The 108,938-nt window shown below is 44.2% G+C and overlaps 2 protein-coding genes across 4 annotated transcripts; both read left to right on the forward strand.

Moving 5' to 3' along the window:
- Window positions 1-2,825: 2,825 nt before the first annotated feature.
- On the forward strand, window positions 2,826-45,113 carry LOC110497886 (E3 ubiquitin-protein ligase pellino homolog 2). The gene is made up of 6 exons (XM_021574336.2): window positions 2,826-3,195; window positions 27,047-27,176; window positions 35,115-35,216; window positions 39,410-39,607; window positions 39,982-40,170; window positions 42,090-45,113. Exons 1-6 carry the CDS (start codon window positions 3,119-3,121, stop codon window positions 42,666-42,668), a joined length of 1,275 nt encoding a protein of 424 aa, XP_021430011.1. The 5' UTR covers window positions 2,826-3,118; the 3' UTR covers window positions 42,669-45,113.
- A 4,678-nt stretch (window positions 45,114-49,791) lies between these two features.
- tmem260 (transmembrane protein 260) lies at window positions 49,792-90,473 on the forward strand. 3 transcript variants are annotated; one of them, XM_021574339.2, is made up of 18 exons: window positions 49,792-49,913; window positions 54,031-54,111; window positions 56,070-56,185; window positions 61,765-61,796; window positions 63,489-63,652; window positions 75,791-75,968; window positions 76,230-76,343; window positions 76,464-76,643; window positions 76,764-76,804; window positions 77,911-77,997; window positions 79,775-79,883; window positions 80,020-80,192; window positions 80,901-81,072; window positions 81,280-81,419; window positions 85,746-85,922; window positions 88,049-88,102; window positions 88,403-88,487; window positions 88,584-90,473. In XM_021574339.2, the coding sequence occupies exons 3-18, from the start codon at window positions 56,080-56,082 to the stop codon at window positions 88,836-88,838; spliced, it is 2,067 nt and encodes a 688-aa protein (XP_021430014.2). In that variant the 5' UTR covers window positions 49,792-49,913; window positions 54,031-54,111; window positions 56,070-56,079; the 3' UTR covers window positions 88,839-90,473. The 3 variants fall into 3 exon arrangements, with proteins under 3 accessions (XP_021430014.2, XP_021430013.2, XP_021430016.2); XM_021574338.2 differs by lacking the exons at window positions 49,792-49,913; window positions 54,031-54,111 and adding an exon at window positions 55,538-55,700; XM_021574341.2 differs by lacking the exons at window positions 49,792-49,913; window positions 54,031-54,111 and having other exon boundaries at window positions 56,081-56,185; window positions 62,168-63,652.
- Window positions 90,474-108,938: the final 18,465 nt, after the last annotated feature.

A 108,938-nucleotide genomic window follows, 5' to 3' on the forward strand; every position in this document is an offset into this window, starting at 1 on the left:
CTTCAATCAGATGTCAACATAATGTGTACTGTACCCTATTAAACACAAAAAAGTGAGCATTAAGCACACAAAAAGTGTTTCAAGTGAGAATAAGCCAGGTCTGTTGCTGAAAATGCAAGGAAAGTCTTTCCTGTCACCCATATTTTATTGGATTTAAAAAAACAGTTGTGTGTAGTTCCAGTAGTTAGCGACACCACAACATGAAAAAACGTTATGAACTACTGAAAACACTACCAATATTGGAATTTAGTTCAACTACCACCAAGCTACTGCAAAATTAAATTAAATTACTAGTTGAAGTACATGTAGTTCACTACTCCCAAAAACTGGATTTCTCACACACATGCATGCATTTTCCTGTGAAGCATGTCTCACTCTCTGTTTAAATATGACTCAGGCCTGTTCTTGGAATGTATATATGAGTGTTTAAATGAGCACCATGTGAAGTTATGGAAATGTAGCCGAAATAGTAATCTACAACAATCACATCCCACATCCCACAAACTCTTAACAACACACACATGTACACACTCGCTCTCTTCTAAGACTTCCAGGGAACTTAACCACAGAGGAGGATGCAAGGGGAAGGCAGGGAGGGAGTAGGAAGTAAATAGGAGCTTTGTCTTTATTACATCATCATGGCTCATACAGTTAGTCACTATTGTGTGATTTCTTGCATTAAGTCTCTGTTCCATGCCTATTACCAAGAAATGTCCGACTTTGTACACAAACAAGCCAGACCCATCTCAACAGAACAGCTCCCTCTCTGCATCTGCTTCCCATCAGTGTGGTATGTGCTAGAGAGCCTTTGATCCATCCACTCTGAGTGTGTGTATGTGTACACTAAACTGTGTATGTGATGAATAAAATTTGATTTGGTTTGTGTGTGTGTGTTTGGTGGAGGTGGGGGGGGGGGGGGGGGGGTATGGAAAGGGAGTCTTACTGTGCTCTTTTAAACAGACAGTATGCTCTCAATGAAATGGGGGGACAGAGACTGTCACACACAAAAGTCAATAGTCATTATACCCCAGGCTGTTAAGACTAGCCTGGGGGCAGAAAGTTGGTGTTCACAGAACAAGTAGCTTGATCCTAATATACAGACAGACATGGAGGTTTATCTGTAGTAACAGTACTATTAATGGCCTGATATGGAGAACTATGAATGTAACCAACAAATGCCATGGTTTAAAGTGGGTTGCAGTATTGCTTACAGATAGACAGGATTAGTATATCAAAAATAACATCAAAGCCCAGAACTCCTTTTGATGATGCATTACATATGAAGTAACACTCCCTTAGACCGCCATGACCCCCCCTCACCCCGACCTTTTGTTTTTGTGTTAACTGTTATTGCACTTTGAAATCTGCTATTGACAATGGAGAGTTAGGAGGTATGGGGCACTTAGCCAAGCAGAGCCTTGTGAAACAGTACAGAGACAGCCAATTGTTGATGCAGACAGAACTGTAGAAGTGGCACATTCACCAGAAAGGTGTGACAATGACTGGACATACAGGATAGGAAGACCAGAGGGATTTCCTAAATTGAAAATGTGAGATTAATTTAACATTGGTTTGGATTCTGCTACTCTTAGCTCAGTAAGAAGTTCGAGAAAAGTATTGAATAGTGAATGGCACTGTCTTTTCTTTTATGCTCAACACATACAGTTACCTATCTAACAATATAGGATGACTCATGGACCGTTATGTGGCTCTTTTTGCAGGAGACAGCAGTGTGTGCCATAAAGGGGCAGGTTTCCAAGTGTGGTAGGGAGAGTATAATATTGATGCCTTGTGAAGATGGGTAAAACAGGCCCATGAAACGTTAGCTGCATATACTGTAAGTTGATGAGTGGTCAGAACCTCACCATTGCGTTACAGTGAATCACATTCAAGTGAGGCTAGAAGCTGGAAGGTGTAGGTCAGAGATATTCACTCCTGGGGGTAGACTAACTTATATTGAAAGGGAACTTTTCCCCAGCTCCCCCATTATTGTCACCCGATTGCAGCATTGTGTCTAACTGCAGTTGATGTGTTATTCACTTGAACTGCTAACCAAATAGAGAATGGTCTAATTCGACCCTTGTCATCCCTGTGGCCCCTCATTCTAGATAGTCACAGCAGTCCACAATATTTACATTTGCATCACTTGCTCTCAACACAAAACCGAGAGGATATCATTTTGACTGCTCAGTTTTATGCTGCATTCTGATAATCAGTCAATATGTTTAGACATAGTCATTTGCACCCCCACCTACTTCTGTCCACGTGAGAAGAAATCCCGGCATAAATTTATGCGTTTTTGGGATACTCACCTTGTGGACAGCCTAAAGAATAATCATTCATAGGTGCGCTCTGCAAGCTATAGGAATCGTCTTGGACCCCCTGCCCATAATAGGACAGGTCTCATCTAAGTCTACGCTATTATGGTCTGAAAATTAGAAAAATTGGCCTAAGAACGTGTGGGTTTCAAACGTTCTGTTCTTTCTAAATGATATGAACGTGGCAGTGTGAAATGTGAAAGCTATGATGATCCCTTTAAGAATAGCCAGATAGTACTCTTTGTTTACATAATAGAAGGTGCCGCCTCATTCTAGCCATGCCCATGTGAGATATAGAACAAGGGACGTCTGTTCTAATTTCTCGTATTTATTTGACTAAGATGTATTATAGAAATCAAATGATGAAAAATAAAATATAATATCCCGATATCAGCTTACATCGATAAAGTGTTGTGTAAATAAATGAGTCCAAAAAAAGTGATGAGAGGAATTTGTCTAAAGGTCCCCCCTGTTTAAAGTAAAGGACTGCTGAATGGTATGGTCCACCCCTGTGCCTGACTGGTTATGCATCCGCTTTTAGAGCGGGTTGAACTGGCAAATTGCGTTAATTACGATCTGCTTGTAACATATCTAACACAAAAATAATTATATTCGATTAATTTTTTAAAAAATAAGACGGCTCTATATGGTTGTAAAGACGTATACGACGTGATATTGTGTGAAATGGCAGCTGCTTACACCCTTTGAAGTGAATTTCCTATGATCGTTTCCTTTTGAATTTGGGCGAGTGCATTGAGATTGAGGGGCGCCTGCTGTCCATAGAAGCAAGAAAAAGCCTAATGTTTTCGCAAAGCCAGGAGGAACACTGCGGCCCGACTAAAGACCCAATAAAATACGGGGAGCTGGTAGTATTAGGGTAAGTTGGAGAAAGGCTTGTGTATTTTCTAAAGTCAACCAGTTTAGCTAGCTGACATTTTGTAGGCTAGGTGAAAAAGTCGAAGCTATGTTTGTGAACGTCAGAACTTTTTTCCTGCACAGAAAACACGGGCTGGAGTTAAATATTTTTTCTGTGAATAAATATTCATGCTTAACTTCGATTTAGCTGTTGACAATAGGGTTAACTTACATGCACACTAATAATTGGATATTAAACTAATTCAAATAAACGTTTATTTGACACATGCGATGAATACGAAAAGTGTGGACTTTACCTTGAACCGCTTACGAGCCCTTACCCAACAATGCAGTTAAAAAGTAAGAAAATTGACAAATTGGTAAGAAAATAGTGAGACAATAAAATAAGGTGGTTGAGGTAATATGTAGGTTTGGTTAGGTGATTGCTTGAAGTACCAGCTATGTACATGTAGGTAGGTGGCGAATAGCAGAAAGTCAATGTAGCCGTTTAATAACTTTAAAGTAGTCTTATGGCTTTGGGGTAGAAACTGTTCAGGAGTCTTTTGGTTCCAGACTTGGCACTCTGGTGCTGGGTGATCGCAGATAGTACAGACTGTGACTTGGGTGGCTAGAGTCTTTGACAATTAGGGCCTTCCTCTGACACCACCTGGTATAGAGGTCCTGGATGACAGGGAGCTCAGTCCCCGGTGATGTACTGGGCCGTACACACTACCGGCTGTAGTGCCTTGCAGTTGGATGCAGAGCAGTTGCTAAACCAAGCAGTGAAACAGCCAGTCAAGATTCTCTCAATGGTACAGCTGTAGAGTATCTGAGGGCCAATACCAATTTTTTTTTTTTCATCCTCCTGAGGGGGAAGAAGTGTTGTTGTGCCCTCTTCACGTGTTGGTGTGTTTGGACAATGATTGGTCCTTAGTGATGTGGAAATTGAGGAACTTGAATCTTGACGGTCTCCTCTACAGCCCTGTTGATTTGAATAGGGGCATGCGCGGCCCTCCGTTTCCTGTAGTCATGATCAGCTCCTTTTGTCTTGCTGACATTGAGGGAGAGGTTGTTGTCCTGGCACCACACTGCTAGGTCTCTGACCTCTTCCCTGTAGGCTGTCTTATCGTCTTTGGTGATCAGGCCAACCACGGTTGTGTCATCAGCAAACTTAATGATGGTGTTGGGTGTGGCTACACAGTCCTAAGCACCTACTCCTGAGGGGCCTGTGTGTTGAGGGTCAGCATGGCGGATGTGTTGTTGCCTACCCTCACCACCTGCGGGTGGCCTGTCAAAGTCCAGGATCCAATTGCAGAGGGAGGTGTTTAATCCCAGGGTTTAGTCCTTAAGTCTTTAACCAACAATGCATTTCAATAAATAGAGTTAAGGAAATATTTACTAAATAATCTAGTGAAAAAAATATAAATAAATAAATAATAAAGCAACACAAGAAAATTACATAACAATAACGAGGCTATATACCAGTACCAGTACCGAGTCAATGTGTGGTACAGGTTAGTCGAGGTAATTTGTTAAGTGACTGCATAATTAATAAACGGTGAGCAGCAGTGTAAAAACAAAGGGGGGGGGGGTCAATGTAAATAGTCCTGGTGGCCAATTGATTAATTGTTCAGCAGTCTTATGGCTTAGGTGTAGAAGCTGTTAAGGAGCCTTTTGGTCCTAGAATTGGCCCTCTGGTACCGCTTGTTGTGTGGTAGCAGAGAGAACAGTCTATGACTTGGATGACTGGAGTCTTTGACAATTTGTTGGTGGCCCTTACGGTCAGATGCTGAGCAGTTGCCATACCAGGTGGTGATGCAACCAGTGCTCTCGATGGTGCAGCTATAGAACATTTTGAGGATCTGGTGACCCATGCCAAATCTTTTCAGTCTCCTGAGGGGGAAAAGGTGTTGCCGTGCCCTCTTTATGACTGTCTTGGTGTGTTTGACCATGACACTTCGTTGGTGATGTGGACACCAAGGAACTTGACTCTCGACACCAATGAACTTAACTCTCGAACTGCTCCACTTCAGCCCCGTCAGTGTGAATGGGGGGCCTGTTTGGACCTCCGTTTCCTATAATCCACGATCATCTCCTTTGTCTTGCTCACATTGAGGGAGAGGTTGTTGTTCTGGCACCACACTGTCAGGTGTCTGACCTCCCTATAGGCTGTCTCGTTGTTGGTGATCAGGCCTACCACTGTTGTGTCATCAGCAAACTAAATGATTGTGTTGGAGTCGTGTTGGCCATGCAGTCGGTTGAACTGAGAGTACAGGAGGGGACTAAGCACACACCCTTGAGGGGCGCCAGTGTTGAGGATCAGCGTGGCAAATTTGTTGCTGCCTACCATTACCACCTGGGGGGTGGCCCGCCAGGATCTAGTTGCAGAGGGAGGTGTTTAGTCCCAGGGTCCTTAGTGATGAGCTTTGTGGGCACTGATGTTGATTGCTGAGTTGTAGTCAATGAACAGCATTCTCACATACAGGTCCTTGCAAAAGTATTCATCCCCTTTGTGTTTTTCCTATTTTGTTGCATTACAACCTGTAATTTTGAATGGATTTCATGTCATGGACATACACGAAATGGTCCAAATTGGTGAAGTGGAATAAATTAAAATATGGAAAAGTGGTGCGTGCATATGCATTCACCCCCTTTGCTATGAAGATCCTAAATAAGATCTGGTACATCCAATTACCTTCAGAAGTCACATAATTAAAGTCCACCTGTGTGCAATCTAAGTGTCACATGATCTCAGTATATATACACCTGTTCTGAAAGGCCCCAGAGTCTGCAACACCACTAAACAAGGGGCACCACCAAGCAAGGAGCTCTCCAAACAGGTCAGGGACAAAGTTTTAGAGCTGTACAGATCAGGGTTGGGTTATAAAAAAATATCTAAAACTTCAAACATCCCACGGAGCACTATTAAATCCATTATTAAAACATGGAAAGAATATGGCACCACAACAAACCTGCCAAGAGAGGGCCGCCCACCAAAACTCACGGACCAGGCAAGGAGGGCATTAATCAGAGGGGCAATAAGGAGACCAAAGATAACCCCGAAGGAGCTGCAAAGCTCCACAGCGGAGATTGGAGTATCTGTCCATAGGACCACTTTAAGCCATACACTCCACAGAGCTGGGCTTTATGAAAGAGTGTCCAGAAGAAACTGTGAAACTGGTCAGAATTGAAGGAATGATGGATGGTGCTAAATACAGGGAAATTCTTGAGGGGAAACCTGTTTCAGTCTTCCAGAGATTTGAGACTGGGACGGAGGTTCACCACCTAGCAGGACAATGACCCTAAGCATACTGCTAAAACAACACTTGAGTGGTTTAAGGGGAAACATTTAAATGTATTGGAATGGCCTAGTCACAGCCCAGACCTCAATCCGATTGAGAAACTGTGACTTAAAGATTGCTGTACCCCAGCGGAACCCATCCAACTTGAAGCAGTTTTGCGTTGAAGAATGGGCAAAAATTCCAGTGGCTAGATGTGCCAAGCTTATAGAGACACCCCAGGAGACTTGCAGCTGTAATTGCTGCAAAAGGTGGCTCTACAAAGTATTGACTTTAGGGGGGGTGAATAGTATTGCACGCTTAAGTTTTCAGTTTTTTTGTCTTGTTTGTTTCACAATAAAAACAATTATTTTGCATCTTCACAGTGGTAGGCATGTTGTGTAAATCAAATTATACATTTGAATTCCAGGTTATAAGGCAATAAAATAGAAAAAAAAATGCCAAGTGGGGTGAATACTTTTGCAAGCCACTGTAGATGTTCCTTTTGTCCAGGTGGGAACGGGCAGTGTGGAGTGCGATTGAGATTGCCCCGTCTGTGGATCTGTTGGGGTGGTATGCAAATTGGAGTGGGTCTGGGGTTTCTGACATGTTGGTGTGAGCCATGACCAGCCTTTCATAGCACTTCATGGCTACCCACGGGCGGTAATCATTCAGGCAGGTTACCTTCACTTTCTTGGGCACAGGGACTATGGTGGTGTGTTTGAAACATATAGGTATTACAGACTCCGACAGGGAGAGGTTGAAAATGTCAGTGAAGGCACTTGCAAGTTGGTCTGTGCATGCTTTGAGTACACGTCCTGGTAATCGGTCTGGCCCCGTGGCTTTGTGAATGTTGTCTAGTTTAAAGGTCTTGCTCACATCGGCTACTGAGAGCGCGATCACATTGTCGTCCGGGATAGCTTGTGCTCTCATGCATGCTTCAATGTTACCTCGAAGCGAGCAATGAAGTAATTTAGCTCGTCTGGTAGGCTCGCGTTACTGGGAAGCTCGTGGCTGGGTTTCCCTTTGTAGTCCGTAATATTTTTAAAACCCTGCCTCATTCTCGCCGAGCGTTGGAGCCGGTGTAGTAGGACTCAATCTTAGTGCTGTATTGATTATTTTGCCTGTTTGATGGTTTGGCTGAGTGCACAGCGGGGTTTCTTAGATTAGTGTCCCACTCTTTGAAAGCGGCAGCTTTAGCCTTTAGCTTGGTGAGGATGTTTGCCTGTAATCCATGGCTTCTGGTTGGGAAATGTACGAAATTTACTTTTTAGCTTATCTGCCAAGGGGACTGGTAGATGAGAAAATCCACCAGCCAATCATATTTTTTACATTTCTTTTTGTGTCACATATACATTAATTTCAGTACGTTTCATTGAGATAAGGTATTATGTTGATTACAAACTTAAAGAGGAGGCCAGAGCAAAATTTGAAACAAAATTGTTATTATATTGATCAACGGTTAATCAAATCAAGAGCACATTGTAGAGCACATTTTAAAAACAACTGTAGTTGACCAAAAGTCCTACTATACATAGTGAAAAAATGCCAAACAGTGGGCACACAATGAAATAAACCAAACATATCAGATACAATGAATATGCGTACATGGAAGTCAAAACAGGGCAACAACAATGGTAAGATACAATTATGAGAAGTGCAGTGGACATAGAACTGGTGCTCTCCTGATACAAAGGGGAAGCAGGTCTACAAATCCTTTACTTTGAGTAGAAATACCCTGAAAAAATACAGGTAAAATAGAGACTTATCAGATGCTGGTTATTTTTGCTGTGGCTCGATTTAATTTCCAAGCCTGAATACAACTTAAGAAGTCTTCAACTCAAACTTCTACTGAAGTATTTGCTATTATATGTACTTATGAATCCAACATAATAGTAAATTAGGTTTTGTAAACCTATCAGATGCTTAATCAACTTAAACCTCATCAGACTCCTCACTCCACCGCAATCACCCTCTGCACGGTCCATGAAGTCTGGCCTCCTACTCCTGACAGAGTCCTGGTGCCACAGCGTCACAGCTTTTATTGGATCATACTCCCTGATCTCTGGAGAGGACAGCTGTACCATAAGGAGATCTGACAGTGTATCAGACTTTAGGTTGGACCGCCAATCGGTTTTCACCTGTTTCATGGTATTAAAACCTCTTTCACATTCATCTGAGGAGGCAGGGAAGGACAGGACCAGTTCAACCAATGGCGGAAATCAGGGCAGGACTGCTGATGGCCTCTGTTGACACGGAACCAGGACATCTTCTGCAGGGACTGTGGCTCTTAGTACATCAGCACCTTCAGGACAGTCCACTGGTCAGGGATCCTTTCAACATGGATGCCAGAGGTCTCAACAGGCTTGTAGTGGTCCACCAGAGTTTCCATTTCAGTGTCACCAAAATCTAGAATTACTGTATACATTACAACGAGCATCATGCAGTTTTAATTCTCAAACTATAAAAATATGATGATGAACCTGAGCCTAACTGCCCTTTAATATAAAACATAAAGTAATCTGCTGCATCTCCTGACTCTGGCCAGTTGGTGAAGCTGACCAGCTTGGTGGCACACAGGACCCGTAACACTGGCGTCCTGGAACCTGTCACTCATACTCTCGACTAGCCCGTCAAGCGTTTTGTCTTGTGAGGTGACGAGGGTCTTGCTGTCACCTCTGTTCAGCGAAAATCGTTGTGGCCTTCATCATGGGCCCATCTCTGATGATAAAAGGCTAATTTTACCATCCTTTCAGAATTGTCCTTTATGACACACTCACTCACTCTCTCTCCCTCTCTTATTGATGTCATCCTTTCTCTTAATTATTTTAAGTTAAGTATTTCTTATTGCAGCTTAAATAAACATACCTAGTTTTGTACTTTTTAAGTACTGCCTGTGTTGAGGAGCTGTGGGCTTCTGCTATGGTGATGGCGGCCCTCTGCAGACAGGTTGCTCAGGTGTGTTAGTGTGTCATGCAGGAAGCCACAGAAACGGATAACAGCATCCTCCCTCGCAGTACTGGAGTATTTCCTGGCCTTGGCCTGCTGGACACCTCTGACATTTTGGGCATCAGCAGATTGAATCTGAAATACATAAAGAACAGACATACAAGTAGACAATTAATTGCTGTCCAAAAAATCTATTAGATATGACACTATCAGTGCATAAAGCATTGAAACATGATGTTACCAATTTCTAACCGTGTTTGTTATTTACTGGACACACCTACTCATTCTAGGGTTTTTCTTTCTTTCTTTTTTTACTATTTTCTGCATTGTAGAATATTAGTGAAGACATCAAAACTATGAAATTACACACATGGAGTCATGTAGTAACCAAAAAAGTGTTAAACAAATTAAAATATATTTGAGATTCTTCAAAGTAGCCACACTTTGATGACAGCTTTGCACACTCTTGGCATTCTCTCAACCAGCTTCATGAGGTCATTTGGAATGCATTTCAATTAAATCAAATCAAATCAAATTTTATTTGTCACATACACATGGTTAGCAGATGTTAATGCGAGTGTAGCGAAATGCTTGTGCTTCTAGTTCCGACAACGCAGGAATAATCAACAAGTAATCTAACTAACAATTCCAAAACTACTGTCTTGTACACAGTGTAAGGGGATAACGAATATGTACATAAGGATATATGAATGAGTGATGGTACAGAGCAGCATAGGCAAGATACAGTAGATGGTATCGAGTACAGTATATACATATGAGATGAGTATGTAAACAAAGTGGCATAGTTAAAGTGGCTAGTGATACATGTATTACATAAGGATACAGTCAATGATATAGAGTACAGTATATACGTATGCATATGAGATGAATAATGTAGGGTAAGTAACATTATATAAGGTAGCATTGTTTAAAGTGGCTAGTGATATATTTACATTTCCCATCAATTCCTATTATTAAAGTGGCTGGAGTTGAGTCAGTATGTTGGCAGCAGCCACTCAATGTTAGTGGTGGCTGTTTAACAGTCTGATGGCCTTGAGATAGAAGCTGTTTTTCAGTCTCTCGGTCCCAGCTTTGATGCACCTGTACTGACCTCGCCTTCTGGATGGTAGCGGGGTGAACAGGCAGTGGCTCGGGTGGTTGATGTCCTTGATGATCTTTATGGCCTTCCTGTAACATCGGGTGGTGTAGGTGTCCTGGAGGGCAGGTAGTTTGCACAGGGCGGGATCGAGACCCAGGGTCTCGAGCTTGATGACGAGCTTGGAGGGTACTATGGTGTTGAATGCCGAGCTGTAGTCAATGAACAGCATTCTCACATAGGTTTCAGGTGTGCCAGGTGTGCCTTGTTAAAAGTTAATTTGTGGAATTTCTTTCGTTAATGAGTTTGAGCCAGTCAGTTGTGTTGTGACAAGGTATGGGTGGTATACAGAAGATAGCCCTGTTTGGTAAAATACCAAGTCCATGTTATGGCAAGAACAGCTCAAATAAGGAAAGAGAAATGACGGTCCATTACTTTAAGACATGAAGGTCAGTCAATAAGGAACATTTCAAGTACTTTGAAAGTTTCTTCAAGTGCAGTCGCAAAAAGGATCCAGCGTTATGATGAAACTGGCTCTCATGAGGACCGCCACAGGAAAGGAAGACCCAGAGTTACCTCTGCTGCAGAGGATAAGTTCATTAGAGTTACCAGCCTCAGAAATTGCAGCCCAAATAAATGCTTCAGTCTGCAGTTCTTATACCAATAGACCATTCGACGAGGGATGCAAGCTCTTGTTTGCTGAATGTCAAATATAGCGGCCAATAGAACTTACGGGAAGTTTGAAAGAATTGCCAACGCCCGATGGCGGTAGGCTATGACCGTTATTTATTCAGACCCATAACCATTCAATGTTAGTGAAGAGAGACTGCTTTCACTTATCTAATTCTAGACCAACTATATTATATTAAGCATGTCATTAGAATGATGAAGATGAGGACAACTTATTTCATTTAACTGTTGTGAGAAAGAGGGGGTAGGCTATAACAACATTAGGGGAAATATTATGAAAGGTATGAGTCAGCCTACTACTAATTATAGAAATAGGCCCTATTATATTTCAAAATGTAAAATCAAATTCGCTAGCCTATACTTGTGCTGCACCAGATTTGCATGTTCTCTCCCAACTTCATCATCATTTGAAGGAGGTCTGAAAAACCAGTCTATATAATAGTAATATCATTCCCACTAAAAAAGATTACCCTACTGGAGCTTTTTTAATTGATTTACCCAAGAGGGCATATAGCTAGCTACATCTATGGGCTTTTATGTTTTTTTTTTCATGCATTATGTGCAGTAGCCTATATCATATGTATTGGATAATGAAACAATAATTTAGTATTTTTTGGACTTGTGAGCATAAAATGTATTTTAATGTAGGGCTTCCAAAATGTATTTAATATATAGCTCATCAGGCTCAGGTAGCATCAGGTTTGAAATGTATTTCAAATCCAGCCTATTTGTTCTCGGGAAGTGATTTGTTCTCGGGATGAAACATCTGTAAAATACTGGGAAAATATTCAACCATAGTGCCAACTATTGATGACAAAGTTAGGATCATTTGAAAGAAATCACACAAAAATAGCACAATTGGTCAGGAGCCCGTAAAACGGCGGCCATCCCCTCTAGCGCAATTATTTTATGGCAAAAGGTTGTGGGGCATTAGTCATGTAAGCACCTTACTCTGCTTATCTTAATTGCCTTAACGTCATAATCGGGGAAAAAAACACCTGGTTTTCTGAGCAATCTTTCGAATTATTAGGACATGTAACAGCAAATGCATCCAACAAATGTGTAGTCACACGCTATGTAGTCAGTCGTTGTGTGCTAAGAATATAGGTCCAAATACTAATCTTTTGACTGCTTTAATACACATACGTGAATTTGTCCCAATACCATTGGTCCCCTAAAATGGCGGGACAATGTACAATAAGTGCTATAATTTCTGAACTGTTCACCCGATATAGATGAAAAGCTTTAATTTGAACGTATGACAGTCAAGACTTTAACTTCATAGTCATTGTATAATTTCAATGCCAAAACGAACAAAAAAAAGTCACTGTGGCAATACTTTTGGCGCTTACTTTTTAAATGAGCATACAAGTATGTTTAATTTGATTAAAGCAGTCCTACATGACTGTTTGGAGTGCGGTGCCATACCTTTAGCTCTGTGATGCAGCAGAGCTGGCACGCTGAAGATAAAGTAGCGGCAGATGTCTCTGGAGGGGTCATAACTACGCTCTAGCTGTTCTCCAGACAGTGGTGACACTGGAATGTGTCCCAGGCACTGTTGGTGGCCACGTCACCTCCCTCAGAACCAGTGAAGATCTCCAGGTTCTTAGTGGGGTATCAGCACAATCTATAGAGGACAGAAGATGTAATTAGTGGGGAGGACTAACCGAGTTGATGAGTGTGTATGGGGACTGCATCACTGAGTGCAGAGTAGAGGGGCAAGCTCAGACAAACGGTGTAGTCTATCCCTGCCTTAACACTGATCTGTGTTCTTAGGCAAAATTGTGAGTGAGCCCACTCCCTTGGCTGAGAAGCAACCCCACACATGAATGGTCTCAGGATGCTTTACTGTTGGCATGACACAGGACTGATGGTAGCGCTCACCTTGTCTTCTCCGGACAACCTTTTGCCGGATGCCCCAAACAATCAGAAAGGGGATTCATCAGAGAAAATGACTTTACTCCAGTCCTCAGCAGTCCAATCCCTGTACCTTTTGCAGAATATCAGTCTGTCCCTGATGTTTTTCCTGGAGAGATTTGGCTTCTTTGCTGCCCTTCTTGACACCGTGCCATCCTCCAAAAGTCTTCGCCTCACTGTGCGTGCAGATGCACTCACGCCTGCCTGCTGCCATTCCTGAGCAAGCTCTTTACTGGTGGTGCCCCGATCCCGCAGCTGAATCAACTTTAGGAGACGGTCCTGGCGCTTGCTGCACTTTCTTGGGCGCCCTGAAGCCTTCTTCACAACAATTGAACCGCTCGCCTTGAAGTTCTTGATGATCCGATGAATGGTTGATTTAGGTGCTATCTTACTGGCAGCAATATCCTTGCCTGTGAATCCCTTTTTGTGCAATGCAATGGTGATGGCACGTGTTTCCTTGCAGGTAACCATGGGTGACAGAGGAAGAACAATGATTCCAAGCACCACCCTCCTTTTGAAACTTCCAGTCTATTATTCAAACTCAATCAGCATGAGAGGGATCTCCAGCCTTGTCCTCGTCAACACTCACACCTGTGTTAACGAGAGAATCACTGACATGATGTCAGCTGGTCCTTTTGTGGCAGGGCTGAAATGCAGTGGACATGTTTTTGGGGGATTCAGTTCATTTGCATGGCAAAGAGGGACTTTGCAATTCATCTGATCACTCTTCATAACATTCTGGAGTATATGCAAATTGCCATTATACAAACTGAGGCAGCAGACTTTGTGAAAATTAATATTTGTGTCATTCTCAACTTTTGGCCACGACTATCTATACACAACGTGTCATACACACGCGCTTGCATATACAAACCCACTACTCACTTGCTCATATTCAACAAACATATAGAGAGTTAGAGACTAGGTGTGTCTTTATCGTGATCCAGGATGGAGGAATATTATTTGGTTGTCGTCATCTGGCATGGTGATGGCACAGTGGCTGTTTGTTGGTCCCACTGCGACACATCACCACCTTCAACTGGTTTGGTAACTACGCCAACACAACTGGTACGTAGGCATTGGAGTTTGATACCCCTGGTCAGGATTCCACCGAGGAAGGTGGAGGGCTACATATGTGCCGAGTTCTGTAAGGCACATGATGAGTTGGAACACTCATGACCCCAAAAGCCTTTAAGAAAGTTGCGTCAAGGTCAAAGGTGACTCACCTGTCAACTTGGCGTCCTCTGCCTCGTAGTGGTCCAGGGCGGTGCAGTAAAAGCCGGACTCCACCTTGTCAGACGTATGTTCTCTACACACACACTGACCTGTCTCGTGAGGGCGAGAGTAAAAACAGTCAGGAAATGGCATAGGACAGAGTTGAGATGTTGCATTCAAGGTGTAACAGTTGATTTTTAAAGACTGTTGGTGTATCAAAAGAAGCAACTAAGGATAATAATTTAGCTAAATAAGTGATAACGTACTGAGTCGAGCTGTACCCGTTCACGCCACTCGTCAGTCAGTAGGGCCCAGTATTGAACAGCCTGCTGTCATTTCATGCCCAACCCTCGTGGAGAGCTATCCAATTACATAAGGTACTTGTACAAATTCTATATAGAACCGTCCTCTGTATAGAACAATATTTCTAATCAAATAGAAAGCAGTTGGTGAAAGTCAATAACGTCATCCTCTCAATGTGACAAATGTCCTAATAACAATGCCTTCGTACAGCGTCAATGCAATTACAGGAACACTCAGTACCACTAATGATTAAGTTATTGAGGTGATTTGATCGAAGTCATTGTTACCTGCAGGAAGACCCAGTGCGCTGTGTATAGAGAGCCTAGGTACTCAGAACAGAGTGGATCCTGTATCTGCTATCACTGTCAGCTAAGGACAGAACAACTTCCCCACCACATAGTGAAAGTGGGCCTGTATGAAGAGAGGGAATGGAGAAAGAGAAGATGGTTAGAGGTCATTCTCTTTTATTGTAACTGCACAAAACTGCCAGAGTAAAAGTTATAAAATCTGCATTTCACATAGACCATCTCAAAGTGTGCAGTTAGCAGCTTACAATATTGCCCATGTACACTGAACCAAAATAAAAACAAGATGTATTGGTGCACAAATGTGTCTATCCCTGTGAGCATTTCTCCTTTGCCAATATAATCCATCCACCTGACAGGTGTGGCATATCAAGAGGCTGATTAAACAGCATGATCATTACACAGATGCACCTTGTGCGGGGGGACAAAAGGCTAAAATGTGCAGTTTTATCACAACACAATGCCACAAGTTGAGGGAGCATGCAATTGGCGTGCCACCAGGGCTCTTGCCAGAGACTTGAATGTTAATTTCTCTACCATTTAGCCGCCTCAATGTCATTTTAGAGAATTTGGCAGTACATCCAACCGGCCTCGCAACCACAGACCACATCTAACCATGCCTGCCCAGGACCTCCACATCAGGCTTCGTCCCCTGCGGGATCGTCTGAGACCAGCCACCTGGACAGTTGATGAAAGCATTTCTGCACAAACTGTCAAACCGTCTCAGGGAAGCTAATCAGCGTGCTCTTTGTCCTCACCAGGGTCTTGACCTGACTGCAGTTCGGTGTTGTAACTGACTTCGGTGGGCAAATTTATTTTTATTTTACCTTTTTTAACCAGGCAAGTCAGTTAACTCTTAGGGATAGTGAGACGCTAGCGTCTCAAGTGGCCAATAGCCTCGGGAAATGCATAGCGCCAAATTCAAATAAAAAGCGATACAACTCAAACTTTCATTAAATCACACATGCAGGGTACTCAATTAAAGCTACACTCGTTGTGAATCCAGCCAACATGTCAGATTTTAAAAATGCTTTTCGGCGAAAGCATGAGAAGCTATTATCTGATAGCATGCACCCCCCCTGAACCACCTGAACGAGTTGTAAACAAAATAATTAGCGTAGCCGGCGCTACACAAAACGCTGAAATAAAATATAAAACATGCATTACCTTTGACGAGATTCTTTGTTGGCACTCCAATATGTCCCATAAACATCACAATTGGTCCTTTTTTTTCGATTAATTCCGTCCATGTATACCCAAAATGTCCATTTATAAAGCAGGTTTGATCCGGAAAAAAAACAGCTTTCCAAAACACAACGTCACTCCAAAACATTTCAAAAGTTGCCTATAAACTTTGCCAAAATATTTCAAACTACTTTTGTAATACAACTTTAGGTATTTTTAAGCGTTAATAATCGATCAAATTGTAGACGGGGCAAACTTTATTCGATAGAGAAAGTAAACAAAACATGCCCCTTTTTCCCTCTTGCGTAACTCTCAACAGTGTAACGTTGTTCCATGATGTGCCTCTTCTTTGTTTCACCAATGATTAACTTCAACCCAATTCCAAAGACTGGTGACATCCTGTGGAAGTCGTAGGAACTGTAAAATGGGCGCTATCTAATTTCCCTTGGCAAAGACAACTGAGGGAACAGTCAGAGGAAAATAATTGTTTTATTCTGAACAGTTTTTCCTTCAGAGTGTTTTCTATCCACACCTACTAATCATATGCATATATGCATATAATATATTCCTGGCATGAGTAGCAGGAAGTTGAAATTGTGCACGCTATTTATCCAAAAGTGGAAATCTCCAAGAAGTTAAGAACAAATTCTTATTTTCAATGACGGCCTAGGAACAGTGGGTTAACTGCCTGTTCAGGGGCAGAACGACAGATTTGTACCTTGTCAGCTCGGGGGTTTGAACTTGCAACCTTCCGGTTACTAGTCCAACGCTCTAACCACTAGGCTACCCTGCACACCTTTGATGGCCACTGGCATGCTGGAGAAGTGTGCTTTTCACAGACGAATTATGATAGCCACATTAGCATTGACCTTTTGGAGTGTAATTACAAACTTAGCTAGCTATGTGCTTAAATGTTAGCTAATTAGTTAACTTCCTAGCTAGCTGACGTTAACCTAGCTTGCCTAATCAATAGCCTGCTTTAATAAAAGAAGACCAAGTTACTACCAATTTTAATATTGAAATCATAGTTGGTTGGTTAGGTTCTCTACTGAAAAACTATACCTTTTTATCGTCGGCCATTGTCCCTACATCACCACCATTGCCTTTCACTGTCAAAATACGATTTCCATTAAATAACTCAGCCACAGTCAATTGGCTGCATCCCAAAAATGTATTAAAACAAAAACAAACTTTTTGGTTTTAATTTAAAATCATGGTTAGGCATAAGGTTAGCATAAGGTTAGTTATACAATCTGATTTTAAGAGAACATGTCGAAATAGGTGTGGTTTAGCCATAATAATTAAGAATTTGAAGCGGTGTTAACTAGTGACTACTATGTTCATTGTCTAGAATTTTCCCCTGTAACCCTTCGATCACACCGACAGCGTTCTTGCGCGAAATAGTACGCAGCATCATCTGGATATGTATGCAACAAAAGTTCAAAATTCCCCTTCTGATACCATTTCTGTCAAGCCGTCTACGCATACAGTTTGACTCTATGTTCGCTAAATCCAACATATGCACCACACTGCAACTGCCTCTGCAACGCAATGCTGCAAGGCAAATGCAGGGTTTCATTGGAAATGAATGTAATTCTGGTGTACCAAAATGCAATGGCACTGTCGGGGATCTAAGCATAATAATACAACTATTGCAGTTGCAAGAGCAAGAATTTATTTTTAGTGAGAAGAGAAATCCATTTGGGGATGTTGTGTTTGCGCAACCACCCTCTGCTCATTTGACCACATTCCGCGTGCGCTCACGGGACCCATCCTCTGTGCGCTAGTCTCAGTGTTGGCTTCCGCACTGAAGTTTTAATCTTTCTCAACAGTGTCACCTCACGCTCAATGGGCTTTAGAAGCTGATTTGACCCCATACCTGGCAATACAATGTCACATTAATCTTAATCTATGTTGAAGAATACCCATCACAAAGAGCAAATCTGAACACACTGATTTTTGCAGGTTTCACAAAAAGAGATGTCCCACAGATTTGAACGTTCTTAGCATGGCACTTGCTTTACATTTGGCCTGTATAACGCCTAAATATCATAACAGACAGTATTGGGATTTTTAGACATGGGTAACAACTGCCACATTGTTTTCAAATGATTTATGTATTTTAAGGACCACATTATTGACATTTAGTGAAAACAGATTGGTTTACTGCGGTTTTGTAGAATTCTCACAGCATCCATTGTTTGCCAGGTGAACTGACTGACTACTCACATAATGAAAGTTATAAAGTATGTTCTCTCTCATTTTAGATATAAATGCCGTTTTAGGGAATTTAAAACTCCTTAATTCAGTAAACATCTCACATTGACCCATTTTAGGAAAATCCAAAACGTCAGTAGAAATGTTTCTAACATTTTTACGCAACTGCCTGCTATACAGTAAGTAGGCCTTCACTACACAGCTTTTGTTGAAATTATCATGTAGCTATGTGCCATAGATGTCATGTGTGTGTCCACGTATTAGCTCCTATAACACTGGTGGTGTAGTAATACCCCCATGGGGCTAAGAAAAGCACTTTAATCTGAATTTTTCTTAGTGATGAGTTTCCGAGCCTGTTTTGGTGGGACATTGATTATTAATGGTCTGTCTTTACCATTGTAGATGTTACTCTCATTCAGCAGTGCTTCGTAGCTATCCTCCTTGGGCAACATTTCATTGTGCTTCAGGCACAACCACCTAGACTTTTTTTCAACAACAACAAAAAATCCGGAAGAAAAGTGTGGCCTTGCAGTGCTTTCATTGTAAGGTGTTATTAAACATTTATGGAGAGAGAACGAAATAATACATCAGTCATTTCTCTGGTGTTTGGTGCTTTGTGAATTTCATGTATAGAGCATCTGTTAAAAGCATTTTGCATTTCAAACCTATATGTGTGGCCTGTGTCCCCTGCACTCAGGGTTCTACACTAACCTTTTCTACTGGCGGCACTGGTGCTACCAACCTTTTCAGTTGGTGGCACCAGCACATGATTAGGTCGCACAATCTTTTAAATAAATATAATAATTGATCATGATCTGGCCTCTGTCCCATAATGTTCCTTCATTCCATATAGAACCAGGCTAAGAATGACTAGCCGCATTTTTAAATGAGCATGCCTTTGTGTTCTTTAATTAGGATAGATTTACTGTAACAGCAAAGAAAAGACACTTAAAATAATGTGCAAAATATATTTATTACGGATATCAAAGTTACATGTGTATTTTTTTCTCTTTTTTTTGTGCAAAGTCCTCTAGAGCAGGGGTGGGGGCCACAAAACATCGGAACTCATGAGGGGCAGCAGTGACTCCGTTGGTCTGCGTACCCACATCTCCCACAGGGCGGCGCGCAATTGGCCCAGCGTCATTAGGGTCGGCCGCGGTAGGCTGTCAATGTAAATAAGAATTTGTTCTTAACTGACTTGCCTAGTTTAATAAAATAAAAAATTTAACCACATCAGGGGACCATTTTGAGGTCTGGGAAAAATCTGAGAAATTTAGATTTTTTGTTGTTAGCCTTTAATTCAGGTAAACTCCAGACAGTTGTTTGGCCAGCGGTGTTTCTGTAGTGCACTTAGGATGGAGTTTCAAAACAAATGGCCACTGGATTGATGCAAATAATTATGATTCTGCCAGGAAGGCGCAGGCTACTTTGAAGTTAAATTTGTATTGCCTTTCCATCTACCTGACAACATTTAGCCTACACAAAGCATGGCTAACGGCTACACAAAGTTGTAGGCCCTACGCGCACCACACAAAGCAGGGCTCCACATTCAGGTATATTTTCCAGGAGCACACCGGGCCAGTGCCAACTAAAAAGCTACTTGCATTAATAAAAAAAAAATATATATATATATATATATATATATATATATATATATATTTATTTATTTATTTATTTATTTATTTATTTATTTATTTATTTATTTATTTATTTATTTATTTATTTATTTATTTATTTATTTATTTATTTATTTATTTATTTATTTATTTATTTATTACTGGCCCGGGACAAGATCTGACAGGAAATCAAATGATGAGTGTGTGATTTATCTTTAATTCGCAGGCTGAACAACTAGCCTATACGAGGTACATAGACATTGGCAAGTCAAATACCTTTTTTTGACTAGGCCTACCTATTGTCATTATGCATTGACATTCACATTATTTTTACATTCTAAAATATGTCAGAATAATGTGGGTATTGCTTGGTTAAATAGACAGCATGCTCCCGACAAACACACTAATGAAGTCTGTCCATGTGGTAGCTAGTCAGCCTCGCCATTTGAGATGTGTTACTGAAGGGTTACTGTATTATATTTTAAAATGAGAAAGCGACCAAAAATGGGACACTTTGTATGGAAAACCAAGTTGAACCAACATTTAGATGTCTTGCTCATAATAACCACACATGGTTTTACCGCAACAGACTAGCGCAACATCATTAAATTGAAACGCCGTGAAACCAATGGAAGCGCCTTTGTCTCTCATAAACGGATCAGAAATGAAATCACATAATAATTAGTGCCTTAAAGTATTCTTACCCTTTGACTTATTCCACATTTTGTCTTACAGCCTGATTTCAAAATGGATTGCATATTTTTTTTTCTCTCCCAATCTACGCTAGTCATTTTTTTTTATTTTTAGCAAATTTATTAAATTAAGTACATAAATATCAAATTTACATACAGTACCAGTCAAAGGTTTGGACACCTACTTATTCCAGGGTTTTTCTTTTCTTTTTACTATTTTCTACATTGTAGAATAATAGTGAAGACATCTCAACTATGAAATAACACGTATGGAATCATGTAGTAACCAAAAAAGTCACACAACAAACACACAACAAACAAAAAAAACTTGTTCAGTGCTAGTTAGTGTACTGCTAACATTAGCTAGCTCGCTCGCTAGTTAATGTTACATGTATGATCTGTGTAGTAATATTTGCATCTCAGAGCCATTTGCATTGCTAGTTATAGCCTAATGTTTGCTATCTAACATTGAACCTAGCTAGTTGGTTAGCTTTAGCTGCCTGTAGATTCATGCAAGGTGGTAACGTTATGAGTTGGGGTTTTGGTGAATTATTTAGCTACATGTCAAAAAAAGACTCCACTATGCAAGTAACCAGTTCACTGTACAGTTTACAGCTTTTGTATCCTGTCCATGTGACAAATTAACTTTTAGATTGGATTTTATATAGTGTGTGTTTACCAGAGACTGTAATAAGAACAACAACATGATCTGCACCAAAGTCAAATTAGGATATAACATTAGGCCAACAAGACAGTGTCCAAGTTATACAATTCTCTGGTAGAATGCCCTGCTTTTATTTTGTCACACTCACAACCGTAAGCTATTTTCTGTCATTAGCTCGTCATTATCTTGTTGCAAGTTTATTGTCCTGTAATAATGAATACAATTTAGCTAAAGTTAAGGTGTTATCAGCTATATGATATAGTAATTATTTTTTTATTTAACTAAACAAGTCAGTTAAGAACAAATTCTTATTTACAATGACGGCCTACCCCGGCCAAATCCGGACGACGCTGGGCCAATTGTGCACTGCCCTATGGGACACCAAATCACGACCGGTTGTGATACAGCCTGGAATCCAACCAGGGTCTGTTGTGACGCCTTAGGCACTGTGATGCAGTGCCTTAGATCGCTGCGCAACTTGGGATCCCTGAACTGGCTAGCTAGCTAACAAGCTAGAAACAAACCCATTTTTTTTTTTTTTTTTTAAGTTGCTTTTAGCCTGGTTTGCTAGATTGACATATACTAAATTGGTGTTAAAATACACCAGTTATGTTATTTTGGACCATCAGGCTGATGTCATGCAGCCTGTTTTTGTTTATACTTTTTCAAAACGATAGCGACAAGTTTGATGTCGGACGCCCCCCAAAAAATGTATGATGTCACTGCGACAACTGTATACAGACATGTCGAATAACATAGTATAAACTAGCTTTTAGTCTAAATCTTTGGTTGTACTCACTGTTTAGCACATGGCCTCGCATGTGAATCCTGAGAGATGGGTGGGGCTAAAGCTTAAGATGGTGTAAACAATGTTGAATGGGTGTAGACCAAGAAGAGCTTTCCAGTAGGTGTACCAAAACATTCAAGGGCCATTTTCTCAAAAGTGGGGTTACAAGTTTATCAACTTTCAAAGCAGAATTACTTTCCCATTGTTCTTCAACTGTACTGTATGATAAACAATTTTCTAGCTCTGCGTCTCTACTTTATTCCAATGTAAAAATAAAAAATAAATTCAAATGTTGCTACACAAGATTGAGCCGTTCAGCCACATGTGGAATAAGTCGAGGTATGAATATTTTCTGAAGGCACTATTAGCGCAGTAGAACTTCTAAATCGGCTACCATAACTTCAATGACTTTTCAAGGACCAAAGAGCCTAAAGAAAATGTCTGATTTTCAAGGTATACTATTCCATGATGACTGAATTGCACATCACAAATACTTAACCAAGACTTTAAACTTTTTAAATATGTGGTTTGCATACCCATTCTTGCCTTAGAAGTTAATGGTAGTTATAACTTGGAACATCTTTCCTACCCTTACCGCTGTCGCTCCTCGTAACAACCGGCTTTTTGAGAGCTGAGCGTTCTCTCTGCCTGACAGTTTGTCTGTAGGCTATATCTGTGCAGAGAGCATGTGATAAATAAGCATCCATTGTTTAATCGGTTTTTAAAATCAATTAAATAGCCTAGATTAAAAATAGCATTATTACAATATTTGTTTCTCTGCCCACTGACTGGGATGATTGACTGGCCCGGAGGGTTTCCGAAACCTCCCTCATAAAGGCAAGTTCTGACGCGCGCGCACACGGGCATTCCCATGCTGCTGTTGCTTCTTTAAAAAGTTGCTTTATTTTTGGTCAATTGCACATTACTGTTTGAATAAATCATGATAATAAATGGCACCCTTGTTTTCAATGGCACCCTTGCGACCAATTAAAAATGTATGTCTCACTGCCAAGTCGAACGGTCGCAAGTGTGACTGTTTTGATCGTGGTATCTAATCCTGCCCGCACCCCCCATACACATACACATTTTCAGTCAGTGTGGTGTTGTAGGCTATAGTAGGGATAAGATGCCTGCCATTAAAAAAAATACAATTTGTGGGTTTATCCTTTCTGTTATAGCCTAGATTTTGATCCAAAGTTACATCTTCATGACATGTAATTTGAATGGAGAGCATAGTCCTATTTGAATTGTAATTCTCACCCTGGTTTGTCTTAACCCAGTGGTATTTGCATGGCCACTTCCCGGCTTTGGCTGGCAGCACTGGCACTGAGCAGTGAGTGGGCAGGCTGGGTGAGTGGGTTTAGGAAATGAAAGGGGGGATTGATCAGGATACAGCCTCTGCCTCTCCACAGTCCTCTTTGTCCATTCATTGTGCTTGTGGGATTGAACCTATTGATTGTGCAAGTCTCCCCTGAAGAACGATTCTGTGAGGGAAGATTGTATTTGATGGGGACATCTCCGGGTAGGTGGAGCACAGACCTCCAAACACCAAGACTGGAGTATGGTGACTAACTGTAGATACCATTGCTGAGGATTACATTATAGATGATGAATCGGAAATGCTGCTATTGTCACATTTTGGACTGGTTCTGAAGACCTTAACCTAGAGCTGGGCAATATCTCAATTTATTTATTTTATGTTTTCTCTTTGTTGTACAATTTTTTTAAAGGTCAAAATCACTCAATTTCAAACAGTCAGCAATGAATTCAGGGTTGTGAAATTATACCTAGGCTAGTTTATAAGCCTTCCACAATGATACCAGCTAATAATTAAATTATTTTATCAAAATAGTTTAGCCTGCTTTTTTTAGCAATCAATGATCTGGCTTTCAAATCTGTCTTTTGAAAATGCAATGTTTAGTTCCAAATTTAACCAGAGCCTTGCATAATGCACATTCACTAATAATGTCTAACTTCTTGTAGCAGGCCTTGGGCTGTAGAAAATGTTTATGAGACCGGTGTTCAATCACACAAGCCCACGTGCTAGTGAGTAGCCAGCTAATCTTTTAAGTTTCAAGTTTAGCCAACTTGGATCTATTTGCTAGCTAACAAGGCAGAACAGTTTAATTGTTATAGGGGGAACGTTTAAAAAAATTACAACTTCATATTCATCTCCAGCACCACCCCTACATCAACATATGACATAGAAACTCACCAATGTTTGATGACATCATTGGAAACACACAGAGAAATGTAAGTGTTTCCAATGTCATCATCAACCAATTAGTAGGCAATGCCTACTCACAATTGGTCAACATCACACAATGATTGTCTTGGAAACACTTATCTTCCCCTCTTCTTTTTTTATTTTATTTTTTTACTACAAAACAAATGCATAATTTTCACATTTGTTGGGGTGGTGCTGGAGATGAATGAAGTTGAACATTTAAATGTCAGTTTATGAACAGTTTTCTGTCTCCAACTTTTTGAATAGCATGTTAGCCCGTCCACTTTTGTTTAGATGTTGAAATCAAGTGACCTACCTCATTTCTCTCCAATTCCCAAAATAATTGTTTTATGCTTATTGCGCATTTATAAAGACTAGACAGCTAATATAAGTATTTGGCTAAAATGCTGCTATTGGTACTTGGTACTGAAATGCCGTGTGCGACAAACTGAACATTAATTTCCCAGAATCAATGTTCATTGATACTCTCGTTTTAGTAGTGTCTGTTCTGTGTACATTTTGAGTAGTTGAGACATAAAAGGGTATGGTTAGAAAGGTGAACTTCTCTATTACAGTAAAATGGTTTTCTGTGGACCAAACCTGAAATGCACATAGCGAGTTGAAACCACTTGTTAGAGAGGATCCCTCATTTTTGTTGTGAGTGGCAGGTGGAGCGGCGTGTGTGTGTGTAAACCATAGGGGAAGAGTCAAGGCATGAGGTTTCACTCGCTAAAATCTATCCAAAATAAGCCCCATGCGTTTCTATGGGCTCATTTTGGACCTAAGCTTGCCTTTGGGACAATGACTCCCATTGTTAGGGTGTAGACATGAGCATCTTGCAATTATATACAGATCTCTGGTGTAAATGGGAAGGTGCACACAGCACAGAGACAACCAAAAAGACATGACAACAATCTACCATTAAAAAAAATGTGATTCTTGCAATACAGGCATCTGGAATGTCACACAAAAATATAAAAACATATTGCCCTACCTTAAGCCCCTCTGACCCATAATAACCCACTGTGCCATCCTCACATGACCCTAGAAGCAGTCATGGGGTCATAGCCAGGGCTATCGCTTCAACAAATGTCTCATACTACGTTAACGCTGTGCTGTCACTAAGTCGATGACTAGGGGACTGCAGGTGGCTCTTTCTTGTGTATGGTGGCAGGGCTGGAGTACAGGTGATGCTCAGAGCCTCCATTCTAATCCCTTCTAAGTATCAAGAGGCTAAAAATGACCACCCTGGCCCAGGTCAAAAGGCAAAGCGATTACAATAAACTAGAGCACAGCTTTAAAAGGCTGTCCTGGCTAATGCAATGATGAAGAGGCCTCCAGGTGACATTGCACACTTCACTTCCTGTCCTTAATGATGGACATAAATGCCAGTCCATTATCCAGTCTTCCTATCCAACGCCAAATGGCTTCACTGGAATGGTAGAGATGTAATGGCCCAGTGTCATCAAGCTAGAGAGATTGCATTGACTGTTACCACTGACAATAACAGCTGTGAAGGGGTGGTTGCTGAAGGCTAACAAGAGTGGAATTGATCCTGCTTTATTGTGGACTGATCGCAGCGGTCATGACCTGTTTCATATCATATTGATCGCACTCGTGTGCAGTCTGTCAGCGATGGCAGAGCTACAATATTCCCCTGTGAGTGGGTTGTGTCTAGCAGACCAGCTCTCAGCCCTGTTCTGACTGAGACCATGTGTTTTCCAGGCTGCCTGGCTGTGGGGACAGGTGGCCAGGGGAGGGAGGAGGAGGATAAGTATGGGGAGGAGGTGGTAGTCGTTGCAGTAACGAGGGCTTTGGGGATTACAGTGTAGTGGTTGGTTGTTTAGCCCAATCGCTAATAAAAGGAAAGGTTGGTGGATTTTTATTCAATTAATATAATTGATTCTGAAATACTGTAATCAGTCAAAATGTCAACCTGAACTCTCTTATTCTGTGGGAGGTGGATGACCGAACAGAAGGCCTGTGTGTTGGATGGGAGAAGAGCATGGGGTTTCCCAGCTGTAGGGGCAAGCTGGTGGATGTAGAGTATTGGTCTGTTCTGGAAGAGGCACCTCCATTCACCAGGCAGACCAGGCCCGTAGTTACAGCAGACTGAGAGACTGGGCATCACAAGGGTGCACCAAGATAGAAATGTTAACCACACACTAAATAGAGAAGTTGTTATGATGAGGCCATTTTGTCCTGTGTATTTTTAATTTGAGTCAGCCAGTTCAGGCTCCAAGTTAGTGTGACTAATGGGGTAGAGGTATTATGCTGCTGACCATCATGTGAGTCAGAGAGCCTCCCCAGTCTGGTCTGGATAGTCCTGTAAAGGAGACCTGACACACATCTTAAACTCTGCTCTTCTACAGACTAGTGCAGAGTAACAGCTGCGGCGTGGCTAGCTAGCTGACAGACGGAGGGGGAGCATTTTAAAGTGCTTTATGTAATAACCCAGCTATAATCCAAGGTGACGCTTAGATAACTAATACAATGAATGTGATCTATGTGGATGAATGAAAGTGGATACAAATGGCCCTGCTCCAAAACCCATAGGAACACACATTATTATTCATGCATTCACTTACAGACAAGAATATTCTGTAACGTTATTTTTTCAGAGACATTTTCTCTCTTGGAAGAATATCTTTATCTACCCTTTGGGGGAATGATTAACTTTTCCTGAAATGTTAGAAACTCTCCCACATTCTTTCTCCCCTTTTTTCTGATAGGTACAATGGCTCCCTCCCAAACGGAGACCGGGGCAGAAGGAAAAGCCGCTTTGCCCTGTACAAGAGAAGCAAAGCCAACGGTGTTAAACCCAGCACCGTCCATATCCTCAACACGCCACAAGCCAGCAAGGTAAACCAGGAACCTAGCCTACTCACATATTCATGCACAAACTAAGTAATTGATGGGTGAAGACTGAGTTCTCATGAATATGTTATTACCCTTCTTAGCAAATTGGTAGAATGACCAACAATTGACACAACAGTGAGAACCAACACTGAATTTAACTCATTTTACTTTTTAACACGTTTTTCACGTATCCAACTTGAAATCCCAGTCAAGAAAATATTGTTGCTCTATTGATGGCTCTGACATTTACTACACAAAAGCTGCAGCCAGACCTCCTAGCTTTGCTATGTGTGGTGTCTGCCAGAAAACTGCCAGTCCAGTACAGCATGTCTGTCCTCTTGCATTCCTACATTTGGTATCCTAGCAGTCAGCTAAACAAGCTAGAGTGCCTGCTGCTGACGTCTGCAGTTTTTAGAAGCACATGTTTCAAAGCACTTCTCCTTTTTGTTTTTGGGCCTTCTGGCTTAAGGCCCCTCAGTCTGTGTTAGTCTCCCACCCTGTAGCCTGACTGTGTCTGATAGCTCTTCTCACTGGGAGAAAAGGTTTAGGAGCTAGCTGTTAGCTGATAAAGGCTGTGTCATCTCTGACTGCCTGTTCAGTGAACTGTACTGGGCCCTGCTCTCTCTGCTGTTTCACGACACACACCAGTATGTGTAGGTTTATGTAAGAGGTCATGTACAGCCTGTTATATAATGATGAAGCTTTATTAACCCCCCCAGCACCTTCACCTCCCCTTCCCTCTGCCACCCTGGTATCAGGGCCTCTATTAAACTTGGTTTAGTGGGGTGAAGTGAGGAGGATGTTGTTGCAGTTGGCTGACCTTCCCCTCACAGCTGAACACACATTGATGAAAATAGCTGTTCCTTCTTCTTCAGTTTGTCAAACTTCTGCCCTGCTAGAGCTGCCCTGGTCAACTGTATGTGCTGTTATTGTGAAGTGGAAATGACTAGGAGCAACAAGGGCTCAGCTGTGAAATGATAGGGCACACAACACTCACTGCTGAGTTCCAAACTGCCTCTGGAAGCAACATCAGAACAAGAACTGTTTGTCGGGACGCGAGCTTCATGAAATGGGTTTCCATGGCCAAGCAGCCGCACACAAGCCAAAGATCACCATGCGCAATAGCAATGGTTGACTGGAATGTTGTAAACATCGCCGCCATTGGACTCAGTGGAAACGAGTTCTCTGGAGTGATGAATCATGCTTCACCACCTCCCCCAATGCCTAGTGCTAACTGTAAAGTTTGGTGGATGAGGAATAATGGTCTGGGGCTGTTTTTCATGGTTCGAGCAAGGCCCCTTAGTTCCAGTGAAGGGAAATCTTAATGCTACAGCAGAGATTGTAGACTATTCTGTGCGTCAGACTTTGTGGGAACAGTTTGGGGAAGGCCCCCTCCTGTTTCAGCATGACAATGCCCCCCGTGCACAGAGCGAGATTCATACAGAAATGGTTTGTCAAGATGGCACAGAGTCCTGACCTCAACCCTATTTGAACACCTTTGGGAAGAATTGGAACGCCAACTGCGAGCCAGGCCTAATTGCCCAACATCAGGGCCCGACCCCACTAATGCTCATGTGGCTGAATGGAAGCAAGTCCCCGCAACAATGTTCCAACACCTAGTGGAGAGCCTTCCCAGAAGAGTGGAAGCTATTATAGCAGCAAAGGGGGCCAACTCCATTTTAATGGCCATGATTTTGGAATGAAATGTTCGACAAGCAGTTGTCCACGTACTGTTGGTCATGTAGTGTATTTGGCTGTTTTCGCAGCATAATATTTAGAAATGGTCCTTTTCGGGGTTAGAATAAATGCTAACTCCTGTTCGTATAAGCTTGTAACATACTGTAGCTAGCCATATACAGTGCATTCAGAAAGTTTTCAGACCCCTTTTACTTTTTCCACATTTTGTTACGTTACAGGTTTATTCTAAAGTGCATTAAATTGTTTCTTTCCCCATCAATCTACACACAATACCTCATAATGACAAAGCAAAAAAAAAAACGGGGTATGACGCTACAAGCTTGGCACACTTGTATTTGGGGAGTTTCTCCCATTCTTCTCTGCAGATCCTCTTAAGCTCTGTCAGGTTGGGTGGGGAGCGTCGCTGCACAGCTATTTTCAGGTCTCTCCAAAGATGTTCGATCAGATTCAAGTCCGGGCTCTGGCTTGGCCACTCAAGGAAATTCAGAGACTTGTCCCGAAGCCACTCCTGTGTTCTCTTGGCTGTGTGCTTAGGGTCAATTGTCCCGTTGGAAGGTGAACCTTTGACCCAGTCTGAGGTCCGGAGCGCTCTAGAGCAGGTTTTCATCATAGATCTCTCTGTACTTTACTCCATTCATCTTTCCCTTGATCCTGACTAGTCTCCCAGTCCCTGCCGCTGAATAACATCCCCACAGCATGATGCTACCACCACCATGCTTTACCGTAGGGCTGGTGCCAGGTTTCCACCAGACATGACGTTTGGCATTCAGGACAAAGAGTTAAATCTTGGTTTCATCAGACCAGAGAATCCTTTAGATGCCTATTGGCAAACTCCAAGTGGGCTGTCATGTGCTTTTTGTACTGAGGAGTGGCTTCCATCTTGCCACTACCTTAAATGGCTGATTGGTGGAGTGCTGCAGAGATGGTTGTTCTTCTGGAAGGTTCTTGCATCTCCACAAAGGAACTCTGGAGCTCTGTCAGAGTGACCATCAAGTTCTTGATCACCTCCCTGACCACGGCCCTTCTCCCCGGATTGCTCAGTTTGGCGGGGCGGCTAGCTCTAGGAAGAGTCTTGGTGGTTACAAACTTCGGTTTAAGAATGATGTATGCCACTGTGTTCTTGGGGACCTTCAATGATGCAGACATTGTTTGGTACCCTTCCCCAGATCTGTGCCTCGACACAATCCTGTCTCGGAGCTCTATGGGCAATTCCTTCGACCTCATGGCTTGGTGTTTGCTCTGACATGCACTATTAACTGTGGGACCTTTATGTAAACAGGTGTGCCTTTCTAAATCATGTCCACATGTGGACTCCAATCAAGTTGTAGAAATATCTCAAGGATCATCAATGGGAACAGGATGCACGTGAGCTCAATTTAGGGTCTCATAGCAAAGGGTCTGAATACGTACGAAAATAAGGCATTTCTGTTTTTATTTTTATTATTTTGCAAAATATTCAACCCGTTTTCTCTTTGTCATTATGGGGTATTTTGTGTAGATTGGGGGGGGGGGACAATTTAATGCATTTTAGAATAAGGCTGTAACGTAACAATGTGGACAAAGTCAAGGGGTCTGAATACTTTCCAAATACACTATAGAAATCGATAGTGTTATTTGAAGCCTATTTTTATGTGTAATGCAGTTGATTGGGGACTGACGTATTGGTTTGACATCCATACAAGCATTATTTTCTTATTCTCCCCAAGAGGGTATGAAATGCACATAAATATAGGCACATTTTGTTGGTAGGCAATAAGGAGATTTTGAATCTTGCCCGCATGGGGGATGCGTCAGTGGTGTTGCCATGGCATTCCCATTGTTTTGATTGATTCGATTCATCTCTTTACCGCATCTATACCTAACGTCGTTGAGCCAGCACTGAGGGTTCTATTTGAAAGTAGAGATGTGAGATATCATTTGAGAGGGTAACTGTTACGTGGATTTCCAAGTGTGTACTTGTCCACCGACGCTTTCTCTTGCTCAGCAGGAATGTGTTCTCTCTGTTCTCTTACTCTCAGACACTACACCAAATCTCCCTCCTCACACTCTGTAGTAGGTCCATGTGAATACGTTGAGAAAGCGCTCTGACTGAGTTGGGCTCACGTGTCTGTGCACACTCTGGTGCTAATGACCGATAATGAGGAGCTCCCATGATCACTACCAGACTCCTATTCAAATCCTGCCTCTGCTCCCTAATCTGCCCACTTGATCTCAATTACAGGTGTCTGTCTGGGTGTGTGTGTTCCTTTGGGTGTTCCCTAACAAACGGTTTAGACCTCGCTCTCTTCAGGTCTCAGTTGGTTGTGTGGGATTTTAGAACTGGGTATGTGGCAATCTAAAGTAGCCAAGTGTTGAAAATGTGGAATGCTTTACACTTGTGGGAATTGGCCTATATGGAACAGGTTTTTTACAAAAGAAATATGAAAAGTACATGCATAAGCATGTTAGCAATTGAAAGGGAACAGTTTGGAGATAATAGGAAAATTATTAGACAAGTTTAGGACACAACTGTTCACCTGACACAACACTGAATAAACTGTTGCTTTTTATGTGCATTTTTTTTTATATTTACCGTACTTTTCACCACATTTGTTGATTTTTATGACATTTTGAAAATATTCTGGATACATTCAGCAACATTATAATATTCCTCAAATGTGGGTTAGGTGCAACATAACACAACACAAAAAAATAACAAGGGTTTGAGTGAGAGGACTAACTGGCAGTGGATAATTTTAGAAAGAGAGGATCCAGATTGTCTAGCCCAGCTAATTTGTACGGGTCCAGGTTTTGCATCTCTTTCAGAACATCTGCTTCTGGATTTGGGTGAAGGAGAAGCTGGGGAGGATTGGGCAAGTAGTTGCGGGGGGTGCGGTGCTGTTGGCCGGGGTTGGGGTAGGCAGGAGGAAAGCATGGCCAGCCGTAGAGATGCTTCTTGAAATTCTCGATTATCGTGGATTTATCGGTGGTGACAGTGTTTCCTAGCCTCAGTGCAGTGGGCAGCTGGGAGAAGGTGCTCTTATTCTCCATGGACTTTACAGTGGAAATGTGAAGTGCAGGTATTTGGCTTGCTTGTATGACATTAAAGAAGTATTTATAATCCTGACAGCTTTCAAAAAGCATTGAGTCCTCTCAATGTACAGCATTTCCCTTAATCAGACAACAGTTGCCCAATTAGCGGGAGTGATGGGGGGCAAGTTCTTGTCGCGTATGGTTCAGAACGTCTGTCAGTTGAAACCCATACAGAGCTGTGAAGCAGAGACCCTGAGATCTGACGTCGTGTATAGCATGTTACTGTACAACCACTGCGTTCCAATTTAGGTGCTTATCCGTGTCCAAATCTGCCATTTCCAACCTGTAAATGGGTACGAGTGTAAAAAAAAAAAAAAAAAATTATTTTAAGTGACAACTACCAGAATTTAGTGGTTACTGCCCTACAATCAATGAAAAAACAGGACCCATTTTGAATGTATTGGTATGTCGTTTTCCAGCTGGCGAGCATGATGCAGCTGTCTTCAGAGTGTAGGACATTTTTTGCTGTAATCTACAGTTTGTTACTGTTAACATTCTAAGTAACTTCTAACATTAAACTGTTCTTGTACCTGTGTAATAAAACTATAATTACTTTGAGCAACATTTTAGTAGCATGTTTTTATTAATACTTTCCATTTTAATTGCCCAATGAGCTGAGTGTTTTCAACTCCTGTACATGAGGAATAGTCACTTTTCCTTATTCCATGTATGTAATCACGCCATTATTATGCAATTTTAAAGCAATTTACAAAGTTGTAACAATGTTGTTTTTGTAGTAACTAAGTTACTACACATGTATAAGAACTTGATGTAAAGTGTTGTAAACTTACTTTACCACTCATTATGAAAATATATTTGTTAGTAATTCTGAAGCTGCAAAAGTGTTCTACTCTAATGTTGACGTGTCCCTTGTGTATTTAATCATAGGCTATATTATTAATATATTTAGACTAATTCCATTACCTGTTGTTGTGTAACTGTAATTGATGAAGCATTTGGTTCTTCATCAAATATTTGTCAGCCATCCATTTTATTACTGTCATTAAAATACCTTCACATTTTAATTTGCTTTTCTGAGACCTGTATTTGAATATCAAAGAAAGTAGTTGACTTTTAGTTAACTCTATAAACTATATCCAACTACCTTGATTATTTGAAAAGTTGGTATTTTCTACCCAGGTCTGGCTGACTGAGTATGAATTGTATCTGACTTCATCTGATTGACTGGCCTATGTTGACTGAGCCTAGAGTACAGTTTATGGTTACTGTCATGGAAGTGTTACTTCACAGGAACACTGATCCCTACTGTCCCATTCCAGGAATTCCTTCCAACGTTTTTGTCCAGTGATATAATGAAGGGTTAGTGCAACCATCTAATGAGTCCCCATCACGAGTGGTGGTGCGGTTACGGAAGGCATTATTTCCCATCCTGAACTGCTGGCATATGGCTGATCTGATGGTGTGAGAACAAAGTAGACGCATGACACTTCCTAGCCCAGTTTAGACCCGAGTGGAACTCTGTTTTAGTAATATAACATATACCCACCTTTCAAATTATTTGCCCACCTCTGTCTCAAATCAGTTTATTTGTCACGTGGGCTGAATACAACAGGTGTAGTAGACCTTACAGTGAAATGCTTACTTACAGGCTCTAACCAATAGTGCAAAAAAGGTATTAGGTGAACAATGGGTAGGTAAAGAAATAAAACAGTAAAAAGACAGGCTATATACAGTAGCGAGGCTATAAAAGTAGCAAGGCTACTTACAGACACCAGTCAGTCAGGCTGATTGAGGTCGTGTGTACATATAGATATGGTTAAAGTGGCTATGCATATATGATGAACAGAGAGTAGCAGTAGTGTAAAAGGAGGGGTTGGGGTGGTGGGTGGGACACAATGCAGATAGCCCGGTTAGCCACTGTGCGGGAGCACTGGTTGGTCGGCCCAATTGAGGTAGTATGTACATGAATGTATAGTTAAAGTGACTATGCATATATGATAAACAGAGAGTAGCAGCAGCGTAAAAGGAGGGGTTGGGGTGGGGGGGGGGAACACAATGCAAATAGTCCAGGTAGCCATTTGATTACCTGTTCAGGAGTCTTATGGCTTGGGGGTAGAAGCTGTTGAAAAGCCTTTTTGTCCTAGACTTGGCACTCCGGTACCTCTTGCCATGCGGTAGTAGAGCGAACAGTCTATGACTGGGGTGGCTGGGGTTTTGGACAATTTTTTGGGGCCTTGTACTGACACTGCCTGGTGTAGAGGTCCTGGATGGCAGGCAGCTTTGCCCCAGTGATGTACTGGGCCGTTCGCACTACCCTCTGTAGTGCCTTGTGCTCGGAGGCCGAGCAGTTGCCGTACTAGGCAGTGCTGCAACCAGTCAGTGACAGGATGCTCTTGATGTTGCAGCTGTAGAACCTTTTTGAGGATCTCAGGACCCATGCCAAATCTTTTCAGTTTCCTGAGGGGGAATAGTCTTTGTCGTGCCCTCTTCACGACTGTCTTGGTGTGTTTGGACCAATCTAGTTTGTTGTTGATGTGGACACCAAGGAATTTGAAGCTCTTAACCTGCTCCACGACAGCCCTGTCGATGAGAATGGGAGCGTGCTCGGTGCTCCCTTTCCTGTAGTCCACAATCGCTCAAAGGATATGGCAGTGCGAATGTTGCCTGTAATCCATGGCTTCTGGTTGGGGTATGTACGTACAGTCACTGTGGGGACGACGTCCTCGATGCACTTATTGATAAAGCCAGTGATTTGATTTGTAGGAGGGTGGTAGCATCTTAACAATTTCCTTAAATTATTTATTGGTCTCTGCGACACAAACAAGGATTTCTTAATCAGAACAGTCTACCGATTTACGGACATACCATTCTTAACATGGTAGTCATTTTACGTGTCCTTAACTCGAACGCTTCTCCAAAATGATGCTGGAAGACGTAACGTTACTGCTAAAATAACTATTTACTTGTGTTAACTGTATAGGTGACGGCAAGCTCTTTAGGGTTAGCTGCTTCCCTGATTTCATCACCCTATAGCACTTAAGAAGCCCTTTGTTTCAGTAGATTTATGAAATCATTATTAATGAGCTCATACAATGTCATTTACATTTGACTGCTAATATCCTATTAACCCTTTCAGTGTAAGAACTGTCAGTATCAGTCCATTGCATGGTATAGAAGGCCAATTCTGATGTGCTTCCTCTGCTGTTGCAGGCGGTGAACTGCAAAGTGCAGCACAGTATTTCCTACACTCTGTCCAGGAACCAGACAGTAGTGGTAGAGTACTGCCATGACAAAGACACAGACATGTTTCAGGTAAGTCCGCCCGTTTCAACATCCCAGATACTCTGTTGGTCTAAGCTTAGCAGATGACCCTGCCGTATGTATATTATTCGTCAGTCCTAAAAATCGGTGTAATTTTCATAAGTTTACAAGGCAATCTGCTTAGTAATAGACATTGACTTTGCATTTCAACAATCAACTGCGGTCTGTTTTGTAGAATTTACATTTTTTATGAAGTGCTAATCTGCCTCATGGATTTGTTTGCTACATGGCAGTGTTTCTATAGCATTCAGTCTCTCTCTTAGTCCCTCCCCGCTCTCCTTCCGTCAAGTGAAGACGTGTTCTGCTACCCCCCTAGCATTAATCTAAATCCAGAGCACAGACCGCTCTACTCCCACCAGAGGAATTGAGACTGCTCCAGACACCACCTTCACATTCAACCCTTTATTGTGTTCATGTTTCTGCAAATGACACTAAGTAAACAGAAAGCCATAACCAGCAGAGAGATGATAAATACCAACACAATTATTATGGAAATGAGATGGAAAAGCATTGACTTTTCTGTGTGAAGCTGAACTTTTATATAATTATTTAATCCGTATCTTTTTGTATTACAATTCATACAAATTCTATTGGTTTGTGACCTTGATTTGATAAAATAACAAATGGGTGTATTTAGCTAGCTGATGGAGGCCATTTTTATATTGATACATTAACAGTCACTGTTCATTCCTGTCTTTGGACCATTCAATGAGATTCTTTCATACCATTATTTTCTGGTTGTGGGAATTTGCTGTCATTAGTGGTGGCAGCGTCTAAGCCAATGTTTAATTTACTATTTATGAAGGAAATTACCCATGATTGGGGACGTTGACCATAGATAACGATCGGGCCGATATTGGCTTTTTGTAGTGTCTCAGCCCTTCTCTATCGGCTTTTCCGAAAGTCTCTCTACATAGCAAAGCTGCTGCTATGCCAGCCGCCACTCGGAATGTCTAGCTGGGAAAATCAGCAACAGCAAGCTAGCTCATTCTCCAACTGAAAGGTGCGGTATTGAGAAATGGATGAATTGGCAGTGACCAAAATTGAAACTCCTGTTGCAAATATTAGTTTAGTTAATATACAAATAATAAGCATTGCTGCCAACTCTCACACATTGGCCCATTGGAACCTCTTCTCAAGCTCACATCTCTTTATATCTCACACATTGAAAAGTACTGCATTTATTTTTCTAATTAGTCTATTCTATAGTCGGTGCATTAACTTTTCAACTGTGTTCCAAATTGTTTTCAAATCTGAGCATCTGCGCCTGCAAATTAACATCACAGAACCTCCATTGTCCTGCCACAGCACTGTGAACCACACCACATTTAAGCATATGATTGATAGTTGTAAGGGATCAAGGGGATTGGATGAGCGTTTTTATAGAAACGCCCCTCAAGATTAGAGCAGAGCTGAATAGCAAGAGAACATTCTCCGCTGAGTTTCTAAAACTGTTAAAAGAGCAGCATGGTAGGGTTGTTTTTATGAACAATTTCCATAATATGTGGTTGCTGTTACTTACTTGACAGCATATACTAAAGTCAATTTACTCCACACTTGCATTAGTCCCCTGTTTGGTGATTGGCATTTAGGCTGTTACAACGACAAGGCAGCAGACAGACCTACAGTATGTTTTAGCAGGGAAGTTTGGTAGGGTGACCTGACATGTAAGTATGAAAATAATTTTGTCAAACCGATTGTGAATTAAAAAGTGTAAGTTTGATTCAAGAGCTGGGAAAATAAATATACAAATAATTTGGTTAGGGTGTAGGGGCAGGTTTGTATGATCTATTTACTTATTTAGTCTGATCAGTGGAATAATTCTCATTCTTAACAATGGGTTAAAATGTATGGTAATTAGTGTGCTTGTCAGCACAATTATTTTATTATTCCACTTCCCAATTTTGCCAGTGTAAAAATATTTTATATGTGATATGCCTACTTGTCTTTGAAAATGAATTAGAGGCTATGTACTTTTGCAGCCTTTTCATGGAGTTTAAAAAAATAAGTAATGCAAATAAACATTGGATGTTAAATGCTCCCGGCCTCAAATAATCATTTGACATTAATTAGTATTGTGCACATACACAACTCATAAACACATATTTTGTATATGTAGAGTAAGATGATGGCAAGGATCGTCAACTAGTAGGCATAAACCACCTGAATATTGATATTCATTACATTTTTCTTGCAATAAGCACGCTAACTAAGCAGATGGGTATGTGACCTGTTAGCAAAGATTACGATAACAAACCCTTTCATCTGTGGTCTTAGCTAGCTATAATGCTAGTTAGCGGGATAAATATTGTGCTGCCATCCTGTTAGAAGGTAACAGATTATTTTATTACAATGGTTCAATTGGATTTTCATTGTGTTCAATGGTGTTATTTGCCCCCTAGTGGATGTTTCTGGTACTTAGAAAGACTACGCAAACAGGAAGTAGAGAATTTGTTCTGCACGCATAGAAGCAGCTACAAACAACGCTACGGTGCAGGTCTTTCAATGTAGTTATTTCTTGTCACGCTTCAGCCTTGGAGTATATTTGTTTGTAAATTAAATTCAAGCATTTAGCTAATGATTATAATCTTGTTATTGATAGAGTTGCTTACATATCAATGTTGGTTGCATTTCCTCACAAATTGCAATGCCTTTCATGTATGTCGTTAGCTGTATTACTTTGCTCGTGCGTCATGCAAACGAATTGTAAAATATACAATACTGTAGTTTTGTTACTGTTCCTACTGTAATATGCTTGTTATTCTACATAAATGGTTGTACATTATTAGAGTAATGAAAGGAGCCAATTACCATATGAGTAACAATTAGCTATGTGGGTTGGCATCATGCCAGATGCACGGTACCTTAGCGCGTGCTTTGTATTTATGCAACTTCAAATGTATAATGTACAGCTACAGTGTTTCGGTGTGAATTGAATACTAAAGTATATTCTTTTCTGTATTTTGCAGTTTCACAACATAAACGTTTTCAATGTATTCATTCAAGAAAAGTCACGCCTTGGGAGTTTTATTGAAGACTTAGTTGTTAGCTATCTGTCTAGTTTTGCATGGGAGCGCAACTCAAGGGCAGAATAAATATGCTGCAAAGATATCAGATAGGCGCTTAATGGCCAATTTAGCTAGCAAACGATAGCTGGTTATCATTTTGAACATGCATAATTTTTGTCAACGAGCCATCTGATTTGTAGTGTAATGTTAGCTATTTATTGGTGTGCTGATTTGACCAACCGAAATCGCAGCCATAAATTAACCGTTGCTAGTCGATTAGATCATTGTCGTAATAGAGAAATAATATTTTAGTGTTTTAAATGTTATCTCACAGTTGCAGTCAACAGCACCAAGTGATATGAGCAATGGAGAGACATGGGAACCGGAGCAGAGTTATAGCCTCGCTCTAGCCAATCGTAGCAGTAGGATCAAATTACAACCCGCCCATTTCTTTACCGCTGAACTAGCCAATTGAGTAATATCGAATTTAATCTTGGCAGCGGACTTTAGAGATGTGTCCTGACAGTTGGGGAAAAAATGATTATCACGGATTAGCATCTGTGATCACAAATCACGACATTACGTTGGACCCGTTTACATTGAATATATGTTATTTTATATTCTCAAACTAACAGCAGTGCCTATATGATGTCCTTACATGCAGGAGTCATGCTTCTATGCAAATGTTGTTTATCTCTGGGCTAATATAAGTCCCAAATGGAAGTTAGTCATCTGTAGCACTATAGACTCTACTGATCAGCCAAAACAAGCTAGATAACTCAATTCATGCACACACTCTTATTGAATATGCCTATCTTCATTTACCCAGGTTATCAAGAGATGTGCCTTCTTTTTTTTTTTAACACACGACCGTTATATTGGTGAAAACATAGTCAAATGTATTGTTTTGATAAAGAAATCGATGCATTAATGCACACATTGCTGTCTCTGGAAAATGTGGTCATCAACATTTTCAATTGTGATATTGAGTATCAGCCTAAAATATCAGCCACTGGCCTTCTTGACCCCCACAAATCTACATTGGCTCTAAAAAAAAATGGTATCTGCCGTTCCCTAAAAACAAACACTTTCTAAACAACTGTTTTACAAATGGCTGTTCAAATTGGAATGGTGCGCTTGTCTGTTCTAACCTGGGTGCATTCTGTTGTCCTGCAGATTGGCCGCTCCACAGAAAGCCCCATAGACTTTGTGGTGACGGACACGGTGTCTGGGAGTCAGGAAGGAGAAGAGACGCCCATCACCCAGAGCACCATCTCTCGCTTTGCCTGCCGTGTCGTCTGTGAGCGGGTCCTGCCCTACACCGCCCGCATCTACGCTGCTGGCTTTGACTCCTCCAAGAACATCTTCCTGGGGGTAAGACTGGGCTCAGAGGGCACTATCCCAGGGATAAAACGTCTGCAGGGTTGACTGGAATTCAGATACAAATGTTTCTAGTGTAAAACAACACATTTCACTGCACCTATCCAGTGTGACAAAAAATATATATATATATATATATATTTTTTAATGTTCTTGCTACAGTATCTATTTTATGACAATGAACACTAGCATGTTTTTTCATTCTCCTCTTGTTTTCCTGCTAAGATTCAAAGCCTGGTTTGCATATGCATGCCTAGCATTCCAAGCAGAGTAAACTAGATTAGCACACAATGTATACTAGCACCAGTGTTATGTATGTTCACTACAATGTGTTTGTGTGTCTGACTTTCCTCCTGTTTTACCCTCAGGAAAAAGCCGCCAAGTGGAAGAACCCGGATGGTCACATGGACGGGCTGACGACCAATGGCGTGCTGGTGATGCACCCCAGGGGTGGTTTCACGGAGGAGTCCAAGCCGGGTGTATGGAGGGAGATCTCTGTGTGTGGGGATGTTTACACCCTTAGAGAGACCCGCTCTGCTCAGACCCGCGGCAAACTGGTCAGTAGCACTGATGATGCTCCACCATTACACTCACCAAATCTGTTCAGTCATTTAGGTCAAGGAATGAACCATTAACAAACATCAGGCCATTCAACATCATAACTGTTACACGGTTACATCTTTACAAATAAAATTCCATACCCAATTATACTGAAACCAAATTTATCACTATACAACTTTTATATAGGAAGCAGATGTTTTAGGTAGCATTCTCTTAACTTAGTTTCCCTATACTTAGTGCTCTCAGCCATGGGTTACTGGGATCCCTGGACTGTCCCGGGATCATTCTTCACATTTCCCAGGAAAATAAAATGACAGGACCTGGGAAATTATCCTACAATGTTGCACTAATGCAATTCCACAAAATAAACATGTGCAGCAACAGATTAGCAAAAAATACAATAGCACATTATCCAAACGGGTTGTCGCATGGAAGCTTTTACCCTAGCTCATAAACTTCACACAATGTCCCCATAAATTCAAAGCACATGCATAATTGACACTGTCGGACTGCACATGCGACCGTTAATAAACCCTACAGTAGGCTATAACCTATAACATAACTTGTGCCTCTTTGAGCTGATGATGTGATTCTTCAGATAGTCACACATTTTGTAGGCCTATGCACAATTCATTACATAGGTATTTCTATCACACATGAGGCATGAGGAAGAATTGTAATTCTGTCCCTGAGCCTAGTCTGTTTTGCTGTCCAGTTCCAATCCCACTGAAACCCAAAGTCCTGACTCCTGTGTCGTGTGAAAATTCGTAACTTTATTCTGTGATTCATAGGTTGCATTATCAAAGCATGTCTCTGGCCTATGCATGTCAAAATACCCCTATAGCATGTCCCCCACTACTCAGCGTTGTCTTGTACTTGCTGTCCATATGAGATCTTTGGTAGAGAATGTGTGAACAAACGTAGATATGGATTTTTTTTAAAAAATATGGTCTCTTAAGATAACTTACTATTTACACTAATCTCCCTGTTATTCATGAGCTGATCTGCTATCTGTATAATCAACTCGATTTTGACAAATATAGGAGATATTCTGTCATTCGTTGAAGGATGTTATCTAGCAAGTTTAGCAACTTGGGTCATTTGACTTTTGTTAGACTGCTTTTGTTAGCTATACTCCGGGTGTGCTCTGTGTGGAGATATAACCTACTGCTGAAATGCGCTGAATTAATTATGGAACATACCGCTCGGAGATATGAACTGCCTGTTTCGAAATTCACAACAATGTCATTGGCAATCAAAGAGTAACTATTGTTACTAAATATCAGTTTAATTTGCTCTGAAATCTTTACATATTGGTGCAGCCAAGCCGATAACATGGGGCAGCGCTCCTCTTATTTAGGGAGAACCCTGCATTGTGACCATATCTTGGTTTTAAATGCTTTCAATTATTTTTGCGGTATTTCACAGGACTCTCGGGATAAATATAAATTATTCCCATTATTGAAACTTGGTAGATTGTTGGGAAAATATTAAACCCTAGTGTTGAGCCCAGTCTCTCCCCTCCTAACTGAATATAGTGAATGTACAAAACAGTAGGAACACCTTTTGCCTTCAGAAAAGCCTAAATTTGCCGGGACATGGACTCTACAAGATGTCAAAAGCCACAAATGAATATATTGTACAAAAAAAAAAATGTCAAAAGCATTCAACAGGAATGCTGGCCCATGTTGACTCCAATGCTTCCCACAGTTGTCAAGTTTGCTGGATGTCCTTTGGGTGGTGGACCATTCTTGATACACATGGGAAACTGTTGAGAGTGAAAAACCCAGCAGCGTTGCGGTTCTTGTAATATACACTCAAACCGGTGTGCCAGGCACCTACTACCATACCACTAGTGTTCCTAGTGTTTTGTACACTGTTTAGAGCTGTGTGTGTGCTGTGTTGCCCCCTGCAGGTGGAGTGTGAGAGCAACGTGCTGCAGGACGGATCCTTGGTAGACCTGTGTGGAGCCACCCTGCTGTGGCGCACAGCTGACGGCCTCTTCCACACGCCTACCCAGAAGCACCTGGAGGCCCTGCGGCAGGAAATCAACGCAGCACGGCCCCAGTGCCCTGTGGGCCTCAACACCCTGGCCTTCCCCAGCATGCAGCGCAGCCGCGCCCTCTCCTCTCTGGAGGACAAGCAGCCCTGGGTCTACCTGGCCTGTGGCCATGTGCACGGCTACCACAACTGGGGCCATCGCTCGGAGCAGGAGCCCAACGCCCAGCGGGAGTGCCCCATGTGCCGGACCGTGGGCCCGTACGTGCCGCTGTGGCTGGGCTGCGAGCCCGCCTTCTACGTGGACGTGGGCGCCCCCACACATGCTTTTGTGCCGTGCGGACACGTGTGCTCGGAGAAGTCGGCAAAGTACTGGGCCGAGATCCCTCTGCCCCATGGCACCCACGCTTTCCACGCCGCCTGCCCATTCTGTGCCACCCAGCTCAGCCTCACTCAGGGCTATGCCAAGCTCATCTTCCAGGGCCCCATCGACTAAGCTGGGGGACCTTGGGCTGGGGGAAGGGATGAAGCAGGAGGGCCAACATGCTGTGAAACTGTTCAGACTATTTAGTGCTCTTAAGTTTTTTCTTCACCGGACTGTAAAGATCCCAAAGCTGATGGTGTACTACAAGTGTGTTCCAAATTTCAGTGGCGATTGGCCTGAAGGCAGTGGTCCATCACAGTGTTTGGTTTGGGCTTCTGGTCCTCTGGATGGCCACCGTGGCATGGTGTACACAGAGACGTGGAGCACAGTGGACCTAAGGCACAACTACAGAAATCCAACATACTCTTCAGCTGCCAGCCATCAGCTTTCAACTGAGCTAACTCTCTGGACTGTGCAAGCTAAAATGACTGCTCAGTTCAAGTAAAAGGGCTACAGAACGGGTCGCTGGAGTACATTTTGTCCCCATGTTATTGATCATAAACTCCAAACGGATTACAAAGAGCAGATTGGGTGGGGGTTCACGGTCTGATTCTGAGGTGCATGATTTTCACAGAGCCAAGACAGCTGGACTGTTGTCTGGGAGGACGAGCGAGCCAGCGAGGTTCATAAATGACTAGTAAAGTGCTCCCCATTGGCTCCTCAGCCCTGATCCGATCTGCAAAGCTATCCAGAACATGTAGCCTTTCCAGAGGTGAGCTGAACTCTGCTCATGAATTCAGGGAACAGATCTTTAAAGAAAACGTGTTTTTCTCTCCTCTTGTACAGAGATGTATTCCAGTGCCTGGGGCTCCCAGTAAAACCCTGGGAATATTTTTACTAGATAAAACAAAATTCTAATCATTGTTAAGGGAGGGAGATAATTGTGCATACTATAAAGAAATGTAACCCACATTGATTATTTTCCACCTTTTTATTCTTAAGAAGTATTTTACTACGCTGAGGCCCTTGTACAGTTTTCTAATGAAAATGTTAATATATTTTTCTCTATTGTAACGATTGGGTGCATGTGGGCTGGATCACGTGGGTGTGTTTGAATGTGCCAACACTGGCTCATACTGAGACATAAGTCCCTTCTTTTTTATGACGTTACCAACAACAGGCAACAACAGGCCGCTGGCTTCAACCTTGTGGGCCGTGACAATGAATGTTTTCGAATACATATTGTCCTCACCATTGGTGCTTTAGCCTTAATTATGCCATTGTTTTACTGAATGGCCAGGTTTTTTTTAACTGTACTGTAAAACCTGGGTGTCTCATATCAGTAAGGCCTTCATCTCCAGTGCAAGCTATTAGCTTTTTGAAGTGTAACTCACTCAGTCACACATCCACTCTCACCTGCGAGCTGTCTTTGGACTTGTCCCACACTCCAATACTGTTTTCAATGTGCACTTTTGAATTTGTAGCTTTATCTAATGCTGGGTTTTATCCAATAATTTGTACACTTCCAAACCTGGGCACAGTCACTGCATTATGGATCAAACCAATTACCAAATATAAAAAGAGTTTTCTCTGTGATGCTTCCTGCAGCCCAAAGTGTCATTGTTAACAAACTAAAAACCAAACTGCTATTGTAGAATAAAAAGACTGTTCTGGATGACAGCAAAGCTGTTTGAGTATACTCAATCTCACAAGGATATTATCATGTGCAATGCCCAATTTAGCAAATAAAATTGTGGAGATGGATCAAGTTGGTCAAATACTTGTGTAGATAAAATCAGACTTTAAAGTTGGACAACAAGGTGGAAATAAGTTGAAAATGAAGAATTAGAAACAAATATGTGGACTGTTCTTAGATTCTGGCTAGTTTGACTCTGCCCATATGTAGAGTGAAGCTCAACACTATATACAAATGACCATCTTAGCTTCATGATTATGATAGTGAGCATCATGATAATGACATGTTAGCAATGTTCTTACCATGGCTTTCTACAAGTTGCATAATGAATCAACAAGTTTGAAGAGATGGTCACAAGTTATTCTTTTCAGCTACACTGAGAAGCCAAATAACATAGTCACATGTCTACTATGCACACAGGAACACTACAGATGTGGTGTCCTGTCCTCTTCCTTGTTGGTGGACTGCAGAGGTTCCCCCTCCAGATGTGAGGTATGCTCTGTGGAGGGTAAAAACATGACCTTGGTAGTATGAAGCCAGAAGCAGTCGGACAGATGTGAGACCATAACAGGTGGTCATTCAATGGCGTTGTTTGTAACTTCCAATTAGCATCGAGTAGCAGGGTAAAGGAGGGGCATCTCACAGTAGCATTCCTCCCACAGTGCCCAGTCAGTGCCGACAGTAAGTAGATAGACCATGCTCTGGAACAGCTGTAATGTACCTGCCTGACACCAACTTTCCTCCTTGAACATTTGGGAGGGGTTCTGTTGTTCACCTAAGGGCCTGTTCAGTGCATTTTGTCTCCTAACCCTGTACACAGGTCATAGCTCGCACTGATGCTCCCAATACCTACTTGCAAAAATAAACAATTTGTTCAATTTGTCTTTGTTTGGTTTTAGTTCTGTGTAGGGACTCGCCATACGTTTAGTTTAGTTTTTTAAAGCATCACACTGGGTGAACCTCGTTATTTTAGGTGTTTCCCCTGCCAGGGAAATATACATTAGAAATTCTACAACAGTTTGAGTCAACTGATAATCACGTGTGAAGGTTATTAAAGGTCTATTGCCGATATCTATCAAAATCACTTCTACTGTAAAGAGTGAGGCTTACGTTAAGGCTCCCAAAGCCTTCTGAAAGATAATACTCAGGAACACGTCTACGTTAAGACAGGCTTTGCAAAGGTAAGCAGATGTATTTTTACAGAATGGTGACCATGTTAAAACACTAGCGGAAGGAGGTTCCAGTTCTGAGTGACAGCAGGCCAAGGATTATTTTGGACATAAGTAGCCTGAGATGCCCTGGCTGAGTCTCTAGCTCCCTCACAGGACAACTAGTATTACTGCACTTCACTGAGGCCATCTTTCATCATAGTTGCTGACATGTTGCATCATTCCTCATTACGAACATTAACCATCTTCATTCTCAAATGTTGATAAAGTTGGCTCTATCAAAGAGGCACAATTTTAGATAAGATATTTTTATCTGGTAACTTTTTACGTGTCATCTAATCAGAGGCAGCCTACTCTTCTTTTTTTTAGCATACAGAAAAGCCCATCAGCAACATTTTCTGATACTATCCTTGTTTCAACATGGTCATAGTATCAAGTTGGTATAGGCCTCGTTTTTTACTGTAAATAATGGCAAAATGGGAACATTTTCTGACCATTTCCTCTGTTTATGCAGATCACTGTACAAACCACTAGAGGACACTATTTCCTCAACTATGGGCATACTGCTACCCAGTGTCCTGTAAGGTGCAAATGATGCCTAGGGGAAACATTGAACACACAACACATGGCAGCAGGGTCGTCTCTAATTACCACAGCCACAAAGTCATAAGCCTTGCCTATTTCTATAATTTATCTTCTTAAAATGTGATTTTAATTCAAATCGACCTTAACCACTCTGCTAACCTTAAAACCAAAAAGCTCAATTTAGTTTCATTCATTTTTACAATATAGCCAATTTGGACTTTGCTATCTAGTGGAAACCTGGCAGCAATGGATGACCGACGAAGGGGACGGAATAAAGGCAGCCATTTATTGCATTATGAATAACAAGACACAGAAGGCACATGTTAAGAGTCATGCTTGTGTTTCTAGCTCCAACAGTGCCCAAATATCTAACAATATGCACAGAATGCCAAGGCAGCAGCTACTCTTCCTGGGGTCCAGGAACAATGAATGGACAGTATGTGGATATAATATTTAGTATATCTGTAGAATACGTAGGATAGAATTGTGTGTGTGTATATACAGCAATAGATGGCATTGACTAGAATACAGTATGTAAACAAAGTGACTAGTGTTCCATTTAGCTATACCAGTGAAAAAGATGGACTCCTGAGAGTTCATTCAGTCTTCTTTACTTCGTAGAATAATTACACTACTTGGCCAAAAGTATGTGCTTGTATGGATGTCAAACCAATACATGTTCCTGTCATAGTCACCAATCAACTGTATTACACCTAATAACGGCTTCAAGTACCACCATCGATTTCTACATGGCTAGCTGCACTACATGAGCAAAAGTATGCAGACGCCTGCTCATCGAACATCTCATTCCAAGTTGGTCCCTCCTTTGCTGCTATAACAGCCTCCACTCTGCTGAGAGGGTTTTCCACTAGATGTTGTAACATTGCATCAGGGACCTCCTTCCATTCAGCCAGGAGCATTAGTGAGGTCGTGCACACAGTCGGCGTTCCAATTCATCTCAAAGGTGTTCGATGGGGTTGAGGTCAGGGCTCTGTGCAGGCCAGTCAAATTCTTCCACACCGATCTCGAGTAGCCATATCTGTATGGACCGTGCTTTTTGCATGGGGGCATTGCTGAAACAGGAAACTGTTGCCACAAGGTTGGAAGCACAAAATCGTATAGAAAGTCATTGTATGCTATAGCATTAATATTTCCATTCACTGGAACTAAGGGTCTTAGCCCAAATCATGAAAAACAGCCTCAGTACATTATTCCTCCGCCACCAAACTTTACAGTTCACATTGTATTGGGGCAGGTAACGTTCTCCTGGCATCCGCCAAACCCAGATTTGTCTCGTCGGACTGCCAGATGGTGATGTGTGATTTTCACTTCAGAGAACGCATTTCCAGAGTCGAATAGCGACGAGCTTTACACCACCCCAGCCGAAGCTTGGCATTGCGCATGGTGATTTTAGGCTTGTGTGAGCCTGCTCAGCCATGGAAACCCATTTCATGAAGCTCCCAACGAATAGTTATTGTACTGACGTTGCTTCCAGGGGCAGTTTGGAACTTGGTAGTAAGTGTTGCAACTGAGGACAGACAATTTTTTGTCGTTGTTGCTCCTAGATGTTTCTACTTCACAATAACAGCACGTACAGTTGACCGGGGCAGCTCTAGCAGGGCAGAAATTGGACTAACTGACTTGCTGGAAAGGTGGCATCCTATGACAGTGCCAGGTTGAAAGTCATGTTTGACTAAGGAGATTGCATGGCTGTATGCTCGATTCTATGTGTCTGAAATAGCCGAATCCACTCATTTGAAGCGGAGTCCACATGCTTTAGTGGATCAGTTTATGTAGAAATACTGTACAAAGACAGCAACATTTTTCATCATACACAACTTGCTCCCCTCTAAACTAAGGGCACACAAAAGGATTTAAATAGATAACATGTCATTTAGTCATTTTGCGGATGAGGATGGAACAGTGGGATGCCGTGCCTCCTAATTAACATTAATCCTGTCGATGTTCAGAGGGGTTTGTGTGTCTGCACCCTCACCTGTTTTTCTGAATGACGGAGAAGACACTGGTGACAGAATGTTAATTTGGAGATCACTGGTTGGCTGCACTGCTTTAAGCGGGGCAGGGTTATGCAAATAAATGACACTGACACAGTGACAGTTTCTAAATGTTAATATGTGACTTTAATACACTTACTATTGGTAATAGAGTGATATAAACAGTTTATTTTATCAGCCCTTGACACAGGAAAGAAACATTTTTCAAACACAGAGAACTTCAAGAGCAGTGAATGTGACCTTCCCTTAATTCCTATACTCTATTTTAATGTTAACTTCACAAATTCAAAGTGCAAATGAACCTTAATGCAGATCACATGCATACTGCAGCAAATGAACCTTAATGCAGATCACATACATACTGCAGCAGCAGCACGCTAAAGGGATCAGGCTGCAGGCATTTAAAAAAAACATTTAACCTTTATTTAACTAGGCAAGTCAGTTAATAACAAATTCCTATTTAAAATGATAGTCTACTCCGGCAACACTGGGCCAAATGTGCGCCGCCCTATGGGACTCCCAATCACGGCCAGATGTAATGCAGCATGGATTCGATCCAGGCACTATAGTGATGCCTCTTGCATTGAGATGCAGTGCCTTAGACCGCTGCGCCACTTGGGAGCCCATGACTCAAGCATGAAAATAGTTTCCAGGTTTGTAACCAAGTACAAAAATGTAACATTTGCCAAGATAGTATTCATTTTTTGTGTATGCTAAATGTCAAAATTACTAACATTATTCACCTAAACAGCATTGCTATGGTATAGTCTTTAGGTAGTAATACAGCAGAATTTTGGGTAGGAGTGATGGTACAATGTTGAAGCATTTCCCATCAAGATGGACATATGTAACCCATTTGTAGACCGGCCCTCGAAGTGTGGCGCTTAGTACTGTGTTCTGGAGGCTTCACAGCATGTATGCCATTGCGGAGCGGTCCACCAAGAGCGCACCACAAACAGAGAAAGGTAGACACAATGTGTGTGATTATTTCAGCCCACTGACAGACTGTCAGGATGCCTGCCTTCACTAGAAGCCCGTACCTGCAGGATCAAAGACAGAAGCAGGATACATGTCCTATCAGCCAAAGACACATGCACCCAAGGAAGGGGAGATACAGGTGCCCAAGGAAGGAGATTGAATCCAGAACAAACTTGAGTCTTTGTTGTCTCCCTTCTGATAACCATGACTACATCACTCCTCCCTTTTATGTTGCACCAAAACATATTTTGAAGTTATGAGGGGAACAGTGTTTGAGTAGGGAGTGGTGTGTTTTAACAGCTGTTGGACAGGTGTGTAGATGGGAAGCTGGCAGTAGGTGAGGAGGGTGGGGAATTTATTGAAATACCAAGGTATTTATTGAAACGCAGGGGGAAGATGGAGTGCAGGCCAGTGGAAGCTCAGACGGGTTGCAGGAAACCAGGTAGGCGGCTGAGGCTGGAGCGAGAGGGGTTGGGACAGGGTAAGCAGGTCCAGAAGGGAATCCAAGGGAGCAGTAGAGTGGGGAATCCAGGGCAGAGTAGCAGGATGATGAGACGTGGGACTGGAGACAGGGACCAGAGTCAGAGCGGGCAGAACTGTAGCGGAGAGGAAACCGTGTCAGGCAAGGAAAACGGGCACAACAGGATCTAAATAGTGACAAACAGCTAGAAACATAGACTGACTGAGCAGAGATTACAATCTGGCAGTGTGGAAGTGGCAGTACTGAGTGTTTGTAGAGGTCTTGATTATGGAACATGTTGCAGCTGGTGGGAATCTGCTCTGATTCCAGCACACCTGTCTCCACTCACACAATCACACACACAGAGGGAGAGAGCACTGGGGGAGTGGCGGCAGGTCAAGGAGACACAGGATGAGCAGTAGAGGGCGTGACAGGAGCAGATGTAACAAGATCAGATGTCAACCTCAGTGAATGGTGGGTAATGATACTGGGAGGATGGTGTGGGTATCATGAATGATAATTTGCAGTCCATTACAAAACCACTCAAATTAAGTTGATAATATCCATCTTATTATTGAAAATGTGAGTCTAAACAAGATATCAATTGATACCACTGCTACATATTTAGGAGGAAAATAGGTGGTGGTGTTGGACAATAATCAAATAGTAGGGGAGAGCGGGAAAATGCTAGGCCTTACTTGAAAATGGTTTAGAATATGACCATGTGGCATGGTGAGGGACAGCATATGTAATGTGTTGCCATTCAGCTATATTGTCATGTAAACCTTATTATCCTAGCAGGAGACGGCATATATCTTGCTGTGTCAACCATGTAACCGTAATTTATCTTTGTCTCCTCATCTATTTTCTGTCCAAGACCCAGTGAACTGGCATGCGAAATGCCACAGGTGGCTGGAGGCTGCACGCAAAGCTATCAATAGGACACCTTAGCTGGCGACTTGAAGGCTATGATATTTACCTATGTCCCAGCGTGCTACCGAGGCAAATAATATGCAGATCATCGTCTGTAAATAAGAGATAGGGTTATCCCCCCTCGCTTTAAATGAAGTAACAACAACACGCGCACACCGTCACACGCACAAACCCAACAAGACGCACGTTCGTTTCCCCGCTTTTTAATTTAGTAAACTTGGCAGTCGTTTTAATCTCCCGGCAAATTGAACCGGTAGGGGATCATGGCAAGCGTTGGATGAATATTATTAATTGCTGGCTATATCTGTCTTGCGCAATTAGTCACTGTTTGCCGCAGAAAACGTCTCATTAATTATCCAAACCCGTTATTCAGCTATAACTGAAGTTACATTTACCTTGAAATAGTGGCAGGCAGAGGTCCACGCTTACCTGGGCCCCATGGTCGAGCACCTCTGCAAATAAATCAGGGTAGAGAGGGTATTTGAAATAATGTTTTAATTCCTGAACTCAACCTCCTATTTTCCTTGATTATATGCAACAACAGAATCCCGGTTCCCAAAAAAACAGTCCTTCTCCAGGTGTAGTTTGAATGTTAAATATTGCATATTGCTCTAGGACTGTTTTTTAATGTCACATTTGTCCCTTGTTACATTTGTCCCCACTCTCCCCTATGACCTCTGCCTGTTGGAACTCAAAACAGGCCCAACCTGGTGAAGAAGACCTTGACTTTGATTATGACCTTTGTGCTGTTACTGGGCATGCTCTGCGCATGTTTGTCATCAACTACATTTGTTTGTGGGCAGATGGCATTTCTTCTTCTGATTTACCACTCTCTCGCCCTTCTTTCTCTTCTCTGTCACACCCCCCCCCCCCCCCCCCCCCCCTTCTCCAATTTCCTATTTTGTGGAAGCTGTGGCATATAGCCTACTCATCCCAACAAGGGGACAAATTACTTTAATTACAGAGTAATTGCAGGAGTCGTGTGTTAATTAAATCTTTATCAGTTTAAGTAAGTGGATTGCTCCCACATGGAAACCATGCTGTGACGTGCTGTCTCCCTCCCTCCTCCTGTTATTTCTAAATTCTTCACACCACAGTCAAAGACCATCTTATTTCCTTTATTCTCACTCTCCTCCCATTCTCTCTCTCACACACACTCCTCTCTCTAACTTCATTGTGTAGGATTAGTGCCATGTTGGAGGGGTAGTTTGGACCAACTCTGTCAGTAGCCAGCTGCTTTTCTGAAATGCCACAACAAACATGATAGAAACCAAAGTGAGGTAGTGGCCTTCACTGCAAACCAAGATACAAGATTTATCTTCAGGTTCCTGTTGTTTTGCAAAATTGAATCCTCTAATTTTAATTGGTCTCCATTAGGTGTACTGCTCTGGGCGATTGGAACAAGGACTCACTTTGTTGTCCTCTGTTCTCCCAACCCCATTGTGTTCCATTGTGCAAAAGGTTGATTATGATTTGTTTATCCTTTCCATCTAGCAGTCTAGTTTAGGAACATTTTCTAAACCAAATGGTGCCAAGGGAAAACGGCTAACGTCTACAACATCCTTGTTATTCAGTTGATACACAAGTGCGTTGGGACCAGTGTCTCATTTTTTCCCCTGTCAACTGACTTACATTGAGTGGTTGCTAAATAGCTTTTCAATCACAACCACATCAGTAAGAATCCTGTCTGAAATAGCTTTGCCACCTGCAGTGTTTAGACCACCTATCAGTACCCACTAGGAAAGACTCTGGATCATAAAAGAGGAGTTTCTCTGGTGTAGTCCCTGTGTAGCTTTTGTGTTGTGTACGTGATCACTACGTTCAGGGTGCTATATAAAAGCAGCAAAGTATGAGGCCGACTTTCTGCTTGTTTGCATTTGATCTCTATGGATATACACAGTGTGGATAGTGTCAGTTAGTCTGTGTGTGCAACTGTTTGGCGGGAGGACGAACAATTCTATTATGACTGTGAAGCATATTTTACAGGGGCTTTAGTGGATTACACAGGGTTTGCAGGATGCTTAAGGTAAGATTAAAATAGATAATATAGTAAATCACAGTAAGAGAGAAATCAGACCAAATAGATATATTTGAGTAGCCACTTCTTTGCATGAGTGTGTGTGTATATGCGCTCTGTATGTGTATTTGTCAATGTAAGACATACAGTACAGTGTGGATATTATGGTGGGCTTCACTCTTTACAAGGGCAGGGAGAGCACCAGTGTCAGACTCTCCTGAATGCTTACCTTTGCATAGAAAAAAAGCCTAAACATTTTTGAAAAACAACACGACCAAGAGTGCACTTTCCATTTTCAACATATGGCTCTTCGTCACATTCAGAGGCCATTGATTATTCAATCCTATTGAGATTGTAGAGCAGCTTAGAATGTACCAATGGACATTTTGTACAAGACAATGGTGCCATAACAAGATTTACAAAAACACACATAATTACAGTACAGAGAAAGATGTCAGACATTAACCCGCTAGCTAGCCTACTTTATCTAAGGCCCCCAACCCGTCACGGGCGTCTTAAGAAGTGGACCAAGGTGCAGCGTGGTGAGCGTACATATTCCTTTTATTAGATAAATGTCGTCAACAATAAACAAGACAAACCGACCGTGAAGCTTAACAGGGCTATGATGCCTCTAACAAAGTTAACTACCCACACTGAAAGGAGGGAAAAAAGGACTACCTAAGTATGATTCCCAATCAGAGACAACGATAGACAGCTGTCCCTGATTGAGAACCATACCCGGCCAAAACATAGAAATAAAGAAACATAGAATGCCCACCCCACATCACACCCTGACCTAACCAAATAGAGAAATAAAACGTCTCTCTAAGGTCAGAGGGTGACACTACCATTTATGATGGATGCCCTTTCCCTATCACTGTACTTTACAAATCACCATTGCTAACACATTAATTTTCTTTCTGTACACATAGGCTAACTGCAAAGATAATGAACGTAATACCACAGCCATTACAGACTAGTATTATTTGCTAATAGCTTGGCGCCATATGGAACCGGGGATTCACCCATGTGGGTAATTCCCATCTTGGACAAGCTGTCAATAAAAAAGTCTTACATTTTCAGCAAGCATGGGGGGAGGGACGGGGAGGGGGCTGTGGATGCTGTATAATCCCTCAGGCTCTGGGATGAGTTCTGTGTCACTAATGTGGCCTGCCAGCCTGCCACATACAGTACAGACATGCCTCTGTACTTTGTGCAGGCAGTTGAGTTTGTAGCTACAGTAGCAGCCTAGCATGGGCTGTCTACAAAGTTCAGAAATGCATCATGAGACAAATAGAAAGGTGAGTTGTTGTGGTGGCTGGTGGTCCAATCTGGGTTTCCTGGCCAAGAAAGGCATTTTAAACTAGCTAATGAAACATGTTTCAAGCTCAAAAAAGGGAAATACAGAGTAGCAACTGTTCTGTATTGTCCAACGATCCCCTTGGAGGATTCCTCCGTTGACAACCCTCTTGTTCGGTTGTTTGGGGGAGAACTTGAATCTGTGTGTATGCTAAATACACCACGGTGCATCTGTGCATCTATAAGGCCTGTCGTAAATCCTCCTTTTCTATGTGCCGGGATTTGTGAGAGTAATGGAACACTCCAACTTCCCCCTTCTCCCTCCTCATATCCCTCTGCCAGCGCTGCAGCCCAGCGGATAACCAAGCGTGGATTAAGAGTGACATTACAGTGAAGAGATGGCTGAGCTGAGAGTGAAGAAGGGTGAGTGCTGGTGTGTGTGTATATATGCTGGATGTGAGTGTGTGTGTGTGTGTGTGTGTTTAAGACTGATTAGACAGTACGGGTGTTGGTGAGAGGGGAGAGAGGATTAGAGAACCATCTCTGAGTTCTTTAGGTGCTGACACCACTCCACCTCGCCAAGGGCTCAATTTACTGAGGGATCAGACCCATTTATGATATAGTGTGATTATTATCAGTTCAAAAGGGCAATTTCTTTATTAGGGTAACCCTTCAACTTGGGAATGTGGACACTTGTGAGACATTTAGGGGTGCATGTACACCTCATTTCAGTATCATTGCACATTAGCCCACATTTGAACATATACTGTGATGTAGCTGGACTTATAGAAGAATGAATCTATGCAGCTATAAACCATAAGAGAAAGGAGAAGTAATATAAATGTGTCCCCATAATTATGTGTCGACACTTCCCTCTCCAGTCATGATTTAATGCCTAAAGCGAACCAAACACTTTCATAATTTTAGTAAATTTTATGGACAAATTTGTAGGGCTTTTGAAACAAGAATATCTGCACCATCTACATTCTACACCAGTGAAAATATGATTTGATCTGAGATGTTGACATGATCATCTGCTGTATGTTAAGTGTTATTCATATAGGATGCTAATCTCTCCTCTCTCCATCATATACAAGAACCTAGAGCCTTTTTCAGCTTGACTGACTGTATCAACACACCCAATCAGGAACCAAAACAAACGCAGCTTCCTTCAGTAATTCCTTAACACCTCACAGGATGACCGTGGCGTATAGCTTCTTTCAAAAAACTCCAAATCCAATAAGGCAGCTGGCTATGTTTGAGTTTAAGTTTACCTGGTTTGTCAACATTCTTAAGCTGGCCCAGTGTATTGGCTCCATTGTAATGCACTGTACTTCCTCCTCTGACTGATACAGAGTAGTCCATCATTGAGCATGTGATTACACACTCAAAATCAGGTTAGAAGATACAACAAAAAATGACAGAAGTCATGGTCCCCTTAGGTTCTCAGCATATTGAGCAAGTTACAGGGCAATTTAATCTTGCTCTGTCCTTCCATAATCACATTAAAACACCTAGGTTACAAACATATTCAATGTTCAACCCAAAAACATTTTATGGAGCCTTATGATGACCATAGGTTGGGATGAAGTATCAGATGATATCATAATGATGTCTGTCAATCAATCTCAAAAAGAGCAGGCAAATGTTACATTTTCAAATAGATGTGCAAGATCTGGATGTTTGTGTGTGTTTGCCAAATGTTCAGACATTTTGACAGGATTACTGAGTAGTAGCAAGCTCTGGTAAAAGTGTAGGGTATACACATGTACTCTATTCCCTCTTGTTGGATGTGACCTAGACTACCCTAACCCATTTTTTCCCCAAATCTACCATCCGTCAATACTGCAGTTCCCTCTGGTTGTCCCCCTGTCCCTTGGAGAATGCTGCTGATGGGCAGACCAGGAAGTGAAATCAGCAGTGTGACTATTGTCATTTGAACTTTATACGGAATAACCTGTTGTGGACCATGCAAGTATTTTTGGAAGCTAGCTATTGATTTGTTTCTTACAGTAAGACATTTAATCAATAATACCTAATATGCACGAGTCAATATGAATGTCGCGTCTTTGTAGCGGAGAAATAGAATGCGCATGGCATGGGTCTGGAGTAGTTACCAGTATCTTGGACATTACTTTCAATGAATAGGCTAGCTAGCTGCCGTAGCTGGCTAGGCTACGTTAGCTAGGCTGTGCTTTAAAATTAGAATAGCTAACGTTACTTTGGCACAACAACAAAAAAACATTTGTAAATAGACGTTGGGGTGTTAGCATTGAAACCTAGGGCTAGCTAGCTACTCATTGTTTCAGTGCTAGCTTAGCTTTCCAGCTAATTGTGCATGCAAGCTAGCTAACAATTCGTGTTTTTCCCCCTCTACCTAGCTAACTAGCCATGGTGGTGGAGCAGAGAAGCTGGGTGCTGACTGGCGCCACTGTCGCCTTTGTCGCAGCGCTTTACCTGCCCTGCACACAGAAGGCTGTCCCCGGTGGAGACTCAGGTAAAGCTTATGAGCTTGTCAGGCAGCCAATCGTGTATGGTTTATGACGAGTGACTGACTGGTGGTGACGTCTCACCTACCGGTGATCTGACTAATCATACAGGTACTATATGTAGCATTGCTCTTGTTAAGGATACAATTTAATCACAGTATATCATGGTTTGTGAGCAAATCACTTTTGCATACACCTTTTTCAGTGTGCATGCAGAAGTAGCTAATGTCAGTTTCATACTCTTTACATACTCTTTACATTCAAAATGTTCTCTACTTACCCATATATAACTTGTTACTCCATTACATCCAAAAACGTTCATATTATATTCAGTGCACACTTTTCTGGTGGTGACATTCCAGTGCATTGAATCTTCTCATGAGGCGGCAGGGTAGCCTAGTGGTTAGAGTGTTGGACTAGTAACCGGAAGGTTGCGAGTTCAAACCCCCGAGCTGACAAGGTACAAATCTGTCGTTCTGCCCCTGAACAGGCAGTTAACCCACTGTTCCCAGGCCGTCATTGAAAATAAGAATTTGTTCTTAACTGACTTGCCTGGTTAAATAAAGGTAAAATAAAAAAATAAAAAAAAATGATATGAGGTGCCTGGATACAGCTCTGTTCAGTGGCATTGGTGTTGAATAAGCCCTCAAGTCCTTTGTTTTAGTTTGTACTGTACTGTCCATGGTGCTGAATGTTTGTTTTCATGTGTCCTGCAAACATACAGTAAACATCTATGCAGTTATATAGGCTTATTTGATAACATTTGCTAATATTCTTCTATTTGTTTAGTATATCTTGTGCACACTCAGTCTCTTATAGATTGTCTCTTTAACCATCACAAACAAACAGTAAAATTGTATGTAGTTTTATAGGCCTACTTAACAAAATGTGAAATGTTTCCACTATTTGTGGTCAGAACATTGTTTTGTTTCTCATGTGCTTCCTCTGTCTCTTCCTATCAGAGGAGATTATTTTGGCATGAAGTGAAGATTGGCAGTGCACATTTATTTAGTGATAAAAGTAAAATTTTCATTCAAATTATGACAATGAAGCGACAATGAACTGCGTTTTTAAAGTTTTTAGTAATGTATTCAGCAGGTAGTGGTGTGTCTCTGCTTGCCAGCAGACTGAGACAGGGAATTACTCCAGTGTCAGGATTACTGATTCATAGATAACCATGGATGGGGGACTGTGACATTCACATCTGCCACAATACTTTTGTCAGGCTTTAGTGTCAAGTCTCCTCTCCTCCACCATTTGCATTGTTATTAACATAATGTGGGTTTTATTTCCTAAAGAGAAACTGCATTTCCTTCAAAAACCTCTCAATAAGAACAAGATCCAAATGTTTCTCTTTAAGAAAAACGGTTTGTGTTGGCTAGTAGTTTACTAAGTTTAACATTCACTTTTGATGTACAGTAGTTACTAAAATAAGAAATGCCTCATTTATGCCTTGTTATTGCAGAGAGCAATGGTTATTTAGTGTAGGTAATCTTTAGGTTATATGTTGTTGCAGGAATAATTGCAGCTACTCTTGACCCATGGTAACAAATTTCCATACTAAATCCTCTTTTTATTATGATTTTTGACAACATTCATTTAATGCATTTCATGAAGTAATGGCCTATGTAAGTAGGCTACAAACTGTGCTTAGAAATATCATACCGGTATGTACACTACATGACAAAAAATATGTGGACACCTGCTCGTCAAACATCTTTCCTGCTATTCCAGCCTTCACTCTTCTGGGAAGACTTTACACTAGATGTTGGAACATTGCTGCAGGAACTTGTTTCCATTCAGCCACAAGAGCATTACACGGAACCCAAACCGGCTGCGCGCGTGCGCTATCGTGCATACATTTATTTTTTCCTCCCCACACCAAACGCGATCACGACACGCAGGTTAAAATATCAAAACAAACTCTGAACCAATGACATTAATTTGGGGACAGGTTGAAAATCATTAAACATGTATGGCAATTTAGCTAGTTAGCTTGCACTTGCTAGCTAACGTTAATTTGTCCTATTTAGCTAGCTTGCTGTTGCTAGCTAATTTGTCCTGGGATATAAATATTGAGTTGTTATTTTACCTGAAATGCACAAGGACCTCTACTCCGACAAAAAACGTCCAACCGAATCGTTTCTAGTCATCTCTCCTCCTTCCAGGCTTTTTCATCATTTAACTTATATGGTGATCGCATCTAAACTTTCATTGTATTACCACAACTACAGGCAAAACAGTTCGTCTTTCAGTCACACCTACGTGGGTATAACCAATGAGGAGATGGGAGAGGCGGGACTTTCAGAGCGATCTGCGTCAGAAATAGGAATGAGTTCTATTTTAGCCCTTGGTGTAGCAGACGCTCTTTGGCTCTCGAGCAGTGTGGGTGCAACAATTGAATAACATGGATTTCTAAATTTAATTTGCGGTGCACGCGACGTGTCGGGTCTGGTCAGCATGTTAATGATGTCAGAGACTGATGTTGGGTGATTAGGCCTGGCTCACAGTCATCGTTACAATTCATCCCAAAGGTGTTCGATGGGGTTGAGGTCAGGGCTCTGTGCAGGACAGTCAAGATCTTTGACACCGATCTCAACAAACCATTTCTGTATGGACCTCTCTTTGTGCACAGGGGCATTGTCATGCTGAAACAGGAAAGGGCCTTCCCCAAACTGTTGTTACAATGTTGAAAGCACAGACTCGTCTAGAATGTCATTGAATGCTGGAAGTAAGGGGCCTAGCCTGAACCGTGAAAGTAGCCCCAGACCATTATTCCTCTTCCACCAAACTTTACAGTCAGCACTATGCATTGGGGCAGGTAGCTTTCTCCTGGCATCCTGCAAACCTAGATTCGTTCGTCGGACTCCCAGATGGTGAAGCGTGATTTATCACTCCAGAGAATGCTATTCCACTGCTCAAGAGTCCAATGGTGGTGAGCTTTACACCACACTGTGCATGGCGATCTTAGGTTTGTGTGCGGCTGCTCGGCCATGGAAACCCATTTCATGAATTCCCCGATGAACAGTTCTTGTGCTGACATTGCTTCCAGAGGCAGTATGGAACTCTATAGTGAGTGTTTCAACTGAGGACAGATGCTTCAGCACTCGGCGGTCTCATTCTGTGAGATTGTGTGGCCTACCACTTCGCGGCTGAGCTGTTGTTGTTGCTCCTTGACATTTCCACTTCACAATAACAGCACTTACAGTTGACCGGGCAGCTCTAGCAGGGCAGAAATTTGACGAACTGACTTGATGGAAAGGTGCCTCGTTGAAAGTCAGAGCTCTTCAGTAAAGGCCATTCTACTGCCAATGTTGTCTATGGAGGCTGTGTGCTCGATTTTTATACACCTGTCAGCTGTGTGTGGCTGAAAAAGTAAAAGCCACTGATTTGAAGGGGGTGTCCACATACTATTGTGTGTATATATAGTGTAGGTTCAGCTACAGTAAAAGTGGATTTGGGGGCATGAATGCTTTGCTCACTAGGTTTGTGTTGTTCTGGCATACATTCTGCAAAGGGGAAATACATTGAAACTGCATTTTGCAAGATGGAACCATTTGAAAAGCCTGGGCCAGATATGGGGGAGTAGGGGAGAGTACAGGAGAAAAGCCCCGAGTAGCCCTGCTGGTTGTGATGCTGCCGAGAGGCCTGGGCCTTTGAAAAAACGTCCAGACCCTTCTCCACAGCGTTTAGGGACGGTGCAGGATGCCCGCTCCGATAGTGCCAGCTGAACACCCTTTCCCAATTCTCCAGGTCTCCGTTTCCATGTTCTAATCTCTTTAGGTGTGATGCGCCCCAGAGAGGCTTGAGCACACCCTGCGGGAACGCTGTTGTCTAGGAATGTGGTGTGTGGAAGTGACAGGGATTATGGGAAGGCTGGTGTGGGTGCCTATGCTCTGCTATAACAAAGACTCTTGGCGTCCACGCTGCTACCCTGTCGACTCATATATTTTCCCATTTTAGTAATGGGACCGCAGCACTGCTGTATCTCTGTGCCTCTGCCACTCTGATGTTGTGGCCCTATATTATTTACAATTGTATGTTAGTGTACAATATGGAATATGTAGTGTGAAATGGAAGATGAGACAGAGTGATGATAAATGATGACAGGTAGTTCTCATGCCAGGTGAAATGGACCAATGGAAACATTTGAGCTGTGCAATTGAAGAGGTTTCGGGTTTCATGGCCTATTAAACTGATAAGAGTGAGGGCGCTTCATGCGCCAGAAAGTCAAACATGATAATGCACTGTATCACAGAGGTTAAATGCAGAAAATAGAGGCAGGTCGGCCAACTGTTTGAAATTATACTGCAATGTTCTGTAATTTTGGTATTGCCTCAAAACCCCAGTTCTTGCAATTCGACAGTCATTTTGTATGTTTATGTGTGTTACTGATATTTATAAAAATCATATTTCTCAACTGAAAAATGTATTTTAATTCAGTCAATATGGCCAAACATTATAGCACAGAGCTAGAAGAACCATTTCCAACTATATAGCCTACATTTATTGCAAATTGACCACATGTAACACCATCAGTACAATTATATAGGCATATTTGCAAAGACTCTCTTATACACAAATGTATCAGTCAAGTTATATTTCATACAAAACCTTGATGCAAAAACTACAATTCTCATTTCTTAATCTGTTTTTATGTAGAAAAATATTGTAATTGAATTGTACCCCAGAGAAAACAATATCTGATTTATCTATATTCGGCCAGCAGAGGGTGTTGTGTAGGGCACACCTATTTATCAATTACATTTAATCTGAACAAAATTTCAATTTTCATGAGTGGGAGATGCAAACATTGGGTGAAAAATCTGTGTAATTGGAAACGCATTGGATAGATTCTGGCACAAATGGGTTTGTGCCCAAAATGATCTGATGCATCCTGAAATAGCATTTAGGGGGATGAATGCAGTTTATGCTGCACCCCACACAGAGGTAGAGACAGTCATAAACCTTGCAACCAGCTCCTGTGTCCTTAAGCTTACCCCATCATGCTCTCATTGTCACCAACACTGCCTCCATCTCTGTGTCCTCTCTGGACCAAAGGAGAGGCTGGGAGTGTGTGAACAGAGAGAAAGGGATGGAAAGACGAAAGAGAAGGGACCTGGTGCATGGGGAGGTTTGGAACAGGAGCGATACTCTCAGATCAGCCTACGTGTGTGCCTGTGTGGCGAAGCATTGGGGAGGAAGTGTTATGGTGTGTTTGTGTGTGTGTGTGGCGGAGATGGGAGTAGTTTTGCTGTGTGTGTGTGTGTGTGTGTGTGTGTGTGTGCGTGTGTGTGTGTGTGTGTGTGGCGGAGATGGGAGTAGTTTTGCTGTGTGTGTGTGTGTGTGTGTGTGTGTGTGTGTGTGTGTGCGTGTGCGTGTGCGTAGGGGGGAGAATCGAGAGAGGAAGAGAATGAGCGTGCCGCTTAGGAAATGTCACACTGGGAAGATTTGCAGGTTTTGATCCAGGCAAATTAATGCAAAACCCCAGTGCAAGTATTTGATTTGGGAAAACTTTGGAGCAGACTTGTCTCTTAATAATAATGATTGGGTTTACATTCATTTCCTCCCCTATTGTCTTCCACAGGAGAGCTGATCACCGCTGCTTGTGAGCTGGGGGTAAGAATTAGCCTTATTGTTTAATCAATTCACTCATTAACTCCTTTAAGCATTACGGAAGTTTAATTAAGCATGGGCAGAAAGCAGATTCATTTACATTCAGTCCACAGGTTTTTCCCTTCTTTTCTATACACTTATTTGACTAAGTTGGAAGTAGAGAATGCTATAATTTGCAACCCGTTTTTCAAATCCAATTAAAGTCAATGGTAAGGCGATGGCTTTCTTAGGCTCTGCCTTATGTATGGTATAAGGCTCATTATATCTTTTTTTGTGTGTGTGTGTAAGCTGGGAAGAATGAACTAAATCGGGTTAACAGTTATAATAAGTTTTATTATTTAATAAAGTTTATTACGCTGCTGTGATCCTTTTAGGGAGGCTGTGTCGGTGTCACTATGCCAGTAATCCTGCCGTTAGTGCCGCAGTCCGTGTGGCCTGCGTGTCAGGCCTCCCCAGTGTTCGGCGGTCCTCCCTGGGCCCGGGAACGCCGGCCCTCCCCTCTGATCCCCTGAGCTCTGGAGCTCTCTCTCCCCACAGCTCCCAGTGGCCTTGGTGTCCCTCCGCTGTCTTTTAGCTCTTTAACTATGAGCCGGTCCATCTCGATTTTCCCCCACATCCCGTCTTTCCTACCTCCACCTCATGTTCACCTGTGTGGTACTGCCTGCCTGTCTGACCCACCCATCTGTTTATCAAACTGAGATTTTTCACTGTCTCCCTTCACCCCTTCCTTTTCTTTCTCTCTCTCTCTTGGGCTCCTCCCCCTTCTCTGTGCCTTTTTACTGGCCACATTTCTTCTCCTTCTGTCTTTCCATTTGACCTCCCTTTGACCTCCCTTGCTTTAAAAGCTCCTCCAGTCTCTCCCCACTCTCCTCAGACCTAGCTGAGGCTGGTTGTTGTGGACATACCCAAGGATCCAGTGAGCCTCGGCCGTGTCCGTGATGATTGGTGGTGCAATCACTCCCTCACCTCTCAGTGGCGGCTCCATTTGAAGGGCTGCCCCTGCTCTACGGCTGACCCAGCCTTATCTGTGTCAGGGAAGGAGTCTGTGTGTAATGACTGAGCCCTTATCGGCCTGGAGGAGACTTAGCGGCTAATTGCAGTGATTTCTGGGATCCCCCGGGTGAGAGTGGCTGCGGCTCTGAGGGGATTTGGGAGGCTGGTGTGCACCACGTGCTGCAGCACGGACCCCAGAGAGTTGCCCTGTCCTTGGGAAGTGATGAAGGGAGGAAGAGGAGGAGGAATGGTTTGTGTAGAGAGACAAAAGAGGGTTGGGAGGCCCTCTCATAGCAGAGTCAGTCAGTCAGTGGTCAGGACCCAGTAACAGTATGGCTGTCTAGGCCTACCACTCCATCCCTTCACTTCCACCACCACTCCCCCTGGGGCACTCAGGTACAGCACTGGTGGAAGTGAGGCTAATTAAAATGACAGGCTTTCATTACCCTGCTACCACCTCTCCCTTTCATCCTGCCTCAGCCCCGTACCCCCACTCTGTATAGTTCCACCACACTTATTTAAACATTTCCCACTCCTCAAACGCATTAGCCTGATATCCTGGGCCAGGAGTATTTCCTGAATGGGCCAGGAAAAACTTCTACCTATACACTGATGTCCTCAGGATAGTGGGTTCCCTCCTGTCGCTCTCCTCATCATCCCTCCCCCGGTTACTGTCCTTTCTCTCTCTCTCTGTTGGTGCAGGTGGCTCACCCCCCGGGATACCCAGTCTTCACCCTCTTAGCCTGGCTGGCTCTGTCCCTACTGCCCTATCTCTCCCTCTCCGTGTCTCCGGCCCACAGTGTCAACCTGCTGAGCAGCATGCTGGGGGCCGGGGCCAGCGGGGCCCTCTGCTTCACTGTCTGCAGGTAAGACTACAGCACATCACTAGGGCCAGGCTTCTCTCCGGGTCAGGTCACCTAGTCAGGAAAAACTCCAGGTCCTTCTTGTCTAATTATAATCAACATGGTTAGTCTGCTGCATCCAATAGTTATTCTGCATGTTTGTCAATGATATAGATCAGTGGTACCCAAACGTTTTATAGTCCCGTACCCCTTCAAACATTCAACCTCCAGCTGCGCACTCTCAAATGTTGTTTTTTTCCATCATTGTTAGCCTGCCACACACACACACACTATACAATACATTTATTAAACATAATAATTTGTTTTTGTCACAAACCGGCTCGTGGGAAGTGACAGAGAGCTCTTATAGGACCAATGCACAGATAATAATCTAATAACAGGCACGTGGTAGCAAAGGGCATCAGTGTCTTAACAGTGCGATTTGCCAAGGCAAGAAAATCAATAAAAAAATCTGGCAGTGGCTTCTGATTTAAATTCAATTTTCACAGAACCGCTTGTTGCAATTTCAATGAGGCTCTCTTGTTCAGATATCGGTAAGTGGACTGGAGGCAGGGCATGAAAGGGATAACGAATCCAGTTGTTTGTGTCATCTGTTTCTGGAAAGTACCTGCGTAATTGCGCACCCAGCTCACTCAGGTGCTTCGCTATATCATATTTGACTTTGACTGTCCGTAAGCTTGAGTTCATTTGCACACAAAAAATCATACAATGATGGAAAGACCTGTGTGTTGTCCTGGTTAATGCAGACAGAGAAGAGCTCCAACTTCTTAATCATAGCCTCAATTTTGTCCCGCACATTGAAAGTAGTTGCGGAGAGTCCCTGTAATCCTAGATTCACATCATTCAGGCCAGAAAAAACATCACCCAAATAGGCCAGTCATGTGACAAACTCATCATGCAAACGGTCAGACAAGTGAAAATATGGTCAGTGAAGAAAACTTTAAGCTCGTTTCTCAATACAAAAAACGTGCCAATACTTTGCCCCTTGATAACCAGCGCAATTCTGTCTGTTGTAAAAGCGTTACATGGTCGCTGCCGATATCATTGCATAATGCAGAAAATACACAAGAGTTCAGGGGCCTTGCTTGAACAAAGTTAACTATTTTCACTGTAGTGTCCAAAACGTCTTTCAAGCTGTCAGTCATACCCTTGGCAGCAAGAGTCTCTCGGTGGATACTGCAGTGACCCAAGTGGCGTCGGGAGCAACTGCTTGCACGTGCGTTACCACTCCACTATGTCTACCTGTCATGGTTTTTGCGCCATCATTACAGATACCAACACATCTTGACCACCAAAGTCCGTTTGATGTCAAAAAGCTGTCCAGCGAATTAAAAATATCCTCTCATCCAGCTATAACGCATAGAATTCACTGGCTTGTATGCGAAGCAGTAATTGTTTCAAAACATCTTCTGCCATGTCACTGATGCGTCGTGAAACAGTGTTGTTTGATGAAGGAAATGTCTGTATAGTTTTTTTGCCTTTTCCCCAGCACTGTCCCAGCCATATCTGTGGCAGCAGGAAGAACTAAGTCCTCCACAATAGTATGGGACTTGCCTGTCCTAGCCACTCGATAGCTCACCATATAAGACACTTCTAGCCCCTTCTTATTAATGGTATCTGTTGCTTTTATACATGTCTTACTACTCGAAAGTCTTAATCTTCCCTCAAAAAGCTCCTGTGGTTTATTTTTCAAATCGTCATGTTTTGTTTCTAAATGTCTGCGCAATAGTGAAGGTTTCATCGAGTTGTGAGATAGTACTTTTGCACATATAACACACTGTGGCTGAGGAAAGGCACAACTCTCAATATAATTGAACCCCAAATCAGTGTAGTTCTCATCATATTTACGCCTCTTCGATGGTCCAACGTCCCTGTCTGTTGTTCGGTGCTTTCCCTGGTAAGAGGGCAGTAGCTCTTCGGCTGCATCAGATTCACAACTCTCAGTGTCCATGCTAGCTGGGCTAACAACGAATTACTGATGTTAGCATTGGATGTGCTCGTGGAAGCAGAACAACCTGTGTCATTGACAGGTGCAGGTGTAGTACCGCTGGTAGTAGCAGTACTACCAGTAGAGCTGGTATATGTCTCTATGGACGCTGGCCTTACTTGTTTTAATCATTTATCAATTTTTGAGAAAATGGAACGAGCAGCAGCTATGTTTGGCTACACACCGACGCTTAGTGGAATTCCCATGAGAGAGTAACGGTTAATGTGATTGGATGTTAATTATTTGGCTAGGTTACCTGTATTTGACATTGTGTTGTTATTTCGCTGAACACTAGATGGTTTAATTTTATTTTTTGCAATGAAACGAGGCTACTCAGGTGAGAAAAAAACCTCACCCAAAGATTGGAAAATATAAATGTTTGAAAATGTGAAAAGAAAGATATAAAAATATATATATATAATTTATTTTTAAAGTGAATCACATTTTAGATATATATAATAACTAAATGGATAATTACTAAATGAGCCAACAAATGGGTTTTTAGCACAAAATGTAAACTCTCTTCGTAGCACAATTCTGTAATCCCTGAACATTTTCCAACTGACGTTTGCATCTTGCTGCTTGGTGAATGGACTGGTGATATTTTTGGGTCGTTTCTGACTGGCAGTGGTGTTCCTGATCCCCCTGTTCTGTATTCAGAGCAGAGTCCCACCACACTCCTCCCCCACAAACACACAGCCTGTTTACCCATCACCTACCCGTTGTGTGTGTGTGTGTGTGTGTGTGTGTGTGTGTGTCACACAGTCACAGCCCCCTCCAAGTGCCTGACACCTCCCATCACCCAGCATGCTCCCAATCCTGACATGGCACGATTTTTAATCTCCCCCTTCTGCACTCCTGGGTCTAAAAGGGACAGGATCCTCCCTCCCTCTCCCTCTCCCTCTCCAATCAGGACCTCAGAATGTTAGCCACTGTGTCTCTGTACATTCCCATGCCACCCTGCCTACGGCCCTCCTCCTGCAGCTCTGCCTGCCTGCCTGCTGACCCCGTCATGTAAGGAGTCTTTTCCCCCCTCTCTCTCTTTGTCTTCTTTTATCTCACACTGTTGCCTGGCCTATCTTACATCGACCGTTTGCTGATTTTGGTAGTTTCCTACGTGTGCTCTGTGCACCATTGGTGGCAGCTTCATTTCAGACGTTTTCCCCATAGTTTTACATTTACATGGCCCATTTATGCATGCAGTGCTATTTTGAGAATGTACTGTGCACCATGTTAGATTTACCATTCCAACAAATGAATTGTGGCGTATGTTAAAAACTGTGCCATTTGTAGCACAGATACAGAACCAGCAAGCTGTTTTGGGCCAGAGAAAGCAGGTGATACAGGGCTGGTAAAGGGAGTGTCACTGCTCCCATGTGGGCTGCAGTGAGCTGGGTCCATTTCCTGTGTGCTTGGCCGGTGGTGTCTGGGTGGCAGGTGGGCTGAAGGGGGTCAGGGTACAGGGTCAGCCCTGCTGGTGCAGGACAGGGGCTGGGGAGGAAGTGCTCTCTCCATGTGGACTGGCCCTCAGCCCGGACTGACTGACTTCAGCCTCACTCTCAGCCCCTGTCCTGCCTCTCCTCCTCTCTTCAGAGGTGACTCATAACCTGAAACCGGCTGGCCTCCCAAGAGAGGGCAGAGGAGAGGAACATTCTTATTATTTCTTTCCACTCTCACTCACTCCAAAAATCCCAGTATGTTAGTGGCTAGCCAGAGCTTAGTGAAATGATGCGATTGATCGTTTATGAAACAAATTCAAAAACGCAGTTGAGTCCAAATCGGAGACAGAGACCGAGAGAATGAGATCCACAGAGCAACAAACCACAGAGGGAACATGAACAACTACTCTCTAACTGTTCCCTCTGGGGTTTGTTGCTCTGTGGTTCTCATTCTCTCGGCCTCTGTCTCCGATTTGGACTCAACTGCGTTTTGGAATTTGTTTCATAAACGATCAATCGCATCATTTCACTAAGCTCTGGCTAGCCACTAACATACTGGGATTTTGGAGACAGCATCTATGCATGCTGTCTGAAGATATTTGGACCACAACACATGGAAAGTGCTGCCCTGTTTGTAATCTCTAAGGATTTAGATCAAATTTTGGATTATAATTAAACTAAGTGAAAAGTCATTATGAGGACCCCCCTAATGGGCTGATGGGCACTGAGGACTTCAGCCAGAGCACCCAGTCATACCCTCTAAGCTTTTAACTATGAATGTATCATTTACGCTTTTCAATTTGAAAAATAAGCATAAAGGTTTTAGTCATTATCTGTCTGGAGCATGATTTGGGTTGAGGCTGTGGCTGGAGTTCAGCTGGCAGACTTGGTATGGTACTGATAGGGCTTGAGGGGGCAAGGGGGGTAGATGGTTTCCGGAATGGTCGCTGGAGGCATTGGGTGCTTCGCCCGTGCCCGGTAGGGTGGCAGAGATGACATGCCACGCCCCTGTGGGGGTCCCTCCGGCCAGACCTGGCCCTCAGACTAAATGCCAAGACTGACCAGTCTGCACTCCCTCCCTGCTCAGCCCTCTCAGGAACATTTGAGCTAATCTCACTAAGCTGAACTATAGTAATACCTATTCTATGTCTGTGATTGACATTTCCCTGGTTGGTATCCAATCTCCATATAACTTTTGTTTGTATCACAGCAGTATTTTGAGAGTGGTTATGCAAGTGGTTGCACCAGAGGAATAGTCACAGTTTCAAATGCGTAGGGAATTATTGCATTGAAGTTATTACATGATATCCACTTTTATTTTTTCATGGACTTGAAGGCAGTTCCTCCAAAACAGTAAATTGCAAGACCTTGAAATTCGTCTGTAATATTCCCAACATAGCAAGCCTTTGATGTATCAATTTAAATTAGTCGGACAGATTGCTGTTTTTTAATGTGGTGGAATGTAAATTGATAGACTTGGAAGCCATTTCTCCCTAAACTGCAAGTTGCGTAAGTGTAAAATGTAGCACTTAGCTTCCCTTTCATTTGCCATTTACAGCGCACTTGGCTTAATCACATGGTTTGATGGACAAATTGCCCGTCTCCTATGTTATCACACCAGGACTAAACAAGCCTTTAAGGACGGGGGCCATAATGATAATAATAATTAGTAAATCAAATGTTTTTTTGTCACATGCTTCGTAAACAACAGGTGTAGACTGACAGTTAAATGCATACTTACGGGCCCTTCCCACAATGCAGAGAGAAAAATAGAAAAACAATAACACAAGGAATAAATAAATACACAATGAGTAACGATAACTTGGCTGTATACACGGGGTACCAGTACCGAGTGGATGTGCAGGGGTACGATTGCACTTGAAACTTCCTAGGAATAAAATATGACCCTATCAGTCCTACAAAAGTCCTCTATACAGTCTCAGGAGGACTATAAGAACGTGTGTACCCTGTGAAAGAGGATGATCCAGAGAGCTCAGTATTTGGTGCTCCCTCATTTCACAGTTTATCTACTAAAGCTCCTCTGAATCTGTGCTACCTGAGAGGAATCTCTCTCACGCCGTTCCTATAGTAATCCTGAGACCACAGACGGAGACGGAGTACACTGACACAGCCAGTGGAACGCTAAAACAACAAAAACACTGTCACCACCAACATCCAACAATCAGCACTTTTGACACGTCGTGTGATCGTACGATTACATAACAACAGGATTCGTGAGGCGCACCAAATGTGCCCCGTCCCCTCCCTGCCCCATCCCAAAGGCACACCGGCGAGACACTCACCTGCCAAGAGCGGGCCTGTGTGGACCAGCTGATACGTCAGTGGACCGCAGGGCGGGCGGTGTGCCAGACCATGCCTAGTGCCCAGTGCTGTGGCCCAGGCTCCTTATAGGGCCTCCACCATATGGCCCTGATGGTGCTCCCCCTCCCTACCCCCCGCTGCTGCTCACTCAGGTGGCTTGTTTTTCCACTGGGCTGGGGCTGCTGGAGGGACATGTGTGGCGAGGTCATCACTGGATCTGTGTGTGTGTGTGTGTGTGTGTAGTTTTATAGGGATGAATGGGGTGGGGGGAAACAGCTGAGCATCCCCCTTTCTCCATCCGCTACCCCCCTGCTGGTGGCCAGGCAGCCCCTCCCTTTCACATCTGTTGTGGTCAGGTAGAATCTACATCAAGGCACTTAGTGTTCAGAGCCATACTTCTCTCAACCATAGATTGAAGGGGGTAGTTGTATTGGTATTGTTTAAAAGCTCCTATGTTTGGACCTTTGCCCTGTCTGTATGATATCCTACTGTCTCCTGGGACATGAGGCCTCCTGCTCCTCTCACCCCCCATCCTCAGCATGACCAATGGTTCCCCCTAGGATTCATCCTGTAATACAGTTAAACAGATGTTTAATGAAGATGTTATTTCCTCATTACTGGCAGTGGGATGGGGATAGAGGGGGGTATGGGGGGGGTAGATAGACAGCATAACAAAGTACCAGTTTAATATTCCTCTCGCCTGTGGCCCTGAGATTGTGTCTGCCTCGGACGTAAATTGTACATCCCTCACCCACCACAGGCAGTCTTAATAAGACACCAGGCTAGTCGACGGATCAGACTCGGCAATTACAATTCAGCCAGAATTAGTTAATGGAATCTATAGAGTAACATTTATATATCAGTGGTGGCTGCCTAATGACTTTGTTGAAATAGCCGCAGCAGCAGCATAAAAATGGCTTTCTGTGAATCACATAAGCACCGGATTTCTGTAATTTGTTTTTTTCTGTTTTGTGTAATTTTTGTGTGTTGGGCTGGAGATTAAGATGGCATTCTGGGAGAAATTGTCATGTCAGTGGCTGCATTGTTTGAGCGGGATTGTGGTGATTAATTTTGCATGTACTCGGGAGCAATTGGGGGAGGGCGGGTGCTCTCCTGGAGGAGGGGTGACTGAGGCACGCTCCACTCTCTGGTCCTGATTCACCACTCCTCTCCTCTCCTATCTGCTGCTGTGGTTGCTGCTTCTGCCTGATTGGGGAATTTAAACAGGAATGTGTGCACATTTAGGAAGGTTTGTTTGCTAGCTGCTGGAAGGCTCGGTATTATGAATAAATAAATAAAAACATTTTTATAATGATATATGTAGCACCCATAATATCATGTGTATGATCTACTTAGACCTGTGTAATATATGCTTTATAGTAGATAGTTAAATTGTTACCTCTATTACTTAGCTTGGCCCAAAAACAGAGTTGCATGTCTGTTTCCCAAATGTGATGCAACAGAGCACTTAGCCAGAAACACTGTCATATTATCTAAAGATCCTCAGTGTTCAGCCCACTGTCCTGTCCTGGCCACATCTAAACCCTGGGGTGCCAGTGTTACTGAGCCAAGGCCAGCTGGAACCCTCTGTCAGACCAGACCAGGCCAGGACACCACTTCATGGGCTTCATCCTAGCCTCTTCAGGAATGTGTGGTTATTTTCCTGCCATGTCTCTCCCAAAGCGCCACGCACAGAGTGAGAGAACTGGAGGGCTGATCTGCGATGGCACGGCTGTGGCATTATATGTGACAGTCCATCCCCTGGTCTGGCGCTTTGTGTTGCCTCATTCCCTACACATTCACTACAGACAGGCTGCTGGTGGGCCCTTTGTCTTGCCTCATTCCCTACACATTCACTACAGACAGACTGCTGGTGGCCCTTTGTCTTGCCTCATTCCCTACACATTCACGATAGACAGGCTGCTGGTGGGCCCTTTGTCTTGCCTCATTCCCTACACATTCACTACAGACAGGCTGCTGGTGGGCCCTTTGTCTTGCCTCATTCCCTACACATTCACTACAGACAGACTGCTGGTGGCCCTTTGTCTTGCCTCATTCCCTACACATTCACGACAGACAGGCTGCTGGTGGGCCCTTTGTCTTGCCTCATTCCCTACACATTCACTACAGACAGGCTGCTGGTGGGCCCTTTGTCTTGCCTCATTCCCTACACATTCACTACAGACAGGCTGCGGGTGGCCCTTTGTCTTGCCTCATTCCCTACACATTCACTACAGACAGACTGCTGGTGGGCCCTTTGTCTTGCCTCATTCCCTACACATTCACTACAGACAGGCTGCGGGTGGCCCTTTGTTTTGCCTCATTCCCTACACATTCACTACAGACAGGCTGCTGGTGGCCCTTTGTTTTGCCTCATTCCCTACACATTCACTACAGACAGGCTGCTGGTGGCCCTTTGTTTTGCCTCATTCCCTACACATTCACTACAGACAGGCTGCTGGTGGCCCTTTGTCTTGCCTCATTCCCTACACATTCACTACAGACAGGCTGCTGGTGGCCCTTTGTGTTGCCTCATTCCCTACACATTCACTACAGACAGGCTGCTGGTGGTCCTTTGTGTTGCCTCATTCCCTACACATTCACTACAGACAGGCTGCTGGTGGCCCTTTGTGTTGCCTCATTCCCTACACATTCACTACAGACAGGCTGCTGGTGGCCCTTTGTGTTGCCTCATTCCCTACACATTCACTACAGACAGGCTGCTGGTGGGCCCTTTGTCTTGCCTCATTCCCTACACATTCACTACAGACAGGCTGCTGGTGGCCCTTTGTGTTGCCTCATTCCCTACACATTCACTACAGACAGGCTGCTGGTGGCCCTTTGTGTTGCCTCATTCCCTACACATTCACTACAGACAGGCTGCTGGTGGCCCTTTGTGTTGCCTCATTCCCTACACATTCACTACAGACAGGCTGCTGGTGGCCCTTTGTGTTGCCTCATTCCCTACACATTCACTACAGACAGGCTGCTGGTGGCCCTTTGTCTTGCCTCATTCCCTACACATTCACTACAGACAGGCTGCGGGTGGCCCTTTGTGTTGCCTCATTCCCTACACATTCACTACAGACAGGCTGCTGGTGGGCCCTTTGTCTTGCCTCATTCCCTACACATTCACTACAGACAGGCTGCTGGTGGGCCCTTTGTCTTGCCTCATTCCCTACACATTCACTACAGACAGGCTGCTGGTGGCCCTTTGTCTTGCCTCATTCCCTACACATTCACTACAGACAGGCTGCTGGTGGCCCTTTGTTTTGCCTCATTCCCTACACATTCACTACAGACAGGCTGCTGGTGGCCCTTTGTTTTGCCTCATTCCCTACACATTCACTACAGACAGGCTGCTGGTGGCCCTTTGTTTTGCCTCATTCCCTACACATTCACTACAGACAGGCTGCGGGTGGCCCTTTGTTTTGCCTCATTCCCTACACATTCACTACAGACAGGCTGCTGGTGGGCCCTTTGTTTTGCCTCATTCCCTACACATTCACTACAGACAGGCTGCTGATGGGCCCTTTGTCTTGCCTCATTCCCTACACATTCACTACAGACAGGCTGCTGGTGGGCCCTTTGTCTTGCCTCATTCCCTACACATTCACTACAGACAGGCTGCTGGTGGCCCTTTGTTTTGCCTCATTCCCTACACATTCACTACAGACAGGCTGCTGGTGGCCCTTTGTCTTGCCTCATTCCCTACACATTCACTACAGACAGGCTGCTGGTGGGTCCTTTGTTTTGCCTCATTCCCTACACATTCACGACAGACAGACTGCTGGTGGGCCCTTTGTCTTGCCTCATTCCCTACACATTCACTACAGGCAGGCTGCTGGTGGCCCTTTGTGTTGCGTTATTGAGGCCAGCCCAGACAAACGCACGGCAGGCAGGCGTTTGGTGCTGGGTTTCAGTGCAGTGCTGGCAAGCCTCTGGCCCATGTTTAGGAACTAAGGTGGTAAATGAGGCAGGGTTTGCTTTGACTCTTCAAAGTGACAGTGGCAAGCTATGTGTGTCCTACTGTCTGTCCCCGTAGAAGACACTGGGAACTATATCTGTGTTGGTTTGAGGACATGGATTGTGGACATGTGTTTGTTTGTGTTTATCTTGAATGTAATTTTTCTTCTTCTGCTTACTGACCTACAGTTTATACTCTATTTAGGATATTTCTCATTTAGAGAGTGAATTGTTGTACGATTTTGGTCGACGTATTTTACTTCAGTAAGAGCTTGATGATTATTGTTCAAATTTCCAGGATTCTTTCCTCTTAAATGGTTTGTATGTTTCTTTAGCAGGGCAATGATCTCCCAATATCTTCATGAAATACATAGCATTTCTGTACAGCATTTCTGTTTAGAATTCCTTTGTCATCCTGTGAATTACCCCAGTGATGAGACTGAGCCATTCTGGCACACTAGATCAGTTCAGGGTAAAATACACTCGCTGAGAACATATTATTGTCTTGCCATGTCTCAACCAGACAGCTATTGTCAGTGAGCCACAACATTACAACACAGCAGCATCCTGCAAAACACTGAGCTTTGATAACAGGAAACATGGCCACAATGGAGTCAGAGTCCCTTCCTCTTCATCTCTCTACCATGGGAGCAGCCAGCCCCAGACTTAGCCCAGAGAATGAGCCAAGGAGAGGCTAAAAGACTGACTGGGAACCCAGGTGGTCCTCTGCAGACAGACAGGTCATTTAAACCTGAGAGTACACACATCACTGGATAGTTACACACTGACAGGCCCTAGGAGAGAGATGTGTCAGTCTCTCAGAAGGAATAAAGGGCCAGGGGACAGGAGTGTGATTGTGTGTATGCGGGAGTGTGCTTGTCAGGCAGGTCTGTAGAAGCCTAAGCAAGCCTGGTGTAATATCCCCATTACTTCCAGGGACCCCCACTACTGCGCAGCACCTTGCTCTACCTCAAAACCAGCCTCCCTGCTAAGCGTGTGGGCTGGGGTTAATTGCCACGCAGGGGGGTAGAATTGAGGGTGCGGGGAGTCCCTGCCCCTCAGCAAATGTCCCCATCTGCCCCCACCCCTTCCTCCTACCCTTCAAGTTACAACTAATTCCTGGATCGGTGCAGTGAGAAAGACGCTGCTATCTCTTACTAAGACTGAACCCACACCCAGACACCCCTTCAACACCCCCCACTACAGCCCTGCATCACATAGAACACAGAGCAAAAAGACTGGAGGACAGGAGAGGTATTTTTTACTCTCCTCTCCGTCTCTTTTTTCTTGATTTACCGCGCTTTCCTCAGAAAGCTCCATTGTTCCCCTAGCCTAAGTCTCATCAGGCCTTTTGTGGCTGACTATCACAGCGGCAGGCAGCGAGCTGGAAATGTATAAATGGTATCATGCCTTGTGATTAATGGCGGTGCTTATGAGTCAGGTCTGATAACGGGCCTGCTCTCTACTCAATTTCAGATACCGTTAATGGAATCTGTCTTCTGCGATTGTAATGTGAGAGCGCCTAATTTGCTATGGAGCTTGAAGCTGTCACCGGCAAGGGATTGTGGGGTCATAAGGGACCTGGCAGCCGTTTGGCCTGCAGCTTGTATCTGCCGTGCTGAATAGAGCAGCTCTCTGCCTGTCAGTTAGCTGATAGGCTGATGAGGACTCTAAGCCACTCCACACAATGGCGGAAAGGGGCATACTGCCTGACTTCCTTAATTGTGGAGCCCGCTCATATTTCAGAGCCAGCGTGCCGGGGACTAGGCTGCTTTTTTTCTTCCTCTTTCTCCCCCTCAACTTTTTCCTCGTACCCACCCCCCCCCCCCCCCCCCCACTCACACTCACACATCTCTTTACTCTTTTTCTTTTCTTCCCCTTCTTCTCCTCCTCGTCATTTGTTGTCCCTCTTCCTCTCCCTCTGTCTCTCTTTCTAGTAAGTGGTGGGTCTTAGTATATGATGGATATCCCAACTTTGCTTCAGTCACCACTGAAGAGATGGAGGCAGCAGGGGAAACTTTGGTGCCCACATTATTGAAGTAAAGGACCATATCTCCCATAATGGTTATTTATGTCAGGTTGCTCTGGTGCTGCTGGAGAGGAAGGTTGAAGGATAGGTATGGGAATGGCCTAGATTTTTTAGATAGTACCTATTCCTATGCAAATCTAAGATTTATTGCAATGACAAGTACTCCATAATTAACAAAAATGTGGCAATGATTTTTTGAGCAATCATATACGTCAATCCTAAATATGATTTTCAGATCTAGCTTTGGGATAATTACTCATGCCCACATTGCCCGGAGCTGCTCATACCTATGATTGGACAGTTACTCTACAATTAAAAACAGAAAAAAAATATAGGATTTCTTGAGCAGTTACATTTGTGTGTTAACCCCCGTGCCTCACCCTCTCCTTCTACTCTAGACTGGCAGGCCCAGGGCCGGGTGCGGTGCTGGCTGGTGGAGTGTTTGCTGTGTCCAGGCTCAGCTGGCAGTGGTCGGTGGTGGCTGAGGTCTTCTCCCTCAACAACCTCTTTGTTGGGCTCCTCTTCTCCCTGACTACCAGCTTCCACTGTGCTGACAGTGCCCCCCAGAGGAGGAAGGTAACCCAGCCCTCGGCACACACTCCCTCCACAGCTTCCACCCTCACACGGGACAGAACATGCATATCAGCCACATCTCCCAGACCAGATAGACTGTTCCGTGGTGATATCACAACTGTCTGCCTCAGGAAACTATACTGTACAACCTATATGGTGTGAATTTACAGATTTCATGTTTCGTCATTGGATTTGTATATTTCTTTCAATGACAGAAATGCTATATATAATATGAGGAATTAAGTCTCCTCTTGTTGTTGTCAGGTTTCCCATTGGGGGGCGCTGTGCTGTGGCCTGGGTCTGTGTAACCAGCACACTCTGGTGCTGTACGTGGTGGTCATCATTCCCTGGGTCCTGCTCCAACTCTACTCTCACAGAGTAAGTTTAACGACAGGCTCTTCTCCATCTGAGTGGCCATAGAGACGTAACACAACCAGGTAGAAGAACTGGACCATCTGTAAGGATGCTAAATATATGTTTATTGTGTGATTGTGTCAGGAGCTGTCTGTCTGTGGGCTGATGTCTCTGGGACTGTGTTTCCTGGGGGGTCTACTGCCCTACGTCTACCTGCCTATCTCCTCCTACCTGAACACAGCTCGCTGGAGCTGGGGAGACCAGACTTCCCTCTCAGGCCTCTTTACTCACCTACTGAGGACTGAATACGGCACCTTCAGCCTGGTACATACTTCTATACATTTACCTGTACCAACATACATTATCTTTGAGGTTGACCACAAACTCTAGTGTGGGACATGTAGTGGTGATTGATGTGGTTGTTTCTTTAATATGTGACCCTAGGCCAAGACAGAAGGTACCGGGAACCTCACCATGATGCTAAAGTGAGTATGCCCAGCTTTATTAGAATATTCATTCACTTTATTTTACAGATGAAGTCATTGCTATATCATGAATTGTTCTGGTGTCTTGCTTTTAAATGTTGTGCATTTGAAGGTCATTCATTGGATAATGTGATCTGTAGAAGTGACAGAGTGGGTTTTCTCATGGTTTTGGCTCGAGACAGACAGGTTTAAACATCACACAAAAACCCATCAGTTCTGTTCTGAAGGAGGTAGCCCATCCATCGCCAGCACTGGAGCCCGTCTCTCCTCTCTCTCTCTTTTGTTCTTCCCTCTCTCCCATCAAAGCAGAACTGAACCTGCTTAGAGGGCCAAATCCCTGTGTTCTGTTTCTCCAGCAGTTTGAATTGATCACTCTGCTCTGGTGTTTAAGCGTGACAAGCTGTGATGACAGACACTGCAATATAGCGGAGAGATTTGTTTTCCTCCAACAACCCCCTCCATCTCCCCCCTCCGTCATCCAACTTCTGTAATTGTCTATGGCTGACGACGGGTGGGGAGTATGCGTCTTAAGACCCCCCACCACCAGCCCCCCCGTCTGGCCCCCGCCCCCTTCCATCACCCCTGCTGGTTGATGGACAAGCACACCTTCAAGACAAGGGAGAGAGGCAAGCATGACAAGCATGTCACATCGGGGATGTAAACTCCACTAGACAAGCTGACACAGTCTCACACACATATACACACACACACACACACACACACACACTTTCTCTCTCTCTCTCTCTCTCTCCCTGATAGAGACTCAATAAGCCATCCAATAGAGATGGGTATTAAAGAAGATGGGAAAGTGTCTCTGTGACTGACAGGCACTCTGACAGGGGTTGAGTGGAGGACACATTCATTGGTGTCTGTCGCTCGAATGGGAATGGAAGGGTGGGGACTGGGGGTGCATACAGTCAACAGAGTTAGTCTGTTTGATCGGGAGGGCACAGTTACTGGTGTATTCCAATCTGATGAGGAGGAAATGAGAGGACATTCAGTAATTGGTGTCCTTCAGTTTGATGGATGTTAGAGGGATGCGGTCATCAGAGGTTTTGTGTGTGTGTGTGTGTGTGTGTGTGTGTGTGTGTGTGTGTGTGTGTCAGGGCTCAGCTGGACCACTGTATGGCTGACCTGTCCCTCCCTGTGCTGGTCCTGGCTGGACTGGGCATGTTCCTCATCTCCTGGGACAGGTAAGGAAACACCTGGCAGATGAACCTTGCCTCAGGGCAATTATTAGCATTTGGGATGGGAATTTGAATCCCTTCCCACCACCTACCTACCCCTATCCACCCTCTGCCTCACCATATCCATTCCCTGCCTCACCCTAACCACCCTCTGCCTCACCCTACCCACCTCCTGCCTCACACCTACCCACCTCTACCCACCCTCTTCCACACCCTACCCACCCCCTACCCACCCTCTTCCAACCCCTACCCACCCTCTGCCTCCCCCTACCCACCCTCTGCCTCCCCCTACCCACCCCCTACCCTCCCCCTACCCACCCTCTGCCTCCCCCTACCCACCCTCTGCCTCCCCCTACTCACCCCCTGCCACCCCCTACCCACCCCCTGCCACCCCCTACCCACCCCTACTCACCCTCTGCCACCCCCTACTCACCCCCTACCCACCCCCTGCCACCCCTACCCTCCCCTTACCCACCCTCTGCCTCACCCTACCCACCCTCTGCCTCCCCCTACTCACCCCCTGCCACCCCCTACTCACCCCCTGCCTCCCCCTACCCACCCCCTGCCTCCCCCTACCCACCCTCTGCCTCCCCCTACTCACCCCCTGCCTCCCCCTACCTACCCCCTGCCACCCCCTACCCACCCTCTTCCACCCCCTACCCACCCTCTTCCACCCCCTACCCACCCTCTTCCACCCCCTACCCAACCTCTTCCAACCCCTACCCACCCTTTGCCTCCCCCTACCCACCCTCTGCCTCCCCCTACCCATCCCCTACCCATCCCCTGCCACCCCCTAGCCACCCCCTACCCACCCTCTGCCTCCCCTACCCACCCTCTGCCTCCCCCTACTCACCCCCTACTCACCCCCTACCCACCCCCTGCCCACCCCCTACCCAACCTCTGCCTCCCCCTACCCACCCCCTACTCACCCCCTGCCTCCCCCTACCCACCCCCTACTCACCCCCTGCCTCCCCCTACCCACCCCCTGCCTCCCCCTACCCACCCCCTACTCACCCCCTGCCTCCCCCTACCCACCCCCTGCCTCCCCCTACCCACCCCCTACTCACCCCCTGCCTCCCCCTACCCACCCCCTGACCACACCCTACCCACCCCCTGCCACACCCTACCCACCCCCTGCCACACCCTACCCACCCCCTGCCACACCCTACCCACCCCCTGCCACACCCTACCCACCCTCTGCATGTATGTACGTGAACGCCTGCACACACACGCAAACATACGTGGGTCATTCCATTGATATTCCATGGAAAGTCAAGTTTCCTGAAATACAGCACAATAAATATGCTATTTTTTCCAATTCTCATTTCCATTCACATAATTGTGTTTTGATTACCACTAGGGTTTTTTCGTTCATTTATAAAACCATTTACAACCATCCTCTGTGCTGTAATGGTGATGTGAGGCAGAGTGGTTGGCCCGTCACACAGTGACTCACACGCTGTCATCCAGACCCAGCATTAGGAAAGCAATCATGCTGTGGGCTACAGAACGTGTTAGCTGTAATAGTGAGTCTGTCTACAGGCGGTGTGATGTTATCTCTCCTGTACCTTGATGAATTTGGGAGTGAATTGCACTGGATCTATTTTCATGTATTTGTTGGGAGGGTGAAAATAAATGTGATATTGAGAAAGTAATATATATGGTATTTCTGTGTATATGTCTGTGTAAGGCCAGTTCTCTGTGTAAGGCCAGTTCTCTGTGTAAGGCCAGTTCTCTGTGTAAGGCCAGTTCTCTCATGGCGATGCCTGTCCTTCCTCTCCAGGAGACGCCTTGTTGTTCCCTGGCTACTGACGGCCATGCTGCTACTCTACTCCCTGTTCTTTGCCTGGAGAGCCAACCTGGACATCAGCAGACCCCTACTGCTGGGAGTGGTGAGTGATGGGCCATGGGGCTAGTTAGGGCAGGCAGGGAAAACGGGCAGGGAGGCTACTGGATGGGCCTGAGTTGGGATGCCACAGTCTCCTCTGACCCAGGTAAAAGGCTGTGTTGTGTGTTTGGTCTCTGCAGGTGGAGCGGTTCTGGCTTCAGAGCGATGCTGTGGTGTGTGTGCTGGCTGGGCTGGGCCTGAGTTGGACACACACAGGCCTGGAGAGGAGGCTAGGCCATGGGGGTCTGTGGAGGGCCGGAGGCTGGCTCTTCACCGTAGGTGTCCTGGCACACATGGTGCACTCCAACCATCGGTAAGCATCATAACCTGTCAACTGACTTGATGGCACATCCTGTGTGTGGGGCTATAACCCTGTAGTATCTTCACCACCAACTGTTTTCAAGGTTTGCCTCACAAACTAGAAAATACATGTTGTCTTATAGGTAGGGGTCGCACACAACGTGTTGAGTATTTTACTCCCAAAACTCCCTCCACACTAGTCTCACCTGAGCTAACCCAGTAGTTCTCTCTGTACTTCAAACTGGGGCCTGCACTCCACATGGCAGGTCTTTTATTCTCCCGTCTCTCCTCACCCCATGGTGGGGGCTAAAGAGAGGCACGGTTAGCACATAGATTTCACTGTGAATGCTGAGTGTGAGATGTTAGCCATGAGAGGCAGCAGATTACACCAGCATGGCGCTGCGCTCTGCCTGGCAGGCTGAGGACGCTATCACACAGCTGCTTTGATCAGGAGGAGAGCCTGGCCTACACTGTCAGACCCATTGCACCTGTCTACCCACGATTAGATAGGCAGAGCTGGGGCTGTGACAACTTACCACAGAGCAACTTGAAAGCATGCATACAGTACATGAATGCACACACACAATCCTCAGAAGTGAAGACCTACAAACACAACCTCGCTGCTGTGGACACAAACGAACACTTGTTATGTGTCAGTGTGGTTAGAGAAAATATGTTATTTCCCGTTGACTTGTAAAGGTTTGTGTTGCATCCCTCCCAGGGAGTGTGATCAGAGCATTAACAGTGTTGTGGAGCGGTTCGGCAGGGAGCTTCTGGCCTCTGTTCCTCCAGACTCTATCATCCTGACCCGGGGAGACCTCCCAGGGAACTCTCTGCGCTACCTCCACTACTGCCAGGGGGTCCGGCCTGACGTACACCTCGTTGACCAGGAGGTTAGTACTGAGCCTTATATTGGGTTTATTTAGGCCCAGGACACCATGCCTAGCTTTTTATATATTATAATTAGAGCTATATTATAATAAAATTGGAAATTAATCTGAGCCTGATACTGAAGACAGGCCATTCAAGTTAGACAATAGAGTTGCGATGATGATGATCTCAGTAAGGCTCCTATTCATTACTACTCTCTCCCCCTCCAGATGATGACGTACAGCTGGTACGTGGCCAAGCTGGGCCAGCATCACCCTGGGGTTCATTTCCCTGGGCTCTGGTGGGACCCGGTCCACACTGAGGAGAAGGACACCTTCAGTCTGGAGCAGTTCCTCTCTCACAACACACGGTGAGTGAGTGAGTGAGTTGAGAGAACTGGTGAGGTTGAATGGGAGCACTGTGTGGTTGATACAATGATCAGTGCATTGAGGAAATAAGACCTATAACTGCTGCCTCAATAGTAACAATGCTTCAGCCATATGTGGGAAAGACTGCAGAGAAATACTGAATACATAATGAGTAGATATGATTTACTGTGTGACTACTGTATCCATCTGACTATAGTAGTCTGGGGAAACATAGATCAAATGGGTTGGACAGTCATTTTAAGAGTCCTTAAAATGCCAAGCCCACCAGGGGGCAGTGTTTGCTTGGCCAACATGAACGTCTCTAAGGGGGGCAACACTGACCAGTGGGATCAACCCTGTAGGGCACAGCACTGGAGAGGAGAGTGGAGCAGAGCAGTAGGAATGGGAGAGAGCTGAATGGTGTGTGTGCACATGCTCGTCTGTGTATTTGTTGGGTAAGACTGGAGGCATACAGTACCAGTCAAGAGTTTGGACACCTACTCATTCAAGGGTTTTTCTTTATTTTTACTATTTTCTCCTTTGTATAATAATAGTGAAGACATCAAAACTATGAAATAACACATATGGAATCATGTACTAACCAAAAAAGTGTTAAACAAATCAAAATATATTTTCAAAGTAGCCACCCTTTGCCTTGATGACAGCTTTGCACACTCTCTCAACCAGCTTGGCATTCTCTCAACCAGATTCACCTCAAGACTTTTCCAACAGTCTTGAAGGAGTTCCCACATATGCTGAGCACTTGTTAGCGTCTTTTCCTTCACTCTGCGGTCTAACTCATCCCAAAACATCTCAATTGGGTTGAGGTCAGGTAATCGTGGAGGCCAGGTCATCTGATGCAGCACTCCATCACTCTCCTTCTTGGTCAAATAGCCCTTACACAGCCTGGAGGTGTGTTGGGTCATTGTCCTGTTGAAAAACAAATGATAGTCCCGCTAAGCACAAACCACATAGGATGGCGTATCAATGCAGAATGCTGTGGTAGCCATGCTGGTTAAGTGTGCCTTGAATTCTAAGTGAATCACCAACAGTGTCACCAGCAAAGCACCATCACACCACCTCCTCCATGCTTCACGGTGGGAAACACACATGCGGAGATCATCCGTTCACCTACTCTGTATCTCACAAAGAACCTAAAGTCTAATTTTTGGACTCATCAGACCAAAGGACAGATTTCCACTGGTCTAATATCCATTGCTTGTGTTTCTTGGCCCAAGCAAGTCTCTTCTTATTGGTGTCATTTAGTAGTGGTTTCTTTGCAGCAATTCGACCATGAAGGCCTGATTCAGGTAATGTTGATGTGTCTGTTACTTGAACTCTGTGAAGCATTTATTTGGGCTGCAATTTCTGAGGCTGGTAACTCTAATGAACTTATCCTCTGCAGCAGAGGTAACTCTGTGGCGGTCCTCATGAGAGCCAGTTTCATCATAGCGCTTGATGGTTTTTGCGAGTGCACTTGAGTAAACTTTCAAAGTTCTTGAAATGTTCCGTATTAACTGACCTTCATGTCTTAAAGTAATGATGGACTGTCATTTCTCTTTGCTTATTTGAGCTGTTCTTGCCATAATATGGACTTGGTCTTTTACCAAATAGGGCTCTTCTGTATACCACCCCTACCTTGTCACAACACAACTGATTGGCTCAAACACATTAAGAAGGAAAGAATTTCCACAAATTAACTTTTAACAAGGCACACCTGTTCATTGAAATACATTCCAGGTGACTACCTCAAGAAGCTGGCTAAGAGAATGCCAAGAGTGTACAAAGCTGTCATCAAGGTGGCTACTTTGAAGAACCTAAAATATAAAATATATTTTGATTTGTTTAACACTTTTGGTTACTACGTGTGTTTTTTCATAGTTTTGATGTCTTCACTATTCTACAATGTAGAAAATAGTAAAACATAAAGAAAAAACTCTTGAATGAGTTGGTGTGTCCAATCTTTTGACTAGTACTGTATATAAAAAGTATTTGGACACCCCTTCAAATTAGTAGATTTGGCTATTTCAGCCACACCCGTTGCTGACAAGTGTATAGAATCGAGCACACAGACATGCAAACTCCATAGACAAACATTGGCAATAGAATGGCCTTACTGAAGAGCACAATAAGAATAAAGAAAAACCCTTGAATGAGTAGGTGTGTCCAAACTTTTGACTGGTACTGTGTGTGCTTCCCATGTATGCCTATTCAGTTCTATTAGCAGCCACCTGGGTTGAGAGTGGGTAGTGTTTGTGGGGAGAGTGGGTAGTGTTTGAGGGGAGAGTGGGTAGTGTTTGTGGGGAGAGTGAGTAGTGTTTGAGGGGAGAGTGAGTAGTGTTTGAGGGGAGAGTGAGTAGTGTTTGAGGGGAGAGTGAGTAGTGTTTGAGGGGAGAGTGAGTAGTGTTTGAGGGGAGAGTGAGTAGTGTTTGAGGGGAGAGTGAGTAGTGTTTGTGGGGAGAGTGGGTAGTGTTTGTGGGGAGAGTGGGTAGTGTTTGTGGGGAGAGTGGGTAGTGTTTGTGGGGAGAGTGAGTAGTGTTTGAGGGGAGAGTGAGTAGTGTTTGAGGGGAGAGTGAGTAGTGTTTGAGGGGAGAGTGAGTAGTGTTTGAGGGGAGAGTGAGTAGTGTTTGAGGGGAGAGTGAGTAGTGTTTGTGGGGAGAGTGAGTAGTGTTTGTGGGGAGAGTGAGTAGTGTTTGTGGGGAGAGTGAGTAGTGTTTGTGGGGAGAGTGAGTAGTGTTTGAGGGGAGAGTGGGTAGAGTGAGTAGTGTTTGAGGGGAGAGTGGGGAGAGTGAGTAGTGTTTGAGGGGAGAGTGAGTAGTGTTTGAGGGGAGAGTGGGTAGAGTGAGTAGTGTTTGAGGGGAGAGTGAGTAGTGTTTGTGGGGAGATTGAGTAGTGTTTGAGGGGAGAGGGAGTAGTGTTTGTGGGGAGAGGGAGTAGTGTTTGAGGGGAGAGTGGGTAGTGTTTGTAGGGAGAGTGAGTAGTGTTTGTGGGGAGATTGAGTAGTGTTTGAGGGGAGAGTGAGTAGTGTTTGAGGGGAGAGTGAGTAGTGTTTGAGGGGAGAGTGAGTAGTGTTTGAGGGGAGAGTGAGTAGTGTTTGAGGGGAGAGTGAGTAGTGTTTGAGGGGAGAGTGAGTAGTGTTTGAGGGGAGAGTGAGTAGTGTTTGAGGGGAGAGTGAGTAGTGTTTGAGGGGAGAGTGGGTAGAGTGAGTAGTGTTTGAGGGGAGAGTGGGGAGAGTGAGTAGTGTTTGAGGGGAGAGTGAGTAGTGTTTGAGGGGAGAGTGAGTAGTGTTTGAGGGGAGAGTGAGTAGTGTTTGAGGGGAGAGTGAGTAGTGTTTGAGGGGAGAGTGAGTAGTGTTTGAGGGGAGAGTGAGTAGTGTTTGAGGGGAGAGTGAGTAGTGTTTGAGGGGAGAGTGAATAGTGTTTGAGGGGAGAGTGAGTAGTGTTTGAGGGGAGAGTGAGTAGTGTTTGAGGGGAGAGTGAGTAGTGTTTGAGGGGAGAGTGAGTAGTGTTTGAGGGGAGAGTGAGTAGTGTTTGTGGGGAGATTGAGTAGTGTTTGAGGGGAGAGTGAGTAGTGTTTGAGGGGAGAGTGAGTAGTGTTTGAGGGGAGAGTGAGTAGTGTTTGAGGGGAGAGTGAGTAGTGTTTGAGGGGAGAGTGAGTAGTGTTTGAGGGGAGAGTGGGTAGAGTGAGTAGTGTTTGAGGGGAGAGGGAGTAGTGTTTGAGGGGAGAGTGGGTAGAGTGAGTAGTGTTTGAGGGGAGAGGGAGTAGTGTTTGAGGGGAGAGTGGGTAGTGTTTGAGGGGAGAGGGAGTAGTGTTTGAGGGGAGAGTGAGTAGTGTTTGAGGGGAGAGTGAATAGTGTTTGAGGGGAGAGTGAGTAGTGTTTGAGGGGAGAGTGAGTAGTGTTTGAGGGGAGAGGGAGTAGTGTTTGAGGGGAGAGTGAGTAGTGTTTGAGGGGAGAGTGAATAGTGTTTGAGGGGAGAGTGAGTAGTGTTTGAGGGGAGAGTGAGTAGTGTTTGAGGGGAGAGTGAGGAGTGTTTGAGGGGAGAGTGAGTAGTGTTTGAGGGGAGAGTGAGTAGTGTTTGAGGGGAGAGTGAGTAGTGTTTGAGGGGAGAGTGAGTAGTGTTTGAGGGGAGAGTGATTAGTGTTTGAGGGGAGAGTGAGTAGTGTTTGAGGGGAGAGTGAGTAGTGTTTGAGGGGAGAGTGATTAGTGTTTCAGGGGAGAGTGAGAAGTGTTTGAGGGGAGATGGATAGCTGGGGTTAGGTCCCTTCAGGGGTTTCCAGCCTTGCCCACTTCAGAAGCACGGTGCCTGCCTGATTGTGTGTGTCTGCAGGGGGGCCGTGCTGGCCTGCATCGGGCTGCCTAACGGGGACCCCAGCTGGGAGAGGAGCTTCTCACGCTGGCCCCTAGGCGTGTGTGACCACCTGGTGCCTGCCCAGGAGCACTTCCACCCAGAGGAGTGGGCCCGTCGCACCCGCTACATCTATAACTGGACCGAGCCACACAACAGGTACACAGTACATTACACACAAAACCCAGAGGGCCCACTGGAGGGGTGGGGGGAGAAGCCTACACTCCATGGGGAGTCTATGGGATTCTGCTAGTCGCCTTGGAAATGGTCAACTGTAGACCAGATATCAAACTCATTCCACAGAGGGCTGAGTCTGTGAGTTTTCATCCTCCCTTGGACTTGATTGATGAATTAAGGTCACTGATTAATAAGGAACTCCTCTCACCTGGTTGTCTAGGTCTTAATTGAAAGGCAAAACCAGCAGACGCTAGGCCCTCCATGGAATTAGTTTGATAGCCCTGCTGGAGGCCTATGCCATATCATTTCTGTACACTTACTGTATGTTTGTTTCTACCATGACAAACATGCTAGTTTGGAATCCATTGAGGAATCTTATGTCCATAGATACTCTTTGGTGTTGTCTATTCCTTCTCTATGTGGTCTTTCACAATACTGGCAGAGAACCAACGTTCCTACAGCAAGGTTTCCTCTGTTTTCCGTGCTCTGATCCAGAAGCTCTTTCTGCATTATACCAAAGCAAGACATTAGGCCTTCAGCTATTTGAAATGAGACTGAAGATGAAACATAATGAGTTTCTTATTGCGTTTTGTCAATAAGTGTGTCAAAAGTGGAATTAGTCAAAGCTCCATATTCTGTTGCCGTTGCCAGCAGCCCCTCATTCACTGCGATAATCATGGCTGAATACTGTGACGTTATTTCCCTCGCCCTCACAAGCGTGTCCGTCGATGCCCACAAGCCAAATATTAGCTCAGAACCCTGTTAAAATATTATTTTGAAGAAGAGGTCAAGTGTTTATACGCAACTAAATGGAAAAGGATATGTGGGTTATTCCATGTCTAATGTGTTGGTGTTGTTGCTCTGCCGTCTGATGTTTTGACAGTACTGTCTATATTCACATTAGGTTTGTGAAAACCTAAACCTGCATACTTGGTTGAACAATATACACTGAACATAAATATAAATGCAACATCTAAAGTGTTGGTCCCATGTTTTATGAGCTGAAATAGAAGATCCCAGAAATGTTGCATACGCACCAAAAGCTTATTTCTCTCAGATTTTGTGCACAAATCTGTTTACATCCCTGTTAGTGAGCATTTATCCTTTGCCAAGATAATTCTTCCACCTGACAGGTGTGACATATCAAGAAGCTGATTAAATAGCATGTACATCACACAGGTGCACCTTGTGCTGGGGACAATAAAAGGCCGCTCTAAAATGTGCAGTTTTGTCACACAACACAATGCCACAGATGTCTCAAGTTTTTTGAGGAAGCGTGCAATTGGCATGCTGACTGCAGGAATATCCACCAGAGCTGTTTCCAGAGAATTTAATGTTAATTTCTCTACCATAAGCCGCCTCCAACGTTGTTTTAAAGAATTTGTCATTACGTCCGTAACCGCAGACCACGTTTATGGCGTCGTGTGGGCAAGCCATAAGCCACCCCATGGTGGCGGTGGGGTTATGGTATGGGCAGGCATAAGCTGTGGACAATGAACAGAATTGCATTTTGTCGATGGCAATTTGAATGCACAGAGATACCGTGACAAGATCCTGAGGCCCATTGTTGTGCCATTCATCTGCCGCCATCACCAAGTGTTTCAGCATGATAGGCTAATGCACGGCACCATGTCGCAAGGATCTGTTTACAATTGCTGGAAGCTGAAAATGTGGCCTGCTCACTCACCAGACATGTCACCCATTGAGCATGTTTGGGATGCTCTGGATTGTCGTGTTCGACAGCGTGTTCCAGTTCCCGCCAATATCCAGCAACTTTGCACAGCCATTGAAGAGGAGTGGGACAACATTACCAGGCAACTACCCTTTTTTTAAGGTATCGGTGACCAACAGGTGCATATCTGTATTCCCAGTCATGTGAAATCCATAGATTAGGGCCTAAATAATTTATTTGAATTAACCGATTTTATTTATATGAACTGTAACTCAGTAAAATCTTTGAAATTGTTGCATGTTGCGTTTATATTTTTGTTCGGTATATATTAAAACCAATAATGATACAGAATTAATATGATAGTGTGGAAGGAATGATGCATGAGAAAAGCCCCAGAGGTGTTGAGATTAAGAGCTGTTTTTGTGTCCGGTTCCAGTTTCCACCCAGGGTCCTGGGAGAGGGTGGCTAATGAGGAGATGTGGCAGGCCAGGTACAGTAAAGAGTTAACACTGAAGACACTGACTCCTTCTTCTCTGTTACGGTCACTGTATATGTATAGTTTACAGATAGAGCCTCTATGACAGATCACCCTTGTCTGCTAGCTTAAACATCTACATAACCCAGTCTGGTGTGGTAGAGCACCAGCTATTCTACATGAAATGCTGTTGTGTAGCTAGCATCTACATAAATCACTCTATTCTGCTAGTGAGTCTCTGCAGATAGATCTCTACGGTTCATCCATCCATCCAGCACTTAGCTCTGAGCCTGTGATGTATCCTCTTTGTTTCAGGATGAAGACGGCTTTCTTTCTGTTTGACCTGGCTGAGAGGATCCAGGGAGAGGGGAAAGCTCGCCTGTTTGAGCTCTCCTACACTGTGAGTCAGTCCTCCCATAGTAAACATATAGGAGTATGAGCATAAACCAATAGATTATAGTTATTGTGTACAAGTTGTATTCTTTGTGATTGACAGCTGTATAAGGAGATTGTGGAGAGCCATACAGACTACCCTCCCAACTGGGATAAAAACCTGGCCCTGGCCAGCGAGAGGCTCCTGCGTTCAGGGAAGCAGGGCCACAGCCCTGATAGCCTGCTGACCTGCAGCATCCAGCACTTCAGCCTGTACCTGGACAAGGAGCCCACGGACTCCCAGGCCCCCGCCATCCACACTGCCGTCTCCCACCTGCTGCAAGAGAGGACCAGGCTCCGGCAGAAACACACCCCGTGAGGGAGGGGAGTGTCAGATAGAGCAGGCATACAGGAAGTACTGCAGGACACCATGGAGACTGAGGAGGAGAGGTCCTCTCAATGAGTGTGGCAGCCAGGGGATGTTGACTGACCTACATGCTGCGTCTGGTGCTCTAACTTCTCTGGTGGTTGGGATGAAGGGTTTTCTCAGGGGTTGAACACGCCCAGTACAGTGGAGAGTAGACTGGGCTCTACCGGCAGTCATCATGGACAAATGTATGTATGATGCCCTGGAAAATTCTGTGATGAAGTAGGGCAGGAAAAACATCCCTTGTCAAAGAATTGGCTACAACATGGGACCTAATATGGAGGTAGTGCTGGTGATGGGGCTCTCTGTGATGAGGTGGGGTTGTCCAGACAAACAGGAACCAGGCTGCACCTCACACTGCAGCAATGTTTTCCACTGGGGACATTACATGATTTTTGCAGCCTGGATTGAACCCAATCAAGCTGTTCAAGTCTCCCACACACACACTTTTATTTACTGTTTCCCTGTCTCATTTTTCTGTCTCTCTCTCTCTCTGCATCTCTTTCTCTCAAACAGCTTTTAACGTTATGATTATGTGGCCGTGGCCACCTGCTGATTTAGTTATATTTTTCTCCCATTAGGTGGCAGGGCTGAGATTGAGGGAAACCCAATTTGGGTGCAGAAATGGGGGATTAGAGCAGGCTCTTAATCTGTGACAGATTTGTGCATTGCCACGCTGTCGCTGTCCTGGGCTCTGGTCTCTTAGCGTGACCCTGGCTCCCAGTCGCCACCCCTGCCCATCCATCCATCTGAGTTGGTCCTTTAAAAACAAATGGATTCAATTAGCTTTTTTTTCTCCCTTTGACGACAGAGCTATAATCCCTCATAGATTTAAATTAAATATGAAATGTTACAATGCCAGGGACCCTTTTAGAGGTGTGTGTGTGTGTGTGTGTGTGTGTGTGTGTGTGTGTGTGTGTGTGTGTGTGCCCCTCCAGTGATACGCAGAGAGGAAAAACACACGCACACACACCGAGCAGTGGAGCGCTTTCATTTCCAGAGAGACATTCCGTCACGCAGACATCGAGTCACAACCACAGTCACGCAGACACTCAGAGACGTTGCATCCAGACATGCAAAGGTCCTCAGCAGCACAACCTACACTCCTGGGTAGATGGACTCAGTCACTTGAGGCTGGTCTGAGAGACATGGTGATTCAGTACACTTAATTACATATTTAACTACTTTCCCTTTCATTCCTTCTCCCCTCTGTTCTCACATAGACTTTCTACCTAATTTACCGTAAACATTCTCAGTCTGTGAACATGCCATTTCACTCTTTTGGGGCTGGTGTGTTTGATATTTGGGCGCCACTGATTTCTATGAGACCTGGTCCACAGCCACTCCTGTGTCCTGTCCTGTCATCTGCTCTCATTGTACTTTTAATGGCATGGACAGAGAGGGCAGAGCACTAGAAGTGCTGCTCCGGGTCCTCTCAGAAAACAACCTGCCCTCTGCTCTGTCCACGGGGCTGGCTGATGAGAACGGGCCTAGGACAGATGGTACATCTCGCTCTCTCAGAAAAAAGTATTTTTCTGTTCTCCAAAGATTAAAATACTCTAAGAAAGATTTTTTCCACTTTAAAAATTCTCAGAGCTTTACTTGACTGTTTCTACTGTGTTAGTAATTTTTTTCTATGAGACATTTTATTTCCGGTGTAAGTATATTTACTGATTTATACAAATATATACAAATCAGTATTAAAAGGAGATGCAAAAAAATCACCAAAGATCTATTTGAAGCTGTTTAAATCTGCCATTATATTTATTGTGTTTTTCTCCCCCTTTGCCACCTTACTGTGTCGTTAACCTTTTCTCATCTCACATCCTTGGTTCTGCTTTATTCCCCCTGTCCTTGTTTCTGTCTCCCTCCCTCTCTAACACCCCTCTGTCCTCGTTTCTGTCTCCCTACCTCTCTAACACCCCTCTGTCCTCGTTTCTGTCTCCCTCCCTCTCTAACACCCCTCTGTCCTCGTTTCTGTCTCCCTCCCTCTCTAACACCCCTCTGTCCTCGTTTCTGTCTCCCTCCCTCTCTAACACCCCTCTGTCCTCGTTTCTGTCTCCCTCCCTCTCTAACACCCCTCTGTCCTCGTTTCTGTCTCCCTCCCTCTCTAACACCCCTCTGTCCTCGTTTCTGTCTCCCTCCCTCTCTAACACCCCTCTGTCCTCGTTTCTGTCTCCCTCCCTCTCTAACACCCCTCTGTCCTCGTTTCTGTCTCCCTCCCTCTCTAACACCCCTCTGTCCTCGTTTCTGTCTCCCTCCCTCTCTAACACCCCTCTGTCCTCGTTTCTGTCTCCCTCCCTCTCTAACACCCCTCTGTCCTCGTTTCTGTCTCCCTCCCTCTCTAACACCCCTCTGTCCTCGTTTCTGTCTCCCTCCCTCTCTAACACCCCTCTGTCCTTGTTTCTGTCTCCCTCCCTCTCTAACACCCCTCTGTCCTCGTTTCTGTCTCCCTCCCTCTCTAACACCCCTCTGTCCTCGTTTCTGTCTCCCTACCTCTCTAACACCCCTCTGTCTTCGTGTCTGTCTCCCTACCTCTCTAACACCCCTCTGTCCTCGTTTCTGTCTCCCTCCCTCTCTAACACCCCTCTGTCCCCCTCTCTCTGAGATTCAGTTGCCCACCCCAAATCAGCAAGCTGCCGAAGGATTGTAGGAACCCATGGAATCGCCATGACCACGGATGCAGGCAGGGAGCCACGGCAATGCTGGAATGTGGGGCGTCTGAGGAGATAAGAGCTGTGAGCCCAGCCAGGGAGAGGGAGTGGGGAGGGATGGAGGGAGAGGGGGGAAAGAGACAGGGAGGGTGAAAGAGAGAAGCAATCCTGTGAATGGGAGACCGAGACGACAGAGAAATAGGGGAGGGGGGAGAACGAGAGAGAGAGAGAGGGGGGGGGACATAGGGGGCACACTGGAGAAGGGAAGCCAGCCTTATTCCTCTTTGCATTTCATTTACATCCCTGGCCGTATCGACCAATCGGATTGGGAGCAAAGCCCAGGGCTTAGGAGGGGAATAAAAAGACAAAATGCCTTTGCTGCTCTCATCCCTCCCTGATAATACCCCTTCTGTTTTTCTTTTCTCTTTTTCTCCGTCTATAAGTAGATACTGTCCGAAATGCCAGCGGAAAAGCGACACCTCCGCTTTCTGTGTATCTCAGATAGACCGAACGGGAGCAGGGGCTGAAAAAACAGCTTTAGTGGCTGGGTCTATCTCCTCTGCTCTCTGGCTGGATGGAGAAGGTTGGAGGGGGGTAGGGGGACTGGTGTTTGGTAACAGAATGGGGGGTTGGAGAGACATAATGTACTGAGCTGGCCACAGATTTTGCCGCATATTACACTGAAAAACTTCCCTGCAGATCAGTTTTCTAAACAGGGAAACCTGTTTCATGGGTGTTTACTCTGCGCGACCCATTTCTGTGTTCCTGGCCAATGGCCGTGACTGAACTTACTGTGCTAAAACATATTTTTAGCACAGGATTGTTCTTGTTATTCATCCATACTTGCAGGTTTATCTAATGCAGTGGCTCTTGTCCGTTGGTTTTGCACAGTAGGTCTTATAGACGACAGTATGGAGTGGAGTGTCCCCATAGTCATGACTAAGACTCCAAGGTGCCTTAGCATCATACGGACTAGCTGGGATATTCAAATTGTTTCCACCTTTTGTCGTTAGCTGTTTTTATACTGTAAGCGCAACACAACAAGCCAAGAGTATGGGTCCAAGCTTGTTCCTTTGTGTTATGCTATAGGTTATTTTCCTCTGTGGGAATGACTGTTGTTATGTGTGAATTGTCTTACAGATTAAGTTTGCCATTGCCTTCATGAGTGTGTGTCTCAGTGTGTGACAAGTGTTGTTTGAAACCCTGCAGGCACCGTGTGTTTGTGGGTTTACAGAGTGTGTGTTTGTACAGGTGCGAGCAGCTCTCTCCATTGTCTTTACGTGCTTGTGTTGGTTTGTTGATCTCCTGTTTACGGAAAGTCTCACATTTGTATTCTCCGCCTTTAAGTGTCCCTGCCTGTTTTTAAATGGATTAAGTCATTGTGTTGATGAGTACTTTGTCCATGTATTTCTGTAAGAATATTAGGTCTATTGTGTTGTCACAGGCCCTTGTGTTGTTGCTGCTGCTGATATAGAGCTTATGGAAAGGGCTTGTTGTTGTACAGATGAGAATCCTTCACAACAGTGGCCTGCTGCAAAGCATATAGACACAGGGAGGGATGCCCTGTTACCTGCTTCCACCAGAAGCCTGGGGAAGATAAAGTCACCTCGGGACCCCCATTACTACACCTCCACAGCATTTTCCACCTCCTTCTCCACCTCCTCGTCCACCTCCTCATCGTCTCTTTAATAAAGACCTCAACAATAGGGACAGATATGGGAGGGATTAGGGGTCAGGGGGTTGGGGGGATTTGGCCATCTACATTTCCAGGATCAATCTTGAACCCTTGCTTATCTCTGGCCCCAGCCCCCATATACCTCTGGTAGGCTGCCTGGCCCTAGCCTGGGTGAGGCCTGGCCCTCCTGGCTGTGTTGCTCCTCTAGCAGGGCATGGGGGGCTGGTGGTGCCTGGCTGATAGGAGAGGATCCATGGCTTCTCTGTCCAGGCTGGGGAGGTGGGGAGGGATAAAGGCTTTACCCAGGCAGCCAGGGGCATGGAGGACCACAGGGGATTTGTGGACAAAGGGTTCTTACACTCTGTCTCTATAGTACACCTCCGCCCCTAAAGCTCCGCTGACAGGTGTGTGGGTGTTTTGAGTCTATTTGTGTATGTACTTTAAATGTGTATTTTAGTATTCCGGTATTGCAAATGTGAAATAACCTCTTGGAGTTATACTCTGCTAACTGAATTGTATCCTAAGTTCCCGTTGTTATCTTGCATACACACATTTGTTTATTTGATACAGCCCCTCTCCACCACTGCAATTTCATATATCAAAGACAAAACAGTGCAGAGCGTAATTGAAAATGGCTACCGTGGAGAAAGGACTCTCTCCGCATTGACTACAGAGAGTCAGAAAAAGCCCCTTTCTTCGCTCTCTTCTTAGATCTATTTAAATAATTGAGGAGTAAACTGACAATTTAGGCCCCTTTATGGACGCCCCTGGCCTTTCAGGGGTCTCTCCGTTTGTCCCGTACAAGATGGTGCCACTGGGCATGGGATAATATCTTTGTTTGCTTCGAGAGGAGCTGAAGGAGGGGGATTGGCGGGGAGTGGGCCAGAAGCGGTTTTGCCAATCAAGCAGGCAACACTTTCTCCCACAGGTTCTAATTTTGTGCCATATTAGAGAGCTCGGCCTCCGTTTAGGACACATAGGTATTTTCATAATTTGCCGCGTCTCTCGGCTCACTTGGGGTGCCATTCCTTCTCTCTCAGTCCGTGTCTGAATGAGAGGCCTGGGGAAGAAGAGTGATTCATGCCCTTGGTTTCTGTCAGCTGACTGTGTTTCTGCAGAAAGCAGCTGGTAGTAGGTGAGGATACAGTAATAGTAATCACTATAAACAAGATCTGTTTAGGACTATATTGCAAGTTAAAACATTGTGTTTAATATCAAGTGTACATCAATATAAATTATGTGTATCATCAACTCACAATAATAAGTAAAACAACATGACCCTATTAGAAATCGGCTCACATTGTTTCTAAACAGACGTGTTTTGACAGGTTAAAGTGGATGGTTTTTCTTGTGCTTGACACCACTGGTTCATGCACAGCACCAGCATGCGTAAGCAATGATTCACATGTGATTGGTCACATAATTCACTATCTCAGGGGGGCATTTCACCGCTGACAGACAGGCAAGCTAATCTAAAATCCCTCAATTTACAAATGGAAATCCCACCATCCAATTGAGCTAATAGAGGGACTTGAATGGGATAATAAGATGTGGTGTAATACTGTGTAAAAATCCTGTAATGTTGTGTTGGTGTATGAGCCTTTGTGACTGCGTGTTTGACTGTGCAGTGATTACCGGGGCCTGCGGGCATGGCGGCAGCTCCATGGCTGGGACAGGGTGCTCCTCTCTGGGCTGGAAGACATGCCTGTCTACCCCTGGTGGTGGAGCCTTCGGTACCGGACCAGAGGTGCAGGAATGAGTTACCCTGTGCTCTGATTTCTCTCGGTTTCTCTCTATAACTGCTTCGCTTGCTTTATCGCTTGCTGTCTGTCTGTCTGTCTGTGTGTGTCTCTCTCTCTCTCTCTCTCTCTCTCTCTCTATCTCTCTCTCTCTCTCTCTCTCTCTCTCTCTCTGCTGATGCTGCAGTGCTCGCAGATGTGCACAAACAAGGGAGGATTAAAGCAAAACGAATCTAAACAGACAAACGGAATTAGAGTGATGGGTGTCGGTGGGCTGGTTCAGAGTGATAAACATAATGATGCTGTGTGTGTGTGTGTGCCAGTGTCTAGGGGATTATATGTGGTTAGGTGTGTATGGCTGGGTGACCGCTTCTGGGTGTCTTTGTGTGTTTGCCTCTCCGTCTATGTTTTTGTAATTATGTGTGTGTATATTTACTCGTTTTTTTACTTGTGTATGTTACAAATGTGTTACTGCAACTTGCCTCACAAACCCTAGTCTGTGCCCTCTGCTTGTGACTCTGTATGTCTCTCCTCTGCCTGTCGGTGTTTGTTTGGATCATGTTTTCCTTTTTGTTTATCACAGTGTAGGTCTGTGTACAGCTGTTAATTCCAGACAGACAGAACTGTTTTTGTCTACTGGATATATGATAGGCTACACATGTACAGCGAGGGAAAAAAGTATTTGATCCCCTGCTGATTTTGTACTTTTGCCCACTGACAAAGAAATGATCAGTCTATAATTTTAATAGTAGGTTTATTTGAACAGTGAGAGACAGAATAACAACAACAAAAATCCAGAAAAACGCATGTCAAAAATGTTATAAATTGATTTTCATAAGTAATAAGTATTTGACCCCCTCTCAATCAGAAAGATTTCTGTCTCCCAGGTGTCTCCCAGCTGAGATTAGGAGAACACTCTTAAAGGGAGTGCTCCTAATCTCAGTTTGTTACCTGTATAAAAGACACCTGTCCACAGAAGAAATCAATCAGATTCAAACTCTCCACCATGGCCAAGACCGAAGAGCTTTCCAAGGATGTCAGGGACAAGATTGTAGACCTACACAAGGCTGGAATGGGCTACGAGACCATCGCCAAGCAGCTTGGTGAGAAGGTGACAACAGTTGGTGCGATTATTCGCAAATGGAAGAAACACAAAAGAACTGTCAATCTCCCTCGGCCTGGGGCTCCATGCAAGATCTCACCTCGTGGAGTTGCAATGATCATGAGAACGGTGAGGAATCAGCCCAGTACTACACGGGAGGATCTTGTCAATGATCTCAAGGCAGCTGGGACCATAGTCACCAAGAAAACAATTGGTAACACACTACGCCGTGAAGGACTAAAATCCTGGAGCTCCCGCTTGGTCCCCCTGCTCAAGAAAGCACATTTTCATGCCAGTCAGAGGACAACTGGGTGAAAGTGTTGTGGTCAGATGAGACCAAAATGGAGCTCTTTGGCATCAACTCAACTCGCTGTGTTTGGAGGAAGAGGAATGCTGCCTATGACCCCAAGAACACCATCCCCACCATCAAACATGGAGGGGGAAACATTATGCTTTCAGTGTGTTTTTCTGCTAAGGGGACAGGACAACTTCACCGCATCAAAGGGACGATGGACGGGGCCATATACCGTCAAATCTTGGGTGAGAACCTCCTTCCCTCAGCCAGGGCATTGAAAATGGGTCGTGGATGGGTATTCCAGCATGACAATGATCCAAAACACATGGCCAAGGCAACAAAGGAGTAGCTCAAGAAGAAGCACATTAAGGTCCTGGAGTGGCCTAGCCAGTCTCCAGACCTTAATCTCATAAAATCTGTGGAGGAAGCTGAAGGTTCGAGTTGCCAAACGTCAGCCTCGAAACCTTAATGACTTGAAGAAGATCTGCAAAGAGGAGTGGGACAAAATCCCTCCTGAGATGTGTGCAAACCTGGTGGCCAACTACAAGAAACTTCTGACCTCTGTGATTGCCAACAAGGGTTTTGCCACCAAGTACAAAGTCATGTTTTGCAGAGGGGTCAAATACTTATTTCCCTCATTAAAATGCAAATCAATTTATACAATTTTTGACATGCGTTTTTCTGGATTTTTGTTGTTGTTATTCTGTCTCTCACTGTTCAAATAAACCTACTATTAAAATTATAGACTGATCATTTCTTTATCAGTGGGCAAACATACAAAGTCAGCAGGGGATCAAATACTTTTTTCCCTCACCGTACACACATCTACAGTGTGTACAATGGTATTTATGTGTACTGGCCATATAAACCAGGGATGGGCAACTCCAGTCCTCGGGGGCCTGATTGGTGTCACACTTTTGCCCCAGTTAACAGACCTGACTCCAATAATCAACTAATCATGATCTTTCATTTAGAATGCAATTACTTTAAATCAGCTGTGTTTGCTAGGGATGGGGATAAAGTGTGACATAGCTCCGGCAGCAGGCTTCTACAGCAGGCTATGTGTGTGCTGAGGAGTAGGAGATGAGTGGAGAGGAACCAGTGGGGGGTTCTGATCAGCAGTCTGGGACTCCCCTGCTGAGGGCCTCTGGAATTAGACCTAAACCCTGCCCTGCCAGATGGCACCAGCACCACATCAGCCCCACCACCACCCACCTTAGACGTCAGGGCCAGGCGGAGCCCTGCACCCCCTGGCCTGCACTGGGCCCTGAGGACCAGACACTAGGGAGATGGGACCCCTGGGGGAGCTCAGAGGGTATGGTTCTCTTCACCACAGGGAGGTAATGCTGATAATAAATAATGTTGATTGTGATGATATTGAATTTGGACTACACATTTCCCCCCCAATAGCTGTGGCCTTTAGCCCTGGCCCTGGAACTGTCCTACACTGCTAGCTTACAACACTCCTACTGTACTTGTAAACAAAATGAGGGACATCTGTGACAGCAGGAGAAGCCTGAGGTGGACTCTTTAAAGATTCTGATAGTGGCTGGCCAGTATAGTGGCCAGTCAGCAGGACTAGAGAGTGGTGTAGTAATATGATGTGGAAATAGGGCTCATGGTGAGTTGTTTTGATCTACCTGTCTGGGTAATATGTCTGGAGGCAACACTTCAACTTACTTGTTGTAAGTTTGTGTGTGTTTGAACATGCTGGCTCAGGTGTGTATATTGCGTGCCCTCTGCACATACCTGCTTGGAAGTAACTCAAGAAAATAATGCACCCCTTTTCTATGTGTTAGTCTGGGTTTCTCATTTGTACTTTAACCAAAGAGTTCAATAATAAATTATTCAACTGGTGTTAAATCAGACTAATTGCACTTGGATGTATTATTAAGGGAAAATATGAAATATTAAGACTTCAAAATGATGAGTGGTTAATTTGTATACATTTTAAGAGTCATCCCTGGCAAGCAGACAATGCTAAAATATCTACAACAATGGTAGTATTTCCCCACCTGGATCAGTTATCCACAGCCTCTCCGGCAATGTTACTTAGGAAATCTTCTCTGAATTACTAGTAAGCAGATTACATGAGAGAAGTGTACAAACAAATAAAAGATTACAGGCTGTGAACATGTTCAGTCTAATGCCCAACAAGCTATGCTCCACACAATGCCTTTCTCTCCCCGAGCTAAATGTGGATTTCTCCCTAAATATTCACCCTTGCTGACCAGCCATGTCTTCTTCCAGGAACTATGAGCAGTGACTCAGCAGCACCTCTGTAATGACACTGTTCCATGCCACTGGCCTGTCTCCTCAACTGGTACTAGCTAGGCTTTGGAGTTCAAGTGACTACAGGGTTTAGACACTCATATTTTTTTTTAAAGGGAAGAAAGAGAATCTGGCTGTTGTTCTTGAAAAGCTGTGTTTATCCAGGATTAGAGACACCAACATGTTAATAATTGTTTCTCACAGAACTGCAAAGAAGTACTTTCCTGTAATCCCCTAATCAGGCATTACACCTCTGAGCAGAGCCACAACGCAGGCGCATGCTGGCTGTGACGCAGCACACCCACAGTATACAGTAATACACCCACTTTTCAAAACACACCACACCCACACTGTATAAAACACCCACATTTTCCCTAACTTATCACGTCCACTTTAGACACCCACCACCACACTTCTTGCATCATGTCTTAAACAGTACAGCGTGTGAATTTCATATTATGTGCAATATACTGAGAATAGGATTTATGCATCTTGATGAATGGTGTAAAGGTGATTAGACTTACTGAGTACTCATTCCATCGCCCTGCTGCCACACTATTGGTCGCAGGGGTCAGACATAAGTTTTAGACAAGCGTTATTGCCCCACAGTACAGGACGTCCCATAGACATGCTAACATGAAGAGGCCAGAGCGGGGTGGTCTGACTGTAGACTGGCTGTTCTGACAGCCCAGTTCCTGGTCCTCAGAGGTCAGGCCCTCTGCCGTGTACACCAGACTGCTCTGGGACTGGAGGTTATTGCTTTGTTTGACTTGATAGACACTTGATAGTCTGGCCCTAATGTGCCCTCAGACTTTGGTTAATAAACACTATGGTTGCTGTTGTCGATTGTGGTGTGATTTTTAAATGACAGCCACAACATTCAGTGGAGGGGGTAGAGAGATGTCACCTACCAGCCATAATGCTAAAAAAAACACAAGATTTGTGTGAGCCTCCAACATATTGGTTGGCATCATATTATAGACAGAGACTAATGTTACGCCTCTTACTGGAGTTGAGGAGGTCACCAAAAATACCCTCAGAATGCCTATTTCCCTCTGTGTTGGGAGCCACAGGGTCAGACATAGGGCAACTTATGAGCAATGAATGCTGGGAGAATAACAGGGCCAAGGCCCACCTCAGTGGGCGAGGTGCAGGACTTCACACCCCTGGCCGGGACCAGGCCAGAGGGCAGATACACATGGCATGTTAAGAGTAGCAATGCACTGATTAATAGGAAAGTTATTTCACATACAGTTGAAGTCGGAAGTTAACATACACCTTAGCCAAATACATTTCAACTCAGTTTTTCACAATTCCTGACATTTAATCAGAGTAAAAATTCCCTGTCTTAGGTCAATTAGGATCACCACTTTATTTTAAGAATGTGAAATGTCAGAATAATAGTAGAGATAATTATTTATTTCAGCTTTTATTTCTTTCATCACATTCCCAATGGGTCAGAAGTTTACATACACTCAATTAGTATTTGGTAGCATTGCCTTTAAATTGTTTAACATGGGTCAAACGTTTCGGGTAGCCTTCCACAAGCTTCCCACAATAATTTGGGTGAATTTTGGCCAATTCCTCCTAATAGAGCTGGTGTAACTGAGTCAGGTTTGTAGGCCTCCTTGTTCGCACACACTTCTTCAGTTCTGCCCACAAATTTTATATAGGATTGAGGTCAGGGCTTTGTGATGGTCACTCCAATACCTTGACCTTGTTGTCCTTAAGCCATTTTTCCACAACTTTGGAAGTATGCTTGGGGTCATTGTCCATTTGGAAGACCCATTTGTGACCAAGCTTTAACTTCCTGACTGATGTCTTGAGATGTTGCTTCAATATACCCACAGAATTTCCCCCCCTCATGAAGCTATCTATTTTGTGAAGTGCACCAGTCCCTCCTGCAGCAAAGCACCCCCGGCTGATGCTGCCACCCCCGTGCTTCAAGATTGTGATGGTGTTCTTCAGCTTGCAAGCATCCCCATTTTTCCTCCAAACATAATGATGGTCATTTTGGCCAAACAGTTCTATTTTTGTTTCATCAGACCAGAGGACATTTCTCCAAAAAGTACGATCTTTGTCCCCATGTGCAGTTTCAAACCGTAGTCTGGCTTTTTTATGGTGGTTTTGGAGCAGTGGCTTCTTCCTTGCTGAGCGGCCTTTCAGGTTATGTTCATATATGACTTTTTACTGTGGATAAAGATACTTTTGTACCTGTTTCCTCCAGCATCTTCACAAGGTCCTTTGTTGTTGTTCTGGGATTGATTTGCACTTTTCGCACCAAAGTATGTTCATCTCTAGGAGACAGAATTGATTTTCCCATGATGTCAAGCAAAGAGGCACTGAGTTTGAAGGTAGGCCTTGAAATACATCCACAGGTACACCTCCAATTGACTCAAATGATGTCAATTAGCATATCAGAAGCTTCTAAAGCCATGACATAATTTTCTGGAATTTTCCAAGCTGTTTAAAGGCACAGTCAACTTAGTGTATGTAAACTTCTGACCCACTGGAATTGTGATACATTGAATTATAAGTGAAATAATCTGTCTGTAAACAATTGTTGGGAAAATGACTTGTGTCATGCATAAAGTAGATGCCAAAACTATAGTTTGTTAACAAAAAAATTGTGGAGTGGTTGAAAAACGAGTTTTAATGACCAACCTAAGTATTTAAACTTCCAACTTCAACTGTAGCTATAATATATAATAAAATGAGTTGGACAGAAGGCAGTGGTTGGTAAAATGAATTATTAACTGAGCTGAGAGAGTATCTTTGTTTGGACATATACAGGACATCCTTTGAATTCGGTCTGTATTGCGTGTACACAGTTGCTCTACATCTCAGTACAGAAGAGGCCATGAGGGCTAATGGATATTGTTCAGGATGTTTTAGCATGTCAACAGCTTGGTCATATTAACATATGTCAATAGCGGCAGGTGTTTGACTCTGTGTTCTGTTTGACGTGTTTCGTTTAAGTGCTTGTTTGTAAAGATGCATTTCATGAAACATGCGCACAATAGAGTAGGGCTACGTCGTTCCAAGCCCACCCATCCTGCCATCTATTGTTTCATTATTTCACTTTGTTTTTTTACCGTCCTTTTGTTTTCTCTTGCTTGCGACCATTGTAGCTGTTTAAATTATCACGTTTATTGTTTGTTCTCCCTCCCCCCTCCTCTCTCTCTTTCTCCCCCCCCCCCCCCCCCTCTCTCTCTCCTTGCAGGGACTGGCTGGAGAGTGTGATGAGTTGATCGGCAGGGATTAACCTGGGGAATTTAATTAGTGGAGCTGTCGTCCCTGCCCTTAACAGTTCAATTCCCCTCTCTCTCCCTGCCTGCCTGGCAGGCTAGCTGGGGCCTGGCGCCGTGGGGAGGGCAGGCAGGCAGAGGCAGGACACACATTTCACAAACAGATCAGTCCACCAGCCCTGAGTGGCCCTGATGGAGGGATGGGATGGGGAGATCCAGGTGGTGTTTTTCCTGTTGTAGAGGATGAGCGGTTGACTGGCCGTGTGCCTGGACTCTCAGTGACCGGTAGCCTGGCCACAACCATCCCCAGTTGTTGAAAGTGGGCAGTAGAGGAGGAGGAGGGGGGTTTAGACAGTGTGCGCTTGGGGTAATCGTTACTCAATCTGAAGCCTCCACTGTTGCATTGTAATCCTGATGCTATACTTCCCATTAACCCATCTGGGACCCACAACCCCACACCCCCTGCAAGACAAACACACACTCGCCAGGGTTGTGGTGGTTGTGTGCTAGAAGTGTGCCTGGCTGTCCCCAGATCACCTGCTGGGGAGCATGTCCAGCCAGATCACATTAAAGACCTGCTAAAGGAATGTCCCCAACTCCCCAGCACTGCCCTGCCCAGTCCCCTGACCTACTGGTCACTGGTGATCCCCTGTTAATATTCCACACACACACGTCTGTCTCTGGGGACTGGTCCCTCTGCCCCCCTATGGGGCTGCTGATAATTCAAGTCAAACATGATGTCTCGCTTGTTTGTCACACTTAGTGTTTCATTCGGTCAGGGTGGGCTGGGTCAATGTCCTAACCTTGCAAGATATCAATGGCACACCGTGTTTATAGGACAATCAACTCAGTTTGAACGAGTTCATTTAAAAAAGATTTGACAGAGATAAAGTGAATGAATTTATGGACTCCTATTTGGTTGCGTTTCAGGGGTGCACTAGATAGATTTGATGATGTTCAGGTATAAATGAGGGAAGGGAGGTGCAACAGTATGCTTCTTGTTTACTTCGTCCGCCTCCTAACCCCCCCCCCCCCCCCCCCCCCCCCCAGCGCTTCTTCTCCTCCTGCTCCCTTCTCCCCAGTGTGCCCCCCATCCCCCGCTGGGCCTGCGCTGTGTCAGTGTGCCACTAATTAAGGACTCTTAAAGCTATGGCCTACACTCATTAGTAAACTGTAGCATCCTTACTGTCCAGGGAGGAGGAGGAGGGGGGCCCCAAACTCAACAGCTGATTCAATTTGAGGACCTGCTGTCACCTGTGGCAAACACTTCTGTTGGGGTCCATAAGGTCATGAAGGACAACTATTGCGTTAAAATATGTATTTATTTGACATTGTTTTTTCTTTTTGTTATTGTGGTCTTGTAGTAGCATGTATTATCATTTATGTTTCTAATGAAAACTGCTCCTTCCAAAGAAAATACTGGACCAATGCTGGAGCTTGTTGAGGGCTTGTTCGTTTTATTTCATTGTGCTGTTATCTTTTGTTCAGTGTTCTCTGCCTATTCAAATTGACTAAGGCAGCGTTAATCAGAGTTGCATTTTGTTGTTGCTCGATTCATGTGGGTACTGTTCGTCAGATCTTTTAGGTGTCGCCATTGTTGTCGCTATTGTTCTTGTTGTTAAGATCCAACACTCCTCCTCCGTCTCCCCCAACGTTCAGCTGCCCCTCCACTTGCCGCTTTGTTTCATCCTTTTTAATGGAAATTAAGAACTAAACAAATGGGTGTGTTGTTGTTTATGAAAGTAGGCCAAACAACTGCTGACAAACAAGAGGGGTAGTTGTAGGTCAGTACGGCACAAGCCATGCGTTACTGTATCAGAGAGGGCAGGCTGTCGTCGGTCGGCCACAATAGACAATAACATGAGCTACATGCATGCTCCCCCTCTGAGAGGATGTAGACTGGGCACATACACGTCATCAACAGAATTATTATCAACAAGTCAACAACTCAGAATACGAGGGATCACAACCACACATAATCAACAAATATACCAACAACAAAAAACTCCCGGGCTGAATACTTTGGATTATATTGTGGCAAATAGAATGGAAATATAAAGTGCAATTGAAATTAGAAACACTCACGTTAAGGTGACAGTTAAATCAGACTGTGATACCAATTCTTGGTTTACAGTCTGAAACAAAGCACTGCAAAAAATGTAGCTTACTTACAAGCCAGAGCGTTGAATAAAATGTGAACTTACTGTAAGGTCTGTCGGTGCGGTTGGCAACTTCAGTGGGTCGAAATTTGAGACCACAGGAAAGTATTATTTACCCCGACTTGTTAGTGCACCGGTACTGCCGTTGATATTTCTATCACCTGGTACATGAGCAAAACCATTGTAAACAACACCTGCAAGACGGTCAGTATGCATGCATCACGTGCATGTACTTCCGTCTTGTGCACGTGCCTTCGGTCTGCAACAAACTAATCTTGATTGCCACACAGAGACCCACGTTTTGAAGTAGGTTTAATAATACTTTCCTGTGGATATTTTGACTCAAATTTCGACCGACTGAAGGACCAGCCCCACAGACAATTGGCAGAGTAAGTTCAAATATAGAGTTTATTCAACATTCGTGACAGACAAAGGACGTTTAGGTTTCTATGCCTACACAACGGAAGGCGTCGCCACAATTGATACTAAGGTGACAGCTACACTAACTGCTTCTACTCACCCAACGTACAAAGATCTTGTTGATAATTGACATGTTCCAGGACTCCGTATCTGAGTTGTTTGACACTATGTTTAATTTTTCAGTTGACCTGGAGGTTAGGATCTTCATCATCACAACCAAGAGGGACTTGACCTCAGTGACTCCTAGATGCTTCTGAAACTACCCCAATAACCTGTCGCAGATTGTTTGCTCCACTCACCAAGGAGTTCATAAATCAAAGACCAACACAAGCACTTCAATTCATCTGTTTTATTCTACTGCCCAGAAGCAGCAGCCCATGGTTGAAGTACAGGTGTGACTAATTACCTTGTTATTACAGGGGGAAATCTCATTGGTTAATTGAATGTCCCTACCTGTATTTAAACCCCCCTGTTTTTGTGTTCTAGGTGACCACCCACAGAAAGTCATGATGTCTGGGCATGGTGGACCCTTTGTGCAGCTATGCTTGGTGAGAGCAAATGGATTTTGTGTTGAAAGTTTATAATGGAGAAAACGGCATCTGCCTGCTGGGCTTGCTGCACTTCCTGTGCCCCTTTTTATATCATGTTGGTTTTGTATTTGTGATTTCAATTAGCAGCGTTTTTAAAGTAAAATAGTGGAAATGGAGTAACTGATAAGTGGAGGCAAAGTATGGAACACTCAATGAATTGATGGTTAACATTTTAAATGTTTAATGGAGAAAGCCATGCCTTAAAAATACATTTTTAAAACTGGTCCACTGTTGTCTGTCTCTAGCCTACTTCACGCTGCCTGCTCAACCTAGATCCTAAGAACCTCTCACTTTTTCACCTCGTGACATACACAGAGACTCCATCCTTTGGTAAAAACCTCTGGGGGATCAGCCATCAGCCGGCTATAGAGGCCCAGTTCAGACAGGTCTTGAATCAGGGGCTGAATACCCCAGGCTACAGAAGGAGGGGATTGGACTGAAAACTGTTTCAACTAGGGGGTGCTGGAGGACTGTGGGAGGGTTCCCAAATGTATAGAATGCCTACCGTATTTATTGAACTTCATTCATTGGTTATATTTCAGCATGTATGGCACCTCATACTGACACTGTATCAGTAAAGGGATTACGAAAGTTGCCTACTACTCTATACTATAATAGATAGCAATCAGTAATGAAAATACAACAATAAAACCCAATACCCTATAACTGCACTATTAAACAGCAATAATGGACAGCCGTGTGTATGTCAACAGCAGTGGAGACTGACCTGTTATGAGTGGGCAACGCTAGAGCCCACAATACATTTCTTTGTAGACCTCATTTAATCATAATGGATACAATTGTTTTTAAACACCCCCAGTCCCCTCCCCTTCCCCTGTGCCCCCCCCCCCACCCCCCCCCCCCCCCCCCCCCCACCCCATCCATGGCATAATACCTCGGGTGACACACACACACAACAGATGCCCCCTGACGCTCACACACACAAGCGGGCACGTGATTCAGGAGCCTGCGGCCACAGGCCCACCAGCCTCATGGCATTGTGTTCCCCCTGGGCAGGCAGGCTACCCCCGGCCTGCCTAAATACCCTTTTGTCTGGGGTGGGATAATAACTGGTGGCCAAGCCGCTGGTATGGCACATGTGCGGCTTCTCAGCCCTAATTTTTGGCCCAAACAGGTGGGTAGGGGAGGGGAGGGGGGAGATAGCGAGTGGGGAGGGAAGAGGCTGCATCTGTCCCTATACCCAACGACTCCCTCGCCTCACCCAGCCCAGCCCCAGCTACCACCCCATAAGGTCTCACGAGAGAGGGAGGCAAACCAGAGACAAACAGGTGGAGGGGAATGGGGGGATTAGAAGAGGTAGAGGTGGAAGACATTGGAAAACTGTCAAATAGGCCTTGTAAGTAAGATTTCACTATTCTTGTAAGATTTCACTTGAATCAGACCAGTACCCCTAAGCCATATTAAATGCTTGGCCTTCAGTAAGTGATGCCCTGTTGTCTTGTCTGGGCTCAGTGGCCTGTCATACTGGCTCATAGACCCAGAGAACATGAGACAGATACTATACATGACATGTCAATGTGTTTGTTGGCTCCACTTCCAAGCCAAAACACTGGCGTATTTATGCAGTGGGAATAGAGTCGGCTGGAACGGAGAACAAATTGAGAAAACAAAAGCCAAAAAGGGCAGGAGTTTGATGAGCTGATGAGGAACACATATAATTTATTAAATGTTGTAAAGTGGAATGGGACTTGGCTTTTTGGATGTTTATTACATTTGTATTTGATTTATTACATATTTATTGTGTTGTTTCTGTGTAATAAAATGCATATACTAATGTGTTTATGTGCCTTTATCAAAAAGACTTCCATCAGTTAGTTATATTAATATCTGTGCCTGGTTTAGCCTACCATAACTACACCTGGCTGAGCCTCTGCAAGCATTATGCTGGTGACTGGTTATGGTCTGCTGTGGTGTGGGTAGGCCCAGTAGGACATTGGGTCTGAATCCAGCAGTAGTGTTGGATGGGCCAAGGAGGGTAAGAGGAGGGCAGAGCAGTAAGATGATTGGGAGCAGAGCGGAGTGGAGCAGGGCACGCAGACTGGGCTCTCCTCATTCTGTCTAATTCTCCCTTAGCTCAGCAGCATGGAGGACCTGGACCTGCGTGGGTTACAGCTGACAGTATTGTGACAGCTGGAGCAGCTTCTCCTGATCCTGCACTGTAAAATAAAAAAATGAAATTAGTAAAGATGTCCTGGAGGTGGGGACAGGGTCTGAAGGGAGGGATGTGAGGGACAATGTTGATGGAGGTGGTCTCTCTCTGTGTTTCCTCCATTCTCCTTTGACCTTCTGTTCTTATACTTAGCACTGGTTGCCGAAACGCACTGTTCTATATCCAGCCTCAATAATCGGACCCTATTCATCGGTTGCACGTTTCATCACAATAATGTTTTTAACGTTTGTTTTAGGACTAATGCCCAGCTGAGCAGTCTCAATGGGCACTGATGAAGATTTTGTCTAAAGAGCATTACTGTGGCTTGGAAACACAGGATATTTCAAAAGGCAGCCTGGTCTCATAGACTAGACATAACATAGTAAATGTAAATCCGGGACACTCAAATTAGGCTGAAAGAACCTAAAGGTCAAGGACAACTTTAGCATTTTAGCCAATTAGCAACTTTGGAACTAAAAACGACTTTTTAGCTAATTTGCAACTACTTAGCATAGTAACTAACCCTTCCCCTATCCCCTATCCCTTTAACCTAACTCCTAACCCTTATCCCCTAGCCTAGCTCACATTAGCCACCTAGCTAACGTTAGCCACAACAAATTGGCATTCGTAACAGTTAGCAAATTTGTAATATATTGTACAAAATTCGCAACAAAATACAAAATGGATGATGGACATCCGCAAATTAATACATATCATATGAAATATAACATATTATACTAATTGGTGTTACGAATTTACATTTACTCTGTAATGTCTACCCCTGAGTCCAGGTTGCAAAGAAGGAGTAATTAGTAGGACAAGATTTTGTCATCATTGTGATTAGATGATTGACATTAGATGCAGTATAACTTTAGCCAGCTAGCTAAGATTGAGGGGAGAGCGCCAAAAATTGTGACCAAGTGACAGAGGTGCAACCCATGAATTCTCTCTCAACCATAGTAAACAGTGAAACTGGCCTTGGAACAGTGCTTTGGGTAACTTACCCTCTACACCACGAGAACACAATGCAACCTTGAATGAGGGATCAGATTTCTCCAGCCTTTGATCAAGATAATGAGGTGGTCCCGTGAAGGGCTTAGTCACCTTTTCTCCTAACAATTCAATGCAATCTGAGCATTTGTGGACGTATTATGAAGTAGGCCTACAGAACAAGAAACAGAGTTGAATAACAGTGAGAGGGGCTTGGAGGACAGCAAGTCCTTTCCTTTCCCTTATCATGTGCCCACATTGATAACAATAACCTCTCAATGAATGTGAAATGTTCATCTTGAAGCAAAGAATAAGTGAAAAGGCTCTGATCTGAGTGGAAAAGTGGATAAGTATTGGTGTTCTAGAATTTCAGTGAAAAAAGTTATGCTTTCGCTTCCCATAATAGATATTCAAAGCACGTTGGGTGCATAGTTGTGCGCCATGACTTCAAAAAGGCTTAGACTCTGTCTGGGTGACAACTCGAAACAGTTCATTGATGTATAACACTTAATGGGGAAAAAAATGAAATAAAAAGGAGCTGTAGTGCTGTCTGTCGGGGGTGCTCTACATTAACCTCATCCCATTCCCAACTTCTAGTCTCATTACCAACCGCTGTCCATCTAGGGGGGTCTCTCAACTGTAATCTGTTAGTTTCAGCTAATTAATTTCTGGTTCCTTGTACACTTTCACACAAGGGTATCTTGTTTGCTGGAGATTAAGAGCTGCCGAGAGTTCGTTA

This window comes from Oncorhynchus mykiss, chromosome 19, assembly GCF_013265735.2.
Source record: "Oncorhynchus mykiss isolate Arlee chromosome 19, USDA_OmykA_1.1, whole genome shotgun sequence".
Classification (NCBI taxonomy): Eukaryota; Metazoa; Chordata; class Actinopteri; order Salmoniformes; family Salmonidae; genus Oncorhynchus; species Oncorhynchus mykiss.

What these genes read in the sequence shown, in the direction of transcription:
- LOC110497886 (XM_021574336.2), top strand. Translation starts at nt 3,119, where the DNA reads ATGTTTTCGCAAAGCCAGGAGGAACACTGCGGCCCGACTAAAGACCCA. An exon ending in AAGACACAGACATGTTTCAG is followed by an intron (nt 35,217 to 39,409) that starts GTAAGTCCGCCC and finishes GTTGTCCTGCAG; the next exon opens with ATTGGCCGCTCCACAGAAAG. An exon ending in CTCAGACCCGCGGCAAACTG is followed by an intron (nt 40,171 to 42,089) that starts GTCAGTAGCACT and finishes TGCCCCCTGCAG; the next exon opens with GTGGAGTGTGAGAGCAACGT.
- tmem260 (XM_021574339.2), top strand. Translation starts at nt 56,080, where the DNA reads ATGGTGGTGGAGCAGAGAAGCTGGGTGCTGACTGGCGCCACTGTCGCC. An exon ending in TCCAACTCTACTCTCACAGA is followed by an intron (nt 76,344 to 76,463) that starts GTAAGTTTAACG and finishes TGATTGTGTCAG; the next exon opens with GAGCTGTCTGTCTGTGGGCT. An exon ending in GAGGAGATGTGGCAGGCCAG is followed by an intron (nt 88,103 to 88,402) that starts GTACAGTAAAGA and finishes TCTTTGTTTCAG; the next exon opens with GATGAAGACGGCTTTCTTTC.